Source organism: Bactrocera dorsalis, chromosome 1, assembly GCF_023373825.1.
Source record: "Bactrocera dorsalis isolate Fly_Bdor chromosome 1, ASM2337382v1, whole genome shotgun sequence".
In the NCBI taxonomy this organism is placed as follows: domain Eukaryota; kingdom Metazoa; phylum Arthropoda; class Insecta; order Diptera; family Tephritidae; genus Bactrocera; species Bactrocera dorsalis.
Window position 1 is genome coordinate 64,107,553 of NC_064303.1, and position 144,179 is coordinate 64,251,731.

General features: G+C 37.2%; 3 protein-coding genes and 3 pseudogenes across 6 annotated transcripts; 4 read left to right on the plus strand and 2 right to left on the minus strand.

Moving 5' to 3' along the window:
- Window positions 1-22,718: 22,718 nt before the first annotated feature.
- LOC125775575 (uncharacterized) lies at window positions 22,719-25,106 on the plus strand. The gene is made up of 2 exons (XM_049446224.1): window positions 22,719-23,176; window positions 24,957-25,106. The coding sequence occupies exons 1-2, from the start codon at window positions 22,820-22,822 to the stop codon at window positions 25,104-25,106; spliced, it is 507 nt and encodes a 168-aa protein (XP_049302181.1). The 5' UTR covers window positions 22,719-22,819.
- Window positions 25,107-25,149: 43 nt separating this feature from the next.
- Window positions 25,150-74,738, plus strand: LOC105226172 (prolyl endopeptidase). Of its 3 annotated transcripts, XM_049462484.1 has the most exons (9): window positions 25,152-25,292; window positions 25,353-25,679; window positions 25,735-26,005; window positions 26,062-26,201; window positions 66,114-66,273; window positions 66,327-66,446; window positions 68,580-68,660; window positions 73,555-74,219; window positions 74,277-74,738. In XM_049462484.1, exons 1-9 carry the CDS (start codon window positions 25,237-25,239, stop codon window positions 74,671-74,673), a joined length of 2,217 nt encoding a protein of 738 aa, XP_049318441.1. In that variant the 5' UTR covers window positions 25,152-25,236; the 3' UTR covers window positions 74,674-74,738. The 3 variants fall into 3 exon arrangements, with proteins under 3 accessions (XP_049318442.1, XP_049318441.1, XP_049318440.1); XM_049462483.1 differs by having other exon boundaries at window positions 25,222-25,679; XM_049462485.1 differs by lacking the exon at window positions 68,580-68,660 and having other exon boundaries at window positions 25,150-25,679.
- On the minus strand, window positions 26,474-27,881 carry LOC125775620 (uncharacterized; annotated as a pseudogene).
- LOC125775427 (uncharacterized) lies at window positions 40,466-101,346 on the plus strand. Of its 2 annotated transcripts, XR_007421178.1 has the most exons (5): window positions 40,466-40,527; window positions 85,909-99,136; window positions 99,207-100,235; window positions 100,376-100,488; window positions 100,549-101,346. XR_007421178.1 is itself a non-coding variant. In XM_049446043.1 (2 exons), exons 1-2 carry the CDS (start codon window positions 100,348-100,350, stop codon window positions 100,969-100,971), a joined length of 564 nt encoding a protein of 187 aa, XP_049302000.1. In that variant the 5' UTR covers window positions 100,242-100,347; the 3' UTR covers window positions 100,972-101,346. The 2 variants fall into 2 exon arrangements, 1 of the variants encoding a protein (XP_049302000.1); XM_049446043.1 differs by lacking the exons at window positions 40,466-40,527; window positions 85,909-99,136; window positions 99,207-100,235 and having other exon boundaries at window positions 100,242-100,488.
- On the plus strand, window positions 49,967-66,105 carry LOC125775577 (putative nuclease HARBI1; annotated as a pseudogene).
- Window positions 101,347-116,228: 14,882 nt separating the features above from the next.
- LOC125775877 (small nucleolar RNA U3) lies at window positions 116,229-116,427 on the minus strand (annotated as a pseudogene).
- Between the last annotated feature and the right edge of the window lie 27,752 nt (window positions 116,428-144,179).

The following is a 144,179-nucleotide window of genomic DNA, read 5'->3' on the forward strand; positions in this document are numbered from 1 at the left end:
GAGTAATAACACATTTTTTCAGCATGTCTGCTAATTTTTCTAAGGCGCAAATATCTTTGAGTAGAGGAAACAGTATCCGCTCAGTCGTCTGAGGATCAGCTTTTAGGAGTTCTGGGTTGATGTTACCCGGCCCAGGAGCTTTGTTGTTCTTTAATGCTCTGATAGCAGTCATTATTTCTGTTTCATTCGGGTACAAGGTGTGAATGTCACGTCTTGGTATGCGGCGTTGGCAACCGCATGGCTGAATAGCCTCCGATGAAGTTGGTGGGAGCAATTTTTCATAATGACGCTACCACATGGTAGTCTGTTTATTTTGGGCCGTTGTCAATTCGCCATCTTCACCTTTTAGCAATTTGGTGATTGGTGGAGTGTTGCGTTTGTCAGTTGCCGTATCGTTTGCTACAGGTCACGAGTGCAGTACGTTTCCGCGGCCTCCTGCGCTTCTCTAGCTAAATTGTCACTCCAGATTCGTTTATCCGTTCTAGCGCTTTTCTTTATAGACTTGTCGGTTTTGCTGTAGGTGTGCTGTAGTGCCGCCTTGGCGGATCTCGTTTTATTTCTCTGCGTTCATTCATTAACCACCATGTGGAGGCTAAAGGCCGGAACTTTCGTTTATATTCTTTGAATCCAATAAAATCTTCCGTTGCTTTTAGGAAAGTTTGTTTTATACCTTTCCAGTCGTTAATCAGAGTGTGTTCTGTTTCGACAGATGCATTTAGCGATTCGATAAACCTTGCGCAGGTAGATTCGTCTTTCAGTTTCTCTACGTCAAATTTATGCTGTATCTTTTTTTCGAGTCGCTAAATGCAGCCACTTTGAGTCTGACTGACGCAATTAGAAGATGATGGTCACTTGCAATATCAACTCCACGTTTATTCCGCGTGTCCATAAGGGAACCGCGCCATTTACGATTAATTGCTATGTGATCAATCGGATTTTCAATCATTCGATCTGGAGATGATCAAATAGTGTTCCTCCTATAACAAGATTAAAATTAGCACAAAGTTCGATGAACACCTCGCCATTCTCAGACATCATGCCTAACCCGTGCTGGCCCATCGTCGCCTCTAATCTCTTATTGTGATAACTAACTTGGGCATTCATATCACCCATTACTTTTGTGAGGCAACTATAAAAGGCTTCCTTAACTCCTACTTCTGCTACATTCGTTGGAGCATAGCTTTGTACTATAGTCATGTTCCTAGTTCTTGTGCGCAGCCTCACTAAGATGATTCTATTCGAGTGAGCTTTCCACCGCCGCAGAGGCTGACTTAGAAAGAAGAAATCCGACGCCATTCTCTCTTCTTTGAGTGGCTTTCTTTCCAGAGAAAATGAACCTTTCGCCAGAAGTTGTTGTAATTTCGCCGAGTCGGCCCATCTAACCTCGCACAGACCAAGAAGAATAAGTTTGTAGCGTATAAATTCTTTACAAAGTTGCGGTAGTTTAATTGGTTCTAGCAATGAACGTACATTCCACGTTCCTATTCGTAATCCATTTTTCGGTTTTGCCTCTAGGCAAAAAATGGCGTAGGAGTTTCCTCCCTCGCCTTTACTCGGTCGTCAGAGCCTCGTTCGTAGTGAACACGGGGTACCGTGCGAAGATGAGATTGACGTTTGGGAGGGATAGGTTATATATTCTCATTACCAGCCCCAATTGCCCATTTGGTATTAGCTGAATGAGCCCCCATTTAAAGAATGCGAGCTTGACATTCCTAGAAAACATATTGGGAAATCCTGTTATGTTTATATCGACGATATAGTCACATTCAGCAAAGATGAAAAAAACACAGGACGTGTTGATCGTTAAAATTTTTAAAACTTTACAAGAAGCGAATACTGTTTAAAGCAGCAGTGTCCAATTCACCTTGCTCTTTGGCACACTTACCACTTTAACTTTCTTTGAATAAAATCACTCGGTTAAGTGATTAAAATAATTCCAATGCGGTTTTAATGATAATGAAATTATTTACAAATTTTGGTAAATGAGTTTAAAGGTTCTTTGGACAATATTGCCGGAACTAAGGTAATTTTAATTATTGTTTAATGTTAAAAAAGATATGCGGATATCGAAAAGGCGCGAGGTCACAGCGGCGATGCGTAAGCTACGGTTGTAGATCGTAACGAGACTGATCTTAAACTTTTTAGTTGACCCTTTTCACCAGTGTGGTATTTGTGTGGATGTCCTCTCGCGTGTGGGTAGTGTTGATGTGTGGGTCCTATGGAATGTAGGATCTGTGTGTGTGGTGTATTGGTGATGTATTCGTGTAGTGACGCGACGCGGATGTCACCGTCTGAGCCATAATGGAGCTTTTCTATACGGCCAAGTCGCCACTCGGTAGGTGGGAGACAATCGTCGTTAATAAGTACACAATCTCCAAGCTTTGGCGCATTTTCTGATGTTTTCCATCGATACCTCCTGTGGAGGTCCTTTAAATAGTCTTCTTTCCATCTGCGACTGAAACTATGATGGAGAATTTAAATTCTCTCCCATCGATTTAATAATGATAGCGACTCCACGCCTGGCTCAGTTGTGGCCAGAATGGGTGCTCCTTTGAGAAAGTGCCCTGGGGTTAGGGCTGTGAGATCTGAGGGATCTTGCGAGAGTGTTGTTAGTGGCCGTGAATTAAGAACGAATTCAATGCGAATTAATAGAGTTGTAAAATCCTTCGTAATTAAATTTGTAGTTTCCAGCTAGCTTTTTTAAGTGGGATTTGAAGATTTTTACAGCTGATTCCTATAAACCACCCATATTAGGAGCTCTTGGGGGGATGAATTGCTAATTAATGCCTTGGGGGCGTACTTTTGTACAATCTCAGGGGAGACTTGTTTAATAAAGTCCACAAACTATTTTTCTGTGGCTCTTTGAGCTCCGATAAAGGTTTTTCCATTGTCGCTCATATGTTTGGACGGAAAACGTGTCGTCCGACGAAGCGAGCAAATGCCGCGAGAAAAGCCTCTTTTGTCAGATTAGTACATAGCTCAGGGTGCACTGCTTTTGTCGTAAAACAGATAAAGACAGCCACGTAGCCTTTCATTAGGGTAGGAGACCTTAGCATGGCCCAGCAAAATCAGCACCTGTGATAGTGAAAGGCAGAGCGAAGTTGCAGCGTTCCGGAGGAAGTGCTGCCATAATCTGCGTCCTCATCTTCTGTTTATGCATAGTGCAGATCTTGCACATGAAAATGCACTTTTTTATTTGAGGCTTAAGTCGGGGAATATAGAACTCTTGGCATATTATTTATTGCATTAGGCGATGTTCCGCGTGCAACATTAGTATATGTATATATTTGAGTAGCAATGTTGCAAGTCGAGACTTCTCTGGTATTATTAGAGGATGGCGTTCGTTATATGTCAGGGTGAGCTCTTTTTGTCAATCGGCTTCGATTCTCTTCGTAGTGACATCTCGCAGCTGAAGTGGCGCGACTGAGTGTAAGTGATAAGAGCGACCTTTGCTTTTTCTAGGTCTAGGTGCGTCAATGTATCGCCTTGGGAATATACTGTGCGTATTCCCTTAATTCTAAGTTTGAGTCGCTCTATGAAGTTGAGTATGTAAGCGATTACCCTGAGGGCTCGAGGGTATGATGAAAATCGCTCAAGGATGTCAGTATCATCCAATATAGTGTGAAAAGAGTCGATTTTTCGACTTCTGGGGGCAAGGATTTGAGACGTTCGATTGGAAATATACGTCTTCCATGCATGTGGAGGTTTTTCTAACCAGGCTAATACAATTTCGGAATCAGACCAGAGATACAATTTATATTTGGTCATATTTAGATGCGTTTGCACCATGGATACTAGTTTGGCTAGTAGTAGCGCACCACATAGTTCCAGTCGTGGCAGACTTATTTTTTTTAGCGGAGCCACCTTTGCTTTGGCTACCAGTAGGTGACTGGTGGTCGCTGTGTCAGATTGTGTGCGCACATAGATGGTTGCACAATATGCCTTTTCAGAGGCATCACAGAAGCTATGTAGTTCGACTTTGTGCTCTGGGGCATAATTTATCCATCGTGGGATTTGTATCTGTGAGATATCATTCAGATTACCCGCGAACTGGGACCACTTTTCTAAACGAAGTGGTTTCAATTGTTCATCCCAGTCAGTTTCGTCTAGCCACAATTCTTGTATTAGAATTTTTGCTTGTATCATAATTGGCGAAAGCCAACCTGCGGGGTCGAAAAGTTTTGCCACCGAGGATAAAATTTGCCTCTTTGTTATAGCTGATAGTGCGGATGTTGACTCATTAGTGTATGAAAACTGGTCAGATATCGCATTCCATTGTATCCCCAAAGTTTTTGTTGTGCTTTCCTTTTCGAATTTAAGGAAATTAGTGTCTAATAGATTTCTTTAGGTATGTCCTTTAAAATATTAGGGTGATTCGCCGTTATCTTTTTCAACGGAAACCCTGCTGTATTGAGCGCTTGTGTCACTTGTGCTAGTGACTCGTATGCCTGTGGAAGATTGTGGCTTCCAGACAGAATGTCGTCTATATACGTTTGTGTTTTCAACACTTGTGTCGCCAGAGGAAATTCTGACTTTGTGTCTTCTGCCAGTTCGTGAAGTGTACGAATGGCGAGGTATGGGGCACAATTTATGCCAAAGGTAACTGTTTTTAATTTAAAGTCGAGTAGTGGACTATTGGGAGATTTTCGGAGAATAATTCGCTGAAAATCTTGATCATCTTTATGTACGACTATTTGTCGATACATTTTTTCAACATCCCCATTGAAAACGTATTTGTATATACGCCAATTTAGTATGAGTAGCATTAAATCTGGCTGAAGAGTGGGTCCCGTAAATAAAATGTCATTTAGGGAATTCCCCGAACTTGATGATTTTGATGCATTAAAGACAACTCTTACCTTTGTGGTTTTTTTGTCTGGCTTTATTACTGCATGATGTGGCAGGTAAAAAAAATTGTATTTACTTTTTATAATTTTTCCGCCCAGGGTTGACTTCCTCCATGTGGTTTAAATAGAGGTATTCTTCTAAAACCCTATCGTATTTTGGTTTTAGCTCGCCTTTTTAAGTAGGTTTTTTTCCATACTTAAAAACTGTTGGATTGCAGAGGTACGAGAATGACCTAACGCGAGTGTGTGGGGAAATTCTGGCTTTAGTGGTAGTCGTACGACGTACCAGCCATTATCTAATCGAGTAGTTGTGGATTTGTAAAAATCCTCACAATATCGATCTTCTGGGGTTGTGATTGATATGGGGGGAAGTTCTTCTAACTCTCAAAATTTTCTCAATTGTGAATTGAGGTACTCGTTTGAGATTTCCTCAACTTGAGTTTTCATTGTTGTGACTGGTTCGGCAACTAGTCCGCTTAGGACCCATCCGAAAATGGTATTTTTCTCAACACCTTCGAGAATAATTTGAGCTATGAGATCGCTGCCTAATAGAATATCTATTTGAGCGGGAGTGTTGCAGTTGGGGTCTGCTAACTTAAGGTGTGAAACCTTTTGCCAATGCTTGCTATTTATATGATAACTTGGAAGCATGTTTGTTAGTTGCAGTAAGACAATAGCTTCTGCTTAAATGCGCTTATCCGCTCGGGGGGGAAATAAGGGTAATGGGGCAGATTTTGATTGTGTTTTGTACTACTCCTCCGCCCATTTCCGTAATTTCTAAATTAGCGAGTTTTGTTGGCAGTTGTAGCCTACTTTGTGCCCTTGACGCTATAAAAGATCGTTGAAATCCTTGGTCTATTAAGGCCCTAAGTTTAAACAGTTCTCCTCGGTGCTCGATGGAGACCACTGCTGTGGGTAATAATACACTGCTTTGGTTTTCGCTGTGTAGCGTCTGAGTTTTTAAAGCCTTTGTGCAGCATGGTGCTTCTTAGCAATTTTCTGAATTTTGTAAGTCGGGATTTGCTGTTGCAACTAATCCCGCAGCTCTTTTAACATTAGTGTTATTTTGAGCGAAGCTGGAAAAATTTGTAATGTGAAGCATTGAGTTATGTCGTTTATGGCAATAAACGCAATTAAATTTGCTTTCGCAATCTTTGAGCGCATGCGCATGAGACAAACAGTTGGTACAAAGTTTTTTTGTTCTTACGAAATTGTTTCTCTCGTTAATGTTTAGTTTTTTAAATTTCTCGCAATATTTCAGCCTGTGCCCTCCTTTACACAGTTCGCATGACGTATGTTTATTTTGTTCGGATATGAACGCTTGTGTTTTGAAAAAACTACGATTTAAGTTGGTGTTGTTACTCGCTTGTGGTCTAATGAAGCTTCGATTTAGGTCGTGTTGAACGTTTTTAGTTCTGACCATTTTTTTATCTACCCTTTCCGCAATTTCATATTGGGTAGTTAAGAAATCGTTCATTTGTTGCCACGTTGGGCACTTTCTTCGTGATGAGAGCGATTGCTCCCACAAAAGTAACGATTTTTCTGGTAATGCGGATGTGCATATATTTACCAGAATGGGGTCCCAATTGTCTGTGGGAATATTCTGTGTCGCTAGAACCGACAAGCAATTTGAAACAGTGGATTGAAGTTTTATAAATTCTTCACTGGTTTCTTTCTGAATTTTTGGTAAATTCATTAATATTGCTACAAAAGTTGTATTAAGTTGTATTTGTATTGCTATATGCATCCCTTATTATGAACAATAGCTGTAGGTATATGGGATAGCATTTGTCTTGTTGTAGACATCTGGCGCCGCGGCTGTCTGCTTGTCTACTTAAACAATTGCTGAGTCTGGCGCCGCGGCTGTCTGCTTAGCTGTATTTGGCGCCGTATAGCGTTATGTTCTTGTAATTTCCAGACGCAATATTCTAGAAGGACACGTCGGCATCAGCGAGGAGTGCGTGGCTACATAAGCCGTGGCAGCGCCAACGTAATCAAACCAGTGCTAAGAGTATAGCAGTTTACAGTGTAGACGAGTTGTAAAATAAAGAGATTTAGTTGAAGTGAATTAAACGGCTTTTGGTAAAACTAGCAAGGAGTAAATTCGCAACAATTGGTGTCAGAAGTGGGATTGTCAAATAATCCAAATTCAAGATGGTTAAATTCGGGGAATTGAGAATACAGCAATTGAAAAAGGAACTGGAGGAGCATAATTTGCCGATAAGCGGGCAAAAGGCGGATCTGCAGGCACGACTACGTGAAGCAATAGAAGAGGATGGAATTAATGTGGACGAGTTCGAATTTGATGGGCCAGAAACTTCTACAAAGGTGGAAGAAAAAGTAGAAGAACAACGAACATAATCAAGTGTAGACATGAACATGCTATTAGTGGCTATACAGCAAATAGCTGAAAATACAGAAAATGCAGTGCAAACAGGAAATCGTCTGGCACAGCAAATGACGCAAATAGCTGAAAATACATCACAGTTAGAGTCTCGCCTTACACAACAAATGACTGAAAATAATACGCAGTTAGAAAAGCGTTTGGTACAACAGATTACAGAAAATACTACACAAGTACAAAAACAAGTGCAAGAGAAATTTTCAAAATTTGAAGAGGAATTAAGCACGTTAAAAAATGAAGAAGAAAATTTAAAATCAGAATTTCTTCAACTGAGTAATCGTATGCGAGAACTGCAACTGTATGGCCCTGCACCATCAACAAATAATCCAAGATTGAAGGCACCCACATTCGATGGAAGTATTCCATTTCAAATTTTCAAACTTCAGTTTGAAAAGACAGCAATGGCCAATAACTGGAATGCAGCGGACAAGGACGCCATTGTTTGTATCATTGAAAGGACCTGCGGCAGAAATCCTTCAGACTATTCCAGACTGTGAACGGGACAACTATGAAGCATTGATGAGTGCGATAGAAAGACGATATGGTAGTGAGCACCGGAAACAAATATACCAGATCGAACTGCAAAATAGGGGTCAGGAGATGAACAAATCATTGCAAGAGTTCGCAACTGAAATAGAACGACAGGCTCATTTGGCAAATGCAGATGCACCTGTAGATTACATTAAGAGGGTAAAAATTCAATGTTTCATAAATGGAATTCGTGATGTGGACACCAAACGCGCCACATATGCATTGCCAAAAAGAACGTTTGCTGAAACGGTTTCGCACGCCCTCACACAGGAAACAGCTTCCCTACTAAGTAAACCAGCACACACAGTACAAAGGGTTGAAATGGAACAACCGGCGCTGATGGAAGAAATATTGAAGACTCTGAAGACAATTGCTGCACTGCGAGTAAATACAACAGGAAGATGTTTCAACTGTGGAAAAGCGGGTCACTTTGCCCGAAATTGCAATATAAAGGTAAACCCATCAAAACGGAAACAACCAACAGAACACCGAAAGGGGATTCACCATAAAAATGCGGATGCATTATCACGTCGCCCTTGTCCACTGGAATGTAAACATTGCTCCAAATCAGAAGGAAAAGAAGGTATAATCGACGTGCGATTGCTGAATATAGAACCTGAAGATGATTGGACTCCTCACCGCATCAGAATCAATCAGCTGGAGGACCCTGATCTTGCAAAGCTGGTAATGGTCAAAGAAAATGGGGTACGACCACCAAAGGAACAAATAAGTAGCGAGAGTCCAACTGCAAAAGCATATTGGGCCCAATGGAACAGCATAAACCTCGTTAATGGATACCTTCATCGTACCTGGGAAAGCGAAGATGGCAAACAGTCTCGTCTGCTGATCATAGTACCGAAGTCCATGATCCCGAAAGTATTGAAAAAATATCACAATGGACCTAGTGGAGGGCACCTTGGAATTACTAAAACTATAGAGAAGATTAAACAACGGTTCTACTGGATCGGTTGTCGAGATTCCATAGCAGAATGGATAAGTAATTGCGTAGAGTGCATGGCAGCTAAAGGTCCTAAAGCCAAAAGTCGTGGTAGGCTACAACAGTACAACGTGGGATCACCATTTGAACGAGTCGCAATGGATGTTGCAGGTTCGTTCCCAACCAGTACGGCCGGAAACAAATATCTACTGGTTGTCATGGACTATTTTAGTAAATGGCCAGAAGTGTATGCCTTACCAAACCAAGAATCGAAGACAGTAGACGAAGCGTTTGTAGAAAATTGGATAACAAGGTTCAGAGTGCCCGTCGAATTACACTCAGATCAAGGCAGGAATTTCGAATCTTCCATTTTCCAAGAAGTCTGTACATTATTGGGCATCCACAAGACACGGACAACAGCGTTACACCCACAATCAGATGGGATGGTAGAGAGATTCAACCGAACGCTCGAAGAACATCTGCGGAAAATCGTTGATAAAGATCAACGGAATTGGGACAAGTGCATCCAGATGTTCCTGCTGGCGTATCGTTCAGCGAAGCCCGAGACAACTGGTTACACGCCAGCAAAGATTATTTTCGGATCTGATCTGCGAATCCCTGCTGATCTTAAGTTTGGAACGAATCCTACAGCTGTAAGAAATGATGGAGATTATTGTTCTGCCTTAAAGGAAGAAATGAATGAATTGCATCTAATGGTAAGACAGCATACGCATCTGATGAGCAATAAGATGAAGGACCGGTTCGATCAAGTGGCAAATTCAAAAGGTTTTAAAGAAGGTGATCTGGTCCTGTTGTACAATCCTCTTCGAAAGAAAGGCTTGTCCCCGAAACTGCAGACAGCCTGGGAAGGACCCTATATGGTGATTAAACGACTTAATGACGTGGTATACCGCATACAAAGAAATGGAAAAGCACGATGTAAAATGAAAGTAGTACATTTGGAGAGGCTCGCCCCATTTGGTTCAAGAGGATTTGTGCCTAATCGGGACGATTAGGCTTTAGTGGAGGGCAGTGTTACAAAAGTAGTATTAAGTTGTATTTGTATTGCTATATGCATCCCTTTTTATGAACAATAGCTGTAGGTATATGGGATAGCATTTGTCTTGTTGTAGACATCTGGCGCCGCGGCTGTCTGCTTGTCTACTTAAACAATTGCTGAGTCTGGCGCCGCGGCTGTCTGCTTAGCTGCATTTGGCGCCGTATAGCATTATGTTCTTGTAATTTCCAGACGCAATATTCTAGAAGGACACGTCGGCATCAGCGAGAAGTGCGTGGCTATATAAGCCGTGGCAGCGCCAACGTAATCAAACCAGTGCTAAGAGTAAACTGCTATAGTGTAGACGAGTTGTAAAATAAAGAGATTTAGTTGAAGTGAATTAAACGGCTTTGTCAATCCAGAGATACGAACCTAGTAAAGTAAAACTAGCAAGGAGTAAATTCGCAACAATATTGTGACTTGTTTGCCTACTAATATTCTTTCGATCTCGTAACGAGCTTTTAGAGCATAACTGAAATTTTCGTCATTAAGTGCGAACTGTTTGACTAATACCCCTGCTTGACCTTTTGTTTTGTATCGGAGGTGATACAATTTTTGTGCATTAGATAATTTTGGGTAGTTTATGTAAACGGCTGTGAACATGTCCCGGAAGGACGGCCATTGTTCATAACTACCATGAAAAATTTCAGTGTCACATGCGGGCACCTTGAGGTGGATGCCAGAACTCGCCTCTTGGCTTTGAACTTGTGACAGCTCTACTCTCGGTTGTGGAGTAGGTGCAATTGCTTTAATTAATCTCAATTGATCGGAGATCATAGCACTCGTTTCTTCGTACTGGTCTAAGCAGTTTTCATATTGGGAGTATGCTGAAGATTTGAAATTTTCAGGTAGATCTGATTCGTCAGATTCTACAATTGCGTCGTACGCAGCTTGGAGACGTGTCCAGAAATTGCTTAGATTTTCTTTTTTGATTTCTAATACCGATTCAGAATTGTCTTGAATCGGTGAAGATGAAAATTGAGTGCTGTATCGAATTAGACTGTCACTCTCAGCAATAAACTTAGTATATGAAATATCTTTCCTCTTTTTTTGCTTCGTAGCACCTTGCTTTGAGCGTGTAGCATCAGCAGGTGTTGTGTTGATTTAGATTCCTTAGAATCTCCGTCCATTTAGATAATATGGTGTAATTGAAATATATATATGAGAAAATAAAAATTCTCTCAATGTACTTTTGATAACAATAAGTACGCGTGAAATCTTCAAGATAAAAAGTTTTTTTTTGTTGTATACGCAATGTATCAAATGACGAACGCGTATTTCGTTTTACTTATTCCCGGTGCTTATGTATTTAGCTACAAGTTTGTTCTTGTTTTTTATTTTATTTAATGTTTCCTACTCGTTAGCAAATACTTGCGTATACGAGCGATAATGCAAAAAGGAGAAAAAGGTTGATGACCTTTGTATATAAGTTTGCACAATATGTGCGTGTTTATGTGCACACGTAAGATGCAAAAAATTAATTTTTTTGTTTTGTTTGCAATCCTGCTTGCTTGCGCTTTAACAAGAACAAGGGGTATTGCTGGACAGGTACTGATTTGGTCTTTGAATATAAGTATGTGTGTGAATACTTGAAAATGGCAATACTTATGTATTTGCTTTTTCTTTCTACCAACGATTAAAATTTTTGGTTTTATTTTGACCGTATTTTTTTTTTTTTTGTTAAATAGTAAGTTTTAAAATTTTTAATAAATTAAAATTTCGCATTTATCGTTTTATTTTTTCCGAATTTTGTAAAATTTGTGAAATTTTAATGTAATTTTGTACCCTATGTACGTTCTATATACCGGCATAGACAAATTATATGCCGTATGTATGTGCGTATATTATTTGCCATACGGATAACGCGGGAATGGAAAATCACTGAAGTGCAGGTATGCACTTTTGGTTAATACGAAAAATTTAATTTTTGTTATGCTGTTTATACATACATTTGGGTGTATGTCGCATTAATTTTGTCTTTCACTTTGCTTCGGTATGTAAGGTACATATGAAAGTGGTGACTATTGGCATATATGTATGTTTGGTTTTGTTATTTTTCTTTTCTCTTTTTAAAATTCGCAATTGCCTTAGCTTACTTTTTGCGCAATCCTGCTTATACTTGTTTTGAGTATAAGGGGTATTGCCGGAATATTTTGTCAAGTGAATACTTGAATTTTTTTTTTTGATTTTTAGTGTTGTGTGTTTAGATACACAAATGTAAGCATAAGTAGGCCTTTTATCAGATATGTATATGCCGGTATACATATAATTATATATATATATATATATACATATATATCATACTATATACCGTTCATACATATATTTGAATGTACATATATAATGTACCCAACTGTTTTCGGTTTCCCTGAAATCAACCGTAAGTTTGGTAGCAACCGTTCTATTAAAATTTACAGGATCGTATATAGTTTTTATAGAGATCAACTGTAACTTTCAACATACATATATGCAAATAAGTACAAATGGTTTAAAATAATAAATGGAGTTGATACACTCACTTTGTGCCGCTTCAAGGGAGTTTGAGGGCTTTATATACGGGTTGAATGGGGCAGTGGGTGTAGTTTGTCACTGCGTCCAATTTGGTTCCTCTCTGTTTCCTTTCCTTTTGGTTGCTTGTTCCGCAGGTTTAAGTTTCCCTTCGTTGGTTGGCTTCCCCCCGTTGGTTGGATTTCCTTCGTTGGTTGGCTTTTCTTTTTATTATTATTGGTGCTTTAATTTCACGTTTATTTTGTTTTTTCACAAGGATATAAATTTCTAAAAAAAATTGTTTTTTTTTTAATATATGTTAAGTTCGCGCCCGGGTGGATTTTTTTTGATAAATAATATTTCACGCCCGGTTTTTGGTATTTTTTTTTTGGTTTTAAGCACTGTCTTGTATGTATATGTATATTTATATGTATTTTGCACCTTTTTTTTTGGATTTAGATTTGGGTATCACACAACGGAACTGTTTCGTGTCCGTTTTTCAACCCGTTTTTTTTTGTTTTATTATATATATGTATGTATATGTCACCTCACGGAACTTTTTTTTTTGAAATTTTTTTTTTTTGTTGTATGTGTATATGTATGTATGTATGTATATGTCACCGCACCTTTTATTTTATAATATTTTTGTAAATATTGTATGTGTCACCTCACTTTAATTTTTCCCATGAATTTTGTATAATGGTATGCCACTTTTTAATTATTTTGCCGCTTCTTTTATTTTTATTTTTTCCAAATAGTGCCTTTCTTAGCGGTTCGAATGACCAATGTTTAATGCAGCAGTGTCCAATTCACCTTGCTCTTTTGGCACACTTACCACTTTAACTTTCTTTAAATAAAATCACTCGGTTAAATGATTAAAATAATTCCAATACGGTTTTAATGATAATTAAATTATTAGACTTATCTCATTTAGCCAAATATGAAAGTATAAAAGGAAAAGTGCGAATTTAAAATAAAAAGAAACAGAATTTTTAGAATTTATAGTATCTTCAGACGGATTAAACAGAAACCCCAATAGAGTACAAGCAATAGTCGACTTTCCATACCCAAAAACCTTAAAAGATTTAAGATAATTTTTAGGACTATCCGTTATTGACGGTTTAAAATAGACTACGCGATTCCCACTACAGCCGGTTCTATGCACTTTAATTGACGCGGATTTTTTCCGGCCAAGGGCTATTTTTTCGGTGATCTAACCCCGTTTCGATCGGTAAATGGTATTCTAAGTTTGTCGTCGAGCGCTGCGCCGCCACTCACCCCGAGTGGCCAACAGAGGACCTTCACGGTCCCTAGGAACTCAAACAGGCAACATAGCTCCCACTCTGACATGTACCCCTCGAGCTATTTTAGCCGGCAATTCACATTGCACCCTTCGGTAGACAAAACCAAGCAATGTGTTACCCGAAGGCTGCGCAAAATGACAAAGGATTGCGCGCCACTTACTTTCACCGATGAGGAGCTTCAAAATGTCATCAACAAAGCGAAATCATCCAAATCCATTGGCCCGGATGGAAAAAAGCAAAGAAACGTTGTTGGTAACTTACAAGGCAATCGGCCGGCCGGTCCTCTACTACGCAGCATCAATCGCCTGGATTCAGTGGAACGCAGATGAAGAAGTTATAGACCTGCCATAACACTGCATTCCGGACCACAAAAGGATGCCTCTTGATGTCATTCCATCCCAACGCTTATGCTTCCAGTTATGGAGAATAATGAACTCCAGGGATGATTTCTACGAAAACATCTTAGCAGGAACTGCTTGGAGCGGAACCGCCTTCTAGGAACATCACAATGTCTTTCCTCAACTACGTCGACGTCATCGAACAGTACGCCGACCGGACTTCGACGCAACTGACTTCCGACAGGTACTGACCGCCATTAACGGTGAACGTCAAGGGCCGCCCTATCGGCGCACATCTGGACTTAGCAACGTTGCAACAGCTTCAGCGATTGCTAGGCTGAACATTCGCCTAGTGAGGCCGGGATGCCTAAATGAGTTAAGCTTCCCGCACTCATACACCACTTTACCACACAACACACCACTCACAAAGCAACACTGACACATTCACCACACTTGAAGACAGCACACACCAGTTTTAAGCAGCAGTATACACACACCAATACACGTAGTACACCAACCCACCATAAGTATCCACAGCGCAACGGACAAAAACCCTCGTCCTGTAAGTGAACGCTCCCTTTCGACCACGACGTGTGAATACTTAACATCAGCGGACGATTTCGATTTTTCGGTGCGCAGCTCAACTCATTTTTCCATATCGACCGATCTCCAATTTTCATTTTCGAGATTCTCTTTTTATATACTTATCATTACGACCTCCTTTGGTATCCGACCAGGGAGATTTTACTTTAACGATATAGAATCTTAAAATCCAATTGTAAACATTTGAAAAGTAAAAGAAAACATTTTGTTATAAAAAAGGTTTTCTTTCCGGAGTGGGTGCTTAAAGTAAGTGGTACCTAATTTATCTAAAATGTAAACGATTTCAGTTTATTTATCAAAATCTATTTTTTTTTCTAACCAGCTTATTTCGAAATGTTAAAAATCAAACAGACTTAAGTCTGGTTACGAAATTTTTGAATTCACATGAGGGGTATTCTCTTGTTCTTGCAAAACCCTTGCACGGTGCACGAATTGCAGATATTTCCTCTTGGCGCACCGGCACAACAACAAGCACACGCAGAAAATTTTTTGTAATGGCTGTGAAATATGTCAGACCGAAACTTATGTTTATTCTCGTGCAATGACAAATAATTGCAATCCTGTGCTAGCTGTCATTCTACTTAAATACATATTTTGACGTTAAATTATTAAGGAAGGTAAACTTTAAATCGATTTTATAATTTCTATTTAAATTATAAAGATTTGTTATAGTTTTTTTGTTAAGAATGAATGCAGAAGGTGCGAAAATTCACAATAGCCATTCACAATAGTCATTTACAATAAATTGACCGAATCAGCCGTTCATATATCACTAGATTCTGCAATGGGTGCTCTCGTGCCCTTGTATATTTCGGTATAGAATTTTTGCAATCTGCAATCTTGCAAGAGCAAGATAATCCCAATTCAGTGATTGCAAATTATGCGAATTCGCATTCGTAGCTTTACTACGAAGGACAACGTGATAGGGATGCATTATCGGCATCTACAAATACATAACTCGAATAAATAGCTCTTTTTTTAAAAATATTTAAGTTACCGTTCAGCTCAGCAATTTGATTTGTACAATTATCAACAACAAAATCTAATACTTTTGTTTTTTCGCTTTTTCGCGGCATATTTCTCATTTTTATTTATTTGTTGTGACACAAAAATCAACCGTTCGTAAAAAAGTATACAATTGCTACGAATACAACGGATCCCCAATACCACTAATACAAAACAAACAAAAGACACAATGGTTTGACTTTTTACTAATTTCATAGATATGTCATATGCTGAACGCAATAACAGCGACAGACGGCAAACGACATCTGACAAATATTAAGATACACACGATCTTAAGGACACAGTTCTTTTCACAGCTGCACGACTTATTATTACACGTATTTATTACACGAAGCAACTTTTGTTGCGGCAACCCTTGGTTTATAGGCGAGGGGGCACCGAGGAGAGGAGAATCGCGCCGAGTTTCCAGTGTTCAGCAACTCGCTTTGTGTTCTTATTCGTAACAGTTCGCTGCGGCGTTTTTCGGCATTCGTGTTCTTTCTTTCGTAGTACATAGTTGCATTTGCGTATATTTTTTTGAAATTAATATTTTGAACATATAATATTTAAAAAATTTAATTTCATCTTTTGGTAAGTAATTTGCAAATATGTATACAGATATACATAATATAATATAAATATTTTAGAAAATGGAGTATGAGGAAAAAATCGAATTAATTAAAGATATTGTGAAATGTATGGAGAAAGATATACAAATTGATTCAGACGATAGTGAAAATATATGTGAAAGTCTATCATATAATCTTTGTTTTAATTTTGAATCATAAATAAAATGGATTTCTTACTTGACAGAACTGATTAATATACATATGTGATAGAGTGGCCCAAATACCTACAAGGAAAAAGAAACGACAATGGTTTAAAGTAAAGAGTAGACAATGGGTTAAAGAAAAGTGAAAGAGAAGGAGAAAAAAACTCGAACAGAGTAACCCCCTGGGGGGTTACTCTGTAAGGCGTTGCGCAAGTGAAAAAGCTCGTAAATGAAAAAAAGCAACTCTGTAAGGCGACAGACGCATTGGAAATTGCGTTTTGCGCACTTATTTTTACCCCTTCGCAATGGCAGCACTCTGTGATGCGTAAACGACTGTCAAATCTGTGCGTTTAACGTATTTTTGATTCGATATCAAACTGGCAAACGCAACGGACAAAAAATGTAAGTTTATAAGGCATATTTGTAGTTTTAATTAAAAAATAAATTATTTAACAGGGAACATTCTAAAAATAAAAGACAAACCCAACACAGTTCGAAATTTTAATCAATTTTATGAATACACATTCGGAATTTTCCAAAGGACAACTTAAAACTGTGGACGCGAAAAATGCAGCAAATAATTTATGGAAAGAGTTGGTATGTGACCTTAATGCTGCGGGGCCACCATCGCGCGATGTTTTAAAATGGAAAAAGGTAAACAATATTGTTACGATTTTACTACTTGCTAGTTTACTTTGTTAGGTTCGTATCTCTGGATTGACAAATAAAATCAACACTGCTTAATTTAATTCAACAACTCATTATTTCACAACTCGTCTACACTAGAGCAGTTTACTCTTAGCACTGATTGATTACGTTGGCGCTGCCACGGCTTATATAGCCACGCACTTCTCGCTGATGCCGACGTGTCCTTCTAGAATATTGCGTCTGGAAATTACCAGAACATAATGCTATACGGCGCCAAATGCAGACAAGCAGACAACCGCGGCGCCAGACTATGCAATTGTTCAAGCAGACGTCTACGGCGCCAGATGTCTATTGTTTCGAAAAGCAGACAGTGCGGCGCCAGATGTCTACAACAAGGCAAATGCTATTCCATATACCTACAACTATTGTTCATAATAAGGGATGCATATAGCAATACAAATACAACTTAATACTACTTTTGTAACACTGCCCTCCACTAAAACCTAATCGTCCCGATTAGGCACAAATCCTCTTGAACCAAATGGGGCGAGCCTCTCCAAATGTACTACTTTCATTTTACATCGTGCTTTTCCATTTCTTTATATGCGGTATACCACGTCATTAAGTCGTTTCATCACCATATAGGGTCCTTCCCAGGCTGTCTGCAGTTTCGGGGACAAGCCTTTCTTTCGAAGTGGATTGTACAACAGGACCAGATCACCTTCTTCAAAACCTTTTGAATTTGCCGCTTGATCGAACCGGTCTTTCATCCATCATTTCTTACAGCTGTAGGATTCGTTCCAAACTTAAGATCAGCAGGGAGTCGCAGATCAGATCCGAAAATAATCTTTGCTGGCGTATAACCAGTTGTCTCGTGCTTCGCTGAACGATACGCCAGCAGGAACATCTGGATGTACTTGTCCCAATTCCGTTGATCTTTATCAACGATTTTCCGCAGATGTTCTTCGAGCGTTCGGTTGAATCTCTCTACCATTCCATCTGATTGTAGATGTAACGCTGTTGTCCGTGTCTTGTGGATGCCCAATAATGTACAGACTTCTTGGAAAATGGAAGATTCGAAATTCCTGCCTTGATCTGAGTGTAATTCGACGGGCACTCCGAACCTTGTTATTCAATTTTCTACAAACGCTTCGGCTACTGTCTTCGCTTCTTGGTTTGGTAAGGCATATACTTCTGGCCATTTACTGAAATAGTCCATGACAACCAGTAGATATTTGTTTCCGGCCGTACTGGTTGGGAACGGACCTGCAACATCCATTGCGACTCGTTCAAATGGTGATCCCACGTTGTACTGTTGTAGCCTACCGCGACTTTTGGCTTTAGGACCTTTAGCTGCCATGCACTCTACGCAATTACTTATCCATTCTGCTATGGAATCTCGACAACCGATCCAGTAGAACCGTTGTTTAATCTTCTCTATAGTTTTTGTAATCCCAAGGTGCCCTCCACTAGGTCCATTGGGATATTCTTTCAATACTTTCGGGATCATGGACTTCGGTACTATGATCAGCAGACGAGACTGTTTGCCATCTTCGCTTTCCCAGGTACGATGAAGGTATCCATTAACGAGGTTTATGCTGTTCCATTGGGCCCAATATGCTTTTGCCGTTGGACTCTCGCTACTTATTTGTTCCTTTGGTGGTCGTACCCCATTTTCTTTGGCTATTATCAGCTTTGCAAGATCAGGGTCCTCCAGCTGATTGATTCTGATGCGGTGAGGAGTCCAATCATCTCAGGTTCTATATTCAGTAATCGCACGTCGATTATACCTTCTTTTCCTTTTGATTTGGAGCAATGTTTACATTCCAGTGGACAAGGGCGACGTGATAATGCATCCGCATTTTTGTGGTGAATCCCCTTTCGATGTTCCGTTTCGAAGTCGTAATTCTGTAATCTTTCGATCCATCGTGCAATTTGGCCTTCCGGATTCCTAAACTGTAATAACCATTTTAATGCTGCATGATCAGTCCTCAGCAAGAATCGTTGTCCATACAAATACTTGTGGAAATGTTTTACACATTCCACCACAGCTAGTAGTTCTTTTCGCGTCACACAGTAGTTTTTCTCTGGTTTCCCGAGCACTCTGCTGTAATACCCAATTACTCTTTCTTGTCCGTCGATGAGCTGAGACAGGACACCTCCAATTCCATAAGCGCTCGCATCTGTATCCAGGATGAATTTCTTTCCAGGTATTGGATAAGCTAACATCGGCGCCGTACAAAGTAGTTCTTTAAGCTGCTCTAACGCTTTTTCTTGTTCCAACTGCCATACAAACGGGCGATTCTTCTTTGTTAAATCATGTAAACTTCTGGCCACGTTCGCAAATCCAGGTACAAAACGGCGGTAATACGTGCATAAGCCTAGGAAGCTGCGGAGTTCATGTATATTGGTGGGTTGAGACCAATCTTTAACTGCTTTTATTTTTCCTTCCTCGGTGTGAATCCCCTCAGTTGACACTTTATGTCCGAGATATGTGACCTGCTTCTTCCATAATGAACACTTTTTGGGATTCAAGCGTAATCCGGCTGATGCTATTCGCTGAAAGACTTCCTCTAGATTTTTCAGATGATCATCAAAACTTTTTCCCATGATGATAATGTCATCAAGATACACCAAACATATCTTCCAGTTGAGTCCTTTTAACACATGTTCCATCAGTCGCTCGAACGTTGCAGGCGCATTACATAACCCAAATGGCATCACAGAGAATTCCCATAACGCGTCGCCCATACTGAAAGCGGTCTTTTCACGGTCACATTCATCGATTTCGACTTGCCAATATCCACTTTGTAGATCTAATGTAGAAAACCATTTCGCTCCAGACAAGGTGTCTAATGTATCGTCGATTCTTGGTAGAGGATAACTGTCTTTCTTTGTGACATCATTCAACTTCCTATAATCGACGCAGAAACGGGTGCTACCATCTTTCTTTTTAACTAAGACGATAGGTGAGCTCCATGGACTTATTGAAGGTTCGATTACACCGTTTTTGTGCATGTCTTGAATAATTTTGTTAGCATCCTCACGTTTTGCTAGTGGAACCCTACGCGGAGCTTGTCGGATTGGTTTAGCGTCTCCGGTATTTATCCGATGTTTGACAATGCCGGTTCTTCCTGTGTTTCCTTCGTTTGCAAATATGGATGCGTATTTTTCTAATAGTTTTTCTGCTTTTAATTTTTCATTTCCATGCAGTTCGTTCAGCAAATTATTTAGGAGTGTAGGACTTATCTGCTGTGGCTCAATAGTAGGCTTCTGTGGTGACCGGCTGGCACTGTCCAATTACTGCTCCTTTCTTCGGACTTATAGGCGTGTTGAATTCATTCACTACTCTGACCGGAATGGTGGCGTCTTCTCTAGTTTTCACAAGCGTTCTTCCTACCAATATGGGTGTATCTATTTTTGTTGGTTCCACAATCCACAACTCTTCAGTCCCACCTCCTCCATTCACTTTAGCCCATACAATCGCCTCAGATTTTGGTGGAATACTCTGATTATCATCAACAATCACCCTCTTACTTTCAACGTTGGTCACATATCCGGTGTTTATAGGCATCTCCATGTTCTGGTAAAACAGCATTTGCTTGTTTAGATCCAAAGTAACCCCGTGATCAATCATGAAATCTACTCCCATTATAATTTCATCCGTGATTTCTGCTACGATGAAGGTGTGATTAACTTCCAGGGTACCAATCACCACTTCGCAAAACACTTTTCTCGTGACAGCTGCTTCCTCCCCGGTGGCCGTTCGAAGCTTGCAACCGACTAATGGTTCAACCGTTCCTCTTACCACATCCGGTCCGATAATTGAATGTGTGGCACCAGTATCCAAAGTAAGCGTTGACAGTCGTCCATTTACGATGCCGTTGATAGTAAGATTGTTGTCATGGCGACCTATTTGTGATATCGAGATGGCGGGGCAAATAGTTGTGGGAACCAGCTCACGCCCCTTTGAACTGTTCCGTTTTAGTTTAACGACTTGTGAGATGTGGATGCTCTGTCTTCGTTATCTGTTGGTTGTTTCCGTTTTGATGGGTTTACTTTTATATTGCAATTTCGGCAAAGTGACCCGTTTTTCCACAGTTGAAACATCTTCCTGTTGTATTTACTCGCGGTGCAGCAATTTTCTTCAGAGTCTTCAATATTTCTTCCATCAGCGCCGGTTGTTCCATTTCAACCCTTTGTCCTTTGTGTGCTGGTTTACTTAGTAGGGAAGCTGTTTCCTGTGTGAGGGCGTGCGAAACCGTTTCAGCAAACGTTCTTTTTGGCAATGCATATGTGGCGCGTTTGGTGTCCACATCACGAATTCCATTTATGAAACATTGAATTTTTACCCTCTCAATGTAATCCACAGGTGCATCTGCATTTGCCAAATGAGCCAGTCGTTCTATTTCAGTTGCGAACTCTTGCAATGACTCGTTCATCTTCTGACTCCTATTTTGCAGTTCGATCTGGTATATTTGTTTCCGGTGCTCCTACCATATGTTGTCCCGTTCACAGTCTGGAATAGTCTGAAGGGTTTCTGCCGCAGGTCCTTTCAATGACGCAAACAAGGACGCCACTTTGGCCGCTGCATTCCTGTTATTGGCCATTGCTGTCTTTTCAAACTGAAGTTTGAAAATTTGAAATGGAATACTTCCATCGAATGTGGGTGCCTTCATTCTTTGATTATTTGTTGATGGTGCAGGGCCATGTAGTTGCAGTTCTCGCACACGATTACCTAATTGAAGAACTTCTGATTTTAAATTTTCCTCGTCATTTTTTAAAGTGCTTAATTCGTCTTCAAATTTTGAAAATTTCTCTTGCACTTGTTTTTGTAGTTGTGTAGTATTTTCCGTAATCTGTTGTACCAAACGATTTTCTAACTGCGTATTATTTTCAGTCATTTGTTGTGTAAGGCGAGACTCTAACTGTGATGTATTTTCATCTATTTGCGTCATTTGCTGTGCCAGACGATTTTCTGTTTGCACTACATTTTCTGTATTTTCAGCTATTTGCTGTGCCAGACGATTTTCTATTTGCTTAATAGCCACTAACAGCAAGTTCATGTCCACACTTGATGATGTTCGTTGTTCTTCTACTTTTTCTTCTACCTTTGTAGAAGTTTCTGGCCCAACAAATTCGAACTCGTCCACATTAATTCCATCCGCTTCCATTGCTTCACGTAATCGTGCCTGCAGATCCGCCTTTTGCCCGCTTATCGGCAAATTACGCCCCTCCAGTTCCTTTTTTAATTGCTGAATTCTCAATTCTCCGAATTTAGCCATCTTGAATTTGGATTATTTGACAATCCCACTTCTGACACCAATTGTTACGATTTTATGTACTACTTGCTGGTTTACTTTGTTAGGTTCGTATCTCTGGATTGACAAATAAAATCAACAATGTTTAATTTAATTCAACAACTCTTTATTTCACAACTCGTCTACACTAGAGCAGTTTACTCTTAGCACTGATTGATTACGTTGGCGCTGCCACGGCTTATATAGCCACGCACTTCTCGCTGATGCCGACGTGTCCTTCTAGAATATTGTGTCTGGAAATTACCAGAACATAATGCTATACGGCGCCAAATGTAGACAAGCAGACAGCCGCGGCGCCAGACTCTGCAACTGTTCAAGCAGACGGCTACGGCGCCAGATGTCTATTGTTTCGACAAGGAGACAGCCGCGGCGTCAGATGTCTACAACAAGACAAATGCTATCCCATATACCTACAACTATTGTTCATAATAAGGGATGCATATAGCAATACAAATACAACTTAATACTACTTTTGTAACAATATTAATTATAAATGACTTTTGAAGCACATATTACTTAATTATTTAAAGGTTTGGTCGGATTATAAAACCCATTTGAAAGAAAAATGCGGCGGAACAAAGTAAGTATCTCTGGAACTGGTGGTGGTCCTCCAAGTCATTGCACCTTAACACCGTTGGAGGAGCAGGTTAGTGAGCTTCTGGCTATGGAAATATCCGTCAGTGGAATAAGCGGCACCTCAGAATTTGGTGCAGCACAGTTAACACAACCAAGTGGGTCAGACATCACAACCGACGAATTCCGGCAAAATGAACAAACGCCAGTGGATGAAAGGCCACATTGTTCACAACAAAGAGTCGCTCCGCAAAAGAAAGATAGCCTTTTAAATAAGCAAGTGGATAACCGAATCGCTTATCACAAAGGTTCATTAAAAGTGTTATCTGAAATTAATGAAAATCTGAAGGTAATTTCAAAATGTATGAAAAAAAAAAACATAAAATGGCTAAAAGAAAATATAAATTGGCTGTTGAAAAATTCGAACACAAAAAAAGGATTGATTTGGACAAAACAAAATTAAAATTTGCAACACTAGAACTAAAAAAGCAAATTCTTGAAATTGAACGGTCCGGCCAATAAAAATATTGTATTTTAGTTATTGATATTGAAGTCTGTTACTTAATACTTACTGATAATTACTTATTTATTATATTAATAGTTTAAATGAATTGTTTTGATTTAAAAACGTATTTTGTGTTGATGTGATAGTTTTTACTTTTTATTACATACAAGTATATAATACTTACATATATAGATATGTATACACATGTGCAAGAGACTAAAGCTTTATATCATTAATATGAATTTTAATCAAATAAATGTGAAAATGTGAAAAATGAAAATGTTTACTTAACTAAATAGTGTTATATGGTTATAAAGTAGTCATACTGTTTTTTGTTTTAGCAATATTGGTTTTATTCGCATTTCCTATGGTTTCAGTATAACTAGCATCGACTTCTTCAACTTCTATTGCTATGTTGGCAGGTGATTCCACATTAAAAAGAGTGCAAATATTATGAAGAGCACAACATACGTTCAAAATTTGCACCACTTTTTCTGGGGCATAATGTAGTTCTCTAGCAGCTAAAAGGCATCGGAACCGCGCTTTTAACACTCCAAATACTCGTTCTATAAGGAATCTGGCTTTTGAAAACTTGTAGTTGTAATAACTCTCAGCAGAGTTTTCAGCAGCATTTCTATATGGAGTTAAAAGCCATGGCTCAAGCGGATATCCAGAGTCGCCTATAAGAAACAAATTAAGTTAGCAAAATAATTCATGCTTATAATAGCTATCGAGTAAAATTAACGAATGTGAATATGCTCACCAAGAATGCGAATTCCTCTTTCTCCATTCATATAGTTGGTTTGTAAATATTGGCGCTCGCTTGATAAATTCCACACATGTGAATCATGACACGCCCCAGCAAACCGACCGTTAACGGCTTTGACCATCACCTTATGATCACATATCTAGGTTTTGGAAACAATATTTATAAAAAACCAAGATAAATTAAAAAACAATTGCCTTACCACCATAGCGCTTATACTATGTTTTAATTTCCTATTGAAATATACATAAATGTTCATTTACGGCCGGTCGTATCATTTTGATGTGAGTACCATCCACCACTCCAATTACTCCTGGAATTCCTGACACTGAGTAAAAAGCTCGTTTCGCTTCATTTTTCTCCTCTGATGTCATTCCAAAAGTTATATGTTTTGGACACAGCACTTTTTCAATCGCTTTGCAAACATCAAACATACAACGCGAAACAGTTTGTTGAGCTAGTCCGCTAATTTCACAATTTCGGGTATTCCTGTGGACCTGCGTGGAGTTTTTAGCTCACCACTTATGCTATCCAACACATATTAGAAAGAGTCCTTGCTTAGGCGAAAGTTTTGCACGAAACTATTTACGAGTAGAAGCACAAACAATTTTAAAGAATTGCATTACACTTTATCATTCAAACTTACCTTTTTTCACTAAGACTCATCACATTGGACTTGTCCCTAATCATTTTCCGCTCCACTCGTTAATTTTTTCGGTTTCTTCCCATAACACAACGCAATCCATATTCACACCTTTTTTATTTATTTAAAATTACTTTTATATATTCATAAAACTCTTCAAATTTAATTATGTTTATCTGTCAATTTTTTTACACTTCTTCACTTTTCTGTTATAGATTTTGTTTTCATTCTCCTTCGTTTCGGTCAGTAATGTCAACTATACTGGAGATTTCTCGACGGGAAAACAGTGCAACACTATTTACAATGCGAAAGTGTTACGGAGTACCGCAACGCAATTCACTTTCGCAACGCATTGCTATTCGTAACGCCTTACAGAGTAACCCCCCAGAAGTTGTTCGTGTGAAGGTAATGGGCGACAGCAAAAGAGAATCGCCCGAGAATTAGCAACAAAAGTTGCTTTGTGTAATAATAGACTAATAAGTAAAAATTACGTAAATGTGCAGGAGTTTCGGTCACGCTGGTTTTGCTGGGTATTACCTCCGTCTTGCAGGGTATGTTTCCAAGCACAAAATTTTTAACGTTTTAACACAGTGTTATTGTCGTGTTTTTAGCTTGTGTTTTTTGAGGAGAGGTTATTCTAATTTAATAAATAAAATGGAATATCCCATAGCGCGGAAAGATTTTTCATATGTGGATAAGTTCCATGGCGTTGAATTGTTTGATGTTTACCGATGGTTAGAAGATCCAAATGCAGACGAAACACAAATATTTATTGAAAAGCAAAATAAAATTAGTAGAAAATTTATTGAAGAAGGGAGTGATAGATATCGCATTGAAAAAAAACTGACAAAATTGTGGAACTATCCTAAATATAGCTGCCCAACGAAACATGGAGATTATTATTACTTTTATGTTAACACTGGATTGCAGAACCATAAGTAAAATTGTTTTTAAGATTAATTCTGTTTATTATAAAATATATGGCGTTTCTAGTGTTCTATTTCAACAAAAGCATCTTGTGGATGAGCCAAAGGTTTTCTTAGATCCCAACACATGGTCTGAAGATGGAACAATCGCTTTATCTCAAAAATCATTTTCTGAGGATGGAACCTACATGGCGTATGGTATAAGTGAAAATGGGTCAGACTGGTTAAAGATAAAAATTCGTAATGTTATATCTGGAGGGGACCTTAAAGAGACGTTAGAAAAAGTAAAATTTAGTGAAATTTCTTGGACTCTTGATAACAAGGGCTTTTTTTATGCCGTATGTGATCCGTATAAATATTTGGACGCGTCCAATAAATTATAAATATATTACAGAAATATGATCAAGACGAAAGTGCAGATGGAGCAGAAGTTAAACAAAATGAAAATCAAAAGCTTTATTATCATTATGTGGGTAACCAACAGAACGAAGATATCCTTGTCGCAGAGTTTCCTGAGGAACCCTCTTGGCGAATGTGAGTAATTTCTTATTTTAATATGGTAGTTTCAGAAATACTGTAAACCTACAGTCTACTTCGTACTTAATAAAGAAATTTACCTTAATTCGTTAGGATTAAATATAAAATAGACTTTGGTAAAAGCTTTGGCTGGGATTTAGAATAGCAACCACTGTACCTAAACGAGAGAACCAAATTGAAATTTTAAACACATGTATGCTTAAATTATCGAACTTTATTTTAAAACAAATTGGGGAAACTTTAGTATACGATCCCACGATTTCAGGTTTAAAAGTGGTATGGTTGGATAGGGCTGATGCTCCAGATTAAGAAAATATATAATTGTTGCCGCCGCAAACTTATAGTTTCCGAGATATTTGCATTTAAAGTTGAAAATTTTGCAAACTTTATCTTGCAATTTCTCGATTGCTAGTAATTATTTAATTCATAATATGCACTTTTTATGCACTTACACTTCACTACATTGTTTCTACATATTTTTTTTCCAGTAATTATTTAGTTATTTGCTTAAAATAAGCATTTTATATTTTACACAATTTTCATTTCATGCACAATAACAAAAGTATTCCTTGTTGACAAATAATAAGTGTTGCCATAATTACACATTTATCAAACGAATAAAAATGAATATAAAAACTCAAACCAAGAGACAAATACCATCTGAAATTAATTTTCCATTGTAATAAAAAAAGTTTTAAGGCTTATATGTATATTTAATTGCATCTAATAATCTTAAAAAAGGATCGTGATGATTATTTGCAATATTTTTTCTCCAAGTATATTCATAAATTAAATTAGAAAAATCTTCGCTGTTATTGTAATTGTCTTTAATAAAAAAACGTTTAATTACTCGCCACTGGGACTCGATGCGTTGAGTATGCGTCCCGTCCTCGGCAACGAACGGATTATCGGGGTCGCTGTGATTAACGCGTCGGTGCTCATACCCGTGACTGGCTAGACAGTCGTATGGCCTCCAGCAATCAGTACATATTATACTGCCTTTTGCCACGTGCTTCTCTATCAAAGGTATGAGCACCTCAGCAGACCTGACATTGCCGGGACATACCTCCAGCCTAAGGTCGTCATTCCCATCCTCAACCATCCCAAGAACCCAGTGGCCCTCGACTCTCCGCCCTAAAATAAGAAAAGATATATTAATTACATAAAAAAATTATATTTTTATTATTACCTTTGTTGCATTTTCGCTTCCCAAATTTACTTTCGTCTATTTGAACAGTTTTACCAGGGCCACCAATTTTACCTACCGCTACCTGATGGTCAACCTGGTATAATACTACAGCTTCGCGGCAGTAATTATACCAGTCACATATTGTAGCGCTAGATAAAACTGGTCCCTGATAAAACTGTTTTTCCTCACTTCCGCATGTGACCAATGAGATGCATACGCATACATTAAATAAAATACCTGCGGAAGTGGGATTTTGACGTTTTCAAACCAGGTCCCGCTCGACCTTGTCAACGCACTTCGTTTCCGACAACCCCCTTTCCGGCATCGGAACACCCCAACACTGCTACTTTTTTTTAACAACAGCGTCATTGGCATTTTATGCGTACGGCAAATTTTGGCTTTTAAAATCAAACCTTGTTCTTCGGCAAAGGAAATACATTTCTCTTTTGTGTAAAATGTTTGGAATATTTTTACAATATTCCACATTGACTTCACTTCCGCCGCTTTAAGCACATTGGTTCGCTTTCCTCGGCTGTCCGACACAATCTATTTAAATACCTTAACTTATATTTTTGTCAGTTTAAAACTTATATTACTTACCTGATGAATTTGCACGCACTCGCTTTATGCCACCTCGACTCGTTGACGCTCCGACACAATCTATTTAAATACCTTAAGTTATATTTTTTTCAGTTTAAAACTTATATTACTTACCTGATAAATTTGCACTCATTTTTTTAAATTTAACTTTTAATAATTATATATGTATTTATATATATTTTAAATTTTTACTCTTTAAATTTCTATCCTGAATTTATGGCTGCATACAATCTCGGAATTCAAATGAAATAAATATGAAACTTATTTCAAAACGGGAAAAAAGGAACGGTACCTTGTTTAGTTGTAACAATACCTGTTATAGAAAATGTTGTTTAAAAAGGGGAAACGCGGAATTGATAAATGTGAAGATAATGACAAAACGGACAACAAAAAGAACGGTACCTTGTTTAGTTGTAACAATATCCGTTATAGAAAATGTAGTATAAAGAGGGAGATATACCCTATTTAACATAACTTTTAGATTACCTTTGTGCATTAGCAGCCTTCGGCCACGCTTAAAAAACCCTGGCCAATCCAACACCAGGGTAAACATTAGTCCATTCGCGTCCCACTTCTTTCTGCATTGGCGGCCTTCGGCCGCGCTTCAAAAAAAATAACCCTGGCCGATCCAACACCGGGGTGTATCAGGTTTTTTTGAAGTAAAACTCCTTTTCGCGTTGGCGGCCTTCGGCCGCGATTCAAAAAAATAACCCTGGCCGATCCAACACCGGGGTGTATCAGGTTTTTTTGAAGTAAAACTCCTTTTCGCGTTGGCGGCCTTCGGCCGCGATTCAAAAAAAATAACCCTGGCCTATCCAACACCGGGGTGTATCAATTTTTTTTTTAATTAAAACTCCTTTTCGCGTTGGCGGCCTTCGGCCGCGCTTCAAAAAAATAACCCTGGCCGATCCAACACCGGGGTGTATCAAAAATCTTGATATATCAAGAAAAATGGCAATGATTTATGTATTTGGGGTATAGTCCTATTTTTTATTCATTTTTATTCGTTTGATAAATGTGTAATTATGGCAACACTTATTATCTGTCAACACGGAATACTTTTGTTATTGTGCATGAAATGAAAATTGTGTAAAATATAAAATGCTTATTTTAAGCAAATAACTAAATAATTACTGGAAAAAAATATGTAGAAACAATGTAATGAAGTATAAGTGCATAAAAAGTGCATAATATGAATTAAATAATTACTAGCAATCGAGAAATTGCAAGATAAAATTTGCAAATTTTCAATTTTAAATGCAAATATCTCGAAAACTATAAGTTTGCGGCGGCAACAATTATATATTTTCTTAATCTGGAGCAACAGCTCTATCCAACCATACCACTTTTAACCCTGAAATCGGGGGATCGTATACTAAAGCCGACCCCAGCACGATAGTGAACTGAAAATGGCGTCGTGAATCCTACTAAATGAACATTTGTAAGAAGGCAGCGACATAACTATGACCGGCATGTACACAACACAACCCAGTTGTCCATTTTGTACGTACACAATTTCGTTGTGGCCATACTAATACCTTTCACTTCAATGAAATTTTAATATTATGTTCAAAGTGAAATTTCTTATGCAAAAAAATGTAAATAGGTAAATATTTTTGTTTTAAATTATCAATTGTTAATGCCAATGATATAATAGAGCTATTTTATTCTTTTATTTGTAAAATTACATACATTTTATATATTAGTGGCATTACCATTTCATCTCTCTACCTTCAACTCTACTGTCGTCCTACTGTCGTTGGCAAATATAGGAGAATATTGAAGTTAGCGAGAACGACAACCGTCGGCCTACAGTCGTGTAGTCGTGCAGCTGTCAAAATAACAGTGTCCATAAGAACGTGTGTATTTTAATATTTGACAGATGTCGTTTGTCGTCTGTCGACGGTATTGTATTCAGCACTTAAAAATATATTGAAGTTAGCGAGAGCGACAACTGTCGGCCAGCAGTCGTGTAGTCGTGCAGCTGTCAAAATAACTGTCTATAAGAACGTTTGTATTTTAATATTTGACAGATGTCACTTGCAGTCTGTCGCGCTCAATGTGTTCAGCACCTGATTGGGGTACATATTTGTTTTCTTTATTTCTTTTGGTTCTTCTGTGAAAATGTACGTAAAGTAACACTGATTATTAGTTAAAATGCTACCCTTCTGTTATTGTGTGAAAAAATAATTGAACAAAAGTTAAATATTGAATAAAAGTTATTTTTGCACTGTATAATATAAAATAAATGGTTAGAATCAGCCGAAAGCCTATGATGCTAGCGCTGCGTACTTTAGTTTGTATAATAATTTGTTTATTATGTAAGCTTTAATAAAATAAAAAAATAAAATGGTTAGAAACGAATTAGTGAGGTGTTAGTGGATATAAAAGTTATAAATTTATGTGTAAAATTCATTTTAAATCCGAGAAACACGCGGTTTTAAATAGTTGAATTTTTGAACTTTAAATGCAAATATCTCAAAAGCCATAAGCTAGATATTCTAAAATTTACCCAAAACGTTAAACTAGAACAGAAAGCCGCGAATTCAATGTTAAGGTTAAAACTACTGGTTTTCCTAAAATAACGTTTTGTGGCATATTCGTTTTTTACAATTCGGCATCCCTAAATAAAGCGACAGCTTTACGTCTTGTTCGAAATTACATTTTCAAATTGAGCATCGATTGGAGCAGTCGTAGAAATTCAATAATATTGATCAGATGAAATTACGGCAAATTAATAAAAAGCCAAAGTTATCTGCTTGAATGTCAAAATAGTTCTGCCATTTCTTCTTAATCTTTAATACAATAATAAATATATAAATATAATACACTTCTAAGCTTAAAGCTAGCGTCTCTTGTTACAGCTATGTGAAGCGTTTATATATTTATGTTTGCAGTTTTGATGAGAATGTTTATACAATAATTCTCAACTTTAAATTTCTGTAAGCAGTTTTGGTGGGAGCGTTTATACAATGTTCTTAACTCCCCTCTTTGCTGAATGAATCGTCCCGATTCAAAGATGGGTAATATTTAATTCTTTCATTCACCATTCTTTCGTCGTTCGTGGTTGTGTACGGTTGATTTTTTTCATATCGTGCGCACATATACCTACTCGCTGCATAACTTCTCGTTACTCGGTGTACGCGCAATTTAACCTAGCTTTTGACATTTTGAGCTTCAATTCGTTACACTTTCGACGTGTTTTTATACTTTCATTATAAAGTTAAATCCACAATTCAATCGGGTAAGAACGTAAATTCTTTCGCAATGCCCCCTGGGGCCAACAGGCTGGGGGATAATAGGTTTGCACTATTATCACCGGGTCCTAAAAACAAGAGGAAAAAGCCAGAAAATTCAATGCTGGAATTCTTCCCGGAATTACCTATTTCTAAGAAGGATGATCCCAAGTACCTTGTAATCAAATCACAGGACTCCAGAAAACCTATTGCATCCACTTCTTGCTTTGCAGTACATAAAGGTATTCAGGCCATAAGCAAAGACATTAACAGAATCACATCGCTTCGTGACGGCAGCCTACTACTTTTGGTCAAGAACCAAAAAATCGCTGACAAATTTTTACAAACCAAACATCTTCCCGCAGCTGGTGCTGTTGAGATATCTCTTCACAACTCTCTGAACTCAGTAAAGGGTACAATTTACGCTCCATTTATCTGTTAGCTTGCTGATGACGAAATAATTGATGGTCTAAAAGAACAAGGAGTATCTGATGGTTATAAATTTACCAAGATAAACAATGGTGATCGTGTACCTACTGGTGCTTTGTTATTAACTTTTGATAAATATACTTTACCTAGTCATATTGAAGTTGCCTGGTGTACCCTCGATGTCCGTCCGTACTATTCTAATCCCATGCGCTGCAAGAATTGTCAGTTGCTGGGTCATACTGCTAAGCGATGTAATAAGACCCCATCTTGTGCTATCTGCAACCTACCCCCAAATCATACCCCTCCCACTGAATGCTCTAGAGTCAAATGTGCTAACTGCGATGGTGAACACTCTTCTTCCTTTAACGCCTGTCCAAAATATGTCCAGTCTAAAGAGATACTCAAAATTAAAACTATCCACAAGTGTTCGATGCGTGAAGCCATCAATTTATACAAATCTCAAATGCCTTCTACTCCCTCACCATTCTTTTGTGCTAATGTAACAGCTTCCAACAACAATACCTACTAAAAAAATACATCAACATCGAAAAAAACTTCCAACACTAATGATTCTAATGACAACATTAAAGCTACAACTTCAAAAAATAATGCTTCATCTCCTACCAACATACATTCAATCCATAATGATTGCCCCGAAACCCCTTCACCCTCCGTTTCTTCCCTATGCAATTCTCCTTCTCCACCCTTCTCACCTCTTTCCACAACTACTTCTTCTACCACTATAACCCGTTCCACAACTTCACCTGTACCCTCCTCCCATCCACAATCACATACCCAAGTTCCCATAGATACATAATTCTAGATATTAAATTCCAATTAAAACTTACATTTTTCATACATATGTACATATATACTTTAATTTTCTATATTTTTCCTATGTTAACTTTTCTTCAATGGAATATTAACGGATACATTAATAATTACTTTGAACTTGAAATTTTAATTAAAATATATACAGAAGGTTTCAAGACCGGAGCATACTCCTGTAGAACCCCCAAAGGTGATCTAGCCACCGATGCCCAGAGCATACTTAGATTATGGAGGGAACACTTCTCCAGCCTGCTGAATGGCAGTGAAAGCACAACACCAGGAGAAGACGAACCCGATTCCCCAATCGATGACGATGGAGCAGACGTTCCATTGCCCGACCATGAAGAAGTTCGAATAGCAGTTGCCCGCCTGAAAAACAACAAAGCGGCAGGGGCCGACGGATTGCCGGCCGAGCTATTCAAACACGGCGGCGAAGAACTGATAAGGAGCATGCATCAGCTTCTTTGCAAAATATGGTCGGATGAAAGCATGCCCAACGATTGGAATTTAAGTGTGCTATGCCCAATCCATAAAAAAGGAGACCCCACAATCTGCGCCAACTACCGTGGGATAAGCCTCCTCAACATCGCATACAAGGTTCTATCGAGCGTATTGTGTGAAAGATTAAAGCCCACCGTCAACAAACTGATTGGACCTTATCAGTGTGGCTTCAGACCTGGTAAATCAACAACCGACCAGATATTCACCATGCGCCAAATCTTGGAAAAGACCCGTGAAAGGAGAATCGACACTCACCACCTATTCGTCGATTTCAAAGCTGCTTTCGACAGCACGAAAAGGAGCTGCCTTTATGCCGCGATGTCTGAATTTGGTATCCCCGCAAAACTAATACGGCTGTGTAAACTGACGTTGAGCAACACGAAAAGCTCCGTCAGGATCGGGAAGGACCTCTCCGAGCCGTTCGATACCAAACGAGGTTTCAGACAAGGCGACTCCCTATCGTGCGACTTTTTCAATCTGCTGCTGGAGAAAATTATTAGAGCTGCAGAACTGAACCGAGCAGGTACAATCTTTTATAAGAGTGTACAGCTGCTGGCGTATGCCGATGATATTGATATCATCGGTCTCAACACCCGCGCCGTTAGTTCTGCTTTCTCCAGACTGAACAAGGAAGCAACGCAAATGGGTCTGGCAGTGAACGAGGGCAAGACGAAATATCTCCTGTCATCAAACAAACAGTCGTCGCACTCGCGACTTGGCCCCCACGTCACTGTTGACAGTCATAACTTTGAAGTTGTAGATAATTTCGTCTATTTAGGAACCAGCGTTAACACCACCAACAATGTCAGCCTTGAAATCCAACGCAGGATAACTCTTGCCAACAGGTGCTACTTCGGACTGAGTAGGCAATTGAAAAGTAAAGTCCTCTCTCGACGAACAAAAACCAAACTCTATAAGACGCTCATAATTCCCGTCCTGCTATATGGTGCAGAGGCTTGGACGATGACAACAACCGATGAGTCGACGTTGCGAGTTTTCGAGAGAAAAGTTCTGCGAAAGATTTATGGTCCTTTGCGCGTTGGCCACGGCGAATATCGCATTCGATGGAATGATGAGCTGTACGAGATATACGACGACATTGACATAGTTCAGCGAATTAAAAGACAGCGGCTACGCTGGCTAGGTCATGTTGTCCGGATGGATGAAAACACTCCAGCTCTGAAAGTATTCGACGCAGTACCCGCCGCGGGAAGCAGAGGAAGAGGAAGACCTCCACTCCGGTGGAAGGACCAAGTGGAGAAGGACCTGGCCTCGCTTGGAATATCCAATTGGCGCCACGTAGCGAAGAGAAGAAACGACTGGCGCGCTGTTGTTGACTCGGCTATAATCGCGTAAGCGGTGTCTACGCCAGTAAAGAAGAAGAAGAAGATATAACCCCTCTGTAATATTATTAAACGAAACACATATTGCGAACAATTATCAGCTCATGCTCCAAAAAGCCTATACTGGTCATTTTTATAACCTTCCTTCCGTCACACCAAGCAAACAAGGTATTGCAATCCTGATTAAGAGAAGTATACCGCATACTCACTCAACTCCTCTCAAGGCAATATACTATATCCACAGGATATAGCTTTAGAATTCGCCAAATTTTTACATGTAGTTTTAAGACAGTTAATCAAATTGAAGTTTGGCCCCCGTATATTTAGTTTTGTTAAATCCTTTTTCTCTAGACGTAAAATCAAAGTTCTTATATCCGGCATATCTTCACAGACTCTTCCTTTGGATAACGGCACTCCTCAGGGATCACCGCTATCAGTTATTCTTTTCACCATAGCATTTGATGAAATCAGCTCTATCCTTTCTTCCTTCCCTAATATTCAGCATCAATTATATGCTGATGATCTCCTTCTATTTTCAAAATCTTCTGACCTTAGTTCTATATCCTCTACCTTTGAAGAAATCCTTTCTCAACTATCCCTATGGTCCCTTTCCGCAGGCGCATCAATATCGTACTTAAAATCCAGTTTACTCCACATTTGTAAAAAACATAATTGTCATTTTCCACCAATTGCATTCAACAATGTAAATATTTCATGTTCTCCTACACTTAAGTTTCTTGGATTAATTCTAGATAGTAAATATGCATTCAAACAACATTGTCAATATATTAAAAATAGAATTACTAAAAACTCAAATATTGTTAAGTACCTTAAAGAATGTGATCTATTGAGGAGAATTTAAGCCAACACATTTATTCAACGGACAGCTGATAGCCTCTGAAGCTAGTGCTGCTTTTTTTTTCTTAGGTTGTACATATGTTATTAACATTGTATAAGCTTTTATAAATAAATAAGTAAATAAATAAATAAATAAATTCTTTCATTAATGTATGCGATGTCAAGAGGCTGCTTTGGAACTTGTTTAATTTTTAGTTCCAACTTATTTTTCCTGTTTTTGAATTTACAAATTATTATAATAGTTGATAATAGTAGTATCAAAGCTTTTAAACTGTAATTTACGGCCTCAGATTGGTTAGCCTCATATTTTAATTCTGATATTTGTTTCATGTTTTCAATTTGATCAGAATGGATTTCTTCCATTGTTATATTATTATTACATTTATGGTAAAGTTATTTGAATCACAATTGTGATTAACTGTTTCATTTATGACAATGATTTGTTGTTTTTTACATAATTACAATGCATATTTCCTTAAAAAATAATTTCAATACAATTATCTTCATATTGTAAATATTCCTTAAATTTCGTTTTCTTATAAGTTATTTCATTAATGGACAATATCTCGTTTTCTTTAATACAAATTTCCATTTGTCTTGCATTTGGTATTGGTTGTACATGAATTGTTTGATATATTTCTTTTCCAAATTAAGGTAACTTTATTAGTATTACAATATTTCCATCTTTAGCAACTATTAGAATTTTTATATCTTTAAGTTTTTCAAAAGTTACATTAAAATTAGTTATATCTTCATCTGTAATAATATCTCTACTTAAGAGGGTATTCTACTCTAGAAATGAAATTTTGGGCAGTTTTTTTAATTCTATTTAAAAACAACCAAAAATAGTTTTACTATCCATTTTTTATGGTGTTTTTATTGATACCTTAAGAATACAAAAAAAAAACTTTACAAAAAAAGTATTAAAAATTAAAATAATTAGAGGGGGGCGGGGAGAGACAGGTGTAAAAAAATGGCGCATCCTGGGGACATTGATCCTGACTCTCCTGGTGGTCTGAAAAAAAAATCAAAAGAAATTCTTAATCAATAAGGATGCTGTTATGGTTCCTACCTCAGGGAACTCAAAATTTTTTTTTTTTGGAAAATGGCAACTGACTGAAAATAAAAATCATTTTTTACGTTTTTTTTTGAAATTCCTGAATTTTTTTTAAATATTAAAAACAAAGGATTAAGGATTGTATAAAGAAGGTTCACTCAAAATTTCAAGTAAATCGGTTGCATAGAATTTGAGATAATGGCGGTACCGTGTGGAATAAAGTAGTTTCGAGAAAAACGCGTTTAAAAAAATGAGTCTACCTACCTACCGGGCTAGGTACTGCGTCACTAAAGTAACTGTAGCTCTTAAAATAATTTTAATTTTTAATCATCCTTTGGATGATATTTTCTTAAGGGTCTGTTTAAATGACTTCATCAACTTCCCGCATATATACACCACTCTGCCTGGGAAAACCTGGCGCACCCTAGGACAACACCACCACGCTCACCCAGCGATCACCGCACGACGACACCATACACCATCAACTTAACAAAAAGGAATTGGATAATCGCTTACTGACACTTCGCATGTCAACTTTCGTCACCCTCATTTTCGTCAGCGAGAGTTCGCCACATCAACACTTCGGCTCACATTTTCGATTTACCACTGCGCCGCGTAAATATTATTTTCGGTTTATATTTTCCGCTCTATACTGCACTGTGAGCAGCTTTCTGGGATTATTAAAACCTCACCTCCTCCGATCACTCAGCGGTCCGGTTGACATCCTCCCCGCTCCGTACACGTGTATTCGGACTCCAAATAGAACATTATATTATTCATAAGGTCTAAATAAACGTTAAACTATTGTACACTGTAAATACGTGAGCACTTTTATTTAACCATCGAGAAAGTGAATAGTACTTTGTTTGCAAATTTTTGGCAACAAAATAAACATGGTCCTTCGAGCCTCACTGAAAGGCACTGTGGTGAAACAAAAACCACAATAAACACACATTCGCTATCAACGTTCGTCGACTAAGGATTCGCTTAAACACTGCGCCGGGTCGACATCTACGCTCCTCTACCGCGATTATACATTCGACCACGATCCTGCGGAAAATAGATCGCTAGTGCCGGCAAGCCGTATTAGTATTCTCGCCGCCCCGCTCGTCGACATATATTTTCATAAACATTTATAATATTAAAAATTATAATTTTCTTCATCAAATTGTCGAAATAAAACAAAAATTTATTTTATCCTAAAAAAATGTGTACCCTTTTAATACATGGGGGGCCCAGTATGTTTAAATGAGTTAAGTCTCCCCCACTCTATCCGGGAAAAGCTAGTGCATCCTAGCACAACTCACCTCACCTAATAGGAACACCAAACTCAACACCTGAAAATAACATGTACCAATACACCACACCTGGGGACAAATTGGATTTCACCACAGCAAATAGCCACTATCTAATACCTAACAAGGATTTGATCATCGCTTTTTTGACACATTCGTTTCGTACTTTCGAATAGAGACGTTGACCGCACGGTTCCTACGCGCTGACCTTTTCCGCATTTCAACATTTGTATCTGCATATACGAGTATGTACACATTCGCTAGCATACGAATCCGCGTCAACTCGATCGCCACCGCCGGCAAATAACGCTCGGAATTGGAATCTCGTCGCCCTTCCCCTGGATTATATTTACAAACTATATATTATAAAATATTAATTTAGTGATGTAAATAAAATTGTTGGAAAAAATAAAGTGTACACAACTATAAACCGGATATTTTAATTAACGCAGTGGTAGCTGCACCCCACTATGTTGAGTGTAAGTTTAAAACATGGTCCTTCGAGCCTTAACGAAAGGCACCTATAACAGACAAATTAAAAAAAAAATAATAATAACAATAATAAATAAATTTGGTGGCAATCGATATATACATATAATATATGCATAAAGTGCTGTGGAGAAAACTAAAATACAAAGTGCAGTGACACAAACGGAACAAAAAAAAAAATAATAAAAAACAAGAACAGCAGTCAAGTGAAAAGAGCGCAGTGTGCTCAAATCAAAATACAAAAAGTGAAAAACTGCGGTACATACATACACAAAAAAGACATAAAATAAAAAAGTGCAGTGGAACGAAAAAACAAAAACCAAAGATGCAGTGACAAAGACATAAACTTAGAAAACCAAAACTTACAAAACTTTACAAACAAAAAACACATAAAAAGGGCGCGAAACTCCCAAAATAAACAAAACAATTTCAACAAACAAAAACGCGCGAAACCTAAGCACAAAACATACATACATAAATCGGGCGCGAAAAACTAAAGCACCAAAACGAAACAAACGGGCGCGAACATTAAAACAAATATACATATGTACACACAACAACCCAGCAGCACTGGAGCACAGGACGGGGAGCAAACCAAGAGGAGGTGATAGGGCAACATATGTACATATGTACATACGTACACCCTACAAAACATACCATACCGAGTACAAAGTGAGCGTATTATTTTCATCCTAATTTAATATATGCAAATATGTGCGATTCATGTTACAGTTTGTAATAAAAAACGGCTAGATACAAAAAAAAAAAAATCCAAATGCGATAAAAGCCTCAATACCGCTTAGCGCAATATAAATACATATGATACATATATACCATATATGTATACATAAAGCACTTTTCAACAAAATAAATATTAAATACCTCTTATACTTGGTCAAGTAATAAGCAGGATTGCTTAAAATTTGTAAGTGAAGGCTAACATTAAAATCTTAACATAAAAAACAACACATAAAATAAATTTTAAACAACAAAACAGACATACTTATGTACATACATATTCGCATATATATCAAGTGGAATAATATTTCTCTTTATATATTCTTATATACAAAAACATATTCACAGAAACGCTAACGTACATATTACATGCTTATAACAGCAGACATTATTACAACATTTTGATTACTATACATACTTACATACATACATAAGTGCATAGGGAACATACCTGCACATCACTTATTTCGTTTTCGCTCGCTTCGCAGTACGAACATACATGTATACATGTACATATTCGCATATATATCAAGTGGAAATATATTTCTCTTTATATATTCTTATATACAAAAACATATTCACAGAAACGCTAACGTACATATTACATGCTTATAACAGCAGACATTATTACAACATTTTGATTACTATACATACTTACATACATACATAAGTGCATAGGGAACATACCTGCACATCACTTATTTCGTTCTTCCGCTCGCTTCGCAGTACGAACATACATATATACATGTACCACCGTATATGCAAACATACATCTTATATTAAAACATAAAAGTTCAAAGTCCATATTTGCAATTATCCGGCAATACCTCTTGTTCTTTGGCAAACAAAAACAAGCAGGATTGTGGACAAAAAGCTAATTGATCTCTCTAACGAGCTCTCAATTGCTTACGAACAAAGCATAACAAACAATTCGTGCATACTTATGTACCAAGCATATTGATCTCTTCGACGAGCTCTCAATTGCACAAAACATAAGCAACCTCATAAGCACATACAAACATACACATAAGTCCAAGTATTAGGGTGTACCTATATACAAAATATTCGGACATAAAATATTTTAATTAATAAAAAGTACGGTTTTAATAGCAATTCACAATTCAAAATAAAACATAAATAAAACTAATACTACTGCAAATAAATACAAAACGATATTAATAAAATATACGTTTGTACCGATATAATCTGAAAAACTCGTATTTATTTAAAAAAGAGTATACAATTTATTACACTTTTCGCCCCTATTAAATACTACAAATCAGTTTACACTGAGAAAAATTTAGTTCATTTTGACAAATATTTTAATATATAATATAACAAAAATGGTTAATAACAAAAATCAAAGTACACCTGGAGCTACACGCTCAAAACAGGCTATTAAATTCGTTTCAGAAAGTGACAGTTTAACAAGATACTGCACTAGATTTGCCGCTTCACCGATTCACGAAAACTCGGAATCGTTATTAGAAGTAAAAGGCCAAAATCTTAAAAATTTTTGGACTCGCCTCCAATCGGCTCATGACGCCATTGTAGAATCTGACGATTCAGATCTACCTCAAAATTTTAAATCATCGGCTTACGATGTTTACGAAAACTGCTTGGACCAATATGAAGAAACGAAAGCTATGATCTCCGATCAATTCAAGCTCATTAAAGCAATTACACCTACTCCCCACAATAGAGTAGAACTGCCACAAATAGACAATCAAGAGGCAAGTTCAGGCATCCAACTCGAGGTGCCTGCATGTGATACAGAAACGTTTTACGGAGGTTATGAAGAATGGCCGTCCTTCCGGGACATGTTCACAGCAGTTTACATCAACCATCCACAACTATCAAAGGCACAAAAACTGTATCCCCTCCGATACAAAACAAAAGGCCAATCAGGCGAAATAGTTAAACAGTTCGCATTAAATGACGACAATTTCAATTTGGCTTGGGAAGCTCTAAAAGCTAGATTTGAAAACAAAAGAATACTGGTCGATAAGCAAGTAACGACACTATTAAACTTGCCTAAAATTAAGAAAGAAACAAGTGTAGAATTCATTAAACTAGAATCCACTGTTTCTAATTGTTTGTCGGTTCTATCGACACTTAATATCCCCACAGACAGCTGGGATCCTATTCTGGTAAACATTTGCACCGCCGCATTACCAGAAAAGTCGTTACTTCTACGGGAGCAATCGCTCTCATCACGAAAAAAGTGCCCAACGTGGCAACAAATGAAAGATTTTCTCACCACCCAATATGAAATTGCGGAAAGGTTAGAAGAAAAAATAATCAGAAATAAGAACATTAAACACGACCAAAATAAAAGCTTCAATAGACCCCAAGCTAGAAGCAAAAACCAATCAAATAGAATTTTTAACAAAATACAAGCGTTCACATCCGAACAGAGAAAACATACGTCATGCGAACTATGCACAAGAGGGCATAAACTTAAAACTTGCGAAAAGTTTAAAAAATTAAACATTAACGAAAGGAACAACTTTGTCAGATCAAAAAGACTCTGTACAAACTGCTTGTCCCACACACATAATTTTAAAAATTGCAAAAGCAAATTTAACTGCTTATATTGTCAGAAAAGACATCATACAATGCTTCATTACAGAAGATATCCGATCTCTCTCCAAAGAAGCGCATTTACAAACTTAACCACGGGTTCAATTGCAAAAGCAAATCACGAAAGCCAAAATACAAAAAATTGCCGAGAGACACCATGTTGCTCAAAGGCACAAAAAGTTCAAACGCTGCACAGCGAAGCACAAAGTGGACTAGTTACCGAATTAGTTACCACCATACCAACTCAAGTTGAGAACAAAAACCTTAATTCACAATTAAATAAATCGCAAAAGTTAAAGAAACTTCCATTAACAAACAAAACTATAAAAGATCGGTATTGTGAGCACTTCTCTAAAGCCACAACTACTCGATCAACCAATGGCCGGTACGTCATACAACAAACACTAGAGCCACAATTTTTCAATACCCCACATAAAGGTAGGAAAAAGAAGGTCAGATTCCCTCTGACAACCTCATATAAAAACAGAAATGTATGTTCGTAACTTTTCGACCCCGCAGGATGGCTTTCGCCAATAATGATACAAAAATCCTGCTTAAAAAATCTCAAGCTATGTAGCGCGGTACTAAACGTCAAATTAGTGCAAACGCACTTAAACATAAAATATAACAAAAGTGTCTCAAAAAGTAAAAAAAAAAAAAAAAACAAAAAAAAATCGACACTATTCATCCAATATTGCCCACAGAGGCTAAAATTTTCACGTAAATAAAATTTCAAAAGCAAGCTACGGGATCACCCTACTCCCTATGCGATACAGATACGATGGTAAAGAAACTTTAAATAAAACCACAAATAATAACCGCAAAAAAAAAAAAAAAACAAATATATATATGTATATATAAACGGATTTAAAAATAATACAAGTCGTCAAGTCATGAAATATGAAGGGTATTTCAATATGAGCCGTTCATACATATTGAAGTTACTTATTTCAAACACACAAGTTTCCCGCCGAAATACATAGAACATCATATACGTAATACTAGCCAAAAAATTTGCCTAGGGGGCCCAGTATGTTTAAATGACTTCATCAACTTCCCGCATATATACACCACTCTGCCTGGGAAAACCTGGCGCACCCTAGGACAACACCACCACGCTCAGCCAGCGATCACCGCACGACGACACCATACACCATCAACTTAACAAAAAGGAATTGGATAATCGCTTACTGACACTTCGCATGTCAACTTTCGTCACCCTCATTTTCGTCAGCGAGAGTTCGCCCATCAACATCAACATTCGCACACGAACATTGGTCTTCAAGAGCTTCGCATATACACGGCGCCGCCTCATCTTCTCGCTACTCTACCGCGATTAACCTATTCGCCCTCGATTCGCGGAATCTCGATCGCCAGCTCCGGCAAATCATCATCTTTTATATAAATTTATATTTTATAAATAAATTCGTTAAAAAACCCAAAGTGTACAAAGTGTTTGTTATTTGAATTAAAGCAGTAGTGTGTGCTCCACATTACATTAGGTATATGTAATTAAACATGCTATTGAAGTGCTTTATCACAAAATAGAAATGCTGATTGGGCATCCGAATAAACAGGGTCTAAACATTAAATATATGAAAAAAAATCGAATTTTTTAAAATTCTAGAGTAGAATACCCCCTTAACAAATTATTTTGACTAATCATTATGATTTCTTTCATTCGGATTAAATTTGTTTGAACATACATTAAATTTTCTAATAATTTATTGTCCCATATTTCTTTCGATACAGCTTTAAGTTCTAAGCTGATACCTTTTATATTTTCAACAAATTCTTTATGATGGGTGTTTAAACTACTATTTACTACTGTTTAAACTACTGTTTATATTATTCTATTTCATTGCCAAAATTTTCATTAATATTTTGTTTATTAATTTGTTCAATTGCATGTGTATTTGGAGTATTAATATTTAATTTTCCTTCAATTTCTACACGATCTTCTTCGTCCATAGTTCCTTAGATAAATTTAAGTCCTGTTCCCAAAAAGTTAAATAATCCTCTTTTTTGTCTTTGGTGATGTGGGTTTAAAATATCTATTTGAATTCTAATGTGCTTGAGTTTAGCAATAAGTGAAGGGTTAGGATTTTCTTCTTTCAAAATAAATTTTTCCAAAGTAAATCTTAACCTTTGTACATTGTTGTATTTACTAAGTATGATATTCTGTCATACCTTTTGATTAGTTTGACTTCATTTAATTTTAGTAGCGAGTAGCCGTTACCATGGTTCAAATCCACTATTTCCATCTGGGCTGCGTTTAGAGGTATTGCGAAAAAGAGTATCGTAATCTTCATCATAATGTCTTATCTATAAAATTTAAGATTTTTTGTTTTCTTTGTGAATAATTCTTTTCTATTCTTGGTTAACTATTTGTTATATTTTCTCCTTGCAAGTATTTAGTTAATGGTTTAGTAATGTGTGCGCAATTTCGCACAAATTTTCTATAATACCCGGTCATTCCCAAAAACTTCTTAACTGTCGTAGAGTTTTTGGTATAGGATATTCTTTAATGGTTTCTACTTTTTTTTCATCTGTCATTATATCCCAAAAATTCAACACTGGTCTTAAAAAACTAGGATTTTTCGAGTGAAATTTTTATATGAGCTTCATGCAAGGTATTTATTATTTTCTCTAAGTGATCATAGTTTTCGTCAGCATTGATAGAATACACTATAATATCGTCAATTAAAACATGATAAAATTTCCATTCAGACATATTCATACTTGCCGTTGTTAATTAAAAACGCAGTTTTCTCTATGTCTTTCTCTTTTATTTGTATCTGGTGGAAGCCTGATTCAAGATCTCTGGTTGAAAAAACTTTAGCTTTCCCCAAGTTTGCCAATATGACATTGCAGTCCGGCATAGGACATCCGTCAGTTATTGAGCTTTCATTTAATTTTTTATAGTCGATCACCATTCTCATTTTGGGTGATCCATCTTCGATAACTGCCTTTTTGGGCACTACCCAAATGGGTGAATTATAAGGACTTTTACTTTCCCTAATTAAGTTTTCTTTTATGTTACCGTGGATTTTTAAGATTTTATGTTTTATTTTTCTTATTTGTTCTGCATTTACATTTGCATCTTTTATACAAGTATTATTTATTTGTCCAATTCTGTTTCGCTGAGTATATAGAATTTCTCTTCATTTTTACAATTATTTGTTAAAAATGTATTATCTTTAAAATTTAGTTGTATTCTTGCTTTACTGAGTAAAATCATCCCTATTAGCATATCGCTTTGCAAATTGTTAATTTCATAAAATCGTGTCAAGTAACCAAAAATGTGTGCATTGTAATAGTGAGTAGTCAATGTAAAGCCAATTATTGTTTTTACACGTTTTGCAAATTTTCAATCTTTGTCTATTGGGTAAAAGATTCGGTGTGCAATACCAATTTGTTGCCCTGTGTCTATTAGAACTTTTAATTTTCTATTTGTTCCCCGTAATTGTCTGAATATATAGGGAAGGGTGTTGCTTCGTCTAAAAAAGCACTTTCTTGGATGTTATTGATTCTTTGATGTTTTTGCGGAATCTGATGACTATTGATAGATTCACGATTTCGTTTAGGATTTCTATTGTGATTATTGTTATTATTTTGAACAGTTTGTTGTCTATACGGATTTAAATTAGTTGATTGTTTAAATTGGGCGGAAGTATCTATTTCCATGGATGTTGATTTGGATTGGTTTCGCAATCGGAATAATCTGTTATTAAAGTTATAGTTAAATTGTTGTGGTCTTTGATTAAATCTCAAATTATTAGGATATTGGTTGTTATTATTATATTGCCTGAAGGTGGGCTTGTTATTAGTAAAATTGTTATTTTGTATCTGTAGGCTGTAAGTGTTAGCAAATTGTATACGAATTTGATTGGATTTCATTTCCTGTGCTTTCGCTAAAGTGTTAGGCAGATCGGTCGGAATTAGTGACAGTATTATATTATTTAAAGGAACGAAAAGTCTTAATGCATCAGCGCGATGTCTTTTGTTATATTCTTTGGTAATATCGGAATTATTACCATATGTCATTAAAGTTTTGTTAATCATTAAAGTTAATTGAGAATTTACTGTATTATAATAGTCAATCAAGTTCATATTCATTTGTCTTATTAAGTTAAATTCCTGTTCAAGGATATGCAGGAGTCTCTTGTCTTCTTCTTCTGTACTGGCGTAGACACCGCTTACGCGATTATAACCGAGTCAACAACAGCGCGCCAGTCGTTTCTTCTCTTCGCTACGTGGCGCCAATTGGATATTCCAAGCGAAGCCAGGTCCTTCTCCACTTGGCCCTTCCAACGGAGTGGAGGTCTTCCTCTTCCTCTGCTTCCCGCGGCGGGTACTGCGGCGAATACTTTCAGAGCTGGAGTTTTTTCATTCATCCGGACAACATGACCTAGCCAGCGTAGCCGCTGTCTTTTAATTCGCTGAACTATGTCAATGTCGTCATATATCTCGTACAGCTCATCGTTCCATCGAATGCGATATTCGCCGTGGAGGACCATAAATCTTTCGCAGAACATTTCTCTCGAAAACTCGTAACAACGACTCATCGGTTGTTGTCATCGTCCAAGCCTCTGCACCATATAGCAGGACGGGAATTATGAGCGACTTATAGAGTTTGGCTTTTGTTCGTCAAGAGAGGACTTTACTTTTCAATTGCCTACTCAGTTCGAAGTAGCACCTGTTGGCAAGAGTAATCCTGCGTTGGATTTCCAGGCTGACATTGTTGGCGGTGTTTACGCTGGTTCCTAAATAGACGAAATTATCTACAACTTCAAAATAATCACTGTCAACAGTGACGTGAGAGCCAAGTCGAGCGTGCGACGACTGTTTGTTTGATGACAGGAGATATTTCGTCTTGCCCTCATTCACTGCCAGACCCATTTGCTTTGCTTACTTCTGTCCAGTCTGGAGAAAGCAGAACTAACGCCGCGGGTGTTGAGGCCGATGATATCAATATCATCGCAATACGCCAGCAGCTGTACACTCTTATAAAAGATGGTACCTTCTCTATTAAGTTCTGCAACTCGAATAATTTTTTCCAGCAGCAGATTGAAGAAGTCGCACGATAGGGAGTCGCCTTGTCTGAAACCTCGTTTGGTATCGAACGGCTCGGAGAGGTCTTTCCCGATCCTGACGGAGCTTTTGGTGCTGCTCAACGTCAGTTTGCACAGCCGTGGGTCTCTTGTCTGCATAAGCGAAATCTAATCGGCTAATTATTGCCTCGAAATTGAGGACTGTGCCGTGATTTGTTAAAGTATCGTTTGCTTCACCAATTATTTAGCTTCTTAAAATTGTTAAGGCGGCATAATATCTTCGACTCCCATTTTCGTACAAAATTATAATATTAGTAGCGGCTTCCCGCCAACTTACGTAACCTTTCCCATTATATTCGGGAAGTGCTTTTATTATATCCAATATTTCGTCACATCTTATTGTTATATCTATGGATTGTGACTCGAATTCGACCACATTATGAACATCTTATATTTATTTCTTTTTAAATTTCTTTTGTTTTTGGCACTTAAAATTATTATATAAAAAAATACATATTTGCTTTTGTTTTTCACAATTATATGTTACCGTATTCAAGTTGCTGGTAAACACGAAAAAGTGTCCAAATCCTTTTTCTGAGAAACATCGCCAAACATGAACCTTCACTGGGTGTTTAAAAGTTCGTTGGAGCAATCGATTGTTAGCGGTACACCAAGATCGATTTATGTTACTATTTGCCCAAAATGAAGATTCATCCGTGAATATTACATTATTCTAATTCCGTTCTGAATTTGTGCGGGCCCAGGCGAGTCTTTTTTCAACGTGTGATGATGAGAGTAACGGTTTTTTAAGAGAGCTGCGATATTTGACGTCGTTAGCGCCTAAACGTTTTCGAATCGTGTCTACCGATATTTTAACAACACTTTTCTCTACAACTTCTTTAGCTTTACGCAACGATAAGCCCGGTTTCGTCGAAAACAAATCAAGGATCTTCTTTTCCTGCTTCTAAATACCGATTCGACCACTTCCTTACGAATGACTTCGACTTCTTCATATATTTTGCTGCAGCTAAACGTGACATTTTCGGCCCTCTAGGGTGTAGACAAAGAAATACAGCTTCAAATCGCTTCTCGTACGCGGAACTCATTTTTTAAAACAACGTGCACTTTGTAATAGTTTCACGAAACTGACAGTTTTTGCAATGCGTACTACAAAAATGATGTCGCTACCAAGGTGCATTCAAATTATTTTGATAACGGCACTCTATGTGCAAATTTTGCCGATCACGATTCTACTAGACAGACTGTAATTATGCTAATTAAAAATACAAAATTTAATCATCTTGTGTCCATGGACTTTTGACCCACTCCTTTATTACTGGTAAATCAGGCACTTCAATTTCGTTCTGAAATTGGATGTCAGGACCATCTTTCGTATCAACATCGTCTTCTTCCATCCATCTCGGGCACGTCTAGCCGCAATTCTTTGAAGACAAATTTTCGCAATAGGTAACAGCTCTTGTTTTTTATGTGATTGTTTGTGTTGATTGGTGGCTTTATATGGAGAAAAATATAGGCCATATATGCTACACGATCTTTTAAATAAGTATGACTCGACACTAAGGCAATAACTATCATATGGAACTTGTTTCAGATGGGATGATGCTTGGAGATTTAATAATATCTGTGTAATAATGGAGCAAACTTAGCGTCGTTGTCATCACTCCCTGTGACTCCATAACCTTTTGATGTCTGTTTAATTAACACAGGTGGTGGTAAAAATCCTTCTTTTAGTAATTTCCAAAGACTAGAACGTCTTACACCGCAACATGTAATAGTTTCATATTTAACTATATGTAAAAAATATTGTGACTCACGTACATGATTCGCGTACCAAGTAGCATTATTTTTCAACATCATAGCCTGTTCAATATCCAGTACATTAACAGTTGGTGCAACACATTCAGCAACGACTGGAAAATTATCAATGACTAACTTGCTGCAAATGTCAGCCAACACATTGCTTTCGAAGTTTCGTTTTTCTAGATCTAAGTTAGCAGTTCGATTACATGAATCAAGATGTGACCCAAAATCATCATGATTTAATAGTACACCAGTAAATTTGCGACTGAGAGGTGCCATGCGCCGTGGTGCATTTGTAGCAATAAAAATTGCATCTAAATGAAAATCTTTGAAATGTTGTAAAGCTGAAACTATAACGCGGGAGACAATTTTGTAGGTTTAATTAAAGTTATAATATAAAATAAAGTACGATTCGCAGAAGAGCCCCAATGTTAATACCAAAGCTTCGTTACAACTTAAGTATTATTAAATAATTTAAAAAACTTATGAAAAAGTATTTAAGAATGTTTAAAGCGATTATAAATTAAGGAACTTATGACAAAATCAATTAAATAGTTATATTAAGAATTTTATCGGAACCCGACCAACCGATTTCGACAAAATTTATTATATAACATTTTTTTATGTTCTAATGTCACATCATACACACACATTCATCTTAATATATAAAAATCACATGTCACGATGTTTGTTTTCGATGGACTCCTAAACTACTGAACCGATTTTAATGAAATTTTCAACACTGTGTGCAGTTTGGTCCAACTTGAAAGATAGGATAGTTTATAACTCTCCTTATAGTCGCATTATTTATTTATTGCAAATTATTTGTTTATTATTAGCAAAGAGCTATCCACCAGTTGGTGGCGCTAAGAGCGGTATTGAGTGCGGTATGTTACAGTAGATGGCGCTACAAACATTAAAAACATTAAATGAAAATGCGTTGTTTGAAGTTTATATTATTTGTGGTAAAGTTATACGAGTCTATGACTTCCAAAAAAAATAAAAATTGGGCGGGGCGAAGTTCGCCGGGTCAGCTAGTATAGCATAATTTCAAATTCCATTTGATGCGTTCAATTTCCAGTACAGAAATCAATTAGCAATTAATATAACGCGATAAAACTTTGCATAAATAATGTCACTTTTTGATCAAAAATTGTTTAAATTCAATTAAAACTGTTCAATCCCCCAGGTCCCGAATATTTAAACTCCGGTACCTATAGTTGATTTTAGATCGAAAATGTCGGTCAATGTGTAATATATATAACTGAAATAAAGGTCTAATGCTTCTCTTATAATGATACGTACGAGGTGTGTTCAAAAAGTATCGCGAATCGTAACTGACAGTTTTCTTCGATTGCAGGGACGTGGTGCATCATGAGTTCTTGCCACAGGAAAGAACGGTCAATAAGCAATATTACCTGCAAGTTATAAGCAATTTGCGCGAAGCAATCCGCCAGAAACGCCCGGATTTGTGGAAGAACAAAAATTGGCTTTTGCACCACGATAACGCCCCTGCTCACACATCGTTGCTTGTGCGCGACTTTTTGGCCAAAAACAACACACTAATGATGCCGCAACCACCGTATTCCCCAGATCTGCCCCCCTGTGACTTTTTCTTGTCCCCTAAACTGAAGAGGCCCATAAAAGGACGACGTTACGCTTCTCTTGACGAGATAAAGACGGCATCGAAGGAGGAGCTGAAGAAGATAAAAAAAAAAATGATTTTTTGAAGTGCTTCGAAGATTGGAAAAACCGTTGGCACAAGTGTATAATATCTCATGGGAATTACTTTGAAGGGGACAAAATAGATATTCATGAATAAATAAATAATTTTTGAAAAAACACAAAATTCGCGATACTTTTTGAACACACCTCGTATGTCAAAGTGGGTTGAATCAAACCGAATGACTTTATACCGCATATATCGGCCAATATGTGAGTTATCCCAATGAGAATAAGGGAGCGCGTTTTAATCATAACAGTGTATCTTTATGCCTAAAATCGATAAATTTTATCGAAAACTTGGCTTAGCCGCTATATAATTAATATCAGGATTTTCGAACATCCGGCTGACTTTACTCTATATGATTGGTCTTACACCTTAAAGTATTTCCTTGGCTTTAATTCTTGCAAGGTGCAGGAGTATAAACTGTTCGGTTGCACCCGAGCTTAGCCCTTCCTTACTTGCAATTATTATTTCATACAAAAGCAATTCCTATAACCGGACGTGGGTGCCATTTTGGTAATATTTCATTCAAATTATCTCTGATAAACGTGTTGTGCACAATTTATAGTTCCCGCTTTTTTAAATTCTTTTGATTTTTAGTGTTTTAAGAATTTTTTTTTTAATTACAAATTGTGCTGATGCCATCTGGTTCGTCGCGACTCTACGGTAATGGCTGACATTAGTATTTATATACATATACATATATAAAAGATAAATTTTTATGTATGTTGCTACGAAACTACGAAACGACTGGACTGGTTCCAATGTAATTCTTGAAAGATGGGCCAACGAGTGTTCCTGTGAAGTTTGGTGGCGATCGGCGAATTAAAAAAATATATAAGTACATATTTTTTGAAATATCACTGATATATTTTTTACAGCTGATATGCTTTTGCTTTAATTACTCTATGTCATTTAATTAAATATATTTAAGTAATGAATGATATTGAAGTATAATGAACGATATTAAAATATATTAAAGTACAATAAAATATATCAGGCGTATTAAAGTATATCACTAAGCATATTAAAGTTTTACAGGTAAGTAATACTGTCGCGAATGTACTCTATCTGTATAATGTTATTATTCTTCATACATATATCTTTTTTACAGAATCATTGTAATTAATAAAAATGTCACTAAGAAAATCATCCATTGGTAGAATAATCTCCAAGTCTAAGAAAGTAAACTAAAAAAAGAGCGACTGACACAGCTGAGGAAGCAAGGCACGTTTCCACGAAAATCGTAACAGGATATCTACGAGCAGAATGACAGAAACTGAAGAAGAGCGTAAATCATAGCTTCAGCAAAAGTGTGATAGAATATCGTCACTGCGAGCTACCGAGACAATCCAACAGCGTACCAAAGACTTCATTCACGATCAAAAGGCTCAGTCACGAAAAAATAATTTAACTTGCGATATTCAATTACAATAAGCATGATAATTGCAAAAATTGTTTGAAGTGCGCTAAAGAATTTTCTGGCTGCTGTTTTAACGGGAAAGTCATTTTACCAAAAAAAATTCTTTTAAGGAGTCAGTGGCACGAAAAAATGAAAATTTTCAATATATTTTTTTTGCTATTAAATCGTGTTATTCTACAAAGTAGTAATATGACATTATTATAGAATGTGTTGACTTGAAGTCACGAAAATTTAAAAAAAAAATTAATTTCCAAAGTTATAGTTTGTGTTGACCCAGTTCCAAAAACAGGTACTTGGGGTGACAACCATAAGTCCTTGGAGATTTATCTAAAATCAATCAGACAAAAAAAAATTGTTTTATAAATAAATAATCCTGGGCCTGATCGAAGGATTAATAAAATGGCGGCCTCAGGAAATCTTTTTTTAAAATTTTTGGGGAAAAATCAAAAAAAAATCGAAATTTTTGAAAAAATAAAAATCCTTCGATCAGGCCCGAGTTTATTATATATTCAAAAAGCTGTATAAATTTCATTAAAATCTACTGAGCGGTTTTCGAGTTACATTTGTCACCAGTTCAAAAAACATAGTTTTGAACGCGTTTAAAGTTTCACACTAGCGTTTTGAAGTGCCCGAGCTCTCTTTGTTATTTGCCGAATAACTCAATTATCGGATTAATGTGAAATTTTCAGAGAATACTTTTAGGATATTACACTTAACGATAATGCAAAAAAAAAAAATTATTTTTTTGAAAATTCTGACCCCCTAACCTCATGTTGAGCTGAGTCGATTTAGCCATGTCCGTCTGTCTGTATATATACGAACTAGTCCCTCTGTTTTTAAGATATCGTTTTGAAATTTTGCAAACGTCATTTTCTCTTCAAGAAGCTGCTCATTTGTCGGAACTGTCGATATTGGACCACTATAACATATAGCTGCCATACAAACTGAACGATCGGAATCAAGTTCTTGTATGGAAAACTTTCACATTTAACGTATTTTCACGAAATTTGGTGTGAGTTATTGTTCATAGAAATAATGTAATATTGGAAAAAATTGTTCAGATCGGCTCACTATAGCATATAGCTGCCATACAAACTGAATGATCGGAATCAAATGCTGGTATGGAAAACTTTTGCATTTGATAAGATATATTCACGAAATTTTGTATAGATTATTTTCTAAGGCAACTATGTAATCTTCGAAAAAATTGTTCAGATCGGATTACTATAGCATTTAGCTTCGATACAAACTGAACACATGGTTACTAAAAGAAATGCACCTGTGAAGGGTATATTAGCTTCAGTGCAGCCGAAGTTAATGTTTTTTCTTGTTTTAGTTCCTCATAAAAAAAATATTTACAAATACTCTGCCACTCATATGTGTGTTGTCATATTCTCTTAATTTTATTTATGTTATTGAAATAATAAAGGCGCATCTATTTCCCTGGCACAATTAAAATATTTAGAAAACATGTAAAATAGCTGCGCGATGTTGAACCACATATGTGAAATATTGTAATAGCGCAGAAACGACAGCATAGGAGCGTAAAATTCAAAACACAGTACTCTTATAAATATTAATTGTTTGAGTTTTGAAATTTACTATTATAACTATGTCAATGAATTAGTTGAATATTTTGGTAGTTAATACCTTTGAAAATAAAGTAATAAAGTACTAAAATTTCAAATCAATATCTCAAATGGTGATAACCCGAAGACAAATAATCCGATCATCATGAATCATCATCATCGTGTCCCGTTCAAAAATCAAATTTGGGGTTGAATTCGATTTTTTATCGTTAGTCATTGTATGAAGAATATCTTCAAGTTTAATCCAGAATCACTGCAGCGGTGGAGTACCTTTTTTTCCGCCGTAGATCTCGTATAACTCAAAAATATTTATTATGTATTTTTTGAAGTTATACTTCTTATACGACGCCGGAAAAGGTTGCGATAGATTCTGGTTGCGCAACCTTCCATATAAAAGTAACGCAAAGTTGCGCAACGCAAAGTTGCGCAACCTCGCTCCATAAATCATACTTAACCAAATCATACTTAAGTCAACGAAACCTAAGTGTCAATGGTGGTGTTGGTGGTAAGCGCTTGGAAAGTCAAGATGCTACGAGTGCCACAGGTTCGAATCCCGACAGAATAAATTTTTAATTTTTTGCTTTTATTTATTTATTTTTCTTTATTTTAATTTTTAAATTTATCACAGCAATATTATGTATACATATGTATATTATGTATATTGCTGTGATAAATTTAATTTCTATTAGTAAGAAAAATATTTATTTGTATAGTATACGATGTTAAAAGGCATACATCTTCTATCCTATCTTGTGTATCTGCACATGCTCATATGAGTGTATGTATATGCATGTGCGCGTTCAGAAATTGAAATCATATTTTCATCACTTATCAATATACTTATTACATGTGCGCGCATTGACTTGCATGTTCATACATTCATATATACTTATATGTACGTATATTTGCATACATTGCCGAAAAAATAATGCACAAGCATACAAACACATAATAAATTTATAAAATGTGAATTTAAGTTTTCTAGTTTTCTTTCATACAAAATGATATGCATTTCTGAATATCACTAAGAAGTATAACTTCATCCGCGCGTATTACATATGCGCGCATTGACTTGCATGTTCATACATTCATATATACTTATATGTACGTATATTTGCATACATTGCCGAAAAAATAATGCACAAGCATACAAACACATAATAAATTTATAAAATGTGAATTTAAGTTTTCTAGTTTTCTTTCATACAAAATGATATGCATTTCTGAATATCACTAAGAAGTATAACTTCATCCGCGCGTAGGGACTCCACGCACCTTTTTTTTTTCGATTCAAATTTGATGATGCTTGAATACTATATCTGCTGATGCTTGAAACATGTATAAATATACCTAACATTTTTAGTTTTTTTTTTAATTCCCAAAAATCAACTTTTTTAGGCTTTCAAACCCTTAAGTTTACTATTCACTACATGCTTTGAGGTTCTGTTTAACATTAGTAAAGTATCTGTCAAAAAATATGTGTGAAAATTTTTGGACAGCACATTCACTACTGATGTATTAATATTCTCATGGTTCATATATTGAACGTAAATAAAATTTTACATAATGTTAATGTTAAATAAACTAAAAAACTAGTTCCACATAAAAATAAGAGAACTACTGTGAACAAAAGGAGGTAAGACCTTTTAATTGAAATTTCGTGCGAAATATTTACTGGTATCGTTGCCTCGCAAATTAGGGATTATAGTACGCGTTGAAGGGATGCCTTACCACCAACTAATATATTTTTGGTTTTATATGACCACAATATATTTCGCAACTGGCCAGGAGACAAGCCTTTTTGCAAATTGTCTACGTGTTTCTTTTTTAGTAGCTGTACTATTTGTGGACCGCCTAGGAGGAGTGTCACTATTAACCCATTAACGCCCAAACCCAAACTACGCATGTCAATTAATTTTAGGTGCTATTTATTATGTCATAAGTAGTGTAATACCCGAGACAGACATGTAGAAACAATACCATAGTAAAGGTATCATGGTATTCTGTTTACTACGTTGGTGACACATATGGCAATGTAGTAAACTCAAATACTAGCTTTGTTCCATAGTCATTGAATATTTAAAAAAAAATTGTAAACAATAAATATGTTGTTGTGTGTTATGAAGAAAATAAGTTCAATTATTTAAATCACTCTAAAGTTAATCTATTTTCGTCGCAAAAAAAGCGATTTGATTAAAGTTTCGTTAAAATCCTCACATAAAATGAGACATTTCCTGCTTTTCCGGAAGAAAAATTGTGAAAAATGTTTTATTTTCCATTTCATTAATTAATTTTTTAAGTAATTTTGACATAATCAGGGATGTTGTGGAATCTGTTAGTTGTCGGAATCAGAATTGAAACCGATCAAAAAAAGCAGTAGGTGTCATGAATTCAGATATTATTAGTTTGATATTCGAAACAGAATTTGTATCGGTTTTGGGTGTCACGGAAACCAATTTTATCGGTTTTGGTGTCAGAAACAAATCAAGAAGATAGTCGCACACAGATTTGAAATGTAAGTTAAGAAATCAAGTTATTTTATTGTTACGAATTAATTTACCTTTATTTCTATAGGAGAAAACATAAAAATAAAACACGAAATGTCTTAATTATTGAGTTTTGGAAAAAAATTCGGATATTTAAGAAGGAAGCATGCTTTTAGAGGCTTACAAAAAATTGTTTTTTTTTAGTTTTTTTGGGAGGAAAAAAAATTTATTAAAGCGAAGTTCTAGGGTTTATAGTTATATATTTAAACATCATCCGCAATTTTTTTTTATACGAAATCTTTTACATTTTACCTTTGGGGAACAATTGCCAGATGCTTTTCGCATGTGCATATGCCGGGCAAGATGCAGGTCGCGATTTCTATCGGAAACAAAAAATTCAAAGAGTTTCATAGTTTTTAATAACTTATGTTCAAGTTAAACTAATAAAACTAAAAAAAAGGGAATTTCAAAATGAAAAAAGCGGTTTTTGACTAAAAAATTTTACTTTAACATATGTTCAAACTTAACTTTTCTTAGTTCTTTTAGTTTAAATAGAGGACAATTTAATGCCAAAGATTTGCCCAAATTCCATACGATGTTTAGTTTTTTTCTATCCTGCTCGCCAATTAAGAAAAATCGTAGAACTGAAAATCGCTCATATTTCTCTTCTAGCTTCCCCAATATTTCGAATTCTCATCTATAACTTTGGGGAAATATTCTATTTTATATTTATATATATAAATATTATGACCGTGTGTTTGCCTTGGAATTGCTCCTAAACGAATGGACCGATTTTGATGAAATTTTGTGTGTACGTTCAAGGAGATTCGGGAATGGTTTATATTTACAATTTGGTCCACTGGAAAATGTTTTTTAAATTATTTTTTCATTTTTAATCAATTTTTAAATTTGGAATGTTTGACCGATAGATGGCGCTACCATCGCAGTATCCAATATTCAAACCTTAAATTGGCGTAAACGTGTATTAAACAAAACGATGCCAAAGAAAAAGGCGACATCTGTGGATCAAGTTTTTATCACATCGCTTAATATCTATAAAAGAAAGTGATGTAAGTTACTACGCTTATAACTAGAGAACGCCTGGACTGATTTCGGTGATTACCACCAATTCGGATAGGTCTCCGCCCAAACAAGGAGAATACTTTTTTTTTTAGGATAATTCCAAAAAGTATCTTTTTTCCATAAACATTTTTTTTCAATTTTTGTTTGTTTTGTTTTTCAATATTTTGATTTGTAAATTATTTGAATAGTTCAATTTCGGTCGCTTGCTTTTTTATTCCGGCTATTCAAAAGAAAAATTATTCAGTGAAAACTTTACGTGCGTTTCACACAAAGAGGTCAATTGCAGATTGAAATTTGTTACGAAGCCACGAAGAGGTCGCCCTAATATCGGTCCATCAAAGTATGGCAGCCAAAGGCAAGGCAAGGCAAGAAGTACTCCCAGGATGCGGTGACATACGTGCGGAATTATGGATCGCGGTCAATAAGCAAGCGATCGTCACGATGTCACAGCACGACTTTTCAAACAACAGTTACGATGTTTCATGGAGTTTATCTTGGAGTAGGGTAGGTATATGTGGTACTGTTAGATGCTAAATGTACTTTGTTGAGTGGCAAAAGAGAGGTTTGTCGCACGTACATATTCTTCTTTGGATGGTGGATGGTTGTCACACCAGATCAAATTGAGGAACTCATTTCTGCGGAAATTAATGATGCAGAGAAAGATCCAGTATTATATGAAGTGATGAAAACCAACATGGTTCATGGACCTTGCGGACACTACAATCACACTTCGGTTTGTATGCCTGACAATAAATGCGCGAAACATTATCCATGTGCTTTTCTGAAACACAAGCTGGAAATGATGGATATCCACTCTATCGACGTAAATATCGAAGTTAACAACACATCAAAGTTGACAACACATGGGTCGTACCATATTCGCCACTATTGTCTAATTCACATTCAAAAGTCATGTGAATGTTGCGTATTGTAGTTTGGTGTAATCGATAAAATGCGTTTGTAAATACGTCACCATAGGAAGCAACATGGCGGTTATTGGTTTTAAACGACACGGTCGATACGTGAACTGAAATAAAAGGCTTTGTAGGATATTTCTTTTGAAATTCATGAACGTTTTCCGACTGTTGTGCGTCTCGAAGTTAATTTGGGGAATGACCAAAGAGTCTATTTCAACCCAGAGAATACAGTACAGTCAACAGAAACACCACCAGCAACAGAATTAACATTAGCGAGTTTTTTCTCAACTCCCGTCAGTGATCCGTTTGCGAGAACATTGGTCTATTCGAAATACGTTGATATTATACATGGGATGCATCATCGAAGAAATTGTTACGCAGAAAGCAGGGTCATCCAGTAGATGGACATCCAGGTGTGTTCTCAACTAATGCATTAGAATGAACTTACACAATCCACCCGAAAAACGAATGCCACTGAAGTTCACACACATTTCGCGATGATCAGCCTTCAAATCGGCATTATGGGATACGACCAAAAATTACATTGCCGAAGACATTTTACATTGCATACGCTAAGAATTGGAAACGGGTCAATACTGATTGATACTTCCCATGGTCTGATATCAATCCCATATGCCGTTTATCAATTCACGAAAGATGGACTCATCACGAATGTTTATACGAACATTGGCCAAACTGTCGTAAGTACGATTCCTTGAGTGTACGAGCAATCTTAGCTGCCACAAATACCCATGTTGTTGACTTAAACTGGAAAATTCAAAGTCAAATTCCAGGAGACTTGCAATCATACAAATCGATCGATCGTCTGACAATGAAGACGACACCGTGAATTACCAGTGGAATTTGTAAATTCTTTGGAGAGGCCTGGTATGCCACCGCATCATCGCAATCTGATTGTGATGCACCTATCAAATATAAGGGACAGAATGCTTGATTCTACGGATTTCTTTTGAGTTCTAACGATTTGCCAATTCCAGTGAAAATTGGATTTAAAATGACGATCAATAGAATAGTCGCATAGTGGGTGGCATACATTTGGAAATGCTATGTTTTTCACACGGCCAGATATACGTGGCGTGCTCAAGAGTTGGAAAACCATCTTCTCTGTACATTTACGCACCGGAACAGAAACCAAAAAATTTTGTTTATCAAGCTGCGTTACACTGAAGAAAAATGTAGACAAATAGCAAATAAATGAATATCAATAAAATATGAATTTTTGTCTTTTCATTTCAAAACACATAATTTCGCGCAGGACAACGGCTGCGGGGCCAGCTAGTATTTACATAAATTTTAAAGAGGTTTATGCAAAAAAATTTCAATTTTTTTTGAAGCTTTTAAAGCAGGTTCTCCCTTAAAGAAGATTTACAAAACGTAATAAACATAATTTAACATCCAAATGCGTCTTTATTCATTCAATAAATGTTATCTCTTAAAATCTTTCTTTAATTCGGAACTCATTAAAACTTTAATAGGATTGATTCGAATATTGGTTTTGCGTATGTTCGAAAATCCAATCAGATTCTGTGACACCATTAAAAATCAGAATGGGTTTGCAATTCGGACAGCTAAGCAATCTGTCTTGGATTCCACAACACCCCTTAATATTTGGAAGAACTTTTGTGTAAAAGTTGTTAACAAAGTTTGTTACCTGTTTTTTTTAGCTGTGTTAATACAAAACCCATAATGAAATATCATAGTAATGTTACCAGCAAAATACTACATTGTTCATATAGTATTTTGCTACGAGTAGTAATTGGTGACATACAATGGTCTGTGTCGGGTATAATATAAACTTTACTAAAGAAAAATAACAATTTTTTATGTGCTTGTTGAGTTAAGGAGTGTACACAATCGTGTACAATGGGCGGATTAGAGAAATTCGAATCATACACTATACCCTAAAAACTGGACTGATTAATAGTTTTTAAATATGCAAAAGTAACCAACCGCGCAAGCAACATTTCAAACTAAAGCAAAAAACATTTATTTCCAGAAATTTCGGAAAATTTGATATATTTGTAATTGCATGGCCTACTAAGTTTTTAAAAATAAGATTTAGAAATTGGTTTACGTGGTTCTACGAAATCATGCCAACAACAGTTGTATTTTCATTTCATTTTACTGGGTCTTTTTCGTTTTCGATTAGGTTTTTCATTTTTATTCCCATAATTTAAAGCAATAAATAGCTTTTTCTTGATATCTTTTTCAAATTTATCTCTGTGGAATGCTTTTGTCTAGTTACTGAAGAAAAGTCCAATTATTAAATTCACAATCATTATTTCAAATTTCTCTACAACTCTACTAACTTTTCCAATTGTTCGAATATTTTTAGCTTAAATATTACAATAGAAAGGAACGGTTTAACACTCTTATGTTTTGTAGAATGCTGTAACAAGTTTCTCTGACAACTAGCAAAGTTGAACGCGAATAACGATCTTCAAAATAAAAAAAAGGTCTATTAGTTTAGTTACTGGCACCCGTCATTGTATCTCGTTATTTACATGTTTTATAGAAATATGCAGCAAACTACATTCTTCGTTGCCCTCTTAATATTTTGTAGACAACTGTATATAATATATTAAATATTTCGCGCTTGACATCGCTTAACGGGATATTTTCTTCTTTACTGGCGTAGACACCGCTTACGCGGTTGTAGCCGAGTTAACAACAGCACGCCGTTTCTTTTTTTCGCAACATGGCGCCAATTGGAAATTCCAAACAAAGCCAGGTTCTTCTCCACCTGATCTTTCCAACGGAGTGGAGGTTCCTCTTCCTATGCTTCCCCCTGCGTGTATTGCACCGAATACTCTCAGAGCTGGAGTGTTTTCGTCCATACGTAAGACGAGGGCACTATCTCAGCGGTCGATGTCGCCGTCGATAAGATGACATGTCACGTACACCATGATGACTAGATCTCAACGAATGTTCCGTTCTTCTCATTTGTAGGGACCATGACGCATAATTGGATTCGTCCAATTTTTTTATTTGAAAGAAGTTTTCATGATAGCAAAGTTCAATTGTTTTTTAGGGTCGGCTTTAGTATACCGTCCCAGGATTTCGGGAATAAAATGGGTATGGTCGGATAGAGGAGGTTCTCCAGATCAAGAATATATTTTCGAGATATTCGCGGTTAAAGTTTAAAATTTGCAATATTTTAATTACATGTTTTCTATATATAAAATTAATTTTGCACTTATATTTTTCAATTTTATATACATTAACACATCACTTATTCATTTGTACACATTTATTTTATATAATATAGTGCAAAAATAGCTTTTATATACATTTAAATTATTGTTGAATTATGATTATTTAAGAATAACAAATGAATTACAAACTGTCAAATAATCAGTGTTACCATACTAAAATATTTTACAAACTAAAACAATAAAAAATATATAAAAGACTTAAGCGGTCTGAAGGCCGCCAATGTAAAACTGAGTTCTACGGGAGAAAAAAATGTATACACACAAAAAGGAGTTGTACGCGAAAAAAATTTGATGCACCCCGGTGTTTGACCGATCAGGGTTATTTTCTTTTTATTGGTTGTTGATTCTCGTATTTGGGGTATAATCTGTTCACTTTATTTCATTTAGTTATTTTACAAATTATGTCGATAAAGTAACACTGGGCCTAATCATTGAATCCGCAACGAATTCGATTTCGATACGATACAGATTTTCGATCGAAAATTTTCATGCAATCATTCATTCCGTCGATAAACTGCTTTATCAAAAAACACAAATGTCAAACTACATTATCGACGGTAAATTTGACAAGTTTGAAAAATTAAATTGGCTGGGCTTTTGCTTCGTTTATATAAATATTTGAAATGGATACAATCATGTTACATTTAAGTGATAGCGATAATGAGGATGAAAATTGTATACAAATTCGTCGCGAGCGCAGAAATTTTAGGAATAATTCAAAAGACATATTGGAAATGGATTATAAGTGAGTATTTAAGCTAAAAACGACATAGATAACTTTTTTTACATGCATATACATTTACAGTTTCTTCAAATATTTTCCCATCAACAAAGGAGCATTTATATACATTTTAGAGGAATACGAAAATGTATGTGGAAATGATAAGAGACAAGGTTCTCTTTCTCCGAAAATAAAACTTGCTGCATGTCTGCGCTTCTTTGCCACATGCAACTATCAGCATTGTGTTGGAAAGGACTTCAATATAAATGTGGCCCAATCGACATTCTGTGGAATATTAGAGGAAGTTCTAAACATTCTTGAGTACAGACTATGATAATGGCTCCAACGAGAGATAAACATCTTTATTATAATCGCAAAGGATTCTCAAGTCTGAACGTTATGATAGTGAGACTTTTATATTTATCTTTAAACTGAATATTTATATATATTTGCTTTTCTGAATGTATATAGGTGTGCGACCACAAAATGCAAATACGCTACGTTAGTGCAAAATATCCTGGCAGTAGTCACGATTCTCATATATGGGATTTGAGTGACATGAAAACTATCAGCGCAACCAATTATCGGAGGAAATGCAAATTTAATATTAGGTGAGAAACCATTGATAAAAGTACGATCACCTAATAAAAATGTACGCATTAAAGGAGACAAAGGGTATCCTCTTCAACCATGGCTCATAACTCCATTTAGAGAACCAATCACATGCCTCAGAAAAAGAAGATTTAATACGTATCATGCTGAAGGCCGAATAGTTGTTGAGAAAACAATAGATTTATTAAAATCAGTATTTCGTTGCCTTTGCAGTGAACGAGGACTACATTACGCACCATATGAAGCAGCGCGTATTGTTAATTTCTGCTGTGCATTGCATAATATTCGTTTGCATTTTAATTCTAACGAAAATTTTAATGAGCCACACCTGGAATGAATATTCAAACAATGATGACAATGATTTAAATGATATGCCTACCGACGAAGCAAATAGAATAAGAGAAACTTTTTTAGATATGTTTTAGTATAAGTTCATATATAACTAAATATGTTGAGTTCATTTTTATTAAAACTAAGTTAAAAAACGTAAAAATTCATTAAAATGTAAATATTTTGCATTAATAATAAAAACTTATGGATTATTTAAATGTTCAAGTTCCAGTTCTAGAATTTTGTTTTTGGTTTCCAATTTATCAAAGGCTATTTTTTCCATGACAGCATTATGTCGCTTCATTTCTTTCAATTTATCCTTCTCATTTTCACTTAGTTTCCTAAGCCACCTGTTTGTGTCGGACTGTTCTTGGATATAGTCTTTTTGATGTTTAATGAGCGTGGCTAACAATTTAGATACATTTTCCTCCATCTTTTTTTGAATATTTATTTGTTCTGTAAGAAGACCCATTTTGTTTATTTTACTCTTTTTATGTGGGGTACAGAACACATCAGCATCTGCATTAGATTCTATGGTCTGGCCAGGAGTCATATATGACGTTTCAATCAAGTCAATGTCAGGCTGGGAATAAATTGACTCAACCGGTCTTTTGCGGGGAGTACTTGTTGTTGGTATTTCTTCCGGAATATTTTCTTTTGAGCATCCAAAACTTGTAATGCCCTTTAATCCCTCCACTGATGCATTGAGTGATAGAATAACACTCACTTCCTCTTCCAGTGCACTTAAAGAAATTTGGCTGAAGGGCCACCTCCTGTTCCTGAAATTTGCTTTGCAATTTTGACCATTTTTTTCTTCGTCGCAAACTTGAAATCTGTCCAAACCTATAACTTAGGTAGCTTAATTCCGATAATATACAAATGGTGATTTTTCATACCTTCTTCCATCCAGTTCTGTCCTTGATTGGGGGACCTACTGCGTTTAATTTGTTTGAAATTTCTTCCCAAAAATGATTCAATTCGCCTGGTGCTCTTTGCGAAAATCCTTTCGCTATGTCGGGGTGCAGCTTCATTTCACTTACTAACACTTCAAATTGTTTTTTGTTGGTGTGTTTTTGTCTCTTATCTCTAAAATATCAATTTAAAATATAAATGATTGCGTCATTAGCAATTGTTTTTAAAAATACTTACAAATTATCCATTTTTGTAAGAATTCCGCAACGCACTCACCAACGGATTGATTTCGACACAAATTTTCGATATTGCGGTATCAATGATTTCGAAATTAGCGACATCTATGTGCCGCGGAAAGCATTTTATCAAGTCGGTAAGTGAGTTCACTTCGATCGAAAATTTTATTTTCGATACGGTTTCAATGATTTCAACGCAAATTTTTTCGATCATATCGAACCATATTTCGATCGAAACGGATTCAATGATTAGGCCCACTGATTATTTGTCAGTTTGTAATTCATTTGTTATTCTTAAATAATCATAATTCAACAATAATTTAAATGTAAATTAAAAGCTATTTTTGCTCTATATTATATAAAATAAGTGTGTACAAATGAATTAGTGAAGTGCTAGTGGATATAAAAGTGAAAAATATAAGTGCAAAATCAGTTTTATATATCGAAAATATGTAATTAAAATATTGCAAATTTTAAACTTTAAACGCGAATATCTCGAAAACTATAAGCTTCCTGCGGCTATAACCATATACAGTGTCGGACAAAACATATTGGACTGATGGCTGTGAATGCTAAAAATATGTGGTATTCTCCAAAGTACAATTTTTGGATATCAAAAAAGTACTTAATTATAAAGGAATATTAATTATTTAGTAAAACAATGAAAAACCATATATTTTTTTTTAATAGTTTTCATTTTATACGAAAGAAATTACAAGTACCCAACATTCACCGCGACAAAACATATTGGACTAGTCGGGTTTTTTTGTGATAAGGCTCGAAAATCCCGTTATTTTCCGACGATTTTGCATTCTCTCCGTAATTTGAACAACGACATAAAAAATCACCATCATTTTATTTTAACCAAGAATCTTCATAAAAAAAGTTGTGACGTCATTAAAATTCTATTTATTTCGTAGAAATTAATAACAAAAAGTGACCATGGCTAGAAACAAACAATCAATTCTATTAAAACAATTAATTAGTAAAGACTACATGAATGAATTATCACAAAAAGACATTTGTAACGAATTTTATATCAAAAAATCCACAGTGTCCTTTATTATAAAGAAATTTAGGGACAGTGAATTTGTGGAAACTAGCCATCGTGGAATGCCACCCAAAGCTAGAACACGACATGATGATTCAAAAAAACTTAGAGAACATAAATAGTTTCCTGATATGTCGGCAGCGAGTGGGGTTAAAGCTTTAAATTTGAAAGTTCAAGCCGTACTATACAAAGAAGGGCAGGTAAAAAGCCTTTTATATCAAGAAACAAAAGACTAAGAAGATTACAATTTGCTCGGGAACACATCAACTGATCAGTAAACCAACAATAGAAAACAATACTTTTCTCTGATGAATAGAAATTTTGGTTGAAAAATTCAGACGGAATGAGAAGAGTTCGCCAACCAAAAATAAGAGGTCAGATCCCCAATACTGCCAAGGTTTGGTTAAGCACCTTGGAGGTCGCAATATGATGTGAGGACGTTTTTCCGAGCTTGGCGTTGAACCTCTTCATGGAATCAATTGCAGTATGGATCGATTGATATACAAGGATATTCTTGAGAACGTGATGCTTCCCCATGCCGAGTGGAATATGCCACTTTCATGGTCATTTCAACACGACACGACCCAAAGCACACGTCAAAACCAGTGGCAAATCGGTTCGTAGCTCAAAATAGTAATGGCCTAAAGTGGCCAGCTCAATCGCCGGATCTCAATCCTTTGAGAATCTTTGGTATATAACAAATAGAGGGATAGACAGAGAAGGAGTGAATGGAGATAAAAACAAATTGTTCGAAGCTGAAAAACAAGCCTGGTTAAGCATTCCAGAAGGAGTTATTAACAATATTATAGCTTCTATGCCAAATGGATGCAGTGAAGTAATAAAAAATTATGGTTATGCTATAAAATATTAAATAACAATCATTATTCCAATATGTTTTGTCGCACTGAATATTGAATATGTTTAATTTTTTTCGTATAAAATGGCAAGGAATCAAATAATTTCTACGGTTTTGTATGTTTTCATAAAATAAATAGTTTCTTCAAATTTGAGTGATTTGTTTTTATATAAAATGGTAATTGCGAGAATAGGAGATGATAATGTAATTCGTTGATATGAGTCCAATATGTTTTGTCCAACACTGTATATCCTTGAACAAGATAATCTCCTCTATCCGACCATATCCTTTTTATCCTTGAAATCCTGGGACGGTATACTAAATTCTTACCGTTTTTTATTTCAACATTAAAAATTCCGACTGCAGAATTTATCAGTTCACAGCTATGGTTCAGGTACATAAGGTTGTGTCATGGATTGTAAATAACACAAAATCAACAAAATGTAAACAGAAAATTCATGAAAACACAATTGAACCACAAAAATGAAGAATTAAAACTCCGGAAACCCTATCGGGGTTACCTGTGGATTCGTTTAAGTCATGAGGCACCGCAATTCTATTTTTTCCGGGTGTTTTGTGTGGTTGTAATAAATTGTTTTTAACTGTTTCGTCAAAAAAATTTCTAAAAACATGCTTGTTTTTGCACAATTTTACCTTACCAAATATTTCATTGTTTATTCACATAGACTATCTCCTTTTTTTTTTAGACAAGCTGTCGTGTCTGATTGTGGAAGGTATTTGGTCATGCCCATAGTTAAAGGTTGCCGCGATAATCTTCTTTATTACATTGATTTAAATGAATCCGACAAAATACAGTCAGGCTTAAATGTGATAAAAGTGATAGATAAATTTGAATATGATTATGAGGTAAGTAATCATAAACTGAGTTCACTTTAAATATTTCTAAAGATTATTTTCAGTACATTACCAATATTGGACCAAAAATGTATTTTAGGACAAACAAAAATTCTCCCAATTACAGAATTGTTATTATTGATTTGGAAAATCCTGGTGAAGAAAATTGGGAAACAATCATTCCAGTAAGTTTTAATTAGCATAAACAAATTTAGGGTTAAAAAAACTACATTAAGGTCAAAATTTTTCATTACAGTAAATTTGAAAACATGACATAACAAATATATGTATATCGAAGCAATAACCAATCAAATCTTATCTCCAGTAAGAGTCTTGCTTGTGGAAGTCCTTTAATGGCTATAATGTTTTTTGATAAAGCCAATCGTTTGTTGCCCTACCGTTAAGCGGAAATCATTATAAATTTTAATAGAATTAAATCGTAAGCAGCTGATTCGAATATTGACGCTGCAGTTACACGATCAAGAATTTGGCTTTCAAGATGTTTGTGAAACCCGCATCTCTGTCAGTGATGATGCGCTTTAGATTTCCAAATACAGCTGCTTCCATTCAATGTGTTGGTATAACCAAACAAATTTTGAAAATGCATTCACGATCACAAGAATTATAATCCTTCTTCGTCCACTCTAACGCTCTAACATGGGCAAGATAAAGTATTCCCAATGGTTTATCTTCCTTGATTGACTTAGGAAATCTCCTTTCCTACCTGTATTCTTACGATTTTAGCTGTCTACGTTCTCAAATTCGCGATTTAGAATGACTTCTCCACTGCCTCTTGCGTTTTCGTAACGGAAAAGTTACCTTCCTTATATGCTATGTTAATGATTTCAACCTCCATAAATGATCCAACAAATAGTTTTTTTGTTGAATTTTTATAGAGCATGCCTTGACATTCATAGTTGTTCTTTTCAAGAACATTGAGGACAGCTCGAACGCGGTCGTCTAGTTTTAGTACCTTCCATAGTCGACGGCGCACTTAGCCTAGATTGCCTCGAGCGCACAAGTTCTCAGGGTTGTATCTCCGAAAGTATTGATCAGATCAACTTGAAAATTTAGGACAATATTCTAGAAATGTTATATAATTTAATAAGATAAATAATTTTTTTTCAATTTTTTGAAACTGCGAAACTCATGTAACCCCTTAAGCGCGTTTTTCTCGAAACTGTGTTTTCAAAGTCGGTTGTCAAGATTTCTCGCGAACTACTGAACCGATCTTAATGAAATTTTACACATGTCTTCGAGATATCATTTACAAGGTCTTGAACGAAGGATTTTCTTTTTTTTTTTAATTACAACTATTAAAAAAAAATATGTCGAGAAATTTTCATCGAAATTTGCATTTTTTTATAAAACGTCTGCTAAAAATCCAATTTTCATTTTTTTCTTTTTCCTTCGTCCAATACCCAGTTTATTGTCTTTACTAAAACACGTATTTTTTATTTTTATTTCTGATGATCCTGAAAGAAGTTCTGCTGACAACGCAGATGCACCTTTTTTCCGAGGGACTGCCGAAAATGGCGTCGTAATGACTGCCATTTTGATATTTTTTTTTTTTTGAAAATTTTACAAAATGTTTACTAAATATGAGTTTTTTAAATAAAAAAAAATTCATTAAAATATTTTATTTTTTATATGTAAAAAAAAAATTATTGAAAAAAGGCCGTTTTTTGCCCGAGGAAACCCATGTAACCCCTTAAGTGTCAGTATGTTTGTGTTATCGGTGCAAAAATGAGCTTCGAACAAAGAGCCAACATTAAGTTTTGTTTTAAAATTGGTAAAACTTTTACCGAAACATTGCAATTGATGAAACAAGTTTATGGAGATGATTGCCTGTCCCGTATCAGAGTGCACGAGTGGTTTCAACGTTTTCAAAATGGTCGCTTAGACCGAACATTTGGGCTTACGAAAGGTTGTATTCCGCACAAATTGAGTGTTGAGGTTCATTTTATTTTAAATAACGAGTTGAGTCAATTTGGATATGTCCGTCTGTATGGTATGCATATAAGCTAATTAGTTCTTCAGTTTTTAAGATATCAAACTGAAATTCGAAATACGCTCTTTTCTCCCAATAAATTGCTCATTTGTTGTTGTTGTTGTTGTAGCGGCAGAGTACCGCCGATATCGGACCACTACAGAGTATAGCTGCCATACAAACTGAACGATGAACTGAACTGAATTAGATCAGATAACTATAGAATATAGCTGTGTGAAGGGTATTAAAGCTTTTTAACCGAAGTTGAAGTTTTTTTGTGTGTGTTATAATTTTTATAAAATATAGATAAAAATTCCAACTTTTCTAGGAACAGGAAAGCGATGTACTAGACTGGGGGAAATGTGTCGATAGTGACAAATTGTTATTATGCTATATGCAAGATGTCAAGGTGAGTAAAAATTTTAAAATTGTTAATCTACAACATAAAAATTTATCGTATTTCATTGTAATATTTTTCATTTTTTGCCATCTCATAGTAGCGCGATATTTTCAACATGGAATTTTATTTCGTTGTCAGATTTTTGAATATACGAATATTATATAATGGTGCTACATTTTATATTTATGTATAAACGGGTTGTAAACTAGCCCTTTGTGCATCTAGTTATGCTGCGTTGTAGCAGGAATACATTTTTTTGCAATGTGCGTGGTAAAGAATCTTCGTCAATTATTCCTTGATTACTTCTGGAAAAATATGAAAATAGCTGTAGTCTGGTTTCACAATGACTTTCATTTATTCTACAAGGTGCTTTCCAGAGTAAACAGAACTTTTTGAATCTAGCGCCCCCTGGTGGCATTTCATGACATTTTTTCGATTGGAAGTGAAGTTATTGCGTTTGAAGTGTCAGTATGTTTGTGTTATCGGTGCGAAAATGAGCTTCGAACAAAGAGCCAACATCAACTTTTGTTTTAATATTGGTAAAACTTTTACCGAAACGTTTCAATTGATGAAATAAGTTTATGACTATGATTGCCTATCCCGTAGCAGAGTGCACGAGTTGTTACAACGTTTTCAAAGTGGTCGTGAGTACATAAATGACGATCAACATTTGGGCCAATTAAAATCCGTGATCACCGGAAATTTCATCGAAACTGTGCTTGAATTCATCAAAATTCAGCCGAAATCATCATTGAATTTCATGGAAACGGAATTGAACATCTCCAAAACATCGATTTATCGCATTTTGACCCAACATTTGGTCTTACGAAAGGTGTGTGCACGGTTTGTTCTGCACAAATTGACTGACAACCAAAAATTGCTCAGAATCCAATATTCCAAGGACAATTATTTGACCAAAAATCACATTTAAACCATTAACTACTCCCCGTATTCACCTGATATGGCACTGTGCTTCTTCCTTTTCAGAAAAATGCATTTTCCCATGAAAAGAAAGCGTTATGCAGATGCAGAGGCGATTCAGAAGGCTTTAACCGGCATAATGGCGGCCATACCAGCCAACGTGCTAAAATACTCGTTCGACATGCTTTTGGACCGTGCAAAAAGCTGTATTGAAGCAGAAGAAGACGATTATTTTGAATAAAATAAATTGATTTAGCCGAAAAAAACTATTTGTTCTGTTTTTTTTTTTAAGAAGAAACACATTCGTCCCACCACGCAATCCATCGTATCCGGTTTTCTCGGGGAAGGTATGAAATGGCTATCATACAATTCGAACAATTTCGTAGTAAGTTCGAAATTCGTACAGTGACAGTTAGCAGATCCATATTTCGTTCGTAAATTCAATTCGATTATAAACGTTTTCAGTTTTATTTCTTAAAATTTAAACTTTTTCTTTTACCCAGCTTATTCGAAACGTCAAAATTCAAAATTATGACTGGTAACAAAAGTTTCGAATTCACATAGATTCAGTGATAACCAATTATGCGTATTCGTAGCGGACATTCGTATCCGTAGCTTTGCTAAAATGGAATGCGTGATCAGGCTGATTACAATGTATACTTGTGGCCACACAAAGCTTACCATTCAAAATATTCAAGTGTTGTGCATATTTGACAACACTTCATAGCGGAACTTTTTGCGATATATTTATTAAAATTTGAAAGTTAGTGAGCTTTAAAATTAAATTTTATTTAAATTTGAAAATTGAAATTAATGTTTTATTTTATTTTATTGTTTTTTTTTTTTTTATTGAAACACGAAGTTTAGTCTCGTTATTACTTTAGAAACAATAAAATCGGCCGCTGTTGTATAAGCACAGAAAAGTTTGTTTGTGTTTTACTCATTAAACGCAATAAATTTAAAATTATAATTATAATAAGATAATATAATTTAGTTTACTCATGCCTACTTCTTCTTCTTAATTGGCGTAGACACCGCTTACGCGATTATAGCCGAGTTAACAACAGCGCGCCAGTCGTTTCTTCTTTTCGCTACGTGGCGCCAATTGGTGAATCCAAGCGAAGCCAGGTCCTTCTCCACTTGGTCCTTCCAACGGAGTAGACGTCTTCCTCTGATTCCCCCGCCGGGTACTGCGTCTAATACTTTCAGAGCTGGAATGTTTTCGTCCATTCGGACAACATGACCTAGCCAGCGTAGCCGCTGTCTTTTAATTCGCTGTCTGGTTTGTGCTGAGTTTGGTTTTTGTTCGTCGAGATGCTCATGCTTACTAAAAGCATAAAAAACCAAAATTGAAAAAATCTCGAACGAACGAAAAAGTCCGAAAAAAAGTGAAAGAAAGTATAGTGGTAAGCTTTGCATGGCCTCAAGTGTATATGAGTGTATTCTCTGTGCTGGTACCCATTTTTGACGCTGAGCAGAGAGAGTTGATGGATTACCGGACGAGCTATTCAAATACGGCGGCGAAGGCAAAGCCAAACGATGTACACAGCGACTGTGCACCGCTTACTTTCAGTGATGAGGAGGTTCAGAGTATCATTGGCCCTGATGGAATCAACGTATTAGTAAGTTACCTCATCAAGGTCCTCAAACTGTCGCTGGCCACTCTTCAATTACCCTATGAGTGGAAAGCCGGAAGAGTGGTCCCACTACAGTAGTGAAGACACTTTAAGCAGTGTTATTCCCAACTTTCACACACCACCTGAGCCTAGCAAACCACCAGCATGGCTTCCGAAAAATACCCAATACCACTACAGTACTTAGCGTCATAAACCCCCAGATAGTTCGTGGCCTTAACCAGAAAACTGTGTGAGAACAATCCTCGAATCGTTGAACTTGTCGAAAGCCTCTGACACAGTCAGTCACGCAACGCTACTGGAGAAAATCGAAGAAATTACGCTCCCTAAGGTTAACCATGGACTACCTACCTCGTATTATTTCGAGGTAAAAACTTAAAATATAGTTTCCGCAGGGTGGTGTCCTCTTCTAGCTATTGGTTAACTTCTATATCTCGAAACTCCTACAACCACCATAGGGAGTTTCTATTAACTCGTACGTTGATGAATGCACGATATTGACGTTGGGCAATAGAATCGATGTCATGCGTTCAAAGGAAAAAGGGCTATATCTCCTCCGACCTTTCTCGTTTCAACGCTACACGGAATTTAACTCTCTCCCCCGACCATACTTACAAAACTGGACGAAAGAGTATAGACTTGACCTTAATATTGCAGTCGGTGGCGTCAAGATTCCGACTGCCAATAATCCTAAAATTTTAGGTGAGACACTTGACAGCCTGCGCTTCTTCACTCCTCATTCGACCGCGATTATTGCAGCACATGGAAAAAGGACAGAAAAACGTTGTTGGCAACTTGCAAGGCAAGCGGCGACCGGTCCTTAACTACGCCGCACGAATATGGTCGACTGGATGCAGTGAAACGCAGACGAGCATGTTCCAGACTTGCCATAATACTTCTCTCCGGTCTACTACGGGAGCCTCTTGAAAGCTCCTATCGAACACCTACATAGTGAGGCCCTTATGCTCCCAGTTATGAACTCCTCTCCATCCCTGCAGGCACCTGCTTGGAGGGGAACCTTCTAGGAGCATCAACGGTCCTCTGCCGCGAGAAACGAGATTGACCCTTGAGCAGCTTCGTTCTGAATACTGTAACAGGTTAAACTCTTACTTATCGAGAATAGACGCCAACATATCTTGAAATGAGTCTCCGCATGACACTGACGATGTCTTTGCATGCCCCTCTATCTCCACTCACCTGACATCCTTCTCCCATTGACACAGCACGTTTCATAGACCTACCTTTGGGTGACGTCGACGACAACATAGCTAATCTTACTATCTTAACGGGGATTAAGTACCCGCCACAACTACAACAACGTTGAAATTTAAGAATGTTCTGCCCCAACACAAAAAGGAAGACCTCACAATCTGCGCCAACTACCGTTTAATAAGCCTCCTCAACATCGCATATAAGGTTCTATCTAGCGTACTGTGTGAAAGATTAAAGCCCACCGTCAACAAACTGAATGGACCTTATCAGTGTGGCTTTAGGCCTGGAAAATCAACAAATGGCCAGATATTCACCACGCGTCAAATCTTTGAAAAGATCCGCGAAAAAAGGATCGACAAACACTACCTGTTCGTCGATTTCAAAGCAACTTTTGACAGCACGAAAAGGAGCTGCCTATGCCGCTATGTCTGAATTTGGTATCCCCACAAAACTGTGCAAACTGACGTTGAGCAATATCAAAAGCCGTTCGATACCAAACTAGTTTTCAGACAAGGCGACTCCCTATGGTGCGGCTTATTCAATCTTTTGCTGGAGAAAATAATTCGAGCTGTAGAGCTGTATGGAGAAGGCACAATATTCTATATTTATCATTAGCCTCAACAACCGCGCCGTTAGTTCTGCTCTCTCCAAAATGGGTACGGAAGCGAAGCAAATGAATCGGTAGTGAACGAGGGCAAGACGAATTGCGGAGCAATTCCATATGTGACTCTTAAAAGGCGATATTCACGTACAAAGTAGATCTTGCTATAGTAAAAAAATAGATCTTCCTAAAGTTGTGGGCCTACAATGAGAGCCTCGTTTAAACAATTTCCAGTTGTTAACTTCATAGATGAGTTGAAAACGACTAGTAGTCTCGTTTTTTGACTGTGTAATAGAATTTCTCACATACATCTATGGGCATCTTTAAACTTTTTCATGCTTAAAATGCATGCAAATGGCATCTGAATTTAGCTATTTCTTATTTATCTTGCAACATATATTTGTCGATAATATAATTTGCAAATAATTGCTGATGCTCCTTTTCAATATTGATACACAGTTCTAAATCAGACATTATTTAAATGAATTAATTTAATTTATATATTGTTTCTTAACCAATTATCTTTATGTTTCAGAGTGTCCTTCAAGCAAATTGTATAAAAACTGGAAAGTTAGTTAAAAAATTTTCTTTGGATATTGGAACTGTTGTAGCAGTATCTGGCAAAAAAAAATATTCAGAAATTTTCTTTAATTTCTCATCATTTTTGAATCCTGGCACTATTTATCAATACGATTTCGGCTTACCGAATAAAGATTTACAAATATTCCGAGAAATTAAATTACAACTGGATGGTTTCAGCCAATATGACTATGAAATAAAACAAATATTCTATAATAGTAAAGATGGGACAAAAATACCTATGTTTATAATACGCAAAAAGGGGGAAGTTATATCGCCTCAACCTTGTCTTCTTTATGGTTATGGTGGCTTTAATATAAGCCTACAACCCTCTTTTTCTGCCACAGGGTTAATGTTCATGGATACATTCGATGGTATATTAGCGTATCCGAATCTGCGTGGAGGAGGGGAATACGGCGAAAAATGGCACAACGCAGGTCGACTTTTGAACAAACAAAATGTTTTTGATGACTTCCAAGCATCAGCCGAATATTTAATTAATAATAAGTATACAACTAGAGATCGTCTTGTCATACAGGGAGGATCAAATGGAGGACTGTTAGTTGGTGCCTGTATTAATCAGCGACCCGATCTTTTTGGTGCAGCTGTCGCGCAAGTTGGGTAAGTTAACTTATTAAGAAAGCTGAGGTACAAAAATTAAATTTGTGTTCTAAACAGTGTCATGGATATGTTACGTTTCCATAAATTCACTATTGGGCATGCTTGGTGCTCTGATTATGGCGACCCTATTGAAAAGGAACATTTCGAAAATTTGTTGAAATATTCGCCTCTGCACAATGTTCACTTTCCAAACAAAAAGTGTGAACAATATCCTTCTACCTTAATTCTAACAGCAGATCATGATGACCGTGTCAGCCCCTTACATTCGTTAAAATTTGTAGCTGCTCTGCAAGATGCAGTACGAAATTCTGCTCAAGAAAATCCAATTCTTTTACGGGTCTATAGTAAAGCTGGTCACGGTGCTGGTAAACCGACTTCGAAGAGGATAGAAGAGTCTGCTGATATTCTTACTTTTCTCCGCAAAACTATAAATGTTGATGTTGTAAATCTCTAACATAATAACATATAATATATTATATTACTTGCTATTAAAATACGATATGGTGCAGGAAAACATTACCCCGCATTTTAAATTATTTTCTGAATTATGTAAGGAAAACATGCTCTATTAAATTGTGGCTTACAATGACAATAGAAAACATATTCCGGATAACCGTAGCTGAACAAATGTATTGAGTCTAATTATTGAATCCGTTTCGATCGAAAAACTTGACAATTCGATCGAAAATTATTACATTGAAATCATTGAAACCATATCGAAAATTAAGTTTTCGATGCAGTTGAACTTACTTGCCGACTCGATAAAATACATTCCGTCGCTAATAGATGGCGCTATTTTCGAATTCATTGAAACCGCACAATCGAAGATATTTGTCGAAATTTATCCGTTGATCAGTGAACTGCGTAAATTGGCAAAAAAGGAGCATTTGTCAGTATTTATGTAAAAAAATACTGAGAACGCATTCTTCTTCTTTACTGGCGTAGACACCGCTTACGCGATTATAGCCGAGTCAACAACAGCGCGCCAGTCGTTTCTTCTCTTCGCTACGTGGCGCCGATTAGATATTCCAAGCGAAGCCAGGTCCTTCTCCACTTGGTCCTTCCAACGGAGTGGAGGTCTTCCTCTGCGTCGAATACTTTCAGAGCTGGAGTGTTTTCATCCATCCGGACAACATGACCTAGCCAGCGTAGCCGCTGTCTTTTAATTCGCTGAACTATATCGATGCCGTCGTATATCTCGTACAGCTCGTCGTTCCATCGAATGCGATATTATCCGTGGCCAATGCGCAAAGAACCATAAATCTTTCGCAGAACCTTTCTCTCGAAAACTCGTAACGTCGACTCATCGGTTGTTGTCATCGTCCAAGCCTCTGCACCATATAGCAGCACGGGAATTATGAGCGACCTATAGAGTTTGGCTTTTGTTCGTCGAGAGAGGACTTTACTTTTCAATTGCCTACTCAGTTCGAAGTAGCACTTGTTGGCAAGAGTAATCCTGCGTTGGATTTCCAGGCTGACATTGTTGGTGGTGTTAATGCTGCTTCCTAAATAGTCGAAATTATCTACAACTTCAAAGTTATGACTGTCAACAGTGACGTGAGAGCCAAGTCGCGAGTGCGACGACTGTTTGTTTGATGACAGGAGATATTTCGTCTTGCCCTCGTTCACTGCAGGACCCATTTGCGTTGCTTCCTTGTTCAGTCTGGAGAAAGCAGAACTAACGGCGCGGGTGTTGAGGCCGTTGATAACAATATCATCGCAATACGCCAGCAGCTGTACACTCTTATAGAAGATGGTACCTTCTCTATTAAGTTCTGCAGCTCGAAGAATTTTCTCCAGCAGCAGATTGAAGAAGTCGCACGATAGGGAGTCGCCTTGTCTGAAACCTCGTTTGGTATCGAACGGCTCTTTGGTGCTGCTCAACGTCAGTTTACACAGCCGTATTAGTTTTGCGGGGATACTAAATTCAGACATCGCGGCATAGAGGCAGCTCCTTTTCGTGCCGTCGAAAGCAGCTTTGAAATCGACGAATAGGTGGTGTGTGTCGATTCTCCTTTCACGGGTCTTTTCCAAAATTTGGCGCATGGTGAATATCTGGTCGGTTGTTGATTTGCCAGGTCTAAAGCCACACTGATAAGGTCCAATCAGTTTGTTGACGGTGGGCTTTAATCTTTCACACAATACACTCGATAGAACCTTGTACGTGATGTTGAGGTAGTTGCCGCAGATTGTGGGGACTTCTTTTTTTATGGATTGGGCATAGCACACTTGTGCGGTTCTCTTGCACTTTCCGAAAACCATTGGTTTCGCAGCTGTACGTAAGGAGTTTGAAATGCCGTCCCACAGTTCCCTTATACCCAGTTGTTGACGAGTGGTCTTAGAGATCAGGAGTGAAGGCCGAGAAGAGAATCGTCCGGCTGTCTGTTGTGATTGCAGCTTCTCGACGTCGAACCTTCCTTGTGTTTGTTGGCATGCGTTTTTTTCTGCACAGAGGCGGGTGCGAATCTTAGCTGCAACAAGATAGTGGTCCGAGTCGATGTTAAGACCTCGGATCGCACGCACATCTAAAACACTGGAGACGTGTCTTCCGTCTATCACAACATGACGTTGTTGTGACGATGTTGAAGGTCCATCGCCTGGGCTTGAGAGCGGCGACTCTCCTTCTGCATCGGCCTCAATGTAAATTGGGTCCATGCCCATGTCAACTGAAAATAGAAGAAACAAATAAAAGTGTAAAGAAACATTCCATAAAAGTTTTTTATTTTATTATGAATATTTGAATCTACTCCAATGCGCTTAAAACTTACCCATAATGCTATCCTCCACAAGTTCGGCGGGACAAAAAGTTTTAAATCCACCTAGTGTTTGGTGGACCGCCTCATAATATTTCCATTGACTAGGAGAGCCACCCGATGGGCAAATTTTCTGCTTTTCTTGTCTAAAAAAAAAAAAAAAATACTTAATTTATATGTTTACCTCATAATTTATTACTTACCTGTATTTGTTTGTAAAATTGTGTAACTATGGCTATGTTCGTAAATGCATCATGACGCGCACCATGACGATTTCATAACAAACAGAACGTTCAGAAATGCCAATATTGCAACACTGCAATAATCAAGCGTTCAAAAATACAACACTTCTATCAGTTGTCACTCATAATTTCTATCAAAAAATTGTTTACTGCATTTAACTACGATGTCTGACGAAAAGTAAGTGCAAAACTGTTTTAGTTTAATTTTTATATTGAAATTTAGTTAAATTATGTTAATAATAATTGTATAAATTATTATTTTTAAATTTTTAGTGAAAATCTTAGTAATAGCTTCCATAATGTCATGTACAGACAATTCTCTAACGAATGACCATCACGGCCAAGCCTTGCAGTTACCCAGTGTGGAGTCAAAGCCTTTTCCAAAGCCTAATTAAAGTGAAACTATAAATTATTAATTTTCATAAAACTTAGAAAACCTTACCTTAAAAGTGGCCCAATTCATTCGAAAATGGGAATAGAAAATGTCTTCGGGAAATGACTTTATTGTTTTAATAAATGATTTGTTTTTAGGTATTTTTCTTTTTAAAGACAAACATTTGTACCTACAAATTTTTCTTTTTGACTTCAATAACTTTCTTTTTCTTAAATTTAAAGAAAATCTATCATTTCTTTGCTCACAAATTTCGTCTAGTGTTAGATTCAGCAAAATTTCCATTTTAGTATTATACGCGTTCAAAAATGCAAACAAATGTATCTGCAAATTGTCAAAAATTGCATAAGAAGTATCAAACGTCAAACTTGCAGTGTTGCTTATGCTGCAAGTCATGATGCATTTACGAACATAGCCTATATTTTAATTTCAGTGGACGTATATTCGTGTCCAGCCAAAAGCATTATACACGACATCTCCTCATAAATATGGTTATTTTTTCTATTTGACCGCAGTTCGGGTATTTTTTGTTGCCATACCTCTATTAAGTAGGCCTCGGCAGCCTCACTCCACAACTCCTTTTTTTGCGTTGTTTCTATATTTATTTTATTTTGTACCGTGATTTGTAATCAACCAAAACTGTTTGTTTTATTTTTTTGTCTGTTATCTTTATATTCTGACCGTTTATAGTGTCAAAATCAGCTGCAATTAAACAAATTTGACCAACAGATGGCGCAAAATCAGAGTCGCACGGACAGATTTAGCGTGGATCAGTTTCAAATTATTTCAATGAAGTGATTTAGAACTGTCATTTTTGTATGGCGAAATCTTGATAAATTTTTAAGATTTGTGGGATAATCCATTCAATAGCTAAAATCGTGTGATTAAGTGTCGGTCTGAACATAGTATAAGGTATGTTAAAGCAGCTTATCGACGGTATCAATGATCGGATGAACATTTTAAATCGAAAATTCTTTCCGCAACGAATTCGATTTCGATGCGGATTCAATAATTTTATTATTACTTTTATACTCTTTCACTTTTTGCTACAGATTTAACAGTTTTGTCCCCAACTCTTGTTCGTTTGATATAAATGTTTAGGATGATGAGATAAGTTCAAATTCGGTTGACTGTCTGTCCATCCGTACTCTGTGCAAAGTGTAACTTAAGTAAAAATTAATATATCTGGATGAAATCTGGTACACTTGGTCCTTGGAACCATAAAAAGTGTGGTATTAAAGATGGGCGTAATGGGACCTCTGTCACTCTCACAAAACCCCATTAACCCATTTACAGCTACTGGTCGATTTTTTACCCGAAAATTTGAAAAATCAATAAATCGAAAATGAAAGAGCTACATATGTATGTATGTATGTCGTGAAATCAATAATTGTATACAATTTTGCATCTTTCTGAATCCGTGGCTAAACTGTTCAATGTAACAATCTCACAACGAATCGCATTATAGAGGGTGGTTTAAAAATATTTAAGAAATGTGCGTGGCTCCACCATCTAATAGGTTTAATAGCTATACTATTTTTCAGTAATGCAGTAAATATTGGCAAAACGGCGCAGTTTGCACTGCTGATGTTGTGCTGACTGATGCTCCTGCATGAAATTGCTAAAAACTAAATAAAAATAAATGTTTACTTGTGTGACACACTTGTATAATAAACAACGTAATTTATAAAGATATTCATTAACTTTATATAAACTTTATTTTTCTTAAAGTTAAATGTTTATTTATTTTGGAGGTCCATTAAGGTAATCGAATTGTACGGGATCGTGTGTGGTGTTAACTGCAGCCCGCGGGATGGGTGTCTCAAAATGAATCTACATATATAAAACGAATGCGTTTAATCTGCTCAGGGGACCATCCTTTATGATGGGTGGGTTGATGTACAAGCGTGGTGAGTTGTGTTTTCTACGAGTGTGGTGTCATCAACTATGTTCTTCTGAGTTGTTGAGTGTGATGTTATTCTCAGGTGTGGTGTATTGTAGTGCGTTATATAAGGGTGAGCCAGTTTTTTCCGGTTAGAATGGGAGATGGTTAACTCATTAAAATTATATATAACATAAAATTATATATAACATAAATAACTTAAAGACATTTTAGCTAACACATTTGGATTTAGTGTAATTTTTTGTACAATTACTTTTTAAATGTTGCAAGTATTTCCGCAACGGCTATGACAGTGATGCTTCCACGAATTTTCAGTTTTAGCAGATATGCCAGGTTTGCTTTTTTTGAAGTAGTTGCATGCATACTGCGCAATTTTCATTACGGAAAACGCTCTATATCTCCCAAATCATGCAAAAATGTGATAAATCAATAAATAATTTAAATTTTGCATCCGGGATGGTGAAAAATTGCTTTATACGATCCGGTGTTAAAATTGTACAACGCCCATTTTTAGGTAAAATTTAATTTCTCGGGATCCACTACGCCACTTCCTACATATAACACTTTTAAATTTTATGTGTATATTGTGTATGAGCAAATTAAACACCTTTAAGGTGCGCCATTTCACGTCTATCAAATAATATCGAACCGAACTCTCCAATGCCTTCGTCTGACTTTTTACCGGATATATTGGGCAGTCTGTGAGGACTCTATTGAAATTAAATATAATATTTTCCCGGTAACAACCCGAACAACGAAACTGTAATGATAAACAACTGAATATTTTTAAACGAAATCTTCCATTTTGACTTTAAGCCAAAGTTGCACCAACAATTTAATAGTCTTTTTATAATGTTCGCCCTTATTCATAAGTTATTTTCGGACGGTAATTATCAAAAACGCAATTGAAATGATATTAACGTTGCCGTGGCGCAACCTACCTTAAGAAGGTTTTAACAGACTACATAGGTTTCCTCGAGCAAACACGGCCTCTTTTCAGTATTTTTTTCATATAATAAATTAAATATTTCATTTAAATTTTTTATTAGATGTTAAATAAGACAATAAAAAATCGATGAAAACCATGTAATCTCTTAAACAAGAAGAGGAGTTAAACGCTTAAAAAAATTAATTTTACTGAAGCAGTTCATTTCTAGACTTTAAAGCAGCAGCTGTAGGTTTGTATTCAAGTCAACCAATAATAGCAGCAAGCAAAATTTAAGGATATACGAAGTCTCAAACGCTCTCAGATATTTTGTCATACTAAATGTCTTCAAGAACAAAATCATTGAGAAAGTAGTAGGACGTAGCAATTCTGTCGTATGTGTACATATACATATGATTCTTATCTGGAAAGCAAGATTTCATTGCTTGACAGCTCACTATACTGTCAAACAAAACCTGAGTACATTAGATTACTAAATTATTTATCTTGTAAAAAGTCGGCTAATCATTGTGGAATTTTAATAAAAAGTATATTAACATCTATCGCCCGTACTTAACAAAATTGCATCCTTGAAAGTAAGCGAGAAGGCAGGCCTCCTAAAGCCCCATCTATCTTAAAACTCGAAAGTCAAAGAATTAAAATACGATATACCAGGAACAAAAAACATGATCTACCAATAAACTTTCGACAGCAACATAATCATACACAATAACAACAGTTCGTTCAACTAAAATATGTAAAACTCAAACTAACTTACTAAAACCGCTTTTAAAATTCAAATACTACAAAAACCCAAACTTGAAATCAATACCTTAACCAAGAATATATATAGCGAAATCAGATTTCCAACTGTAAGAACAAATGTCATAAACTACGCAAACCAAATAAAGCACAAGATTTAGATAAGAGGCCGATAAGTACATCTATGATAAACTATCTACTACCGAAAATCCAAAGGAATATAGAAAAGAAATAGCTCTTAATTACCCTAATTCAGATGTAAAACGAAGAACGGTAAAAAATAAACATTCCAGTACACAGAGGATCGGTGGAAATCGTCTTAGCTGTATATTTCTTTCGGGTGATGACTGCCGTCGAAATTAAAGAGGTAGCGGCAAATTATTGTCAAAAGACACTGCTTTTGCACTGCACTTGCTTTTGAAGCTAAAGAGATACCTGGTGGTAACATAGTTATAAAACGGTTGGGTAAAAGGTTTTCTGGAAATAAAACTCGATATAGATATCAACTTGGAAAAAAAGCAGGCAGGTATATCACCGACTAAATTTACTTGCAATGACGCCAACGACCATACCTACACTGTGAAGGGATCACTGCTCTCTCTCCTCTAATGTTTTAACATGATTGAGGAGAAACTCTGTCAGGCACTTCGGTGCGTTCCAAGGGTGTTGGTTCGACAAAAAAGACCAGGCATAATCCAAGGACTCCAAGGAAGCGCCCCACCACTTTTGTAGACTATCTTCATCTATATAACGGAAAATTTGAAAAAGATAAAAAAAATAGTACTCGATCTAGTAGGTACTGAGAAATTAATTATATTTCTTAAATTTGGGTTGAACAGGTATTAGTTATAGTTGTGTTTTGGTTGTGTATGCGAAAAGTTATTCAAAATACCAAAAAGTTAGCATGTTGGCATTATATGAAGAAAAGTGATATTCTCGGCAAATAGAAACTAGAATTGTCTTTTACAGAAAAAAGATAATAGTGATTTTTTGGATCGTAAAAAGGGGCAAAATTCCGATTTCTTTGGCACCGTCATCTAAAGGTACCATTGAAAACAGGAAGTCCTCCTGATTAAAAACTATGTAGGGGTCGGCTTTAGTATACCATCCCACAATTACAGGGTTAAAAGTGGTATGGTTGGATAGAGCTGCTGCTGCAGATTAAGAAAATATTGTTGTCGCCGCAAACTTATAGTTTTCGAGATATTTGCATTTAAAGTTGAAAATTTTGCAAATTTTATCTTGCAATTTCTCGATTGCTAGTAATTATTTAATTCATATAATGCACTTTTTATGCACTTACACTTCACTACATTGTTTCTACATATTTTTTTCCAGTAATTATTTAGTTGTTTGCTTAATATAAGCATTTTATATTTTACACAATTTTCATTTCATGCACAATAGCAAAAGTATTCCGTGTTGACAGATAATAAGTGTTGCCATAATTACACATTTATCAAACGAATAAAAATGAATAAAAAATAGGACTATACCCCAAATACATAAATCATTGCCCTTTTTCTTGATATATCAAGATTTTTGATACACCCCGGTGTTGGATCGGCCAGGGTTATTTTTTTGAAGCGCGGCCGAAGGCCGCCAATGCACAAAGAATGGACCTATGTTTACCCTGGTGTTGGATCGGCCAGGGTTTTTTAAGCGTGGCCGAAGGCTGCTAATGCACAAAGGTAATCTAAAAGTTATGTTAAATAGGGTATATCTCCCTCTTTATACTACATTTTCTATAACGGGTATTGTTACAACTAAACAAGGTACCGTTCCTTTTTTCCCGTTTTGAAATAAGTTTCATATTTATTTCATTTGAATTCCGCGATTGGGTGCAAGCATAAATTCAGGATACAAATTTAAAGTGCATAAAATTTAAAATATATATAAATACATATATAATTATTAAAAGTTGAATTTTAAAAAATGAGTGCAAATTCATCAGGTAAGTAATATAAGTTTTAAATTGATAAAAATATAACTTAAGGTATTTAAATAGATTGTGTCGGATCGTCAACGAGCCGAGGTGGCATAAAGCGAGTGCGTGCAAATTCATAAGGTAATATAAGTTTTAAATTGATAAAAATATAACTTAATGTATTTAAATAGATTGTGACGGAGCGTCAAACAACCGAGGTGTCATAAAGCGAACCAATGTCCTTAAAGTGGCGGAAGTGAAGTCAATGTGGAATATTGGAAAAATATTCCAAACATTTGATTCAAAAGAGAAATGTATTTTCTTTGCCGAAGAACAAGGTTTGTGTTTAAATGAGTTAAGCATCCACCCACTCTACCCGGGAAAAACTTGCCCATCCTAGTAAGACACAGCTAATCTACCACAGCCGATGACACCATAACACATACATTACCACACAACACAACTCACCACACTTCTACATCAACCCACAAAACTTAAGGATGGTCCGCTGAGCAGGTTCAACATTCCTTCTAAACAATCTGTCTGCACAACATACCCTTCTATACTGCGCTGCGTCGACACCGTTCAACACAATTCGTCACCTGCAGTTCGCCCATCAACACACCAACGTTCCGCCCGCACCGACTTACAGCGATCCAACCTAGATTCGACGCGATATATTTTCGCAACACATTGTACTGTACAGTGCAGTGAGGTGAAGAAGTGGCGAACAAACAAACAAAAATGTTCAAACATAATGTGGCAAAATAAACAAAACCAAAATAAACTACATACATAAGTGCAGTGACCCAAGCAAAAAACAAAAAAAAATTAATTTCGGTAACAAAATGCAGTGACAAAAAGAAAACTAAAAACCTAATTAAAAGAGCGGGAATGTTTTCAAAAATACAAACATATTTACAAGTGCAAAAAAAACAAAAACCAACATTATTATAGACATATTAGAAACCAAAAAAAAAGAGAAACAAAAGAAAATGCAGTGAAGTGCAGTACACTAACAATATTACAAACATTCGGACATACACACATACACAGTAAAACAGTTCAAGCAAACAACCAAAAAAAAAAAAATAAATAACACAAACGCGCGAAATCTAAAAGCAAAATCTAAATCGGGCGCGAAATTTAAAAGTGCCTAAATAATAAAACACAAGCAAACTATACAAAAACAAAATATAAATCGGGCGCGAAAGTACAAACATACACAAAAACGGATGAAACGGGCGCGAACAATTAAAACAAACAACAGCTTAAGGAGGTAGCAGCTGCAACACTGAACGGGGAACAAAACACAAAAGGCGAACAGACAAATCAGCTGGAAACGGTTCGGAGAGGAGCACATACATATATCGTCACCTGAAATGCAAATTAACGTAACAACATTTTCAGAAATTTACAGTGGCATGAATGAAACACGGAATAAAATGGAACATGAGTGAAACAAAATATTATTATTGGTTAAAACTGGTTTATATATGACCGCAAAACCAGAAAATGTTGAACATATTTAATATTATGTATATAATTTGAAGTAGTGAAGCGTAATCAATAAGACACTCAATTTCGAATTTTTTGATGATACGTTAATTTGCATTTCAGGTGACGATATACAACTACAAAGCCCTTGATTTAACCAAGTGAGCGTATTTAATCCATTTTTCTATATTTAATAATATGCATATATGTATACAAAAAGACGGTATAAAATCTGCAACTTAAAATCAGTTCTAAAAGCACAACAAAGCGGTTACCAACAATATACCACATGTCGAATTATTTATAAAAAAATGTAAGCCTATATGTTAAGCTTACGTTTGTGTATTCAAACACAACTATACAACATATATGCATATTTACCGAGTAAAAATAAATTACATACGCACATATACGCATATCTATTTAATGCATACACCATATATCATACCTACATATTGCGAAATATATTTAAAAGTACATATAAACGGGTGCACCTTTTTCAATTCCTTTTTCGCGCTCTCTTCCCAGAGCGAACGTAAAAAAACAGAATTGCTAACAAAAAGCGAATTAATCTCCTCTCTCAATTGCTTAAAAACATAAACGTAATACAAAACAATTCGTGCATAGCTAAATAGCGCATTGATCTCTACAACGAGCTCTCAATTGCAGAAAACAAAAGCACGTACAAGTCCACGTATTAAGGTGTACCGAAATTCTAAATATTTGGACATCGGATATTTTAATAAATAAAAAGCGCGATTTTAATTGCAATTTACAATTTATACATACATATATTCAAAATAAAATATATATTTAAAAAAAAAAGTAACATCATTTCATATAAATAGAATACGATAGTAAGAAAGAAAAAAATCAAAAATGATGAAAGTTGATAACAATCAAAATACACCTGCAGGAGCTACACGCTCAAATCAGGTTGCTAAATTAATTTCACAAAGTGACAGTTTAATAAGATACTGCACTAGATTTGCATCTTCACCGATTAAAGATAACTCTGAATCGGTGCTAGAAATAAAAAATCAAAATCTAACAAATTTTTAGACTCGCCTCCAAGCGGCTCATGACGCCATTGTAGATTCTGACGATTCAGATCTACCACAAAACTTTAAATGATCTGCTTACGATATTTACGAAAACTGCTTGGACCAATATGAAGAAACGAAAGCTATGATCTCCGATCAATTAAAGCAATTGCACCTACTCCCCACAGTAGAGTAGAGCTGCCACAAATAGATAATCAAGAGGCAAGTTCAGGCATCCAACTCGAGGTGCCTGCATGTGATACAGAAACGTTTTACGGAGGTTATGAAGAATGGCCGTCCTTCCGGGACATGTTCACAGCCGTTTACATCAACCATCCACAACTATCAAAGGCACAAAAATTGTATCACCTCCGATATAAAACAAAAGGTCGAGCAGGCGAAATAGTTAAACAGTTCGCATTAAATGCCGACAATTTCAATTTGACTTGGGAAGCTCTAAAAGCTAGATTTGAAAACGAAAGAATACTGGTAGATAAACAAGTAACGACACTAATGAACTTGCCAAAAGTTAAGAAAGGAACAAGTGTAGAATTCATCAAACTAGAATCCACTGTTTCAAATTGCTTGTCGATTCTATGGACACTAAATATTCCCACAGACAGCTGGGATCCTATTCTGGTAAACATTTGCACCGCCGCATTACCAGAAATGTCGTTACTTCTATGGGAGTAATCGCTCTCATCACGGAAAAAGTTGCCAACGTGGCAACAAATGAAAGATTTTCTTACCAACCAATATGAAATTGCGGAAAGGTTGGAAGAAAATATAATCACAACTAAGAACATTAAACACGACCAAAATAGAAGCTTAAATAGATCCCAAGCTAGAAGCAAAGCCAAATCAAACAGAATTTTTAACAAAACGCAATCGTTCACATCTGAACAACGAAAACATACGTCATGCGAACTATGTAAAAGAGGGCATAAACTTAAATCTTGCGAGAGGTTTAAAAGCTTAAAAGTTAACGAACGAAATAATTTTGTCAGGTCAAAAAGACTTTGCACAAATTGTCTGTAACATGCGCATACATATAAAATATTTAAGCAAATTTAATTGCTTACATTGTCACAAAAGACACTGATTAAAATGTATACTCGATACATTGAGGAGCACTCACCACTGCGTTAACTTAAATAAAAACATCCGGTTTATTTTTGACACATTTGGGATTTCAACCATTTTATTTAAATTTATTGATTTTTTTTATATTAGTCACTGTTGGCGATCGAGTGGATACGGATCGTGGTTGAATCCCTCAATTGGAGGAGAATAGCGTGAGGTGTCGACACAGCGCAGTATAAGAATATAAAGTGGCGAATTTTAATGCGCGAATGTGAATGTGCGGCTTGTGAAGATCGAATTGTTGACGTGTTGATAGGCGAACGACAGGTGACGAATGAGTCGAACGAATTGTGCCTGCTTTCCCTTTGCCCATCCTTTTTGTTAAGTGGGTTTGCTGGTGTGGTGAGTTATGCTGTAGTGTCATCAGCTGTGGTGAATGGCGATGTAGCATCAGGATGCACCAGTTTTACCGAGTAGAGGTCCCCCTAGGCGAATATTTTGCCTAGTTTTATTTATATAATCTGATGCATGTAATTCGGCTTACTGTTGGTGGAGTAACCGAGGCCGCAGAATATTAGCTGTAAGAAGCGATTTTGGTTTTAATAGCCAATTGTATTTGGTGTAAATAGTGATGCTTGAGGTAATAATTGATTTTGCGTACTTTGACGACTTTTTGCATTATTATACCAACAAAGTTCTTTGCTTTTATTAATTTTATTAGCTGTTGTTTACAATTTATTATTTATCGGTTTGGCATACCGGTAGTTTATTATATGCCTTTTCTGTATTATCGGCAATGTTTGGACTTTATTTATTCTCGGCTTATGAAGAATAGTAATTCCACGCCTGGCTCAGATATGGCCAGAATGGGTACTCCTTAGCCCTGGAGTTAGGGCTGTGACAATAGATGGATCTTGCGAGAGAGTGGCCGGTAATTGCGAACGGCTTCTATTGGAATTATAATTTGGTAATTTCAAGTTTTTTTTTTTGTTTTTTTTTTGTAGTGAAATGTTCAAGTTGTACAACCGATTCCCATCAACTACCCTTATGAGAAGCGCTTTTGTAGGTGCGATAAGAGCTACCTTTACTTTTGGTAAGTTTGGGTGCGTCACAGTATCGCATTGGGCATATGGTGTACCCTTAACTTTAATTTTGAGTATAAATGAAATTATATTTTATTATTTGAAAATTATTAAGCACTAGTTTATAACAGGTGCCGATGTTTCGATTTTTTGAACCATTTTATTATATGTAACATTTAAGCGTCTGTGCATTAATTTGGCAAATAGTAGCTTTCCACCGCTTAAGGATTTTTTCAGGACTAAGTTTGTTCTCATTAATGGCGAAAGCCATCCTGCGGGGTCGAAAAGTAACAGATTTAGTCGTTAGACCGAAATCTTACATTGTTTTTTCTACCAATATGTGAGGTATTGGAATATTGTGGCTCTAGTGGTAGTCGTACGACGTACCGGCCATTATTTGATCGAGTAGTTGTAGCTTTAGAGAAGTCTTCACAGTACTGAACTTCTAGAGTTTGAAATTTCCTTAATTGTGAATTAAGGTATTTCGGGCTCAACTTGAGTTGGTATGGTTGTAACTAGTTCGGTAACTAGTCCACTTTGTGTTTCACTATGGAGCGTTTGAAGTTTTTGTGCCTTTGGGCAACATGGTGTGCCTTGGCAATTTTTAGAATTGTGGATTTGCTTTTGTTAAACGCGTGGTTCTTTTTGTGTAAGCGCTTTTTTGGAGTGAGTTAGGATGTCTGCTGTAATGAAGCATTGAATGGTGTCTGTTTAAATGAGTTAAGCATCCACCCCCCCTACTCGGTAAAACTGGCGCATCCTAATGCTACATCGCCATTCACCACAGCTGATGACACTACAGCATAACTCACCACACCAGCAAACCCACTTAACAAAAAGGATGAGCAAAGGGAAAGCAGGCACAATTCGTTCGACTCATTCGTCACCTGTCGTTCGCCTATCAACACGTCAACAATTCGATCTTCACAAGCCGCACATTCACATTCGCGCATTAAAATTCGCCACTTTATATTCTTACACTGCGCCGTGTCGACACCTCACGCTATTCTCCTCCAATTGAGGGATTCAACCACGATCCGTATCCACTCGATCGCCAAGAGTGACAAATCGTTCCCGGGATTGGAATATCGCCGCCTCGCCCGTCGATGTCATATTTAATAATGTTATATAAAAAAAATCAATAAATTTAAATAAAATGGTTGAAATCCCAAATGTGTCAAAAATAAACCGGATGTTTTTATTTAAGTTGAAGCAGTGGTGAGTGCTCCTAAATGTATCGAGTATACATTTTAATCATGGTCCTTCGAGCCTAAAAGACAGGCACTATAAATTAACAGCCACAAAAAATAAAATAAAACAATATCCAGTGCAGTGCGGTAAAAGTGAATTGGCGAACAAACAAAAATTATAAAACAAACAAAAAAAGCTTAAAAACAAAAGTGTAGTGTCCCAAACAAAAAAAAAATATACCTATACACCTACATACATATGTATATACAATATATGCATTAGGTGAAAACTGTGAAAAAAAACAAAAACTTGTTTATACTTATATACAACAAAAAAGACAAAAATAAAAAAGTGCAGTGGAACGAAGAAAATACCAAACTTACGGTGACAAAAAAATAAACTTACAGAAACAAAATATACAAAACTTAACAAACACAAAAAACATAAATCGTGCACGAAAAGGGAAAGTACCTAACCAATAACATAAACATATGTAAATGCAATAAACAAACGGGAGCGAATTAAACATTAAAACAAAAAAAGAAACACAGACAATCGGTTACGAAACCTTACAAAATAAAAAACAAATAAAAACAAAGTTAAACAAAAAATCGGGCGCGAAATTTAAAAGCGGCTTAACAATAAAATATACACAAAAACAAACAATCGGGCGCGAACGAACAATAGCTAAAATATATTAAAACAACAAAAATAGTACCTGGAAACGGCTACAAAACTTAAGGAGAAAAGGAGTGGAGAAAGGAAGAGAACCAAAACGCAGAAGGCATTAGGGCAAGATATGTGCATACATACACCCTGCGAAACATAACATGCAAAGGAATACCAAGTGAGCGTATTATGTCCTGTATTTATTAAACATATGCACATAAGTATGTATGTATATGCCTAAAATTACAGTCGTACTTATTATACCTGTAATTAAAATCCGCTTCAAAGGCAAAAAAAAAAAATAAAAAATATCAAAATATTTATATATAAAATTATTGAGGCTCAAAAAACAAAGAAAAATTGAAGCAATTACTTTCGAAAAACTTCCGGCAAACCCATTATATATATTTATATATTCACATATATCTATAAAGCATATCAGACAGCCGTTCTAATAGAAACATATGCACATATATACAAGAGAAAATATCTTCCTTCTATTCCGTTTTCGCGTTCTCTCTCTATCGCGAAATAATATAAGCATACGGCAATACAAATCTGCCTATTCTATACCCTACATACATTGGGTCAATTAATTATTACAAAATTATTAAAAAAGTAATTTTTGATTGCGAAATTAAATAAACGACATACATAATATATTAAAATCTACCAAAAAAAACGCACCTTAGCATAAATAAATAATTGAACAAATACATATTCGTATACACATATTTTCATATACAAAGTCCACATTGGCAATTATCCGGCGATACCTCTTGTTCTTTGGCAAACAAAAACAAGCAGGATTGCGTTCAAAATGCGAATTGATCTCTTTAACGAGCTCTCAATTGCTTAGGAACAAAGCATATTCATAAACGCACAAACAATTTGTGCATACTAATCAAAAAAGCGAATTGATCTCTCCAACGAGCTCTCAATTGCTTAAGAATATAAGAAAAAGCATAATCATAAGCACACAAACAATTCGTGCATACTTATGTAAATAGCGCATTGATCTCCTCAGTGAGCTCTCAATAGCACAAAACATAAGTACATACATACGCATGTAAATACAAGTACACGTATTAGGGTGTGCCTAATTACACAACATTAGGGCATAAGAAATATAAATTAATTGAAGAAAAGAAAAAATTTAGAATTTAAAATAAATTCTATCGGAATTAAATACCAAAAAAATAAAACGTTAATAAAACTAACACTATTTTAGCAAGATAATCGAAATTCAAAACACTATATACCTAAAAGAGTATTCGGTTTCAAGCAATACCCTATTGCCTTATTTACAAAAACAAATTTAATTATTTACAAATAAAAAATAAAATAAAACCAAAATGGTTAATAACGCAACAAATCAAAATACACCTGCAGGAGCTACACGCTCAAAACAGGTTGTTAAATTCATTTCACAAAGTGACAGTTTAACAAGATACTGCACTAGATTTGCTTCTTCGCCGATTCATGAAAACTCTGAATCGTTATTAGAAATCAAAATTCAAAATCTTGAAAACTTTTGGGCTCGCCTCCAAGCGGCTCATGACGCCATTCTCGATTCTAACGATTCAGATACACACAATTTCAAATCATCGGCTTACGATATATACGAAAACCGCTTAGACCAGTATGAAGAAACGAAAGGCAAGTTCAGGCATCTACCTCGAGCTGCCCCCATGTGACACAGAAACCTTTTACGGAGGTTATGAAGAATGGCCGTCCTTCCGGGACATGTTCACGGCCGTGTACATAAACCATCCTCAATTGTCACAAGCGCAAAAATTGTATCACCTCAGATACAAAACTAAAGGTCAAGCAGGCGGAATAGTCAAACAGTTCGCATTAAATGACGATAATTTCAATTTGGCTTGGGAAGCTCTAAAAGCTAGATATGAAAACGAAAGAATACTGGTCGATAAGCAAGTAACGACACTATTAAACTTGCCTAAAATCAAGAAAGAAACAAGTGAAGAATTTGTAACACTACAATCCACTGTTTCTAATTGTTTGTCGGTTCTATTGACACTAAATATTCCCACAAGCAGCTGGGATCCAATTCTCGTAAACATTTGCACCGCCGCATTACCAGAAAAGTCGTTACTTCTATGGGAGCAATCGCTCTCATCACGAAAAAAGTGCCCAACGTGGCAACAAATGGAAGATTTTTTCACCACCCAATATGAAATTGCGGAAAGGTTAGAAGAAAAAATAATAAAAAATAAGAACATTAAACACGACCACAATGCAAGCTTCAATAGACCCCAAGCTAGAAGCAAAAACAAATCAAACATAATTTTTAACAAAACACAATCGTTCACATCCGAACAAAGAAAACATACGTCATGCGAACTATGTAGAAGAGGGCATAAACTTAAAACTTGTGAGAAGTTTAAAAAATTAAACATTAACGAAAGGAACAACTTTGCCAGATCAAAAAGACTCTGTACAATCTGCTTGTCCCATACACATAATCTTAAAAATTGCAAAAGCAAATTCAACTGCTTGTATTGTCACAAAAGACACCATTCGATGCTTCACTACAGCACATTTCCTAGCTCACCCCAAAGAAGCTCTTATGCACAAAGAACCACAGATTTAATTGCAAAAGCAAATCTTGAAACACAAAATACTTAAAATTGCCAAGAGACACCATGCTGCTCAAAGGCACAAAAATCTCAAACGCTGCACAGCGAAGCACAAAATGGACTAGTCACAGAACTAGTCACCACCATACCAACTCAAGTTGACTATAATAACAAATGCCTTAATTCACAATTAAGGAAATTTCAAAAGTCAAGGAAACTCCTCCCTATAATAAACAAAACTCTAGAAGGTCAGTATTGTGAAGACTTCTCCAAAGCCACAACTACTCGACCAAATAATGGCCGGTACGTCGTACGACTACCACTAGAGCCACAATATTCCAATACCTCACATATTGGTAAAAAAAAAACAAAGTAAGATTTCGGTCTAACAATATTAAAAATTCAAATATATGTTACTTTTCGACCCCGCAGGATGGCTGGCTTGCGCCAATAATGAAAAAAAAACTGAACAAATCCTTGAGCGGAGGCGGGCTACTAAACGCCAAATTAGTGCATACGCACACTTATTATAAATTTTCAAAAATAAATAAAATCTCAAAAGTAAGTTAAGGGATCACCATACTCCCAATGCGATAAAGTGACGCACCTACACTTACAAAAAGGAAAAGGTGGCTCTTATCGTATCTATCCAAGCGCTCCTCATATGGGTGAGTTATGGAAATCAGCTATACAAAGCTTCAACTTAAGTATAGAAAATTGTCTACTCCACGAATCGAAGCCGTTCTCTATTCACGGCCACTCCCTCGCAAGATCCCTCTAATTTCATAGTCCTAATCCAGGGTTAAGGAGTACCCATTCTGGCTCTATATGAGCCAGTCGTGGAGATACTATCCTTCATAAGCCGATTTATTTGGCGATAATCCAGAAAAAGGAAGTAATAAATGGTCAGCATAATAACTATCAAAGAAGCAACCGCTTTATATTATAACTACGAGATGCAGTTACAAACTCGTAAATCCGCAAAAATATAGTTTCTTATTGTATGCACGTTACAGCAAATATGGCACATTCCAAATACTATATTTAAAACCAAACCCGTTTTCAACATTTATGGCATGTACACGGAAATACATGCAACAGTATAAAAGCGTAACACTAGGCAAAATATTTGCCTAGGGGGCCCAGGATGTTTAAATGAGTTAAGCATCCACCCACTCTACCGGGGAAAAACTTGCCCATCCTAGTAAGACACAGCTAATCTACCACAGCCGATGACACCATAACACATACATTACCACACAACACAACTCACCACACTTCTACATCAACCCACAAAACTTAAGGATGGTCCGCTGAGCAGGTTCAACATTCCTTCTAAACAATCCGTCTGCACAACATTCCCTTCTATACTGCGCCGCGTCGACACCGTTCAACACAATTCATCACCTGCAGTTCGCCCATCAACACACCAACGTTCCGCCCGCACCGACTTGCAGCGATCCAACCTAGATTCGACGCGATATATTTTCGCAACACATTGTACTCTAAGAAAAGGATAATTTTAAATAAATTGCACCTTTTAAATACATTTCCTTTTTTTCATTTTAAACACTCGCGCGAGTGTGAGTGAATATTGAAATCTGTGGTTTGTATTCCCACGTAAAATTGGTCAGCATTTAATCAGTTTGATTTTAAAAGCCAAAATTTGCCGTACGCATAAAATGCCAATGACGCTGTCGTTAAACAAAAGTACCACTGTTGGGGTGTTCCGATGCCGGAAAGGGAGTTGTCGGAACCGAAGTGCGCTGGCAAGTTCGAGCGATACCTGGTTCGACAACGTCAAAATCGCACTTCCACAGGTATTTTATCTAATGTATGCGTATGCATCTCATTGGTCACATGCGGAAGTGAGGAAAAACAGTTTTATCAGGGAACCAGTTTTATCTAGCGCTACAATATGTGACTGGTATAATTACTGCCGCGAAGCTGTAGTATTATACCAGGTTGACCATCAGGTAGCGGTAGGTAAAATTGGTGGCCTGGTAAAACTGTTCAAACAGACGAAAGCAAATTTGGGAAGCCAAAATACAACAAAGGTACTAATAAAAATATCATTTTTTTTATGTAATTAATATATCTTTTCTTATTTTAGGGCGGAGAGTCGAGGGCCACTGGGTTCTTGGGATGGTTGAGGATGGGAGTGACGACCTTAGGCTGGAGGTATGTCCCGGCAATGTCAGGTCTGCTGAGGTGCTCATACCTTTGATAGAGAAGCACGTGGCAAAAGGCAGTACTATATGTACTGATTGCTGGAGGGCATACGACTGTCTGGCCAGTCACGGGTATGAGCACCGACGCGTTAATCACAGCGACCCCGATAATCCGTTCGTTGTCGAGGACGGGACGCATACTCAACGCATCGAGTCCCAGTGGCGAGTAATTAAACGTTTTTTATTAAGGACAATTACAATAATAGCGAAGATTTTTCCAATTTATTTTTTGAATATATTTGGAGAAAAAATATTGCAAATAATCATCATGATCCTTTTGTAAAATTATTAGATGCAATTAAATATACTTATAACTTAAAACTTTTTTTATTACAATGGAAAATTTATTTCAAATGCTTATTTTAAGCAAATAGGTGAATAATTACTGGAAAAAACATATGTAGAAACAATGTAGTGAAGTGTAAGTGCATAAAAAGACATAATATGAATTAAATAATTACTAGCAATCGAGAAATTGCAAGATAAAATTTGCAAAATTTTCAACTTTAAATGCAAATATCTCGAAAACTATAAGTTTGCGGATGGTATACTAAAGTTTCCCCCTATGTAGGGTCATGGGTACCACAAACGTTTAGCTTACGAGATATTCGAGCAAAAGTTCAAAAATTCAAACAATTTAACAAGCTATTTTACAACATTTAAAATACTTTTCACATATTTTTCACTTCAAATCAATTAAATTACATTGTAAATATTTAAACAAGTTCCCATTTTACACTTTTTCTAGGGTTTTTAAATAAGAAATCTATATTTTAAAAATACATTTTATATTCGTAGTGGACATTATTTATGTGGAAATAGATCGCTGCCATATGATAATAAGCAAGTATGAGCTATTCGCTGAAATTCGTATTGTGTAAAGCCCACGGTCAAAAAACTGATTGGACTTTATCAGTATCGATTTTAAAGCTGCTTTTGACGAAAAGGAGCTGCCTCTCTCTTAATTTGGCACGCCTGCAAAACGAATACAGCTGTGTAAGCTGACATTAAGCAAATCAAAGCTCCGTCAGATCGGGAAGGATCTCTCCGAACCGTTCAATACCAGAGAAAATAATTCGAGCTGCAGAACTTAATCGAGCAGGTACAACTTTTATAAGAGTGTACAGCTGCTGGCGTATGCCGATGATATTGATATCATCCGCCTCAACACCTTCACCGTTAGTTCTGCTTTCTCCAGACTGGATAAGGAAGCAAAGCAAAAGGGTCTGGCAGTGAACGAGGGTAAGATGAAATATTTCCTGTCATCAAACAAACAATTGTCGAACTCGCGACTAGACTACCACGGCACTGTTGACAGTCATACTTCGAAGTCGTAGATAACTTCGTCTATCTTGAAAACAGTATTAGCACCAACAACAATGTCATCCTCAAAATCCAACGTTATTTTTTGCAGTGGGGCCGAAGGCCGTCAACGCCGAAAAGAGTATTACACGAAAGTACATCAGTTACCCCGGGTATTGACTCTACCAGGGTTATTTTTCTAGTGCAGAAAAAAAAATAAAGTACAAACAAAGAAATCGATGTTGTTGCAAAATCCTTCATTTTTCGAAATCGTGTCTAAAAAACGATCAGGTTGTCCCCGAAAGTCAACTGAGAGAACAGTCAACTTACTACGGCGGACAAGTTTAAGTGACCGCTTTAGAAGTGTACTTTCTTTAAGAGCGGATATGCAAAATTTTCACTAAGTGTAGAAACCATACGCCGAAGGTTTATTCGTAAGATGTCTTGCGAAAAAGGTGCCATTAACACAATAAATATAGGCTTTCTTTGGTTTTAAAAGTACCTAAATCGGGAATCAAATGAGTGGCAACAGATTATGAGATCTGACTAAAGAAAATTTAATTTACTAAGCTCACAAAATTTGTTTTTACGCGTAGTGAGAGGTGCCAGGATAAAAATGAAGTTTCCTGATAGACAAATGATTCAAGGCTGCTTTTGGAAGCCTAGACCCTACACCTTGTTGGTGGAATGATGAATTCACAAAAATATGCGACAGAGGTTAACATTCTTTAGTACCCGCAATTGGAGAGCATTATCCTCATACGGATCGCCTAATCTTCCGAGATGAACAGCTATACATTATTGGTGTATACAAGCCTATTTTTTTTTTAAATTGAACAATACATTAAACACGCCCGACTTAAGGCCTTTGGCACAGAATGAGGTGACTAAACAGAAGTCAACAAATATAAATCAATTGATAAAGATTTTAGAACTGGTTTGATTTGTTATAAGGACATCATTTGAGGACCTAGTGAATTCCATGCTTCAACTGTTGACAAATTTTTCTCAACTTTGTTTTAAGCATTTTACATTGAGAAAAAACATTTTCACAAATATATACATAATAGCCCGCTTCATTTCGTTCGATAACACTGGTTTACAGCAAAAATGTTCCACGAACGCCACTATCCAATTTGTATGTGGAATCGCTCACTGATTTCGAAAATCGAATAAATTTTTTTTTATCGATACGTTTTTGAGATATTTGCAATTTACCGTTATTCGACCAAAAAAAAAGGTGTCTTCATTTAATTATGTATATCTCACTGACCAGTTGAGCAATCTTTCTGCAAATTATAGAAAATAAAATTGAATGAAATTTCCTAAAAATATTGTCTACTCCATTTTTCCATAGGCCTTATAATTTCTGAGAAATTTATTAATCACTTCGTGTTTTTAAATTTTTTTATGAAAAAATTAAAAAAAAATAAATTTTGGCAAGGAAAAAATTTTAAGACAAAAGATATTTTTAAAATTTTTTTTTTATTTTATATTAAGTCCTGTTTCTTTATAAAAAACTAAGCTACCAACGAACAAAATCCATGGATAAATAGGAAAGTTGTACATGATTAAATAAATATATCCAAGTCGCGCAAAGTCAATGTATTCGTATATGCGTATGTAGTGTGTAAAGTAGGGGTGGGATTGTTTTCGAATATCATTAGAATAAACTAATAACGCTATTCGTTTAAAAAAAATCAAATAATACTTTTAGAACAGTAATACTCAAATACTGTTGTAGTAGTTTGCATCGAAAGCAAGAGGTGTCAGGTTCGAAACCCCTGTAGTCATGTTAATTTGCTTAACATGTGTGTAGGTATACAGGCAGATTTTCGAAGGGTAATTAGTTGCGGAAAATTCCTAATGCAAATAAATTTAATTCAAACATGGGGTGATTTTTTAAGAGCTTGATAACTTTTTTTAAAAAAAAAACGCATAAAATTTGCAAAATCTCATCGGTTCTTTATTTGAAACGTTAGATTGGTTCATGACATTTACTTTTTGAAGATAATTTCATTTAAATGTTGACCGCGGCTGCGTCTTAGGTGGTCCATTCGGAAAGTCCAATTTTGGGCAACTTTTTCGAGCATTTCGGCCGGAATAGCCCGAATTTCTTCGGAAATGTTGTCTTCCAAAGCTGGAATAGTTGCTGGCTTATTTCTGTAGACTTTAGACTTGACGTAGCCCCACAAAAAATAGTCTAAAGGCGTTAAATCGCATGATCTTGGTGGCCAACTTACGGGTCCATTTCTTGAGATGAATTGTTGTCCGAAGTTTTCCCTCAAAATGGCCATAGAATCGCGAGCTGTGTGGCATGTAGCGCCATCTTGTTGAAACCACATGTCAACCAAGTTCAGTTCTTCCATTTTTGGCAACAAAAAGTTTGTTAGCATCGAACGATAGCGATCGCCATTCACCGTAACGTTGCGTCCAACAGCATCTTTGAAAAAATACGGTCCAATGATTCCACCAGCGTACAAACCACACCAAACAGTGCATTTTTCGGGATGCATGGGCAGTTCTTGAACGGCTTCTGGTTGCTCTTCACCCCAAATGCGGCAATTTTGCTTATTTACGTAGCCATTCAACCAGAAATGAGCCTCATCGCTGAACAAAACACGCGCGCGAAACACATTTCGAACCGAACACTGATTTTGGTAATAAAATTCAATGATTTGCAAGCGTTGCTCGTTAGTAAGTCTATTCATGATGAAATGTCAAAGCATACTGAGCATCTTTCTCTTTGACACCATGTCTGAAATCCCACGTGATCTGTCAAATACTAATGCATGAAAATCCTAACCTCAAAAAAATCACCCGTTATATGCACATACACATATCTTGGTAAATTCATTAATTTTTTTAAGGCCGACATCAACAGCAGGTAGTATTTTCTTTTCCCGGCTCGTTAATATGAAGGAACTCTTTTGTTTAGGTAGGTTTTGCCTTTTTTTATTTTTTCGCGATCAAGCTATATATAAGGATAAATGCCCCTTGAAAGTTCATAATATCTGTAAGGCTCGCCGGTTCCAGTTTATAATTACAATATAAGAAACCGTGAGCTGTTTTTAAAAATAAAATGAGTAAACCTACGGAGAGAATTTGAGTGTACCAACGATCCGGATATGTTCTGTTACATATGCGGTGAATATACTCTTGTACGGCATCGGAGGCAGTTTAGAGATTCGATCCAATCTATATATTCAAAATAGTTTGGTATTGAGCCTAAAAATATTGACAAACCATGGACTCCGAAAATTTTGTGTTCCTTTTGTCGAATAATATTGGTTCAATGAGAATTAGGATCAACAAAGTACGTATTAAAATTATGAAACTATGCTTCTTTTTATTTAATAGTAATTTTTAATTTTTTTCTTTTTCAGGCGATACATGAAATTTAATGTACCAATGATATGGCGAGAACCTACATGCCACTCAGAAGATTGTTATATTTGTATGACAAAAGTACATGCCTCTCGTATGCAACAATTTCAATTCGTGACACCCCATGTTAAGGTGACGTATTATAGAAATCGTCACCAACCATTTGCCAAACACTATACGAAGGAAGACAATGTATGCTATTGCAAAGACATTCCAGGATTATTCAAAGAGTTTGGTCAACCATATGATTCCGAGGAGTGGCGATTGTTCATAGACAGCAATAAACTGAGCTTGAAGGCCGTATTACTGCATAATGGCAACAAAAAGCCCTCGATCCCAATCGCGCATGCAGTAAACACGAAGGAAACATACGAGGTAATGGAGAAATTGTTAAAATTCATCAAATATGAAGAGCATGATTGGAAAATATGTGCCGATCTTAAAGTCGTTGGAATGTTATGCGGTCTACAAAGTGGCTACACAAAACACTGCTGCTTTCTCTGCAAATGGGATAGCTGAGCTCGTAAAGACCACTATTGCATTAACGATTAGCCGGAAAGAGTTGAATTTACAATTGGTGTGGATAATATCAAATACGTCCCACTTGTAAGAAGGAAAAAATCATTCTTTCGCCATTGCACATCAAGCTCGGCCTTTTTTATACACATCGTATTGACATGCCATTCTGTGGCCGCCACATAAGTGATAATGATGATGTTATTGGTCGACGGGACCGTGCATTCCGGCTTATTGGTGGTCGTCGAACTGCGCCGCGGTTGCAGTCTGCAGGATCTTCACCGATGTCATGACTAGGGGGCTACTCTGTAAGGCGTTGCGCAAGTGTAAACGCTCGTTAATGAAAAAAAGCACCTCTGTAAGGCGACAAGCGCATTGGAAATTGGGTTTTGCGTATTTATTTTATCCTTTCGCAATGGAATCACTCTGCATTGCGTAAACGAATGTCAAATCTGTGCGTTTAACGAATTTTTGATTCGATATCAAACTGACAAGCGCAGCCGACAAAAAATGTAAGTTTATAAGGCATATTTGTAGTTTTAATAAAAAAAAAAATTATTTATCACGGAACATTCTAAAAAGAAACAAAAAAACCCAACACAATTCGAAATTTTAGTTAATTATATGAAAATACATTCGGAACTTTTCAAAGGACAACTGAAAACTGTGGACTCGAAAAATACTGCAAATAGTTTATGGAAAGAGCTGGTATGTGATCTTAATGCTGAGGGGCCACCATCGCGCGATGTTTTAAAATGGAAAAAGGTAAAAAGATTAATTATAAATGATTTTTAAAGCACACATGTATTACTTAATTTTTTAAAGGTTTGGTCGGATTATAAAACACATTTGAAAGCAAAAATGGAGCGGAACAATCTAAGTATCTCTGGAACTGGTGGTGGTCCTCCAAGTCATTGCTGGTTAACACCGCTGGAGAAGCAGGTTAGTGAGCTCCTGGCAATAGAAATATCCGTCAGTGGAATAAGCGGCACCTCAGAATTTGATGCAGCACAGTTAAAGCAATCAAGTGGGTCAGACATGACAACCGACGAATTCCGACCGAATGAACCAACGCCAGTGGATGAAATGCCACATTGTTCACGTCAAAGAGTCGCTCCGCAAAAGCAAGGGAGCCTTTTAAATAAGCAAGTGGATAACCAAATCGCTTATCACACAGGTTCATTACCCGTGTTGTCCGAAATTAATGAAAACCTAAAGGTGATTTCAAAATGTATGAAAAAAACATAAAATGGGTAAAAGATTATATAAATTGGCTGTTGAAAAATTCGAACACAAAAAAGGATTGATTTGGACAAAACAAAATTAAAATTCCCAACATTAGAAATAAAAAAGCAAATGCTAGAAATTGAACGGCGCGACCAATAAAAATGTTGTATTTTAGTTATTGACATTGAAGTCTGTTAGTTCTTTTTTAGTACTTACTGATAATTATTTATTTATTATATTAATAGTTTAAAAGAATTGTTTTGATTTAAAGACGTATTTTGCGTTGCTGTGATAGTTTTTACTTTTTATTACATGTATAGATGTGCAAGAGACTAAAGTTTTATAACATTAATGTGAATTTTAATCAAATAAATGTGAAAATGTGAAAAATTAAAAGGTTTACTTTATTAGATAGATTTATATGTTTATAAAGTAATCATACTGTTTTTTATTTGATCCATTAAACGTTTAGCAATATTGGTTTCATTCGCATTTCCAATGGTTTCAGTACAACTAGCATCGACTTCTTCAACTTCTATTGCTATATTGGAAGGTGATTCTACATTAAAAGGAGTGCAAATATTATGAAGAGCACAACATACGTTCCAAATTTGCACGACTTTTTCTGGGGCATAATGTAGTTCTCTAGCAGCTAAAAGGCATCGGAACCGCGCTTTTAATACTCCAAATACTCGTTCGATAAGGGATCTGGCTTATGAAAATTTAATGTTGAAGTAATTTTCAGTGGAGTTTTGAGGAGCTTTATGGAGTTAAAAGCCATGATGTCTAAAGTCGTCTATTAGATAAAAAAAAGCAAAGTAATTGATGCATATAATAGCTAACGAGTAAAATTAACGAATGTGTATATGCTCCTCAAGAATGCGAATTCCTATTTCGCCATTCACATAGTTGGTTTTTAAATATTGGCGCTCGCTTGACAAATTCCACACATGTGAATCATGACACTCCCCAGCAAACCGACCATTAACGGCTTTTATCATCATCTTATGATCACACATCTAGGTTTTGGAAACAATATTTATTAAAAAGCAATAATAAATTAAAAAACAATTGCCTTACCACCATAGCGTTTATACTATGCTTTTTACTATTGAAATATAAATTCTCATTAACTGCCGGTCGTATCATTTGGATGAGAGTACCATCCACCACTCCAATTACTCCTGGAATTCCAAGCATTGAGTAAAAAGCTCGTTTCGCTTCATTTTCCTCCTCTGAAGACATTGCAAAAGTTATGTGTTTTGGAGACAGCATTTTCTCAATTGCTTTACAAACTTCAAACACACAACGCGAAACTGTTTGTTGAGCTAGTCCTGTATGGTGATCTTGTCCAATTTGCTGTTGATACCCTCCCTGCGCCAAAAACTTAAAAGTTGCTGCTAATTTTACAATTTTGGGTATTCCTGTGGACCTGCGTAGAGTTTTTAGCTCACTACTTATGCTTTACAACACATATTTGAACGAGATCCTAGATAGGCCTAGGATCTGCAGAAGATGTGGCGAAGGTGAACATCAGGCCAAGGACTGCACCAATAAGCCGAAATATTTACTCTGCCTGAAGGGAGGATCCAAAGAAACAGAGCATTTCACTGGAAGCGTCAGGTGTCCGGTATATAAGAAGACAGCACATCAGATCGTATGAGATTATTACAACTCAACCTTAACCATAGTCAAGCGGCACAAGACCTGCTAAAACAGACGATCGCTATAAAGCAGATCGACTTGGCATTACTCAGCGAACCATACAAAACCGGGCGGAGTGTAAATTGGTTAAGTGACACAAAAAAAAGGCTGCGGTATGGAAATGTAACCCTAGCTTCCCTCAACTGAAGTATACATGCTCTTTCAGCGGCTTTGTTCGAGCTAAAGTTAGCGACATACATATTTATAGCTGCTAATTACCCCCCAGCATCAATGATGAGGAATATAAGAATATTATCGACAGCATTGTGACCGATGCCCGAGGTAGAACCAAATTGGTAATAGCTGGCGATTTTAATGCCTGGGCTATTGAGTGGGGATGCAAAAGAACTAATAGTAGGGGCAAAGCCTTACTAGAAGCTTTTGCTTCCCTTGATCTTGAGCTACTCAACACAAGTAACTAATGCACGTTCAACAAAGGCGGCCGACAATCAGTGATAGACCTTACTTTCGTAAGCTCCAGCCTAGTTCGTAGATCGCAATGGTAAATTAGCGATCAGTACACTTTCAGCGATCACTATGCCATAATATTTGAGGTAAAAGCTCCACTTACAGACCCTAACAAGAAATTCATGGTGACCCAAAACATTCGACCCAGACCTCTTCAAAGAAGCCTTTGGACCCGCTTCTCTGCCTGACAACTTGCGGTCAGATAACCAGGCAACTTCATTGATTATGAGCCGAATTAAGAGTGCATGCGAAATACCAATGTCGAAGCTTCCACGGCGCAATCATCATCCCCCCGTTTACTGGTGGAACGACTCAATTGCTAAACTGCGAAAAGAATGTCAAAAAGTAAGACGCTTATACCAAAGGATTCCAACGAATACAACGCTCTACAAACAAGTTTCAAGGCCAAGAGAAAGCTCCTGAAACAGGCTATCAAAAAAAGTAAACAGGAATGTTTTCTCAAACTATGTGACGATGCTGAAAACAACGTTTAGGGGCGTGCATACAAGACCGTAATGGGGAAACTACGCATTCGAGGTCAAATGCCAACTTCCTCTACAACCCTTAACAGAATTGTTTCAGTCCTTTTCCCGACCCAACCCCAATTACCTCGAGAGGTCGCGGTGGTGCAACAAAGAGGGTTGGTACCAGAAGTAACGAATGAAGAGGTTATAGAGGCATGCGACCGGCTCGACCCATGTAAAGCCTCAGGGCCAGATGGCATCCCAAATATAGCTCTTAAAACAGCGATTGTTAGGAACATAGACCCATTTAGAGCACTTTTCAATTCATGCATGCAGGATGGCTGTTTTCCAACAATCTAGAAGAGACGGTTTATCTCCAAACCAATTTGGATTTAGGAAGGCAAGATCAACAATCGCAGCGGTGACCCTAGTGAAAACACTGGCAGAAACTGCCATCAGTGGCAAAAGATGGTAAGGTGGCACCATCAAATACTGTATGGTTGCAACCCTCGATGCCAAAAATGCCTTCAATACGGCATCATGGCTAAGTATACTAAGTGCGTTAAAAAACTTCTCTGTACCGACATATCTCTACAACAAAAAATACAAAATCTCCGGGGCAGTGCCACAGGGATCTGTACTCTCGGGCCTCTCCGCTGCAATATAATGTATGACGGAGTATTGCGACTCAAAGTACCGGAAAACGTACACATCATTGGGTTCGCTGACGACATCGCGGTTGTGGTTATAGCAAAAACCCATTCACGATATAGTCACGATTACCAACAGGACAATAACGTTAATAAGCGATTGGCTCGAAACTAACGGACTGAACTTAGCGGAAAGCAAGACTGAGGCGGTACTCATCACTGGCAGAAAAGTTCGGGAAGTTGCCACGTTCAGCATAAAGGGTGTAAGCATCACTACACAACCGGCAATTAAGTACTTGGGAATTATCCTTGATGCAAGGATATCCTTTAAGGAACACATAGCGTACACATGCGAAAAAGCTACAAAAGTGTGCAGAGTAGGGTGGCTCTTATATAGCACTTTTTACAATTTTTAATAATTTTTTCGTGGGCTACCCTTCAGTTTGGTTCCATTCTATGAAAAAAAAGAGCTCTATGGAATTTGGTGTCAATCGGATAAGGGTAAGGTGTGCCCCTAGGCCCTTAAAAATCCAAAATGAACCGAAAATCACATGAAAATCAAATTATTTGTTTTTTTGTTCCAAAAAATGTTTATTGAGTAAGTAACTAGCAAGAATACTTACTGTTAAATTATATAAAATCATATATAATTTGTATTCATAAAGATTATTAAGTAATAAATATTAAATAATTAATTATTTTTTATAATTTATTAATTATTATCCATACTATATTTAGCTTATACATATAATTCTATAAAACTTTTTCTTCAATTCATTTCAGATTATTAGAAAAAATAATGGTAAGAAAATATTTACAAAATAATAACATACAAATTTGAAATAAAGAAAGGTTAATAATTTACAAAAGAAAATGTCATGATGAATTAAAAATCCTTATTCATCGATAAAGTTTGTTTTCTGCTATCTGGAAACTTTTGACGGTACTCATTTACAACCTGAAGCACATACTGCTTCTGTTCCTCGTTTTTGGTAAATAAATTATTGTAATCCTCCATTAGTTTCACGCCTCTTTCCGCCGGATCGTTTACAACTTTCAGTTTCTTAACTAGATTTAGAGCATTAATGAAATCTTCATTTTTGTGCCACTGCGAAGGATCTATGTTAAGGAACTCGTCACTTAAATCGAATCTAGTGAAAAATTTCTTTGTTTTATTAGAAACAAATTGTTCGATTCCATTGCTCATTACTTCTGGGATTTGATTTATTTGCACATTAATCTTTTTGGTATTTTCTTCTGATATATCTGCTTCACGATATAGTGCACTGACCATTTTACTTTTTGATTCAGAAGACAAATTGAGAGTCAAAGAACGCGAAGGCGATGGGTTCAGGAGATAGATACAACAAATGATTTTTAATTTTTTGTAAAGCCACACGGGAGATGTCACTGTCAATATTCTGATATTTATAAAGTGTTGAAAGAACACTGAAATCTAAATATGGGGCTTTGGCTGCAGAAGGAGCACAAAACCACGCTTCGGCATATACACGGATTAGGAAAATGCAAATATCACAAATAGCATTTTCTTCATGCGGTGATAACTTAAATTCATCGCTAAACATGAATATTTTCAAGCAATAAATAGCCTTTGCCATCCACCTTGCATGATGGATAGCCCCTGGTACTCGGAAGATCACTCCACGAGGCGGTGTTGTGCCAAGAAAAATAGCAGTCAATTCTAAAAATTCTCTATAATCCTCTCTGGGATGTTGTTCTTGCAAAGCGTCTTGTACAAAATCAAGAATTCGAGATACATCGACCGGATCCAAATTTTCCTTAACCTTTTCATGCTCGATTCCGGTTTTAAAATTATTAACGTTAATTCCAGACCAAGCAGTTTGGAACTTTTTTAATATTGGTACAGTTGGGCCTGTAGTTTTCCCCATCTTTTCCTTATAAATTGCTTTTAAAATTGCCTCGTACATGTGATGCCGACTGGGTAAATACAAGAGATCTTTTTCCAGAAAATTTTCAATCAAAACGCATGCACCTTTAAAAGCGTCTGTATTTGATGCTGTTGTGTCAAAAACTAATGCTTTTACGTAATCCTGAAGGCCCCATTCCGCAAGAGTTTCACAAACAGCTGTTGCTTGTTCTTTTCCATTCCCCGATTGCAATGCAGGTACACCAAGAAGTTGATCAGTACCACAATTTGAAAGAATTACAGAAAGTCGGTCTACTGTCTCTACCCGTTAATGCTGGAAGTAGTTTACCATCCCAATGCAAGGTAGCAGCGTGCAATTTCCTATCCTTGAAAATATTTTTGATTTCAGCAGCTTTTTGTTCGCGAAGATTCCCTCGAAAATTGTGAATAGAGCACCTGTTGATAGCGAAATTTTCAACATTATAACCAAGCGCTTCGATGGCAGCTACCAGAATATGAACAGCATTCCTGTCACTGATTTTGCACTTATCCAAGGCAGCAGCAAGCTTAGGAGTGATTATTGTTCGACGCCCCCTTTTCCTTTTTGCTTGTGGTGATAAATCTTTTGAGACTCGCGGAACTTCCTCCAAATCACAGAAATCTAAATCTTCACTACTGCTTGAACTAGACGTCATGAGCATAGCAGGTTGAGCTGAAAAAATTAAAAAATTTAATCAAATGAAAACATATGTATAAATCCATAAATATTTATATACACAATCGATACTTACTCAGTTGTTGCATTTCATGATCGCTTCGCTTTTTCCTCTTCATCTCTTGCATTTTTCGTTCAGAAACTCGTGCTTCTTTCGCAATTAGCTGGTAATCAATTCCATACATAAACCCTGGCCGTCCTCTCAACCGCTGATTGATTAAGAACTGTTTATCTTCTTCAATGGTAATGATACTCAAAGCATTGGCGTGTGCTATATCAAAAAAGTCCTCAAGTTTTTCAAGGAAATCTGTTTCTTTTTTCTTATGAACCTCCGACAATCTTCCAGCATGTTTTTGAAGTTACCTCCATTGTTGATACAGACCTTCCAACTTTGGTATACGATTCCTTAACTCTTGCGTCGGAATTCGTGCTTTTTCCCAATATATCATCGCTTCCCGCACAGCTAGTGAGGCACTTCCCCGTACGGTTAACCTACACACTCGCAAATTGAAAATGAAGACGTTTAACACTTGTTTCACCGATGGCAGTTTACTTCCAACAATTTCATTCGAGTAATGCCCAAGAAGATAAATTTTCTCTCGTAATCTAGGAGTTGACATTGTGCTACCGTATGTGTTCACTTCGAATGTTATCGGAGACTGATATTTTCATCCACTCAATTCACAATACACGAAGCACACCCAAAATTTAAAAAAACGCGCAATAACCGTCAATATTTACTGTAAATAGTTATTTTCGCTGCAATGCGAACATACTTTTACGAATCTTTTTCACTTTCTTTTTGTAGTAAAACAAAGCAATTTTCCCCCGAACCTAATTTAGGCGATAACTCTGTACAAGTTTTTGAAACCAAGAAACAAAATTGATTTTTTATTTGAATTTTCGTTTATTTTGTATTTTTGAGGGCCAAAGGAGCACACTTTAAACTTATCGGATTAACTTCAAATTTCGCTCATCTGATTTTTTTATAAAAAGGAACTAAATTGTAGCACAAGAAAAAAATTGTACTTGAAAAGCAAGAGCCACCCTAGTGCAGAGCCTTGACCCGGTTAATGCTAAATACCCGCGGGCCAAAGCAAATTAGAAGACGACTATTAGCTGGTGTATTAAAGTCAGTCGCGCTGTATGGCGTCCAAATTTGGGGAAAAGCCTTCGAAATAAAATCTTATCGTCGTGGCCTTTTGTCTATATATGCCACTTGCGCGCTGAGAGTATGCTCTGCGTTCCGCACAGCATAGGAAGATGCTGCCCTTATAATCTCGGGCCTACACCCTTTAGACCTCTTGCCCAAAGAAATTCAATGTCTTACAAATGACAGGTTACCGCATAATGCACTGAAAGAAATTGCAAGGGCAGAGACGGTGAATCACTGGCAAAAACGCTGACAGGAAAGCGAAAATGGGCGGTGGACATACCGACTGATCCCCAACGTTGAGCCATGACTAAACAGACCACACGGTGAAGTAGATTTCCACCTTCCATTCAGACAGGAATATAACGACACATGCGATTATTGCGGAGGCGATGCTGTCGAAAATGTAGAACACACATTTTTCTTTTGCCCGAAATACAATATAATCATGAGAGGCAACACTTAAAAAATGCGTTCGGTATAGAGCCAACTCCTGATAACTTGGTAAACCAAATGGCCGAATGAACAGAGAAGTGGAAAGCTTGCGAAGTGGCAGCCAGGGTTATGAAATCCCAACGTGCTAGCGAACACCGGCGGAGAAGAGAGGTGTTAAATATAACGAACAACCACGACCCAAACACACTAACATTGACGTGACGGGAAGGGTTGGCGACGAACAATGTACAAAGAGGGTTATTAGGCCAAAAGAGGTGGGGCCAAGTAAATGCAACTTGTAACTGAATGAATTTTGACCATTACGTACGCATGAGTGTCACTCAACCATCGTCCCGACGTAATACTTGACGGTGGTATCGGGGGGAACGGTACAGGACGGTAGGAGGTTTAGTTCGGATTAAAGTTCCACACTGACATGGGGTACAGGCTTTCGATGCTTCCTCCTCGTAAAAAAAATAATAATAATAAAAAAAAACAAAAAACATATTTGAACGATTCCGTGCTTGCTTAAGTGACAGTTTTGCACGAAAGTATTTATGAGTAGAAGCACAAACAAGTTTAAAGAATCGCACTTTATCATTCAAACTTACCTTTTTTCACTAAGACTCATCACATTAGACTTGTCCCTAATAATTTTCCGCTCAACTCGTTCATTTTTTGGGTTTTCCTCCCATAACACAACAGAATCCATATTTACACCTATTTTATTGATTTAAAATTACTGCACCGCTTGAATTAGTATTATTTAAACCTTTATATATAAAACTTTTCAAACTTATTTAAAACAGTGCGCAATTTAAATTACATATCGCTCATTTGCTGCAAGACCGGCATAAATCAAAAAACGTGATTTTTGAGTTAATGCTGCAGAATCGTTCGTTATATCATACTTCATGTTGAGTGAAAAATTCATATGAATACCTCTTATATGCTCCGCTGGAGAAGAGAATATATTTCCTGCTTTCCGTGAAAGGTTGGAGTCAGTTGAAAACTTTGAACGCGTTTTCTGGCAAATCGATTTTTTTGACTTATGGCGGTCTTGCAGCAAATGAGCGATATGTTTGTCTGTCAATTTACTACACTTTTTCACTTTTCTGTTATTGATATTTCTTTCATTCTCCCTCGTTTCGGTCAATAATGTCAACTGTACTGGAAGTATGTCAACGGGAAAACAGTGCAACACTGTTTACAATGCAAAAGTGTTACAGAGTACCAATTGCCCTTCGCAACGCATTGCTATTCGTAACGCTTTACAGAGTAACCCCCCAGTTCTAGTTTCCATGATAAAGCTTTTTTATACCCTCCACTTAAATGACCTAAAAAAAGAAATTTCGCATTAAAAATGTATCACTTGATTCTAGTTAATTTGGGCGCGCTGAGTTCAAAACTGTAATCAGTTTGTCTCTATCAGCTCTAGTTTTCATCCTTTTTTATTTTTTTTTCAGGTCATAAGTTAAGTGGAGCATATATGCATATATAGCATATTGCCTTCTGCGCATTGTTCAAATTTTACTTTACCGCTAATTTTGGTGGCGACGTAAAACATATAGATAACGGTAAATCAAACGCCAAGCAACATAAGTATTCAGTCGGATTTGTGTTTGACTGCATATGCAAGACGGAATGAAAAAATAAATGAATATTCAACTGAAGCGTGATCAATTTTGTGAGTCACTGTAAGTGCAACAATGAGCTTCGAACAAAGAGCCAACATTAAATTTTGTTTCAAAATTGGTAAAACTTTTACCGAAACGTTTTAATTGAAGAAACAAGTTTATGGGGATGATTGCCTATCCTGTAGCATAGTGCATGAGTAGTTTTAACGTTTTAAAAGTGGTCGTGAGGACATAAATGACGATCAACATGTGGGCCAATCAAAATCGGTGATCACCGGAAATTCCATTGAAGCTGTACAAGCTGTGCGTGAATTCGTCAAAAATCAGCCAAAATCATCATTGAAATTTATGCAAATGGAATTGAACCTCTCTAAAACATCGATTTATCGCACAACTCGACTGACGACCTAAAATTGCTCAGAATCCAACATTCGAAGAACATCATTTAAGATGTCAAAAAGGACAAAAATTTCCTTTACAATATTGTGACTGGTGACGAAACGTGGTGTTTCCAATATGATCTCGAAACGAAACGCCAGGGTGCTGAATGGAAGGCACCGGACGAGCCGAAACCTAAAAAATCGCGCATGGAGAAGTCAAAAGCTGATTTGCTTTTACCTGGCTGAAACCGTTAATGCGGTATTCTACCTTAGCGTTTTGAAGCGTTTGGCGCACCGTGTTCGGCCCGAATATCGCGAAGATGAAAGTCGACGTTTGTTGCACGATAATGCGCCGTCTTATCGGTCTATGTTTGTGACCGATACAGCAGAAGGAGACTATTTTAAATAAAATAAATTGATTTTGCTGAAAAAACCATTTGTTCTGTTTTTCTTTTTAAAGTCCTGTTTACTTTGGAACGCATTTTGTATGTATATATTACCCTATATCTAGCTTAAGAATATACGCACAACAGTTAGGTGAATAAAACTATTATACTACAGCTTGCAAGAGTGTAATAATAAATATGTATATAATGAATACGATAAAAAGCTAACCAAAAAGGGGGAAGCATTTATATTGGGTATGCGTGAATTACGAAAAGGTCTAAATCGTATCACTTTTTAGTATTTATCATCGTATTCATTTTAATAATGACATGAACTGTTATGCCCAACTTATTCCAGTGTTAGAGCGTCTCAAAAAAAAAGCGTTTTTTATTAACATTTTTCATTGCGGCCAGATCGAACAAAATCAGAATTTTCGGGCATTTAAATTGAAACAATCAACATTTATTACGTTTGCAAATTATTATATATTGGAATCTTAATATATGGCGAAACTACTTATATCATTTTTAATGATTTTTTGGCATATTAAAACAACTGACATTTGAACTAAAGTAAATTAAGCCTTTTAAGTCTCAATTAATAGATGTTTTTATTAAAAATTAAATTAAATGCATCATAAAACAAAGCGTTTCATCAAATACATTTTAATTTCGCATTTTCTTTAATTTTCAATGGAATAATTTGAATAATAAGAAATAAGGGCTAAAAACAAGTGTTGTCGAACTTTTCTTCGCTTTGTTTTTTTTTTTTTGTGGAGTACAGAATATATAATATATCACTCTGTGCATTAGTTCTCATTTCCTTGTTAGGCGTGAAATATGATTATTAATTTTGTATTTGGGTCTGTAAATTGCATCACTTCGTTTCCTCTTAATAGAAATATTTGTTGCAGTTACTGGGGAACATGCAAAACTGTGATGCACATGTATGTAAACCGCTCCTTTTCGATTGTTTTTAACGTCATAGCAAAAACAGTGGGGAACGTAGAATCTTGGCCCGTGTCAGCTGATACGACCTATCTTATGAGTGCGCAATGTAAGTGAACATTGAAAAACGCTACTCTCTTTTCTCTCTTACGTAGGATGCCGTTAGAATTCACGGCATTTGGATTTTTGCCGTAGAAACGTGTCAGATGATTGCTCTCCACAACGCAGGGTTGCCAATATCGATATACTATAGCAATTATCAACTTTTATCATTCAATCTGTTCAATATGTTTCAATATGTTTGAAATTTCCTTAAAATAACTGAAAATCAAAATCAAATGCTATTATTTATAAATATATAAACTATTTTTAATAGTTTGTTTTCAGTTTTGATATTTTATATTGTAAAAAATTGTAATTGAAAACATAGATGTGCTCAAAACTATAGCGTATTGGGCAATGGCAACATTGTTCAAATGAAAACAAACAAAGATGGCTGATTTTTGCGTTTTTACCACGGGCTAAAATGTTCACACATTTTGCTCGATAAGGAAGGAAAAGGAAGGAAGGAAGTATCGTTTTTCACTGGTTATGCTATTACTGTCGACCTGTAAATGAACCGATATTAACGAATATAATAATTGAGTGAAAATTGTTTATATCCTCTACCATCTTTATGAATATCCCTTATACCATGTTCAGACCGACACAAATATACATGAAAACTCTTTGTGCGACTCTAATTTAGCACCATCTACTTGTCAGTATCGGAAATCTATTACATTATCACAGCTGATTTAGACACGACAAAGAGAAAAAAATGTAAAGAAACAAATAAATCGAACGCAATGAATCCGAATCGACTTAAAAGTCGACTTCCCAATGCGCCCTTTATTTTCATTATATGGAAAATATTTAAAAGAAAACGGCTTTTAACCCAAATACTACACAACAATATTTCCTTTTAAGAAATATTAAGCGATGTGAATTCTTGAATAGCAAATACATCTATTTTATCATCTGTGCAATGGCAGTACGAACGAGCCAGATTAGTGAGGAGATTAAATGTAATCTAATCATTTAAAATTGTTGGTGGGAACATAGTATTAGCTATATACTTCATTTATTTTTGATGCAGTGTTGTGTCTCTTGCCTCTACATGTTTAAACATAATTTAGTGCGTCCTTAGCAATTTTTTACATAAATAATTAGACTTGCAGTGATTTTAACATAAATATTTTCATATATTTATTCGTACATACATTCTTCTTCTTTACTGACGTAGACACCGCTTACGCGATTATAGCCGAGTCAAGGCGAAACGCGCCAGTCGTTTCCTCTTTTCGCTACGTGGCGCCAATTGGATATTCCAAGCGAAGCCAGGTCCTTCTCCACTTGGTCCTTCCAACGGAGTGGACGTCTTCCTCTTCCTCTGCTTCCCGCGACGGGTATTGCGTCGAATACTTTCAGAGCGGGAGTGTTTTCATCCATCAGGACAACATGACCTAGCCAGCGTAGCCGCTGTCTTTTAATTCGCTGAACTATGTTAATGTCGTCGTATATCTCGTACAGCTCATCGTTCCATCGAATGCGATATTCGCCGTGGCCAACGCGCAACGCACCATAAATCTTTCGCAGAACCTTTCTCTCGAAAATTCGTAACATCGACTCATCAGTTGTTGTCATCGTCCAAGCCTCTGCACCATATACGAGTAGCAGGACGGGAATTATGAGCGACTTATAGAGTTTGGTTTTTGTTTGTCGAGAGAAGACTTTGCTTCTCAATTGTCTAGTCGGTTGTTGATTTTCCAAGTCTAAAGCCATACTGATAAGGTCCAATCAGTTTGTTGACGGTGGGCTTTAATCTTTCACACAATACGCTCGATAGAACCTTGTACGTAATGTTGAGGAGGCTTATCCCACGGTAGTTGGCGCAGATTGTGGGGTCTCCTTTTTTATGGATTGGGCATAGCACACTTAAATTCCAATCGTTGGGCATGCTTTCGTCCGACCACATTTTGCAAAGAAGCTGATGCATGCTCCTTATCAGTTCTTCGCCGCCGTGTTTGAATAGCTCGGCCGGCAATCCATCGGCCCCCGCTTTGTTCTTCAGGCGGGTAATTGCTATTCGAACTTCTTCATGAACGGGCAATGGAGCGTCTGTTCCATCGTCATCGATTGGGGAATCGGGTTCGTCTTCTCCTGGTGTTGTGCGTACACTGCCATTCAGCAGGCTGGAGAAGTTTTCCCTCCATAATTTAAGTATGCTCTGGGCATCGGTGACTAGATCACCTTTTGGGGTTCTACAAGAGTATGCTCCGGTCTTGAAACCTTCTGTAAGTCGCCGCATCGTTTCGTAGAATTTTCGAGCATTACCCCTGTCGGCCAGCTTATCAAGCTCTTCGTACTCACGCATATCGGCCTCTTTCTTTTTCTGTCTACAAATGCGTCTCGCTACCCTTTTCAACTCTCGGTATCCATCCCATCCCGCTCGTGTTGTGATCGGGCGTAACGTTGCAAGGTAGGCAGCCTCTTTTCTTTCCGTTGCGTCACGGAATTCCGCGTCGTACCAGCTGTTCTTTTGCACTTTCCGAAAACCCATGGTTTCGGTTGCAGCTGTACGTAAGGAGTTTGAAATGCCGTCCCACAGTTCCCTTATACCGAGTTGTTGAAGAGTTCTCTCAGAGAGCAGGAATGCAAGCCGAGTAGAGAATCGTTCGGCTGTCTGTTGTGATTGCAGCTTCTCGAAGTCGAACCTTCCTTGTGTTTGTTGGCGTGCGTTTTTTGCTGCACAGAGGCGGGCGCGAGTCTTAGCTGCTACAAGATAGTGGTCCTAGTCGATGTTAAGACCTCGGAGCGCACGCACATCTAAAACACTGGAGACGTGTCTTCCGTCTATCACAACATGATCGATCTGGTTTGTAGTTTTTCGATCCGGAGACAGCTTGATGAATATTCTTATGCTGGAATCTAGTACTACCGATAACCATATTTCGGGCCCCGGCGAAATCGATTATCCTCAACCCATTTGAGGATGTTTCCTCGTGGAGGCTGAATTTACCGACCGTAGTGCCAAAAATACCTTCTTTGCCTACCCTGGCGGTAAAGTCGCCAAACACGATTTAGACATCGTGGCGGGGGCATCGCTTTGATGCGGTTTGTGGCTAGACGTTCATGATAGTACTCGGCGACGGAGTCTCTCTCCCACCACGAATCCCACACCAAACTTGCGCTCCTTTATATGACCATTGTAGTAAATGCCACAAGGACCTACTCGTATCTGTCCTTGTCCCGTTCATCGCATTTCTTGGACGGCGGTGATGTCAGCCTTTATCTTTACGAGGGCATCTACCAACTGGGCAGCGGCACCTTCCCAATTAAGGGACCGGACATTCCAGGTGCATGCCCTCAAATCATAGTCCTTATTTCGTTTGCCATGGTCGTCTTTGAAGGGGGATTTCTAATCCGAGGTTGTTTGTTGTTTTTCATTGGGGGTGTTTTTTATGTGGCGAGTCCCAAACCCATCGCACAACCCTATGCAGGGGATGTTTCGCCTTCTCACTTTAGCTCGCCTTCAAACGGATGTTCTTAGGCTACCCAGAGGATGCTTGGTCAAAGACCGGAAGTCGGGAGCTGCTTGAGTCATATGTAAAAGAATAGTTTCTGGCCAATCCCAGGTGAATGGCGATCAGAGAACTTTCCTCACTTGCGTGAACTTCTACACATGACTCCATCCTCCCACATACATATGTTGCATTAGTTATGGGAGATCTGTATACTACTAAAATCACATTAGATGGCGGGCCATTCCCATTAAAAAAAAGGTGCGTGGAGTCCCTACGCCCGGAAGAAGTTATACTTCTTAGTGATATTCCAAAAAATGCATATCATTTTGTATGAAAGAAAACTAGCGTGAGGGAAAGGATAAAAATATTCGTTGAAATCTTACAACGAATTCAAATTTGATACGGATACAGGAGGCTCGTTGTCGTTCATAAATGTTTCTGATAACAGCAAGATGTTTACTCTTTAAACACTCTATCTGAGAAATAATCAACATGAGCACGAAGACTTTGACAATTGAATGATATTATTGATAAACATTTCTTGTGCTAAGAAACTGGAATAATTCTTTTCCTACGGTGATAATTGGATTTTGACGTAATTTTATCATTTCATCTCGCAAAGCGCGACATGACCTGTCATTGCTTCCAATGCCATGATAAAATTTTTTCTGTTTGTTCACAGGGATAATGTCCTCCTCCTTCAATGGCAACATCTCTTGACAGTGCGACATAAACTAACTGTTGAAATTGAACTTTTTCATAATAGTAAACAATTGTCAACCCACAAGCTGGTGCCAGTGGAAAGTGGTTTCTCTTAGCTGACGTACTGTACTTATTGACTGCATTATTTTTTTGTAAAACCTTGGAATTTATTAATTAAAATCACCACTCAGAAGTCGTTTTATCTGTTGGAAGCGAACGATTTTCGAAGAAAAATCATTTCTAATATGCCACAAGACAAAATTAGAAATGAGCTTCTTAAACCTCACGCTGTCAGATAAAACGATATACCTCGTCATCGCGGGTCGATTTCCAAAAATGGAAATGAAGACACACGGAAATGATTCTGTGAAGTATAGTCTTAATTTTTCAAAGGCCAACGCAGAGTATTTCAAACAAAAGTCACATAAAATAGTTGAGAATTCGCAGAAAGACAAACGAAAGAAAAAGAACTATAACTTCAATAATGCACAAGCATACAAACATACATATGCGCAAACATGTGAATATGTCACCAACCAAAAATTTAAGCATTGTTCTACAAAAACAACAACAGCATAAGCATAGCAACATTGTGTTGTGTTGTTGTGTCGGTCGAGCTGTGCCGAAAGAAACGAACAAACGATCGCCGATTGTCACCGCTTCGCTTGCTGCTCGAACATCTTCGCAGACAAGGTTGCGTTAGATTCACATTGAGCAAGGTTGCGCAACTTGCATTTAACGCAACCTTTTCCGGTGTCGTATAAGAAATATAACTTCAAAAAAACATTGGAAATATACTTGGTTATGGTACTTATAGGCTCAGCTCCAAATACACATTTTTTTTCTTCTACAGCTCTTCGTGAGCTTCGGTTTACTGCGCGTGAGAAATCCAGACATCCAGAATCACGTCTTTCTCCAAATCATTGATCCATATTTATATTCATATCAACCCTTCCTTAGTATTTAATTCCTTGGCTTCTCTGTGCTCTTTTAGTGTCAATTCTTGTTACATTGCCTAGCCATCTTTTTCGCTGCGCCTTGATAAATCGTTTAGCTTTTAAGATATACCAGCTTAAAAATTGTCAAAATCGAACCATAACCCCTCTGTTTTTCACTGATTTTAGACATGTGTACAATATCTGTTAAACTCTCAGATATTTTATTGAAATATGGAGGGGATCTTTTCCCTTTAATAACTATAATATTATGATCTTATGACAAAAATCGGTAGAATTGGGTCAATACTTCCCCTAGTCTTAAAAAAATTCCAAAAATATGTAAAATTGATATATGAACTACATTAACTTGCACATACTACAAGTAAATATTTTGCTTATAATTCTTCTTCTCTTCTTTACTGGCGTAGACACCGCTTACGCGATTATAGCCGAATCAGCAACAACGCGCCAGTCGTTTCTTCTCTTCGCTACGTGGCGCCAATTGGATATTCCAAGCGAGGCCAGGTCCTTCTCCACTTGGTCCTTGAACCGGAGTGGAGGTCTTCCTCTTCCTCTGCTTCCTGCGGCGGGTACTGCGTCTAATACTTTCAGAGCTGGAGTGTTTTCATCCATCCGGACAACATGACCTAGCCAGCGTAGCCGCTGTCTTTTAATTCGCTGAACTATGTCAATGTCGTCGTATATCTCGTACAGCTCATCGTTCCATCGAATGCGATATTCGCCGTGGCTAACGCGCAAAGGACCATAAATCTTTCGCAGAACTTTTCTCTCGAAAACTCGCAACGTCGACTCATCGGTTGTTGTCATCGTCCAAGCCTCTGCACCATATAGCAGGACGGGAATTATGAGCGAATTATAGAGTTTGGTTTTTGTTCGTCGAGAGAGGACTGTACTTTTCAATTGCCTACTCAGTCCGAAGTAGCACCTGTTGGCAAGAGTAATCCTGCGTTGGATTTCCTGGCTGACATTGTTGGTGGTGTTTACGCTGGTTCCAAGATAGACGAAATTATCTACAACTTCAAAGTTATGACTGTCAACAGTGACGTGTATGCCAAGTCGCGAGTGCGACGACTGTCTGTTTGATGACAGGAGATATTTCGTCTTGCCCTCGTTCACGGCCAGACCCATTTCTTTTGCTTCCTTGTCCAGTCTGGAGAAAGCAGAACTAACGGCGCGGGTGTTGAGACCGATGATATCAATATCATCGGCATACGCCAGCAGTTGTACACTCTTATAGAAGATGGTACCTTCTCTGTTGAGTTCTGCAGCTCGAACTATTTTCTCCAGCAGCAGATTGAAAAAGTCGCACGATAGGGAGTCGTCTTGTCTGAAACCTCGTTTGATATCGAACGGCTCGGAGAGGTCCTTCCCGATCCTGACGGAGCTTTTCGTGTTGCTCAACCTCAGTTTACACAGCCGTATTAGCTTTGCGGGGATACCAAATTCAGACATCGCGCAATAAAGGCAGCTCCTTTTCGTGCTGTCGAAAGCAGCTTTGAAATCGACGAATAGGTGGTGAGTGTCGATTCTCCTTTCACGGGTCTTTTCCAAGATTTGGCGCATGGTGAATATCTGGTCGGTTGTTGATTTACCAGGTCTGAAGCCACACTGATAAGGTCCAATCAGTTGGTTGACGGTGGGCTTTAATCTTTCACACAATACCCTCGATAGAACCTTGTACGCGATGTTGAGGAGGCTTATCCCACGGTAGTTGGCGCAGATTGTGGGGTCTCCTTTTTTGTGGATTGGGCATAGCACACTTAAATTCCAATAGTTGGGCATGCTTTCATCCGACCATATTTTGCAAAGAAGCTGATGCATGCTCCTTATCAGTTCTTCGCCGCCGTGTTTGAATAGCTCGGCCGGCAATCCGTCGGCCCCTGCCGCTTTGTTGTTCTTCAGGCGAGCAACTACTATTCGAACTTCTTCATGGCCGGGTAATGGAACGTCTGCTCCATCGTCATCGATTGGGGAATCGGGTTCGCCTTCTCCTGGTGTTATGTGTTCACTGTCATTCAGCAGGCTGGAGAAGTGTTCCCTCCATAATCTAAGTATGCTCTGGGCATCGGTGGCTAGATCACCTTTGGGGGTTCGACAGGAGTATGCTCCGATCTTGAAACCTTCTGTAAGTCGCCGCATCGTTTAGTAGAATTTTCGAGCATTACCCCTGTCGGCCAGCTTATCAAGCTCTTCGTACTCACGCATATCGGCCTCCTTCTTTTTCTGTCTACAAATGCGTCTCGCTACCCTTTTCAACTCTCGGTATCCATCCCATCCCGCACGTGTTGTGGTCGATCGTAACGTTGCAAGGTAGGCAGCCTGTTTTCTCTCCGCTGCGACACGGCACTCCTCGTCGTACCAGCTGTTCTTTTGCACTTTCCGAAAACCAATTGTTTCGGTTGCAGCTGTACGTAAGGAGTTTGAAATGCCGTCCCACAGTTCCCTTATACCAGCTGGGCAGCGGCACCTTCCCAATTAAGGGACCAGGCATTCCAGGTGCATGCCCTCAATTCGTAGTCCTCATTTCGTTTTCTATGGTCGTCATCAAAGGAGGGTTTCTCATCCGAGGCTGGTTGTTAATTTTCATTGGGGTGTTTTTTTACGTGGCGAGTCCCAACCCCATCGCACAACCCTTTATAGGGGATATTTCGCCTTCTCACTTTAGCTCGCCTTCAAACGGATGTTCTTAGGCTACCCAGAGGATACTTGGTCAAAGACAGGAAGTCGTGAGCTGCTTGAGTCATATGTAAAAGAATCGTTTCTGGCCGCTCCCAAGTGAATGGCGATCAGAGAACTTTCCTCACTTGCGTGAACTTCTACACATGACTCCATCCTCCATTTGCTTATAATACTAATATAATGTTCCGAATTTACTCCTTGCTTGTTTTACTTTACTAGGTTCGTATTTCTGGATTGACAAATAAAACTTAAAGCCGTTTAATTCACTTCAACAAAATCTCTTTATTTTACAACTCGTCTACACTATATCAGTTTACTCTTAGCACTGGTTGATTACGTTGGCGCTGCCACGGCTTATATAGCCACGCACTCCTCGCTGATGCCGACGTGTCCTTCTAGAATATTGCGCCTGGAAACTACAAGAACATAACGCAATACGGCGCCAAATGCAGCTATTGTTTAGACAAGCAAACAGCGGAGGCGCCAGACTCAGCAATTGTTTAAGTAGACAAGCAGACGGCTGCGGCGCCCGATGTTTATTGTTTCGACAAGCAGACAGACGCGGCGCCAGATGTCTGCAACAAGACAAATGCTATTCCATATACCTACAGCTATTGTTCATAATAAGGGATGCATATAGCAATACAAATACAACTTAATACTACTTTTGTAACACTGCCATCCACTAAAGCCTAATCGTCCCGATTAGGCACAAATCCTCTTGAACCAAATGGGGCGAACCTCTCCAAATGTACTACTTTCATTTTACATCGTGCTTTTCCATTTCTTTGTATGCGGTATACCACGTCATTAAGTCGTTTCATCACCATATAGGGTCCTTCCCAAGCTGTCTGCAGTTTCGGGGACAAGCCTTTCTTTCGAAGTGGATTGTACAACAGGACTAGATCACCTTCTTCAAAACCTTTTGAATTTGCCGCTTGATCGAACCGGTCCTTCATCTTATTGCTCATCAGATGCGTATGCTGTCTTACCATTAGATGCAATTCATTCATTTCTTCCTTTAAGGCAGAACAATAATCTCCATCATTTCTTACAGCTGTAGGATTCCTTCCAAACTTAAGATCAGCAGGGAGTCGCAGATCAGATCCGAAAATAATCTTTGCTGGCGTGTAACCAGTTGTCTCGTGCTTCGCTGAACGATACGCCAGCAGGAACATCTGGATGCACTTGTCCCAATTCCGTTGATCTTTATCAACGATTTTCCGCAGATGTTCTTCGAGCGTTCGGTTGAATCTCTCCACCATTCCATCTGATTGTGGATGTAACGCTGTTGTCCGTGTCTTGTGGATGCCCAATAATGTACAGACTTCTTGGAAAATGGAAGATTCGAAATTCCTGCCTTGATCTGAGTGTAATTCGACGGGCACTCCGAACCTTGTTTTCCAATCTTCTACAAACGCTTCGGATACTGTCTTCGCTTCTTGGTTTGGTAAGGCGTATACTTTTGGCCATTTACTGAAATAGTCCATGACAACCAGTAGATATTTGTTTCCGGCCGTACTGGTTGGGAACGGACCTGCAACATCCATTGCGACTCGTTCAAATGGTGATCCCACGTTGTACTGTTGTAGCCTACCGCGACTTTTGGCTTTAGGACCTTTAGCTGCCATGCACTCTCCGCAATTACTTATCCATTCTGCTATGGAATCTCGACAACCGATCCAGTGGAACCGTTGTTTAATCTTCTCTATAGTTTTTGTAATTTCAAGGTACCCTCCACTAGGTCCATTGTGATATTCTTTCAATACTTTCGGGATCATGGACTTCGGTACTATGATCAGCAGACGAGACTGTTTGCCATCTTCGCTTTCCCAGGTACGATGAAGGTATCCATTAACGAGGTTTATGCTGTTCCATTGGGCCCAATATGCTTTTGCAGTTGGACTCTCGCTACTTATTTGTTCCTTTGGTGGTCGCACCCCATTTCTTTGGCCATTACCAGCTTTGCAAGATCAGGGTCCTCCAGCTGATTGATTCTGATGCGGTGAGGAGTCCAATCATCTTCAGGTTCTATATTCAGTAATCGCACGTCGATTATACCTTCTTTTCCTTCTGATTTGGAGCAATGTTTACATTCCAGTGGACAAGGGCGACGTGATAAGGCATCCGCATTTTTGTGGTGAATCCCCTTTCGATGTTCCGTTTCGAAGTCGTAATTCTGTAATCTTTCGATCCATCGTGCAATTTGGCCTTCCGGATTCTTAAACTGTAATAACCATTTTAATGCTGCATGATCAGTCCTCAGCAAGAATCGTTGTCCATACAAATACTTGTGGAAATGTTTTACACATTCCACCACAGCTAGTAGTTCTTTTCGCGTCACACAGTAGTTTTTCTCTTGTGTCCCGAGCACTCTGCTGTAATACCCAATTACTCTTTCTTGTCCGTCGATGAGCTGAGACAGGACACCTCCAATTCCATAAGCGCTCGCATCTGTATCCAGGATGAATTTCTTTCCAGGTATTGGATAAGCTAACATCGGCGCCGTACAAAGTAGTTCTTTAAGCTGCTCAAACGCTTTTTCTTGTTCCAACTGCCATACAAACGGGCGATTCTTCTTTGTTAAATCATGTAAACTTCTAGCCACGTTCGCAAATCTAGGTACAAAACGGCGGTAATACGTGCATAAGCCGAGGAAGCTGCGGAGTTCATGTATGTTGGTGGGTTGAGGCCAATCTTTAACTGCTTTTATTTTTCCCTTCTCGGTGTGAATCCCCTCAGTTGACACTTTATGTCCGAGATATGTGACCTGCTTCTTCCATAATGAACGTTTTTTGGGATTCAAGCGTAATCCGGCTGATCCTCTAGATTTTTCAGATGATCATCAAAACTTTTTCCCATGATGATAATGTCATCAAGATACACCAAACATGTCTTCCAGTTGAGTCCTTTTAACACATGTTCCATCAGTCGCTCGAACGTTGCAGGCGCATTACATAACCCAAATGGCATCACAGAGAATTCCCATAACCCGTCGCCCATACTGAAAGCGGTCTTTTCACGGTCACATTCATCAATCTCGACTTGCCAATATCCACTTTGTAGATCTAATGTAGAAAACCATTTCGCTCCAGACAAGGTGTCTAATGTATCGTCGATTCTTGGTAGAGGATAACTGTCTTTCTTTGTGACATCATTCAACTTCCTATAATCTACGCAGAAACGGGTGCTACCATCTTTCTTTTTAACTAGGTCGATAGGTGAGCTCCATGGACTTATTGAAGGTTCGATTACACCGTTTTTGTGCATGTCCTCAATAATTTTGTTAGCATCCTCACGTTTTGCTAGTGGAACCCTACGCGGAGCTTGTCGGATTGGTTTAGCGTCTCCGGTATTTATGCGATGTTTGATAATGCCGGTTCTTCCTGTGTTTCCTTCGTTTGCAAATTTTTCTGCTTTTAATTTTTCATTTCCATGCAGTTCGTTCAGCAAATTATTTAGGAGTGTAGGACTTATCTGCTGTGGCTCAATAGTAGGCTTCTGTTGTGACCGGCTGGCACTGTCCAATTACTGCTCCTTTCTTCGGACTTATAGGCGTGTTGAATTCATTCACTACTCTGACTGGAATGGTGGCGTCTTCTCAAGTTTTCACAAGCGTTCTTCCTACCAATATGGGTGTATCTATTTTTGTTAGTTCCACAATCCACAACTCTTCAGTCCCACCTCCTCCATTCACTTTAGCCCATACAATCGCCTCAGATTTTGGTGGAATACTCTGATTATCATCAACAATCACCCTCTTACTTTCAACGTTGGTCACATATCCGGTGTTTATAGGCATCTCCATGTTCTGGCAAAACAGCATTTGCTTGTTTAAATCCAAAGTAACCCCAATCATGAAATCTACTCCCATTATAATTTCATCCGTGATTTCTGCTACGATGAAGGTGTGATTAACTTCCAGGGTACCAATCATCACTTCGCAAAACACTTTTCCCGCGACAACTGCTTCCTCCCCGGTGGCCGTTCGAAGCTTGCAACCGACTAATGGTTCAACCGTTCCTCTTACCACATCCGGTCGGATAATTGAATGTGCGGCACCAGTATCCAAAGTAAGCGTTGACAGTCGTCCATTTACAATGCCGTTGATAGTAAGATTGTTGTCATGGCGACCTATTTGTGATATCGAGATGGCGGGGCAAATAGTTGTGGGAACCAGCTCACGCCCCTTTGAACTGTTCCGTTTTAGTTTAACGACTTGTGAGATGTGGATGCTCCGTCATCGTTATCTGTTGGTTGTTTCCGTTTTGATGGGTTTACTTTTATATTGCAATTTCGGCAAAGTGACCCGTTTTTCCACAGTTGAAACATCTTCCTGTTGTATTTACTCGCGGTGCAGCAATTGTCTTCAGAGTCTTCAATATTTCTTCCATCAGCGCCGGTTGTTCCATTTCAACCCTTTGTCCTTTGTGTGCTGGTTTACTTAGTAGGGAAGCTGTTTCCTGTGTGAGGGCGTGCGAAACCGTTTCAGCAAACGTTCTTTTTGGCAATGCATATGTGGCGCGTTTGGTGTCCACATCACGAATTCCATTTATGAAACATTGAATTTTTACCCTCTCAATGTAATCCACAGGTGCATCTGCATTTGCCAAATGAGCCAGTCGTTCTATTTCAGTTGCGAACTCTTGCAATGACTCGTTCATTTTCTGACCCCTATTTTGCAGTTCGATCTGGTATATTTGTTTCCGGGGCTCACTACCATATCGTCTTTCTATCGCACTCATCAATGCCTCATAGTTGTCCCGTTCACAGTCTGGAATAGTCTGAAGGATTTCTGTCGCAGGTCCTTTCAATGATACAAACAAGGACGCCACTGTGTCCGCTGCATTCCAGTTATTGGCCATTGCTGTCTTTTCAAACTGAAGTTTGAAAATTTGAAATGGAATACTTCCATCGAATGTGGGTGCCTTCAATCTTGGATTATTTGTTGATGGTGCAAGGCCATGCAGTTGCAGTTCTCGCATACGATTACTCAGTTGAAGAAATTCTGATCTTAAATTTTCTTCGTCATTTTTTATTGTGCTTAATTCGTCTTCAAATTTTGAAAATTTCTCTTGCACTTGTGTATTATTTTCTGTAATGTGTTGTACCAAACGCTTTTCTAACTGCGTATTATTTTCAGACATTTGTTGTGTAAGGCGAGACTCTAACTGTGATGTATTTTCAACTATTTGCGTCATTTGCTGTGACAGACGATTTTCTGTTTGCACTGCATTTTCTGCTATTTGCTTAATAGCCACTAACAGCATGTTCGTGTCTACGCTTGATGATGTTCGTTGTTCTTCTACTTTTTCTTCTACCTTTGTAGAAGTTTCTGGCCCATCAAATTCGAACTTGTCCACATTAATTCCATCCGCTTTCATTGCTTCACGTAATCGTGCCTGCAGATCCGCCTTTTGCCCGCTTATCGGCAAATTACGCTCCTCCAGTTCCTTTTTTAATTGCTGAATTCTCAATTCTCCGAATTTAACCATCTTGAATTTGGATTATTTGACAATCCCACTTCTGACACCAATTGTTGCGAATTTACTCCTTGCTAGTTTTACTTTACTAGGTTCGTATCTCTGGATTGACAAATAAAACTAAAATCCGTTTAATTCACTTCAACAAAATCTCTTTATTTTACAACTCGTCTACACTATATCAGTTTACTCTTAGCAGTTTAGTCAAGCAGACAGCTGTGGCGCCAGACTCAGCAATTGTTTGAGTAGACAAGCAGACGGCGGCGCCAGAAGTCTATTGTTGCGACAAGCAGACAGCCGCGGCGCCAGATGTCTACAGCAAGACAAACACACGTAATGCTATTCCATATACCTGCAGCTATTGTTCATAATAAGGGATGCATATAGCAATACAAATACAACTTAATACTACTTTTGTAACAATAATATACGAGTAAGCATTAGCCGAACATATCGATCATTGAAGCAGTTGTCTTCATATAATTTTTTTGAAACATACAAGTATTTCCGAGTATATTCGAGCAATGGCATACGTTCATGAAATCAGTCTAGATTTTGTACTAATCCCGATTTATAATATTAAATATAGTTACTTCCAGCCTTTTTTAATTTCCATCTGACTTTAAACCGTTTGCATTGCTCAACATATGTGATTTTTAATGAAAATAAGCTAATTTCTGAACCATAATGTGGTCCAGTACTGGAAATTCGTTATCTCACGTCAGCCACTGCATTGGTCGCCTGATGCTATTAATAGTGAAACAATGCAAAGCCACGTAGCTAATAGTAAACATAGGCTCTAGATATACTTTTCTTTAGATTTAAGTTTTAGTTATAAATTGTAGCTCTTAAGGTGTAGCAGTAGTCCACCAAATTATTATAAAATAAATAATTAAAATAATAAGAATTGTTTAACTTATTTAACTGGCGCCCAACAAAAAGGACTGGAACCCAACAAAAACAAACGGATTGGAATATAACTATTATAAATAAATAAAGAAGCATGTAAGTAGAGTGCTTATTAAACAAAAAAACAAATAGAATCTGTGCGAAAGGTTAATTAATTTTCATTAAATATTGTAATATTTTTACGAGTGATAGTGAAGTAGAGTAATCAGACCATATAAAATGTCGCTTAGAGAATCAGAAATAAAAACGCTTATTGAGTTTGCGGTTAACTCTGCACTTTCAAATCAAGCTCAAATTTTTGAACAAAGGGTAAAAACTTTAGAAAATAAATTTGCATCATTAACGGTACCTGTAGTAGAAGTATTTAGAGATGCTGAAATAGTACCAGGAATATGTTGTGATGAATCATTAGACATGGTAAAATCACTACATGATTTCGAAGGGAAACACGAGACATATATATGTCTCATGGCGTAAGGCTGCACATGCGGCTTATAAACTGTTTGAGAGTTATGTAGGAAGTTCTAAACACTACCAGGCAATAGGCATTATTAGAAATAAAATAAGGGGCTCCGCTGATATGGTGCTGTCCTCATACGATACACCACTGAATTTTAAAGCTATTATCAACAGGCTAGAGTCTACTTACGCTGACAAACGACCTATTTACCTTATTGAACTAGAGTTATCGACTCTACGTCAAGGAAACTTGTCAATAATGCAGTACTATGAGGAAATCGAGCGTAAGTTAACGCTCCTCATTAATAAAACTATAATGACACACGATAGCCCCCTAGCTTCCTCCCTTAACGACAAATACAGAACAGATGCACTGAGAGTATTTATTTCAGGCACGAAAAAACCCTTAAGTTACATTCTTTTTGCAGCACGTCCAAATGACCTGCCATCAGCATTAGCCTTAGCTCAAGAAGTTGAGTCTAATCATGAACGTTTCCAATTCGCAACAATTTTGCTAAAAGCTTAGAAGAAAGAGCTCATAGAAAAGAATATCAGCATCAAAAAAGGTTAGATCCAAACAATGAAAACGTGCAACTGGCTAAAAATCCATTTTTTGGCAGACAAAAACACAAAATAGAAGACCACTTTCAAAACAGGATACACCCCAACAGATGCATATTGACAATTCATCTCGATTAAGGCAATCTATCCAACAACCAAATAGAAGTTTCTCTCATTATGTACCACCCCCTAATCAGATCATTAAAAGATCATATAATGGCACTGCACGGTATACGGGACCAAAGCAACAAAGGATAAATCATCTTTTACAAAATAATACCACACTTGCTCAAGACGAATCTGAATATCAAATTACAGCCGAATTAGAGGCAAATGATATTACAGATAAAACTAATCAATATGATGAAGTAAATTTTTTAGAAATTGCTCCCTGTTACCGTTTGTAGAGCGAACGATAGCAGGTAGAACCATAAAGCTTCTTATTGACACAAGAGCTTCAAAAAATTATATTAAACCTTTAACTGAACTAAATAACGTCACTGCAGTAAACGAATCTTTCTTAGTTAAGTCACTTCATGGCTTCAATTCCGTTAAAAAAAAATGTGCTATGCATATTTTCAACACCATAACTACATTCTTTATACTCCCAAATCTGTCAACATTCGACGGAATAATAGGATTAGACCTGCTTAATAAAGTAGATGCTACATTGGATTTCAAACATAAAGTATTAATTCAGTTTTTAAAATCTTCTGACGTTAATTTTACAGAGGTCGAAAGCATAAAAGTTCCCAAACAAATTCAGCCAAAATTCAGAGAAATGATAACAAAAAGACAAGGAGTATTTGCTGACCCTAATTAGGCACTGCCTTACAATACCAATATTGTTGCCACCATCCGAACAGAAGACGAAGAAGCGGTATACTCTAGATTGTACCCTTACCCAATGGGAGTTTCTGACTTTGTAAATAGCGAAGTTAGTAACATGTTGAGAAATAATATAATTAGGCCATCTAGAGCATCACCCTACAATAACCCAGTATGGGTAGTAGATAAAAAAGGATTAGACGAACAAGGAAACAAAAAAAAACGACTAGTTATAGACTTTAGGAAGCTAAATTCCAAAACAATTGACGATAAATATCCCATACCAAATATAAGTGCAATTCTGTCGAATCTCGGAAAAGCCAAATATTTTACCACGCTAGACTTAAAATCTGGATTTCACCAGATATTACTTTCTGAAATGGGCAGAGAAACCCCGCTTTTTCTGTAGCAAATGGGAAATACGAATTTTGCAGACTTCCTTTTGGTTTGAAAAATGCTCCCAGCCAATATGAGAGTTTCACGAGAAAAGTCGCATTTTTTCAAAGAAAAAGTCGAGTATCTTGGGTTCGTAGTCTCACAAGGAGGCATTACAACAAACCCAAGTAAAATAGAAGCTATTAGCCGATTTGAACAACCAACCACATTGTTTCAAGTTCGATCATTTTTGGGTATGGTAAGCTATTATAGATGCTTTATCAAAGACTTTGCATCTATCGCCAAACCATTAACAGAAATTCTGAAGGGTGATAACGGTAAAAAGAGTGCCGGTCAATCAAAAAAGATACCAGTAAGCCTCAATGAAAAACAACGACTAGTTTTTGACAAACTAAAAAATATTCTTATTTCGGAAGACGTCATGCTGCTCTATCCTGACTACCAAAAACCATTTGACTTAACAACAGATGCCTCATCTCTTGGCTTAGGAGCAATTTTATCCCAAGCTGGGAAATCAATTACTATGATTTCTATGAACGTGAGCTACTTGCTATAGTGTGGGCATTAAAAACCTTAAGAAACTATCTGTATGGCGTAAAAAATCTAAACATTTATACCGACCATCAGCCGCTTACGTTCGCAGTTTCGGATAAAAATCCAAACGCGAAAATAAAAAGATGGAAAGCCCTTATTGATGAACATAATGCACAAATCTATTATAAGCCAAGAAAGGAAAATTTTGTTGCTGATGCTTTATCAAGGCAAAATTTACATGCTTTAGAAGAAGATGTACCATCTGATATGGCCACTGTACATACCGAATTGTCGTCGACATATCGCTCATTTGCTGCAAGACCGGCATAATTCAAAAAACGTGATTTTTGAGTTAATGCTGCAGAATTGTTCGTTATATCATACTTCATGTTGAGTGAAAAATTCATATGAATACCTCTTGTAGTCTCCGCTTGAGAAGAGGTGTAAGGTTGGAGTCACCGTGTAAGGTTGTAGTAAGTTGAAAACTTTAAACGCGTTTTCTGGCGAATCGATTTTTTTGACTTATGCCGGTCTTGCAGCAAATGAGCGATATGTCATTGACTCCACTGACAAACCAGTAAATTGCTTCCGGAATCAAATACGAGGGCTGTCCGATAAATAACCGACCTAACCATGATGCACGCGACTTTTTAAAATTTTTTTTTTTTTATTTTTCTACATAGTCTCCTTGTAACTCCACACGCTTCTCCCAGCGATGCTCCCATCTCTGCAACCCTTCCAAATAGTACTTGGCGTCTTTGTCTGCAAAATACGAGTTCACGAAAGAGATTGCCTATTCATTTGACGAAAATCTCTGGCCGCCGAGCGCAGTTTTAAGTTGAGGAAACAAAAAAAAGTCGTTTGGTGCTAGATCCGGTGAATAAGGTGGATGGTCAAGCAGTTCGAACCGCAATTCGTGGATTTTCGCCATGGCGACTGTTGAGGTGTGAGACGGTGCGTTGTTTTGGTGGAACAAGGCTTTCTTTTTTTGCAAATGTGGCCGATTTTTCAAAATTTCTTCCTTTATCTTGTCCAATAATGATGCGTAGTATGCTCCTGTTATAGTTTTTCCTTTTTCAAGATAGTCGATAAAAATAATTCCATGGCTGTCCCAAAAAACACCATCACTTTCCCAGCCGAATACACAGCTTTAGGTTTTTTTGGGGCTGGTTCCCCCTTATCAATCCACTGTTTAGATTGGATTTTTGTTTCGGGCGTATAATGATGAATCCAAGTTTTGTCTACAGTTATCAATCGGCGCCAAAACTCGGTCTTACTGCCTCTAAACTGAGCCAACAGAGCGCTGGAAATGTTCATGCGCGCACGTTTGTGGTCTAGCGTAAGCAAACGCGGCACCCAACGCGCGGACAGCTTTCTCATGCCCAAATCTTGGTTTAATATGTGACAAACAGTTTCTTTTGACATCTTCATAATCTCAGCTATTTCCCTAACTTTAATCCGGCGGTCGTCTAGTACCAATTGATGAACTTTAGCGATGTTATCGTTAGTGGTTACAGTTTTTGGACGCCCAGGACGTTCATCATCTTCCAAGCTCCTGCGACCACGTTTAAATTCAGGTGCCCAAAATTTTACGGTGGTAAACGATGGTGCAGAGTCACCATACGCAGAGTCCAACTCATCTCTGATTTGTGAAGGCGTATTGCCTTTCAAAAATAAAAATTTAATTACAGCTCGATATTCAATTTTTTCTATTTTGGGGAAATCACCGAAATAGACTCACAAAAACGACTGTCAACAGATAATTGCGCAAGATAAATTTCTGAAATTTTGGCGAGTAGCAATTATAATATGCACAATTTGAAGTATTTTTTTTTCAGATGTGCCGCTAGCTTCACGTTGAGGTCGGTTATTTATCGGACAGCCCTCGTAATCATTGAAGAAACCTCAGTCTCCTCAACACAAACAATAATTATGTTTGGCCAAAAAAAAAAAGGCATATCATAAATTTTTCAGACAGGAAGGGTCTGCTAGAAAAAGTAAAAGACGCAGTCAATAAGAATGTGGTTAACGCAATCGTGTGTGAATTACCAATCTTAGCACATATTCAAAGTAAACTCGTAGAGATTTTCCCGACAACAAAATTTTGGCACTCAAAAAAATTGGTCATAGACGTTATCGACAAGAATGAGCAAAAAGAGATAATAGTCGCCGAACACAATAGGGCCCACAGGGCAGCCCAAGAAAATAGCAAACAAATACTTCAAGACTATTATTTCCCAAAGATGACCCATCTGATAAATGAAATAGTTGCAAATTGCAAAATTTGTAATAGAGCAAAATATGTCCGACACCCGAAAAAACATATTATCGGCGAAACACCTATTCCTTCTCATGTAGGCGAAATACTCCATATTGACATATTTTCTACAGATAAAAAATATTTCTTAACTTGTATCGATAAATTTTCAAAATTCGCCATAGTATAACCTATAGCGTCGAGAACTATAATTGATATAGAACCATCAATTTTACAACTTATGAATTTCTATGCGCATACCAGAATTATATTTTGCGATAATGAGCCATCTTTAAATTCAGGGACAATAAAATCACTTCTGGAAAATAGTTTTAACGTTCAAATTATAAACTCTCCACCACTCCACAGTACATCAAATGGACAGGTAGAGAGATTTCATAGTACCCTCGTGGAAATTGCTAGGTGCTTGAAACTTGAAAAACGCATTAATGATACAGTTGAATTAATACTTCAAGCAACAATTGAATACAATAAGTTTGTACACTCTATAATAAATAAGAGACCAATCGACGTAATACACTCCCACCCACCAGATCTCGAAGCAGATATAAGAGAAAAAATAAAAAAGAGTCAAGAAATACAACTACGGACACATAATGAGACAAGACGTTACAGAACTTTTCAGGTAGGGGATAAAGTACTTATGAAGATAAATAAGAGGCTAGGCAACAAACTTACGCCTCTGTATGAAGAAGCTACAATAGAAGCCGACTTGGGAACAGCGGTTCTAATTAAAGGGAGAGAGGTCCCTAAGGACAATTTAAGATAAGTCTAAATCCCACTTTGTATTATAAACTGTATTTTTCTATGTAGGCTATCGACCATGCTGTTTTTCGTGACTGTAGCAACTGCAAAGCTATCCGATTATACACACTCGGACTACATCCCACTAATCGATGGAAATGTAGTTATCTGGCGGCATTTTAAATAGCTCAGACACTCATCTAATTTAACCATGTATTCAGAAATAGCTGGCGAAACAAGATTACTGATGAAACACTTTCCACAGTCGCATATGAAAAAAATTTTAGAATCTGATATAGGTCATAAAGAAAGACTTTTAGAAACAGTTAACATTCACCATAGACAAGCAAGGAGTATTAATATTCTAGGAACTGCTTTGAATTAACAAACTAATAGAAACCGTATATACTATCGTTAATTATGCAAAAGATAAAGAAATCGACACTGGTCTATGAAACATTACTCGCAAGGGATAGAACATTAATCTCAGAACTTGAAACACTATTGTTGTCAATTACACTCGCAAAGATTCGCGTTATTAACCCTCTTATTCTCGATTCTAAAGATATAGAAAACATGTTAAATGAGCACTCTACAGGTGTGACAATAATAGATTTAATGGAAGTAGCATATGTCAATGTAATACTAGATCATAATTTCCTACATTTCATAATTAAATATCCTGAACCTAGCTTAGTTTGTAAAAAGATAACTCTTTTTCCTGTCGAACACAACGGCACAATACTACATTTCGCTAAAGGCAACAACGTTGCAGATTGCGGCGATAAGATCCTGCCAATTGGAAACTGCACCAATACATTAACTAAGACTTTCTGCAAGAAATTACCTTTCACCACTTGCGCTCAACAACTACACTCCGGTGGCACGGCACATTGCAATACTCGTCCCAGCCACCTAAAACCATTGGAAGTAATAGACGACGGTATCATCATTTTAAATGATGTAACTGCTGTTATAAAAATGGACAACAGTTCCGGAAAAACCATCTATGCTACATTTCTGGTGACATTCGATGAAGAAGTCGAAATAAATGGGTCTCTATTCTCGAACATGAAGAATATTGTTAGACGACATCCCAGCTCAGCGACATCGGCGTTCTTGAATATCACTGGACACCAAAAAATTCTAAGTCTATCATACCTACAAAGGCTTAACATCAAGAATCTACAATACATTGGAGAAATAGATAAAAAACTGACAACAAGGCCCGCAACGTTTAGCGTGGCTATCCTCCTCATCATAGCTATTGTATTTTCTATTTTGAAGGTGCTCCAAAAATTAAAAGAAAAGAGACGCGCATCTTCCCTAAAGATTGTTATTGACAGCCTGAGGAAGCCAGAGGACGGCCTACAACTAGAAGGGGAGGAGTTAACTCAAATAGCTCATCCACAGAAGAATAAAAACGTCAGCCACTGCATTGGTCGCCTGATGCTATTAATAGTGAAACAATGCAAAGCCACGTAGCTAATAGTAAACATAGGCTCTAGATATACTTTTCTTTAGATTTAAGTTTTAGTAATAAATTGTAGCTCATAAGGTGTAGCAGTAGTTCACCAAATTATTATAAAATAAATAATTGAAATAATAAGAATTGTTTAACTTATTTAACTTGTACAATGTACATATATCATTTCAATAATATAGGTTGATTTTAGTATAAATAATTCGAACGCAAAATACGACTTAGTAATAAAACTGAGTTTACATATGACCTATAATATACATAAGTTAAAAAGAAACCAAATTTGATTGTAATACATTCACAATTAAGCGAAATCTGATATTATAATATTGTATAAGTATATACATACATACATACATATGTATATTATATGATATTTGCCAACACCTTGCAAGGCGTTAGAGCAGTCTCGACCAGCTCCTACTATTTTTAGTCTTCGTTTTTTCACACCTACAGTTGAGCGATCGTTTTTTCACACCAACATGCCCGAAGCTTCGCAGCAAATTAGATACTCGCTACGGCAAAATTTGTTCTTGCACTGAGCAAAAAAATGGATCAATTTTTTATGTATGAAAATAATCTTGCGCAATGTATGTTGTGCAAGAGTACTTTTAAGAGTAAGCGTCTTTTCAATTTATAAAAGCATTTTTTAAATTCTCATAAAGATATTTCTAATCTTGAAATTTCCGAAAGAGAAAACAAATTAGCGAATTTAAAAAAAATGAACATTTACAAAGCAGTAAACAAAAGAAAAAGGCGTCGTTTATAGTTGCTCTTTATTTTCGGTGTAGCTGCTTTGTTTACTTTTTGTTTCGCTGCTTGCTTCGCTTCTTGTTCTTCTTAACTAACATTTGTATAATTTTGTGCGTGTGGTAGTTTGGTCGACACTGCGTTAGAGTATAAAATGTTTGGATGTGTCCAAACTTAGCACTTCATTTCTTATTCCTGAAAATAAGCTGTTTGGTTTTATCCTTTCCGATTAATTTATACATCGTAACATGAAACTGGTCGAATGATAGTGTTTTGTTTACATTGTTTTCAGACTAGTTTTGATTTGAAAAATTTATTTAGTACGCATATAACTTATTGGCTACTTTTATGCCCGGTTTCGCAGTCCATACATAAGTTGTGCCTAATAGCGGCCATACACAGGCACACATGTGCGTTCGATCGGTATGTGTAAACATGTGGTTTACTCGTGTATGGGCTTGTTCGCGTACCGATCCATGTTCGCGAAAATGTTTGATTTTTACGATCGGTGCGCGAACATGTTTATCGTGTATGACGTTGTGAGCGCACGAAATCTCATTTCTCTCGTGTCGTCGAGCAGTGAAGATCGCGGACAATTGCAAGTGTTAAGGGGAGAGACTGCTTTAGAGGCTTTAAAAAATCGATTTTTTTTGAGGATTTTTTTGGGAGGGAAAGAAATAATTGATTCAAGCGATTTCTAGGCTTTATAGTCATATATTTGAACATCTTTCACAAATATTTTGAATACGAAATCTTTGATATTCTGCCTTTAGGAAGCAATTACCCGATGCATCTCGCATATGCATTTATCAGGAACAAAAAAATTCATGTTTTTTAATAACTTATCTTCTAGTTAAACTAAGAGAATTCAAAAAAAATTTACTTTATTTTGTTTAAAAATATGTTCAAACTTGACTTTTCCTAGTTTTTTTTTAGTTTAAATAGAATATAATTTTATGCCAAAGATAATAAACTTTGCCCAATTCCAACTTTTCCCGCCAATTAAAATAATCGTAAAAATAAAAAACCGAGAAATCGCGCTTTTCGCTTTTTGCCCAAGCGCTCATATACTTGTATGTATCTGTCTGACGCTCGGACACTATTTCCCTTCTAGCTTCGACAATATTTCGAGTTCCAATCTATAACTTTGTTTGTTGTTAGATAATTTTTAAAGAGATTTGAGCGATTGTTTGAAGCTTCTAAAGCAGGCTCTCCCCTTAATAAAGATTTCGTATCTGAATTTATTGATCTTATAAAAAATTAATTGGCAATTTGGCAAACGAAAAGTGATAAATATAAAAGTAAAATTGAGAAAAATAAAAGTTGGAATAACTTATTAATGAAATACAAAGAAATAGATAAAAGTGCTTCATTAGAAATAAATTCGAAGAAATGTTCCGCTTGCCTGTCGCACATGTTAACTGTGTGAAGAACGAACGCAAAATGGATTTGTGTGTCGTGTATGGGCAAACGAATTCACACAGATCGAACGCACAAGTGTTCCCGTGTATGTCCTCTTTAAATGAAATCTTAGCTAACCATTGTTGCAAACTGAGTAGTCGTTTGCGTTTCACAGTCAATGACTAATTTCTATAAAATGTTATTATGATATATGTCAACGTTGTGGGCAACATATGTTTTACGAATGTCAACCATAAACATATGATTGAACTATTTAAATTATTATAGACAAGGTATAAATTTGGAAGGAAAGTTATGTCGTAAATGGATGAAAACCTGAAAAGAACCCCGAATTTCAACGCTAGCGAATCGGAGCACCTATTCGGACGGGTGGAAAAGTATAAAGCTATCATCCAATGCAAGCGGACGGACGCTTGCATGAACGCTAAGAAAGATATCGCATGGAAGCGTATCAGATTTCAATTTACATTGTCCATCTGGCTGCCATCGGAGTGCAAAAATATTGAAGAAAAAGTATCTCAAGTAACAACTTATCAACGAAGTTGATGAAAGAAAAACACGTGAATTAAAAAAATATATGTAAAATTATAAACGTATTGATTAAACTACAATAAACTGAAGTAATTATCTATTAAATATTTTCTGGTAACATTATTTATTGTATGACTTTTAGCATTGCGATTATTGGGGATATTAATCATATTATTTACAACATCTTTAATATCATTTGAAAGTGGCGGTGGCACTATACCGCGACTATTGCAGCAGATGTTGTGTAATATTGCTGTTGCAATAATAATGCTTTGGGTTTTTTCTAGGTGCAAGCGCAAGCCCAGTGATAATACCGAAAACCTACGCTTCCAGACTCCATATGACCGCTCGATACATTTCCGAGTTCTTACATGAGACTCGTTAAAAAGATTTTCGGCACTCGTATTGACATGTAATAATGCCGTAATCACGAAGTGGTTATTTTCATAACCACTGTCTGTAACAACTATTCCAGAACCAAACTCTCCAGATTCTAATCGACAATGAATCCGAGAGTTACGGAAAATAGTGGCATCATGAGTTGATCCCGGCCCCCGTGCAACGATGTCTATGATGCGGAGATTACTATCACATAACCTGTATATAAAGTATTATATAAAGAGTTTTTGAGATAAGTGTCTTTACCTGGAGAAATTATTTTTACATGAGTACAATCAATTGCTGCGATCACGCGAGAAATTTTAGCTAATTTAAAAAAGTTTCTCTTGGACTTTTTGAGGTCTCTTTCCGTTTTTGGCATATAAATGTGATGGTCTTTTAATTGGGCTATGTGGTGCAAAACTACTGTTATAATCTTGATACCGTACTTTTAGATACCCCAAATAAATCTCTTACTGTCCTTAACATACTTCCCGTAGCATAAAACCGCAATGTAAGCAAACACATTTATTCTGGCGATAATGCATGATTCCTAAAAGAAATGTATACATTATTGTGTCGTATAAGGCAAATTAGATGTACCACTTGGTTTTTTTTTTTCAATTTGTAGTCGAATACAATCGACCACATTTCAGACTGTTGCTTTGCTAATCCGAAATCTGTCGCGGAAATCCTTATCGTCATATAGCTTGAAGAATTTTGGCCGGGACCTGATTTCTTTTGTTCGTATTATTATTGTATTCCACAGGTCATCGTATTATGTGTCACTCTCAAAATCGCAATCCCAATCCGATTCCATATTTTTTTCACAAAATATAGCTTCTTATTTCTTATTATTCATCTTTTCACAAATACTGCTTAAATCTCCCCTTTTCAGTACTTAAGCATAACATAAGTATGAACAGTAAAACACTATTTTCCTGTTTTAACTTAAGTACAACATAAGTATGGGCTGAGACACCGGGCATTATTCTCACATTGAAAGTAAGGACTGCATTTGCTATGGAGCTTAACGCCTATGTTGATAAAGGCATTAATAGCTTCAAATATATTTATGTAATTCTTAATATTGATGTTGGCTCTTTTGTTCTGGACATTACATATTTCCTTTTATTTTCGGTGAATTTTAGACAAACATCGCCAGCTACGGTTTTGGACATAAGTAAGTGTCTATCGAAAAGTTATTTTTAATTTGTGTCTACTTCTCTATTTGCTACTTACTTCTTCAAGGGTACACTTACTTCGACAAGTCTGCTGCTGCTCAGTAACTAACTCCAAAATAACGAAACAGATATGGAGCAAGTATGATATAACCAAGGACTTATTACATAGGTTCATGAATAGTATTGGAGAATACGCGCTAAAAATCGGTCTGCCCAATAACAATATTTGCCGCAGCTGCAAGCTAGAAGGGAATAAGGAAAGAGTTTTCCACATTTTTTGTGAACTTCTAGCTCTATCACAAACACATAATGCAACCAACTTTGAATGGCAGTCCACAAAAAGCACAGTAGACATAAGTAGTTTCTTTGGGAACACCAAAAGGTTTGAGCCCAAAGACGAAACGAGATAGCAAGATTATAGAGTTCGACGATAATGGATCAAAATGACGCACCCAGCGCTAATTAATCCCTAAGGGTAGCACTCATACGCAGCTACCTATAATCTCGAGTAAACCTGGCCTACCTTTTCAGGCATATGTATATGCATATCACCAGCGTTATATTGTATTATATTAGATTCTAAACAAAGGTTCTGTATGTTTATATAGGATGTGTAAGATCTGCCCTCGCCACGATGTCAAACCCGTGCTTGGCGACTTTAACGCCAGGATGGGCAAAGAATGTTTCTTTGAAACAACGGTCGGTAAATTCAGCCTCCATGAGGACACAGCAACAAATGGGTTGAGGTTGATCGGGGCCCCAAATATGGTTATCAGTAGTACTAGATTCTAGCATAAGAAAATTCGTCAAACGACCAGGTTGTTTTTTTTTTTGGATCGAACAGCCACCAACCAGATCGATCATGTTGTGATAGACAGAAGAAATATAGATATTTGTAGGAGCATAAGAAAATTCATGAAGCTACCTGGTCAACTTCGGATCGAAAAGCCATCAACCAGATTGATCGTGCTGTGATAGACGGAAGACTCTCCGACGTCCTAACATCGACTAGGATCACTATCTTGTAGTAACCAAATGCGAAACGCTTTTGCAGACAAAAAAGAGAGAGGCCGAAATGCATGAGTATGAAGTGCTTGACAAGCTGGCCGATAAGGGAAATGTTCGAAAAAAAGATGCGGCGACTAACATGACTGACCAGATCATACTTTTGTAAAACCCCCAAGGTGATTTAGTGACCATTTCTCCAGCTTGCTAAATGGAAGTGAAGGCAAACATCAAGAGATTCCCCAAGCGGTGACGAAGGAGCAGACGATCCATTGCCCGACCATGGAGAAGTTCGTATAGCAATTATTCGTCTGAATAACAAAAAAGCGGCAGGGGCCGATGGATTGCCGGCCGAGTTATTCAAACACGGCGGCGAAGAACTGATAAGGAGCATGCATCAGCTTCTTTCTAAAATATCGGTCGGACGAAAGCATGCCCAGCGATTGGAATTTAACTGTGCTATGCCCAATCCATAAGAAAGGAGACCCACAATCTGCGCCAACTACCGTGGGATAAGCCTCCTCAACATCGCGTACAAGGTTCTATCGAGCGTATTGTGTGAAAGATTAAAGCTCACCGTCAACAAACTGATTGGCCCTTATCAGTGCGGCTTCAGACCTGGTAAATCAACAACCGACCAGATATTCACCATGCGCCAAATTTTGGAAAAGACCCGTGAAAGGAGAATCGACACACACCATCTCTTCGCCGATTTCAAGCTGCTTTTGACAGCACGAAATGTCGCTTCCTTTATGCCGCGATGTCTGTGTTGGGTATCCCCGAAAAACTAATATGGTTGTGTAAACTTATGCTGAGCAATACCCACATATGCTACTTCGGACTGAGTAGGCAATTGAGAAGTAAAGTTCTCTCTCGACGAACGAAAACCAAACTGTATAAGTCACTCATTATCCCCATTCTGCTATATGGTGCAGAGCCATGGACGATTACAACAGCTGATGAGTCGATATTTCGACTCTTCGAGAGAAAGGTTCTGCGGAAGATTTATGGTTCTTTGTGCGTTGGCCGCGGTGAATATCGCATTCGATGTAACGATAAGAAAAAGACAGCGGCTACCCTGACTAGGTCATGTCGTCCAAATAGACGAAAACACTCCAGCTCTAAAGTATTCGACGCAGTACCCACGGGGGGAGCAGAGAAAGAGGAAGACTCCCACTCCGTTGGAAAGACCAGGTGGGGAAGGATTTGGCTTCGCTTGGAGTTTCCTATTGGCGCTACTTTGCGGAAAGAAGAAACAACTGGCGCGCTGTTGTTAACTTGGCTATAATCGTGTAAGTGTTACGCCAGTAAAAAAGTTGGTGTATGATGTGGATTGTAGGTGATGTCGAGGTTAGTGTGGTGAATGTGGCGTCTTAGTAATATATATGTGATATGAATGTGATGAATGTAGTGTGTTAGTGAGGTATACCAGGTTGTTCAAAATGTTCTGTTATTTGATTAGAAAAACACTATTTTATGATTCAAAATTCACTCAATTATTCGGTATAATCTATAATAAAGTATGCAAAATACACTTCAACAGCCGTTATGTTCTCTTCATTTGATGAAAAACGCTTGCCACGGATACATTTTATGAGTTTTGGAAACAAATAGAAGTCGCTGGGGGCCAAATCTGGTGAGTACGGTGGATGGTCAAGCAACTCGAACTTTATGGATTTTAGCCATTGTCTAAATGCTCTTGTGACACGGTGCATTGTCCTGATATAAAAGGGTATATTTCTTCTGCAAACCGGGTCTTCTTTCACAAATTTTTTCAACTGGTCCAAAATGTAGCAAGTAATCCACAAACAGAATTCCTGTCCCATCCCAAAAAACGAATGCCATAACCTTCTTGGCCAATTTCCGGACACGAACTCGTTTGGAAGCCGAAAAACCAGGTTCACACCACTCTTTAGTAGGATCATATTCAAGGTATGTACGACTACGTTTAAATTCAGCAACTCATTTTTACACTGTTCTAATTGTAGGTGAACAATCATTACACATTTTTAACATTCGTTCTATAAATGGCTTGTAAACAAAGAATGGATTGGCAGATTGAAATGAAAGAGTGTACCAACAAAACAAAACGCAATCTCTTATCGAACGACAAAACTTAATGAACAACTTGTATATTAAGGTGGTGAATAATGTGTGAAAGGGATTATTGTTGTGTTTAGGTGTAGGTGTAGGTGGAGCGTGAGTACAACGCTGTTGAGGTCTGAGCGGAGCGAACGCCGCCTTTGTTGCTGGCAGAATGTTGACGGGCCTGGTGGTTCGATACAGCATATATGTATGCCACAGGATACTCGATGTACACTCCTGGGTGTTGTGGGTAGGAGCCAGATTAAGGCTGTGTGTCAGGATGACTTGTTGGCATTGCTTAGATATGGCGCTGTGGAAACCTCTTAGATATGGCGCTGTGCGGCAACCGGTATGGTCCGGTATTGGGTATCGAATGCATTGCGGGTCTACTGCTGGTGTGGATGTTGACGGCAATGCTCGCGTTTCACTACGTGGTGCTCTGGGCACATGGACAGCCAAACGAATAGTTGGCGCTGGAAGAGTGTTATTTGAATTGTAAGTTTGTTGGATAGGGTCGACCATTGCTACCACGCTATGCAGCATAAGTGGGTCATCTTGTTAATCGACCATTTACGTTATTTGGTTTGTTATTTTTAAATATTTATTTTATCCGGTTTATTTGAGAGTTTTATCAGTTTTCGTTTCGATGTTATCGGCGATCGGTAAAAGGTATAGTTTAACCAGCAGTCTTGTTATCTTTCCTGAATGCGTATGGAGTTCGATAACGCGAATATGACTGTTGGAGCCTTGGTAAAGCTTCTCTATGCGGCCAAGCCGCCATTCGGTAGGGCGGAGACAATCGTCATGAATCAGGACAAAATATCCAATTTTTGGCACATTTTGTGTACTTTTCCATCGGTAACTCTTGTAAAGGTCCTTCATATAATCTTGTTTCCAGCGGTAACTGAAATTATCATGGAGAATTTTAATTGTTCCCCATCTATTTAATAGGGATAGTGTTGGAGCAAGAAGCGTTTTTCTTGCTTTATTTTATTATTTTAAAAATGCGGGGGTGTAAAACAATTAATGTGCAATGCGCTCTTGTTCACGGTTTATTAGCGAGTGATTTATTTGCAAAATTCTTCATATGCACGTATATACATAATTACTCTTTAGAAGATTTGAGCATTGACATAAATAAAGCAAATTATGAGTACAATATGTGTATGTATACATGTGTGAATAAATGTAAGCAACGTAAATTGAGTTATTAACAAGCAATGAGATAAAAAGAGAGTTATATTAACAATTCATTACTTTTATCCGGGGCACGGGTCACTCTCATTAGGGTGACCCAGCAACCCGGTCCCCGTTGAAAGGACTATCTTTCAACAAATCGGAAGAAATGATTGTGAAATGGCCTTCAGCTCTAGTGAGCGCTCGGGCAAGCCACGCAAAGAATCACCTACCAAAAAATTACCAGGCGTCAGTGCACCAAAGTCGTTAGGATCTGATGACATTGATGACAGGGGACGTGAGTTAAGAGTGGCTTCCTCTTCTACAGCAACGGTGTTTAACTCTTCGAATGTCAATTTAGTGTTTGCCAATGTGGGATTTAACAACCCCTTAGCGCTTTTTACCGCAGCTTCCCAGAGGCCGCCAAAGTGAGGTGCTCTGGGTGGAATGAAATGGAAATTAATAAAATCAGAGGAACAATATTTATGGATTTCATTTAACGTTTCGGTTTTGAATAAGAATTGTTTGAGGTCCTTTAACTGGTTAAATGCACCCACAAAATTGGTAGCATTGTCGCAAAAGATATCACATGGCATTTTACGAGGACTACCCATTCGCTTTAATGCATTTAGAAATGCATTTGTTGATAGGTCGGATACCACTTCGATGTGCACAGCTTTAGTTACGAGGCACACGAATACAGCTAAATATGACTTGGTGGGTGGTGTTCCTTGAAAGTCGATTCCGCAACGTTCAAATGGCCGTGCAGGTGTAATACGTGTAACTGGTAGTGGTCCCATTACCTGTTGTAACAGCACTGGCTTGTAACGAACACAATGCACACAGGAACGAACGATGCGACGAGCAACATCTCTAGCGTTGACTATCCAAAATTCTAATCTGCCTTTGGGCCTGCATTAAAATTTCGTAAATGTAGGTGTCGGACGTACTTTGATATAAATTGGGAATCGCTGGGTAATAGAATCGGATGTTTCTGCGAGTTGGGTAAATCTGCATAATCTAGACGTCCACCAACTTTTATGGGTTCAAAACCGGTTACGTTGTCCAAGAATGGTGTAAGAAACCTCAATTTACTTTTTAGAGCTTGGCTTTTTCGTAGTAATTGAATATCATTTGAAAAATGTTGTTGCTGAATATTGAAGATAATGATATGATGCACGTCGTAATTCGTCAGGGGATGGCGAAATGGTGTTTGTCGTAGGCTTTCGTCTGCATTTATCACTGAACCGAAAAAGCCAGGCGATAAGACACAGACAATGGATATATGAGCTTATGCCATCAACGACATCGATCAAGTAATTTACCTCCTTAACTACAGCAAATGTCTTCTTGCGTTTCTCTCTGTTCACAATATCCATGTCAAGCTCAATATTGCCTGTGTGCCTCGGCCATTTAATTGCATCTTCTTGCAAAAAGGGAGGACCAGAAAACCATATCGAATATTTAAGCTCAGCAGCAGGGCAGCCTCGAGATACTAGGTCGGCTGGATTCTCTTTGGAAGGCGCATACCTCCATTGTTCACCTGCAGTCAGTTCCTGTATGTCAGATACCCTGTTGCCCACGAACGTTGACAGCGTAACAGAGTGTTGTTTTAGCCAATGTAGAACTAGTTGCGAGTCAGTCCAAAAGAAAGTAGTTATGCGGACAGATGTGAATATGTTCTATATCTTAGCATACAGGCAAGCAAGAAGGTGGGAACCGCAAAGTTCGAGTTTTGGACGAGACTACTTTTTTACTGGTGCGACCCTTGACTTCGACGTGAGTAAATGTACAGCAACCTTTCCGTCGGAGTCTTCTGTGCGTATGTAAATCGCCGCTCCGTATGCCCGAATTGACGCGTCGCAAAATCCATGTAACTGTATATCACGAACATTTGGTAGCAGACAATAACGAGGCAGGCTGAGTGATGAAAGCGAGTTAAGAGATGCTAAACAACAATTCCAGGCTTGGTATATGATGGGGAACCGACTCGTCCCATTCTAATTTTAGTAGCCACAATTCCTGCATGATAATTTTGGATGCTATCAGGAGTGGTGAGAGCACTCCAAGTGGATCGAACAGCGTCGAAGCGATGGACAGTATTGTGAGGCGGTACCATATGTCACAGTGTTGAGCTAGTATGTGAGAAGATCTGCGTCTGCAGAAGCTCGCCAAAGAATGTAATGAAATTTACGATCATTTTTATTCAAAGATACTTGCCTGTACATTTTAATGACATCTGCGGTGATAGCGTAACGATACAAACGGAAGCGCTTCGCACTGCTAGAT

Coding starts and splice junctions, on each gene's coding strand:
- LOC125775575 (XM_049446224.1), top strand. CDS start 22,820: ATGCGGCGGAACAAAGTAAGTATCTCTGGAACTGGTGGTGGTCCTCCA. Junction 23,177..24,956: donor AAATTAATGAAAATCTGAAG/GTAATTTCAAAA, acceptor TTTCTGTTATAG/ATTTTGTTTTCATTCTCCTT.
- LOC125775427 (XM_049446043.1), top strand. CDS start 100,348: ATGAAAATACATTCGGAACTTTTCAAAGGACAACTGAAAACTGTGGAC. Junction 100,489..100,548: donor ATGTTTTAAAATGGAAAAAG/GTAAAAAGATTA, acceptor AATTTTTTAAAG/GTTTGGTCGGATTATAAAAC.
- LOC105226172 (XM_049462483.1), top strand. CDS start 25,237: ATGTGCAGGAGTTTCGGTCACGCTGGTTTTGCTGGGTATTACCTCCGT. Junction 26,202..66,113: donor GAGGAACCCTCTTGGCGAAT/GTGAGTAATTTC, acceptor TTTTTTTTTTAG/ACAAGCTGTCGTGTCTGATT. Junction 74,220..74,276: donor GCAGCTGTCGCGCAAGTTGG/GTAAGTTAACTT, acceptor TGTTCTAAACAG/TGTCATGGATATGTTACGTT.